The sequence below is a fragment of the Rattus norvegicus genome, chromosome 1 (assembly GCF_036323735.1).
Source record: "Rattus norvegicus strain BN/NHsdMcwi chromosome 1, GRCr8, whole genome shotgun sequence".
Lineage (NCBI taxonomy): Eukaryota > Metazoa > Chordata > Mammalia > Rodentia > Muridae > Rattus > Rattus norvegicus.
In genome coordinates, this window is record NC_086019.1 from 30,436,065 (window position 1) to 30,580,243 (window position 144,179).

General features: G+C 40.6%; 2 protein-coding genes and 1 pseudogene across 12 annotated transcripts; 1 reads left to right on the forward strand and 2 right to left on the reverse strand.

The window, feature by feature from the left end:
- Positions 1-8,137: 8,137 nt before the first annotated feature.
- Positions 8,138-33,131, reverse strand: Kiaa0408L (Kiaa0408-like). Of its 8 annotated transcripts, none has more exons than XM_063282840.1 (7): positions 22,650-33,131; positions 16,888-17,132; positions 15,103-15,444; positions 14,922-15,001; positions 13,023-13,325; positions 12,273-12,482; positions 8,138-10,251 (listed from the first exon to the last, which is right to left on the reverse strand). In XM_063282840.1, exons 2-7 carry the CDS (start codon positions 17,059-17,061, stop codon positions 10,242-10,244), a joined length of 1,119 nt encoding a protein of 372 aa, XP_063138910.1. In that variant the 5' UTR covers positions 17,062-17,132; positions 22,650-33,131; the 3' UTR covers positions 8,138-10,241. The 8 variants fall into 8 exon arrangements, with proteins under 8 accessions (XP_063138910.1, XP_063138908.1, XP_063138905.1 ...); XM_063282838.1 differs by having other exon boundaries at positions 12,146-12,482; XM_063282835.1 differs by having other exon boundaries at positions 12,146-13,325; positions 32,850-33,131.
- Positions 33,132-33,633: 502 nt separating this feature from the next.
- Mtcl3 (MTCL family member 3) lies at positions 33,634-94,141 on the reverse strand. 4 transcript variants are annotated; one of them, XM_017589873.3, is made up of 7 exons: positions 92,955-94,141; positions 89,759-90,945; positions 89,070-89,294; positions 87,047-87,205; positions 49,891-49,962; positions 35,791-36,966; positions 33,634-34,298 (listed from the first exon to the last, which is right to left on the reverse strand). In XM_017589873.3, exons 2-7 carry the CDS (start codon positions 90,848-90,850, stop codon positions 34,188-34,190), a joined length of 2,835 nt encoding a protein of 944 aa, XP_017445362.1. In that variant the 5' UTR covers positions 90,851-90,945; positions 92,955-94,141; the 3' UTR covers positions 33,634-34,187. The 4 variants fall into 4 exon arrangements, with proteins under 4 accessions (XP_017445362.1, XP_063132644.1, XP_063132655.1 ...); XM_063276574.1 differs by having other exon boundaries at positions 33,634-36,966; XM_063276585.1 differs by lacking the exon at positions 33,634-34,298 and having other exon boundaries at positions 36,875-37,005.
- Positions 94,142-134,173: 40,032 nt separating this feature from the next.
- Positions 134,174-134,289, forward strand: LOC120100446 (small nucleolar RNA SNORA17; annotated as a pseudogene).
- Positions 134,290-144,179: the final 9,890 nt, after the last annotated feature.

Below are 144,179 nucleotides of genomic sequence, written 5' to 3' on the forward strand. Positions count from 1 at the left end.
GGGCACCTTCTCATTGTACCCCAGTTCTGAAGAAGCTCAAGGGGAAAGCTAGTGCTTTGTGTGCTCCCACTGTGAGTGTGCTTTCGTCTCTCCTGTTGTCCTTGCTTTACATCTCACTCAGTATCTTCAGCCTTCCAGTGTGAAGACTAGTGGCTTGCAAGGATCCTCCTTCTGTGCCAGATTTTAACTGCAGAGGGGTCCAGCATCGTGGATTACGCAGCGTCCAGGTTTTTAGAATCTTCCAGCATGTAGGCAGCCATTGTAGATGGCTCACAATGCAGATAACCTAACAAACTTCCTCTTAGTACATCTATCCCATTAGCTCTTTCTCTAAGAGTGATTTTGAAGATGTTTCCAAACCTGGACTCTTTGCCACCTTTATAGAATCCTCAAGTGTAGTCTGTTAGATTCATAAGATCACCCAAAATGGCTCCATTTTAAGTCTTATGATTTATTTCACTAATATCTCTTTACTGATATAAAAATAAACTTCTATGGCAAGAAAAGTGATTCAGGAGCAGGCATCACTCTGAAGTTTTCCAAAGGATGAGTTTCAAATTTATTTATTTTGTTTGACTCATGATGCCCCTCCCTTTTTAAAAAAGTGCATTTTCTCAGTGAAATGAGTTATAAATTCACTTAAGAAAAACATATAACTTTCAGTTTCTGGCTGTGCCCGGAGCTGAACTGGTCCCACAGATCCCTGCACCCAAATGCCCTCAGGGAGAGAGCTGAACCCTCAGAAGTGTGGACAATTCTGAGACCTCAGGGGAGATCACAACTTCTGCTTAATTTCTGGCCCAAGAAACCCACCTAGAGCCCTTTGGGCAAAGGGACATAGGAGCAGTCAGGATCAGGACCCTTCTGGTGTCTGCCTGACCTGAGAGCTGAAAGCACCTGCCAGGAGCACACCTGAGAGCAGAGATAAGTTCAACTATTCTGCGCATAGCAACCTACCTTGAAGCTTCAGGTCACACAAAGCCAGGAGCAGCTCTCTACTCCCAGGTCTGGCTGAACGAAAACAGGTTTACAGGACTGCTGACACATAGGCTTACAGAAGGGTCAAGTCACCGTCAGAGACAGCAAGACCAGCTACCACCAGAGGCAATCTGATGGAAATAGGCAAGCACAGGAACCTAAGCAACAGAAACCAAGACTACTTGGCATCATCAGAGCCTAGTTCTCCCACCAAAGCAAATACTGGATATCCAAAGACACTGGAAAAGCAAGATTTGGATTTAAAATCTCATGATGACAGAGAAATTTAAGAAGGAAAAAATAACCCCCTTAAAAAATATAGGACAATACAAGTAAACAAGTAGAAGCCCTTAAAGAGGAAACACAAAAATTCCTTAAAGAATTACTGGAAAAAACAACCAAAGAGGTGAAGGAATTGAACAAAACCATCCAGGATTTAAAAATGGAAATAGAAACAATAAAGAAAGCACAAAGGGAGACAACCCTGGAGATAGAAAACCTAGGGAAGAGATTAGTAGTCATAGAGGCAAGCAACAACCAACAGAATACAAAGAGATAGAAGAGAGAATCTCAGGGGGAAAGATAACATAGAAAACATCAACACAACCATCAAAGGTAATGTAAAATGTTAAAAGCTCCTAACCCAAAACATTCAGGAAATCCAGGACACAATGAGAAGAACAAACTTAAGGATAATAGGTATAGAAGAGAGCAAAGACTCCCAACTTAAAGGGGCAGTAAATATCTTCAACAAATTTATAGAAGAAAACTTCCCTAATCTAAAGAAAGAGATGCCTATAAACACACAAGAAGCCTACATAACTCCAAATAGATTGAACCAGAAAAAAATTCCTCCCATCACATAATAGTCAAAACACCAAACACATAGAAGAAAGAAAGAATATTAAAAGCAGTAAGGAAAAACTGTCAAGTAACATATAAAGGCAGACCTATCAGAATTATACCAGACTTCTCACCAGAGACTAGGAAAGCCATAAGATCCTGGGTAGATGTGATACAGACCCTAAGAGAACACAAATGCCAGCCCAGGCTACTATATCCAGCAAAACTCTCAATTAACATAGGTGGAGAAACCAAGATATTCCATGACAAAACCAAATTTACAGAATATCTTTCCACAAATCCAGCCCTACAAAGGATAATAGATGGAAAACTCCAACACAAGGAGGGAAACTACACCTTAGAAAAAGCAAGAAAGTGATCTGCTAGCAATGAAACCAAAAGAAGAGAAACACACAACATAATTCCACCTCTTACAACAAAAATAACAGGAAATGACAATCACTATTCCTTAATATCTCTTAACATCAATGTACTTAATTCCAAATAAAAAGACATAGACTGATAGACTGGATATGCAAAAAGGACCCAGCATTTTGCTGCATACAGGAAACACCACAGAGACAAAAAGAGACACTACCACAGAATAAAAGGCTGGAAAACAACTTTCCAAGCAAATGGTCCGAAGAAACAAACGAGAAGCCATTCTAATATAGAATAAAATCAACTTTGAACCAAAAGTTATCAGAAAAGGTAAGGAAGGACACTTCATAATCAACAAAGGAAAAATCCACCAGGAAAAACTCTCAATCCTAAATATCTATGCTGCAAATGCAAGGTTACCTACATTCATAAAAGAAACCTTACTAAAGCTCAAAGCACACATTGCACCCCATACAATAATAGAGGGAGTTTTCAACATCCCACTCTCAACAACTGACATATCATGGAAACAGAAACTAAACAGAGACCAAAAGAAACTAACAGAAGTTATGAACCAAATGGATTTAACAGATATTTATAGAGCATTTCATCCTAAATCAAAGGAATACATCTTCTTCTCAGCATCTCATGATACCTTTTCCAAAAATTGACCATATGGTCAGTCACAAAACAGGCCTCAACAGATAAAAGGAGATTGAAATAATTCCATGCATTCTATCAGATCACCATAGACTAAGGCTGGTCTTCAATAACAATGACAGAAAGCTCATATACATATGAAATTTGAACAACACTTTACTCAATGATATCTTTGTCAAGGAAGAAATAAAGAAATTAAAGACTTCTTAGAATTTAATGAAAATGAAGGCACAACATACCCAAATTTATGAGACACAATGAAAGCAGTGCTAAGAGGAAAACTCATAGCTCTGAGTGCCTCCAACAAGAAACAGGAGAGAACATACATTAGCTGCTTGACAGCACACCTAAAAGCTCTAGAACAAAAAGAAGCAAATACATGCAAGAGGAGTAGAAGACAGGAAATAATCAAACTCATGGGTGAAATCAACCAAGTAGAAATAAAAAGGACTTTACAAAGAATCAATGAAACCAGGAGCTGGTTCTTTGAGAAAATCAACAAGATAGATTAAACCCTTAGTCAGACTAACCAGAGGGCAGTGAGACAGTATCCAAATTAACAAAATAAGAAATGAAAAGGCAGACATAAAAACAGAAACTGAGGAAATTAAAAAAAAATCAAATCCTACTACAAAAGCCTATTCAACTAAACTTGAAAATCTGGAAGAAATGGACAGTTTTCTAAATAAATACCAGGTACCAAAGTTAAATCAGGAACAAATAAACCATCTAAACAATATAGAAGCAGTCATTTAAAGTCTCCCAACCAAAAAAAGCCTAGGACCAGATGGGTTTAGTGCAGAATTCTATCAGACCTTCATAAAAGACCAATACTATTCAAACTATTCCACAAAATAGAAACAGAAGGAGCACTACTCAATTCCTTCTATGAAGTCACAATTATGCTTATACCTAAACCGCACAAAGACCAAAGAAAGAAAACTTTACACCAATTTCCCTTATGAATATCACTGAAAAAATACTCACTAAAAGTCTCGCAAGCTGAATCCAAGAACACATCAAAATGATCTTCCACCATGATCAAGTAGGCTTCATCCTAGGGATTCCGGGATGATTCAGTATAAAGAAATCCATCAGTATAATCCACAATGTAAAAAAATTCAAAGAAAAAAATGATCATTAGAGGCTGAGAAAGCATTTGACAAAATTCAACACCCCTTCAAGATAAAGTCCTGGAAAGATCAGGAATTAAAGACCCTAAACATAGTAAAATCAATATACAGCAAACCAGTAGCCAACATTAAACTAAATGGAAAGAAACTTGAAGCTATCCGACTAAAATCAGGGACTAGGCAAGGCTACCCACTCTCTCCCTACTAATTCAACATAGTGCTCAAAATCCTAGACAGAGCAATCAGACTACAAAAGGAGGTTAAAGGGGTACAAATAGGAAAGGAAGAAGTAAAAATATCACTATTTGCAGATGATGATAGTGTATTTAGTAACCCCAAAAGATTCACCAGAGAACTACTAAGCCTGATAAATAACAGCAAAGTGACTGGGTATAAAATTAACTCAAATAAACCAGCAGCCTTCCTCTACTCAAAGGATAAGCAGGCTGAAAAAAATGACACCCTTCACAGTAGTCACAATAACATAAAATACCTGGGTGTGACTCTAATCAAGCAAGTGACAGATCTGTATAACAAGAACTTCAAGTCTCTGAAGAAAGAAATTGAAGATCTCAAAAGATGGAAAGATCTCCCATGATCATGGATTGGCAGGATTAATATAGTAAAAATGGCTATTTTGCCAAAAGGAATCTACAGATTCAATGCAATCCCCAGCAAAATTCCTACTCAATTGTTCACAGAGTTAGAAAGAGCAATTTGGAAATTCATTTGAAATAACAAAAAGCCCAGGATAGCGAAACCTATCCTCAATAATAAAAGAACTTCTGGGGGAATCACCATCCCTGATCTCAAGCAATATTACAGAGCAGTAGTCATAAAAACTGTATGGTATTGGTACAGAGACAGGCAGATAGATCAGTGGAATAGAATTGAAGACCCAGAAATGAACCCACATACCTATGGTCACTTGATCTTTGACAAAGAAGCTAAAACCATCCAATGGAAAAAAGATAGCATTTTCAACAAACAGTGCTGGTTCAACTGGAGGTCAGCATGTAGAAGAATGCAAATTGACCCATTCTTATCATCCTGTACAAAGCTTAAGTCCAAGTGGATCAAGGACCTCCACATCAAACCAAATGCATTCAAACTAATAGCAAAAAAAGTGGGGAAGAGCCTTGAGCACATGGGCACTGGGGAAATTTTCCTGAACAAAACACCAATGGCTTATGCTCTAAGATCAAGGATCGACAAATGGGACCTCATAAAACTTCAAAGCTTCTGTAAGGCAAAACATTAGGGCAAAACAGCAACCAACAGATTGGGAAAAGTTTTTTACCAATCCTACATCTGATAGGTGACTAATATACAAAATATACAAAGAATTCAAGAAGTTAGATTCCAGAGAGCCAAGTAACCCTATTAAAAATGGGGTACAGAGATAAACAAAGAATTCTCAGCTGAGGAATATTGAATGGCTGAGAAGCACCTAAAGAAATGTTCGACATCCTTAGTCATCAGGGAAATTCAAATCAAGACAGTTGGAGTGGCTAAGATCAAAAACTCAGGTGAAAATAGATGCTGGTGAGGATGTGGAGAAAGAGGAACACTCCTTTGTTGCTGATGGGATTGCAAACTGGTACCACCACTCTGTAAATCAGTCTGGAGGTTCCTCAGGAAATTGGACATTGTACTACCTGAGGACCCAGCTATACCTCTCCTTGGCATATACCCAAATGATACAACAAGGGCACATCCCCCACTATGTTCATAGTAGCCTTATTTATAATAGCCAGGAACTGGAAAGAACCCAAGTGCCTTTCAATTCAACAGAGGAATGGATACAGAAAATGTAGTACATCTACACAATTGAGTACTACTCAGTTATCAAAAACAATGACTTCATGAAATTCATAGGCAAATGGATTGAACTACTAAATATCATCCTGAGTAAGGTAACCCAATCACACACACACAAAAAAAAAAAAACCCACACATTATATGCAGTCACTGATAAGTGGATATTAGCCCAAAATCTCAAATTATCCAAGATAAAATCCACAGCCCACATGAAGCTCAAGAAGGATAACCAGTGTGTGGATGCTTCAATACTTCTTAAAAGGGGGAACAAAAAATATTCATTGAGGGAATATGGTTACAAAGTTTGGAGCAGAGATTGAAAGATTGGCCATTCAGAGGCTGCCCCACCTGAGGATACATTTATATACAGCCACCAAAACTAGATAATATTGATGGAACCAAGAAATGCATGTTGACAGGAGCCTGATATAGCTAGCTTTCTCCTGAGAGGCTCAGCCTGAACATGTCAAATACAGAGGAATGCTAGCAGCAAACCATGGAACTGAGAACGGGGTCCCCATTGGAGGAATTACAGAAAGGATTGAAGGAGCTGAAGGGGCTTGCAACCTCAAAAGAACAACTATATCAATGAACCAGACTCCCAGGGACTAACTCACTACCCAAAGAGTACACATGGACAGACCCATTGCTCCAGCTGCGTATGTAGCAGAGGATGGACTTGTTGGGCACCAATGGAAGGAAAAGCCCTTGGTCCTGCCAAGACTGGACCCCTCCAGTGTAGGGGAATATTGGGGGAGGTGGGAAGGGGGGGTGGTTGGGGAGGGGGAACAGCCTTATAGAAGAATGGGAGTTGGATGGGATAGGAGACTTATGGATGGGAAGCTGGGAAAGAGAATAACATTTGAAATATAAATTAAAATATCCAATAAAAAATTTTATAAAAAAGAAAAAAGAAAAACATGCAAAATTTAAAACAATAGAATACTATGCAAAACAACTGTTATCTACCTAAAACTAATTTAATTTCATCATGTCAGTTCTTATTTCAGAGATTTAATACCATTTACATGGAAACAGTGGATATGCACACCAAGGTGTGTGTGGTTATATGTTTCTATCAACAGGTTTGTCATAAACTCTGTATATTCAAGGGGCCACTGAATTAAACAATAGACACATTTTTAAGTTTGGACTCAAGGCCCAACTGGCATTCGGTATCAGAAGGAAGAAAAGAAAAACATTATCGTGTCTACAACAGTGTTTCCAAACTTATTTTATTTAATAGCTTCCAATGGCTGAAGACTAAATATCAAATAATTATTTTTTATCAGAAAAATGTAACTAAGTTTAAGGATGTTTTTAATGGAACTTAATACTCTTTGGGAGAATCGATGTTTTGTTTTGATTTAAGACTTTGTGGTGGCTTTGGTAAGTTACATAGAAGTAACTCACACTTTGAGGAAAGGCCAGCATAATAAAACCTTCTCTTCACTTCCTATAAGGACAAGTGAAAGACATGAGTAATGTTTGAAGTGTGAATAATACAAATTATCACTTATATTTTTATATTTGGTTTGGGGCTATAAGGCAAATATTGATAATGTACATGAAAGTGCAAACAGCAAGAAGGAAGAGGGGGAGGGAAGGAGAGAGGGGAGAGGAGAGACGAGAGACGAGAGACAGAGAGACAGAGACAGACAGAGAGATTCATTCAAGTACTCCGGTTCTGAGATCAGCTAGAAGTTTCAATAATCCCCTGTGAAAAAAGACCTTTTTTTTTTCAAAACCTGCTAGGGAAAACATCTCTCAATAGATATTCCTAATGAAATATTCCTGTAAATGATTAAAAGACCGTAAACCCAAGGATGATGGCATAATGAAGGTTTCAGGGTAGAAAATGTCTACCCAGAATAGAAAAAGAACCAGTTAAAAATCACAACAATTGAAAAAAATATTTTCAGTGACAACTTCCACTTCTCTGGTAAGTTTTCCCATAAAATTTATAAACTGCTTTAAAAGAGAATACTGGCTAGTCAATTTACTTTAGTTTCTTCGGTTTTCTAATCAAGAAGCCGGACCAAATGCTAATTTTTCTCAATTCTAATATTCTATGATTCACATTAATATATGGTATTAAAATGGTCCCATTGGTCTATTCAAGTGATCATAGAAAAGGTGGCTTAAACTTCTGAAGCCTGAAAGGCAATCATTTGTTAATAAGGAAAGAACGTATTGAGTGACCAAGACACAGTACCCAAGTCCTAACCCACTCCAGTTCTACTCAGCACCCCTGCTTCCAAGCCAGTGTGGTCATAAAATTCATTACATTGTTTTATTAAAGACTCTAAGAATCTCAGGTCCCCAGTGCTGGAAATCTTTCTTTATTATTTTTGGGATGAGATCAGGATTTTTTCCATCTTTAAAGGAGACCTCAACACTCAGATTTGAACATGAAGACAGGGGCTACAGATTGTTCTCAGGCTGCCTGGGATTCAGGGACACCAAGAAACAGACATGACCACAGCAATGGTTTTGGGTTATCATTTCATGCCCCAAGGAACCCCTTTTCCAGTGTTTTCTCTCCTCTAGTGGAAAAGTGTCTAGGCTACTCTCCTGTGGTAGAAAAAGTTCCCTGAAGGATGCAAGACTGAGAAAAGTAGAACTATAACCTTCATGATTTGTGCCAAACTCACATTCTAGACACTTAATACCACTTAAGCCCTAGAAGTCTTCTTACTGTAAACCATGAACTACAGTCGCAAGCCTTTTAAGGCAATCTGTGATTTAAAGTTATTTGTGTGTGTGTGTGTGTGTTTTACTTCAGGGAATGGTATAACAAGGTGGAATCCTCTTAGTGGCTAGGATATTATAGGCAGAAAGCCCACAGATTTTGTTTGGAAAAGAGGATTTCTTAAGATTTTTGGATAAAATTGAATTAATATTTAACAAACCATGTAATAGGATTGATTTTTAAATGGGAACAATGCACAGCAAAGTTGTGTCTAAGTTGATCCATATAGGATTCTAAGTACCTTAAGTCTTGTACTTCTCCTATGCCACTTCTCAGTATAGACTTCATGCATCAGGTGTAATCACTTTATACCTTTGATGTACATCATTGTGTCTTAGCAATGCCTGATTCAGTTTAAGGCCTTTTTATACAGTGTAAGAAATACAATATAACTGAGCTGTCAGCAAAACTTGTTCCTGATCATTCTTATTGTACATAAAAAGTGAATTAGTCTTATCTACTAATTTTGGGGAAATTATTAGAAAAGAGGAAGGAGAAAAACAAAAAAACAAAAAAACAAACAAAACCCAAACAACTTACCTCAACAAAGGAACTCCAGATAAAGCAAACAACTGAAAACTCGGGACAATTTTAACAAAAAGGAGAATTTAGCACGATTTGATTCCTTTCTTTATCTCATTTAAGAAATGTTTGTTAATGAGAATGATAAAATAAACCCACTACTGTGTCCTGTCATTACTAAGGGAGTCTAATTATCCTGGCTGAGAGTCAAGTATACAATTAAACCACGTGAGACTACCAGGTGATATATAAAAGCATGTGTGAGCATATTATGCTTGTTTGAGAAAGCTGGTATATTAAACCTGTGACATTTTCATTTAACAAGAAATGAGCAGTATCAGTTATCTTCATATGGGTTAAAATGCTATTTAAGATTGATTTCTGGAAAACTGTTAATCTTAGGTTTGTGTATAATTCTTAATTTTTCAATATAGTTGGTCGCCAAGGAAGTCATTAAGTGATACATGAATGTCAAATGCCTTAGTTTGAGTACCTGTTAAACGCTATGCAAAATATAAATAGGATTGTATATTTTCAAAACTCTAAAATAAACACAAAGAATATATAGGTCTACATGTTATAATTTCAAACTCAACACTAGCACATAAATTTTTACCTAAATACATACCAGAATACTTCCTATGACAACACATGCACCCACAAACACATGGCCATGCACAGAACCTTGTTTTTCTGCATTTGCAAGGAAAGTTAGAATATACAATATAGTACATCGTGTCAACTTAAATCATGTCAGAAAATCAATGAGGATGGCAATAAAAAATCTAATGTGAGAAATTAAAGTACAAGGAGATAATGATCCCATAGATTAAAAACACTGAAGACTGATGGAAAGCTAGGATTTGGATTGCTTGTCCCAGTGGTCTTAGAAGATACAGATGAGAACAGGACTGTTTGTAAACATTCTGAAGATTCAGTTTAGCAAAAGGTATGATAGCCTTTGTAATCCAGCAATCCAGGCTAGAGACCTAGAGCGTCTGGGCTTCGGTTTGCAGAGAGACTTTATAGCTGTGGGTTCCTCCGCAAGGCTGGGGGTGCAGATGGTGATCGGGAGGCCCATCTGGATGGGAGCCGGCGATTGGCTGGTCTGGCAGGTCGGGAAAATCCTTTTCCATTGGAGGCTTTCACTGCTATGGACTCCTACAACATAAATAAATGCTGTAATCTCTTAATACATACCACCTTTATCTGGAAATTATCCTTTTCATCACCATCATCATCACACCACCACCACCACCACCATCATCATCATTGTAACAATAGTAAAAGTGTTCAAGAGATTTTATACTTATGGGTCCAACGGGCCTTCTTTCAAGAACTTTTTTTGGGTTTATTTATTTTTATTTTCTATATATGGATAGTCTGCCTGTATGTATGTGCAGCACGTATGTGTCTATGTGGAGGTTAGATTTCTAGTTCCAGTGGATTCCCTGGAAGTGGAGTTACACACACATGTGAGATACCATGCGGCAGCTAGGAACGGGACTCAGGTCTCTGGAAGAACAGCGTGTGCTCTCCTCTGTTCAGCCTTCTCTCCAGCTCCTCCACCCGGTCTTCCGAATAAAGCTGATATTCTTCTGTCTGGGACAGGCAGCAGGCACAGACTCAGATGCTATCACCTCACTCATAGACAAGCAATAGCCTCAATTTTTTATTGTCCCTTGGGAGACTTAAATTTAATTCACTGGGTTTTTTGTTTTGTTTTTAATCAGACAAAGTGACACAATCTGCTCCTAAGGGTCAACAGCAAAGTAAAGCCTTGCCAATCCCTGAGCAGGGAAGAGCAGGAGACAATCAGCATTTACTTTCAGTTCAGGAGAATGCATTGGTTTTGGTCTCCAGTCTCAGCTCCTACAGATTGATGGTTTCAACTAACGTGAAGAGAAGTAAAAAGCCAGGGAATTATTCAAAATGCTTGCTAATGATAATAGCACACCATATAACATCTTATAAGTCAGCTTGAGTTGCATATATTAAAGGGCATTTTATGTGAGTGTTCACAGTAAATGACAACTTGCTTAACCTTCCCCTTTACAACTAATGAAGACTACCACTTCTAAGTGGATAAAAACAAAAGGAAAAAAGGCTTACGTAAGTACTCATTTCTACTAATTTCCATGTAAAAACTATCTGCAACTAGCTGTATTTTGTAAATAGTCTTTTAGTGGCACAAACAAAAGAGTTCTACTGGACACTGTTTTAAATTGTTGTTTTACCCACCCATTCATATGAGGACATGGGTCATAGAGTAGGAAAGTCTGAACCAGGCATAACTGAGAAAGTAGAAGGTATTATGTATGTACAGAAATAATAAACCTTTAGAGTAAAAAAACCTGTAAATTAACAAATATGTATCATTTTTTAAAGAAAGAAAACAAATAACCTTCCCTAGGTTCTTGAAAGCATCTTAAATTAATCCTATCTATCTATCTACCTACCTACCTATCTATCTACTTATCTAACTACCTATCTACCTACCTACCTATCTATCATCTATCATCTACCTATCTATCTATCATCTATCTATCTATCATCTATCTATCTATCATCTATTTATCATCTATCATCTATCTACCTATCTATTATTTTTGAGGGTTGGTCTCACTCCATAGTCCCAGATAGCCTGGAACCACTTTGGAAACCACTCCAGTCTCAGAGAGATCCACTTGCTTCTGCTTACTGAGTGCTGAAATTAAAGGCATAAGGCACCACAGGTGTCCCTAATATTATTTATCTTAAAGAAATAAAGTACTAGTTTAAGCTTTAAAAGCCATAACCTTAACCCACATTTAGTTGTCTTGTCACAGAGGGCTGAGACGTTAAGAAGATGACGAAATACGTCTACATCCTACTTACATGATCAAGCAGCTGAACTGCCTTCAGAGCTATTGCTAAAGGTGGATGTAGTTCTTGCTTTCTCAACTTTGTAATCTTATTTGAATCTACTCCTTGACCCACTTGCTGACTGCCGTGTAAAGCAAATGTCCCATCTGATGCGATCTGAACATTGACTCAATATGAAGCAACCACTTACATCAGAACCACATTTGGTCCAGTTATCCCTGAAGCATTTTGAATTTTGCAGTGCAGACCTTGTCTCAGTCTCATAGGTTTTCAACAACTTTTCCACAACACCGTAATTTGATTTGGGATCAGCTGACCTTGGCCGGCTAGAAAAATCGCTTGGTCTCCAGTCATGCTCATGGGACATCAGCTGACAGCTGCTGGGACTCTCTCGTGTCTGCATTTGTTTGAGCAGGCCTACTGTGGATGCTTCTGTGGGATCACTGAACACATTTTCCATGGGCACAGGCACGCTGTCAGTCTCTTTCAGAACGCTGGTCCCTTTGTCACTTTCTGGTATGTCAGCTCTGTGAGCAGTAGAGACAGCACAGGTATTGAGATTGTCAGGTGATTTTGTATAGCTTTCATTTTCCTGTATTGCTTGACAACCTCTGTCTGTTCTAAAAACCGTTCTGTGCAACTCATCGATCTTTGCGGCCAGCTTTTCATTCCTTGGAGTTGGTTCAAAGTTGTAGTTGTAACTTCTAACTGGGTCCCTCAGTGTCACTGAGGGAAGAAAGTCATTTTTCACATGAAGATCAAGATGCGATTTCATAGGGTTATCTGGAGTCACCTTAGCAGATTTTGCTGCACTGGAGGTAAAACCAGTTTTTTGAGATGGCCTGGAAAGGCTCTCTTTTGTACCTAATACAGTGTCACATGACCACAAATTAAGTCCAATGTCTTTGTTACCTGGAAGCTGTCTATCTAGTTTGACTTCTGGTATCCAAGAGGAAAACATGGTACTGTCTTTCATACTCTTGCCTTCTTGTGGAAACAATGGGGACTGCCTCAAGAGGAAATGAGGATTGTTATTTGTTTTGTCTTGACTCTCATGGGCCACCCACCTGTGGTATAAACTTTCCTTCAGTCTTTCCTGGGCTTGTTCAGAATATGACCTGGAAAGATTCCGAGAGGTACTTCTTGGAGGAGGAGCTGGTGGTGTTGCGGTTCTTTGTAAACCAGTTGTGCCAATGGAACACAGTTGCCCACAGAACTGTTTTGGAGTCCATTGGCAGCTCGGATTCTTGCTCTGCTTTTCTTTCTCCAAATTGGTTAGAAGAATGACCTGGCCATTGCTGATCAAGTGGTCCTCATGAGGCACATGGGTTACATTTGGCATTTCCTGCAGAACAGGATCTGATTTCATCCTAAACAATTATAAATCAAGATATATTAGTCACAATTATCTTTTCAAAATGAGCTTTGAAAAGCCAGTTTAAAAAATGCATTTCTGCTAAAGAAAAAAGAGTCACAATTTGATCAAATTTTTATATAACTATCAATATTTAGAGAGAGATATAGTATGTGTACACATATATAAATAATGTAATATATAAGTAATGCTATATATAAGTAATACACACACGCGCGCATGCGTGCGTGCACACATACACACACACACACACACACACACACACACACACACACGTATTTTAAATCCACTTATTACAAGTCCTCTTTGTTGTAGGATAAAGTTGTCAGTGTTACATTCATGGATCTAACCTAAATTTTATTCAGTGTCATCCCTCATTTTCTCTATAATGTGGAACTTATGCTACACTCAAAGTAGACAGTGTAGTCTCTTGAGTTTCTGCTCTTAACATTCCCATTTATAAAGTCTTTCTCCTGTCATATACTTTCTTTCTCAATTACTATACAATTTCTATTCCCTTTAGACTTCACTTTTTTCCTTGGGTTTTAAATAACATTGAGAATGGTGTTGTTCTGAATGAAGTATCATGAGCGCTAGGTAACTCCAAATAGAATGTGTCATTTGAACTTGAGAGGAAAATAAGATGACCTTTTATTAACCAAAGAAATGAGCTCTAATGAACTGTGCCCACTGAGCAAAGAAAAAATACCCGGCTGGATTTAAAGTGGGCTGAGTGATAATGAATGGCACAGAAATACTAGAGTGTGGCAAATGTTAGAATAATCTCTTTGAATCACATGTCAAGGCCATGCTGTGCTTTCTGGAGGCCAGAAGGATGACTGGAAAGCATCACATTTCAATGGTTTTGGCTTTTTTTTTTTTTTTTGAGAATTACATACAATATATTTTGCTCATATTCTTTGATCTTCCCTCACCCCCACCCAGATCTTCTCTACCTCCCTAGTCACCCAACTTCATGTTCTAATTTCACATGAGAGCATTGTACTATATGTGATTTGTAAATGGAAAATAGCACGTTTCTGCATAAAACACCAGTGGAGCAACAGTGTGGACTAAGGAATAATAAAATCACATAAATAACATAAGTCTTACTATACAACTTATAAGAAGCTTCTATGACAACTTACAATGGTGTACAATAAGCACGTACCAACAGATGACAGCAGGAAAGCTCAATGGGCAGAGAGAGGGCGTGCACAGTCGCTAACACACTCTGTTGTCAGTCAGCACAGAAATTTTCATCTTGCATTGTTCAAACACCACATTGCTAAAGCTGTCACAGTTTAAAAGACAATTTAATTGGACTTGCCTATTTGTGTATTCTTCTAGTCAAAAACCCAGCTGGAGAAAGAACTTCAGTAGATATGTAGTCATTCTGTACAATCTACTTTAGCTGAACACTGAAAGAGTACAGTACAGTATTCCTAATACTTGAATTATGAAATGTACTGGAAGACTACTTTTAAGGACCATGAGCTAAGATGTACATGATGAGTCAGTGTAGATGCATAGACTGCAAACAGAATTCTTTTTGATTCTCTTGTCTACAGGATCGCATGTGTCAGCCTACCTTCTGTGGTTAGCACGCTTTCGGATTTCCTCTTGAAAGGTGCACAATTCTTCACTAACTTTTGCAAGTTCTTCAAGAGCCTTTATACCATAGCACATAAAAGAGAGCTGTTGTTAGTTAGCATGCTAAAGTGTAAATACTTCTTTAGAAATAGCTCCTGGCTGACCCCCATCTTACTTACGGTGTTAAGGGCGACAGAACAATCTTTACTATCCTTAGAGGTCGTCTCACCAGCCCAAGCCTCACATGCCTTCCTGTCTGTGGCCAAAGGATTCTGAAACCCCACTTTGGTTTCTCTGTGTATATTTTGTTCTGGAGACACTTGACTTTCTTCCCCAAGGAAATCCCTTTCTCTTTTCTTTTCCTTTTCTGGATCATCTCGGTGGTTGAACACTCTGAATTCGCATTGTCCTAAGTTTGGATTTGGAGGAAATTCCATTTTATCTTGATCATGACAAAGACAAATGACCTTAGAATGTTCATTCATGTTCATTTTCCTCCGCAGCTTGACTTCCTGGCAGAGCTGTAGAAATTGAAAATTAAAAATGTATTATCCCTAATTTACTTGACCAATATATTCTATTAAAGGCAGTCTCACTTTGTAGCCCTGGGTAGCCTAGAACAAATTCCGAAGTCAAGAGTGGCTTCAAACTCCTAAAGATGTTCTGAGTACTGGAAATAAAGCTATGTGTCAGTATGCCCAAGATAAAATACTCCACTGTGCTTTCATAATCATATGATGATGTTTTTGTTTTATTTTTTAGTTTTCAGAATAAGTGTCAATTTTCTTTAGCCTGTGAAAATACTTCCTCTGTTTTATCATGTGCTAGCATTACATACTATAGACCACTATGTACATGACCAGAAGACACCATTCTGGGATTGAGATATTCTCCATGGGCAGGGTGGGTTGCTCTCAACTGTGTGGTCTTGAGTACAGGTAGGGAGTCCCTGGATAAGAGGAAAGGGAAGGAAACAAGCAGAAAATGTTTTCCAAATTGTAGAGGGTAATGAAAGAACCATTAATCATAGATGTCTTGACTTACTTTAGAGGAAGAATTTAATAGCTTTTCCTATTTTCTGTTTTGCTGTATCATTTTTTTCCACTCTGTATTTTAGTCATAACCTGTTTAATTGTTGTTAGTCAGGGAAAAAGTATGTTTGCCTTACAAACATACAAAGCACTTACTTTGCTTATCTACTTTAAAAAAAAGGTCCAGCAATCTGTTAAATAACCCATAAAATTAATACTGTGTATTGAATGAAATAGAGCAAAATAAATATAGTTCACTTTCAGTTGGGAGAAGCTTGAATGCACGCCAAAACACACGTGGAAAAAAAAGATCTCAGAGCCAAGTATGGGGTGCCTAGGAGAGGATTTAGGAGAATAAAATTGCAGACTACATCAGAGCCATGACATGTCTTTTCAAAAACCCATTTCCTAGTAAGTGTGCTAACATGTAGAATCTATGCATCTACACTGACTGCCAGAATAAATCTGATGGCCACTGCCACTTTTGTGCTCAGCATATGGCATACTTTTCCATGCTGCTCAGCTACATGACATCCTTAGATGTCATCTCAGGAACGATCTCTGTTCTGGTGCTAAGGTAGAATCTTAATACTCTATGTCCCACAGACTATTTCCTGCATTCCCGTCCTACGTTCTAGTATCTGAACACTTAGATAGAATGTGCACACTACTCTCAGCACCGTGCCTCTGAATCCAGAGAATGAGAAATCGATACACTGTAGAGTAACGTTACAAAGTCTTCATTTTCATGCAAGACCATAAAATAAATGTAGCCTCAGAGTTAGCACTGGGTCGGGTTGAGCCAGTTTTGTTCTAGGAAATACCACGAGACGTTTATTTCTTTGACGGAAGCAGCAACATGAACTTGGATGCAGCGGGATTTTCGTTTCGAGCTTGGACTCTTCAGTATGTTTAAAATAAAGCAAGCCTTACCTCTTCGATCCTCTTCTGCATGATCCTCCACTGACTCTCCCATTCTTTTCTTTCATTGTCAAACTGGTCCAGTAACTCCATCTTTTCCTTATGCCAGTTGGCCTCTGTGGTCTCGCACTGCTCATGCAGGTCCACGGCAACTGTGTACGCGTCAGCCAAAGGATTTCTGCTCATCTCTGCCTTCTCTTAGCTTGGAATTGTTAAACTGTGATTTGAAGTGGTCTCACTTGCCTTTAGAATAAAGCCTGAGATAAATACAACAAGACACAGTGCCAGGCTTATGTGCTTTCTGTCAACGTATCATTTCTGTCAAAAGTCAATGATATCATTAAGCTATAGAAAACTAAACAAGAAGATAACAAAAACCTGCTTATAAAAGAGTTTTTATTTGAAAACAGTCAATAAAATGGTATTGTCCTAAGACCTTTTCCTCTCTTTTGAGACTAACAGGAAAATCATGGTGACCATGCTGGCTAAGTACACATGTATGATATAAATGTTTCCTTACCTAACTAACTGCCTAATCTAAAAAAGACTTTAGTCCTAAATACTCACAAGTTTGAGTATGAAATACAATTGTATGGTTGCATCTGTAGGTGGGCTGATTCTGTTAAAATAGAATTAACTCTTTATTTGGCTGGACACGTTAGTTACATCTGCCCAGGATTTAAGATTTTGAGCTGCTTCAGGGTAACTGTCTAAGTTCTGTATTCAGAGATCAAGTCCATGTCAAGTGGGAAGAATGGATGAAGACCCAAAGCAGGTGGTCACCTCGAGAGCCTCATATCTCAGCAAGAAACTAGCCTAATCTGAAAATTGAAAAGGTCATTATTTTACTTCCTTCAATAAAATCGAAGTATCATTATGTTCCATGAGAATTTTAACTTGTGTTAAAACTTATTCATGACCTCTTCTCTTTCACCTGGACTATTTATGTCTAGAATATAACTATAGGAAATAGTTACAGAACAATAACTACAAGGAACTGCTATATCGTACACTAAGTAGTGACCAAAGTAACTTGATTTCTAACATTCAGCATATGAATATTAAGGAATTGAAGAGACAATTTAAAATACCAGATATGGGGGCCAGAAAGATGGCTCAAACTTTAAGATTGCACACTTGTTCTTACAGAGGACACATGTCTGGATCTCAGCCCCATATTGGATGACTTACAACCATCTGTGACTCCAGCTTCAAGGAATCCAACAGCTTTTTCTGAAGTCTATGGGCACCCACACTCACACATGCACATACCCCCACCACACATACACATATGCAAACAATTAAAAATAAACTTTAAAAGGCTGGATATATAATTATCTTACAAGCTTTAGTATCTTATTTACATTGAAGAAAGGATATTGATAGAGTTACTATAAACTTTAGACGGTATAATAAATGCACAGTAATTTGAGAAATTAAAAATCTTATAATCTGGACTTTAAAATTTTTGCTTTGTCTGAAGAAAGGTTTTATTAATAAAATCATGTGTCTTTATATTGAATAGAAAAAAACAGATTTACAAGTGAATGATTTTATTTAAAACAATTATGCCAATAAGAAACATGGTATTATATGTAATTCAGAAGGAAGGAGCACATGTTTAACACATACACACACATTCTATAATTCTCTCTCTCTCGCTCTCTCTCTCTCTCTTTCTCTCTCTCTCTCTCAGGAAACAAAACACCTAAACCTGATTAGTAACCTGATTGTTCAGCTTACTAATTATTTACTAATTATTTGTCATTCACTAATCAATTAGCATAATTACTAATTAATATATGGCTGCAATGCTACAACCTTCTGTTACACACAAATCTGCCAATAGTCAATGTGCGCTGTTCCTGGCAGAATTCAGTCTACATGATTATGTAGTAAGAACTACTTTGTATTCACAGCAGATAGATGCCTATTTCATACCTCACGTATCAGATGACTATGAAAGATAAGTTTACCTTTTGTCGGGCTTCTCCAGTCCAGATATGAATGAATTATTATAGACTACGAGGAACTAAAAACAGCTCGATGCAGGGCTCCATTTTTTAAAAACAGACAACCTTACTAATGTTAGTATCTATAGTTTCTCAGAAAGCATTTACCAGGGCCCTTTGACAGTGTTTGCATATTTCCTTGTCACTCACAGTATCATTACCAATTCATTCAAGAACAACAAACGATTTCCAGTTTAGTTAGAAACATGCTCTCGTGACCCTTCAGCGCTCACTCACTCTCTGTTTTTAACCTCGTTTCCATTTTCTTCTTCATTAGACTTGGTTTTCTGTTGCTACTCACCCCCACTTAGAAGCCAGACCACGAAAATCTAACAAAATGAAGAGAGTAAAGAGCTTACAGAATTTGGAGTTTCATTTTGCTTTACATAAACTTTGCTGATATTATCTAGTGATACTCTGGGTCTACGCAAAACCTATTCCCAGGAAACACAGACCGGGTTTATGTTGTGAATGGAAGACTGCTTTGAAACTATCTATAACAAAAGTAACTCAGGGGTTAGGAATTGCCTCTGGGACTTCTTAGGAAAAGGGGAGACCCTAGAGACATCACGAGGAAACCACAAATTTAACCAAAGACATTGTAAAAGAGGAGTAGATAATTGCAAGATATGTAGAAAAGAGGTTTTACAATATCCCATGTTTTGCCCTAACTGTGTTTAAACAGTGGACTTGCTCAGAACTCATGCTCACAAGGATTTATGACAATCATTGTAACAGATTAGTTCAAGGATATTTTTTGTTTGGTTGGTTTTTGCTTTTTGCTTTTTTCATTCTTAACTCTTCTTGAACTATGCACACCTCAGAGTTTCAAGTGGTCAAGCCTTCCTATTTTTATCCATAATAAGATCATCCGTAAATACCCTAGATCAGCGTTGTCACTAATAACAGGAATATGTCAGCCTAGGAAACAGGCATGAGGGCCTAAATCCTGAGCTAACTATCTGCAGTCCAAGCCATCACTGTTGAAGGCCGATCTACACGGCTTACTCTTTCCAGAGCCAGAGTAAAGTCCAGCTCTTGAAGGGTAATGGCTAAGATTGAAAACCAAGCACAGCCATCTCATACAAGAAAGAAGGCTTTCTGAAGGTTTATTTACAGCCGTTTCTCTGGCAGTGTTTTTGGAAAGGCAACCCCCTTGCTTTCCTAGGATCTCAGCCTTGTCATCAACACACACGTAAATGCCCACAGTAACAAACACAGTTGCACTGCCCTCTATAAACAAAACACGTGGGGAGGGGGCGTAAAACATTCTGAAGAGTGAGAAGCGAGTGAAAGAATGCATAACAAGAATCTAAACGCTACTGTATCATAAGGATTTTTTTAAGGTTCATTTTATTTATGAGTGTTCTACCTGCATATGTGCCTGCATGCCAGAAGAGGGCATTATATGCAAATCGCATTAGAGATGGTTGTGAGCCACCATGTGGCTGCTGGGAATTGAACTCAGCAGCCAGTGCTGTTAACCATGGAGCCATCTCTCCAGGACCACAAATTCTTGCTAAGTTCTGATTTCTCCCCCTTGCCATTCATCTTCCCTGTTTCCCTTCATTCTTTCCTTCTCTCTTCTCTGTGTAAACAACTTTTTTTTTCCTAAAGTAAAACTGATCATTTCAAACTTTACCTCACTGAAAGCAAATCTCAAAGATTAACTATTAAATATTCGCTTTGACTTTGTCTGGCCTTGGTATTTTTCTGTTTTCTTAAAGACATATGCCAAGTTAAGTATAGTGCAAAACAATTTGTCCCTAGTAAAAAGCTGGGTAAATATTTAAAACTGTTTTTTGTTATCATTCTAAATTAGGTCTTGAGGATGTCAGGCTAAATGATCAATTTTGTGAGGACAGAATGTTCTATGATGAGAAATTTTAAGGCCAAGTGGATCAGCCATTCAAAAGCCTGGTTTTAGAGCTCTCCACTGAAGCCAGTATAAAAGCTCTTCTTGTTCTTAGCTGTCAGTCTTTCCCTCCCACAGAATTCTGGCATCTCTGTGGGAGAGAAGAAAGGATTTCTACATTGTACATCCCCTTCCCCATAGCTCCTTGCTGTTTCATTTCAGCATTCCCAAACTTCATTCAGAAGAAAAGTTTATTGGAGGAAACTTAGAGAAGTAGCCACATTTGTTTGTTACACAAATGCCCCACCCCTAGCAACACTAAGCTGGCATCCCATAGTTCCCTTTAATTTACTTCTCCCTAAAGCCAAAAAACAGGATGGTAAAGGGTTGAGAGTGGGTTGTGCACGTGCTGTAATAGGAAGCCAAGTGGTTTAGCTGATGGGTCAGTTTTGCCAGGGAGCAAAATTTAAGAACAACAAAGCGGGTCTCATGAAGTATACATGACAAAATACAAACTTTGATTTTAAACAACTTTTGGGTTGGGGAAACAAAGCTATAAACGTAATGCTGAGCACAGGATCACTGCTGCAGCTTCAGCCCCTAGACCTACCAGTCTGGCCATGGTCAGCCAAGGCATGCTCAGTGCTTTCTACATCATGGTTACGATCATTTCAAACTCCGTCTTGCCTGCTGAAACTGGATTTTAGCCACGCCAACTAAGGAATGTCAGGAGGGCTGATCCTACTGCTGTTTCTGTCTTAGGAGAATTCCGCTTGGAGTACTTGTTTTGTGCCCATTGTTTTCTTTTATTACTTTCTGAGCATATTGTGTTTTTTTTTTTAATATTCCAAGTCCTTTATACACTTGAGGATGCAGACTCCAGAAGGAATATCAGAAACAGCAAATACTGCCAACCTCACAATTCCTAGAAGAAATCATTTGGCCTGATGATAAGTTGCTCCCAATGAATTTTGTGGGATTAGGAAGTCCCATGCCTTGAAAAAAATACTGTGTCACTTGTCTTCAAAATTCCTTCCCTCACTTTCCAGGTTATTATCCACCACTGGGACCATTTTAGGCAGTTAAGGAATCCTCTGTCTCCCGTGTTGTGCGTCAGCAAATGCATCTATCCAGAGACTCCCCATTTGATTTTATTAGAAGATTAAAGTTAAAAAAGAATCACTTCTCTTTCTGCCTGCTCCTCATTTTCAGGCAAGGTCAAAGAAATGCAGCACAAAGAACTCCGAAGAAGTCAACCTTGTTTTCTCATTGGGTCACCATCTTTATTTTTGGTTCTCCAACTATTTACTCATGGTCTCAATTTAAGCTACAGGCACATCAGTTTTAGTTCCCTTAACCGATAAGATACAAGCTTTGATGAAAAACATCTTTTAGCTTGGGGGAAGCAAGGATCTAAAAGTAATAATAACCTTGAGCAAAGGAGCTTCTGCGATTTCTTGAAGACACCAGTGCTTCTGAGCTCACATTATAGAGAAAAAAAATACGTCTCCTGGAGTGGAATAGCAGTCTGGAATAAAACTACATTTTTTTAAAAATTACAAATTTGAAATAACAGTGAACTTACGTCTTGTAAATTTTACATCGCAGATATTAAAAATAAATTCACCACAGATTGCATTCTAATAGAAACTTACAGTGAGCAAAGTTTTTCTGAACTACTGAGAATGAGCAAGAACAGTCTCAAAGAGAAGATGCTGCTGTTGTCCAGGCTTTAGAAATCCACCCTCAGCAGCTGAACAGCCTCTTCTCCAAGTCAGGAACCCGTTACATACCTTGCCCACTGTTCTGAGACCGAGACACAAGCATAGTCAGCACAGGAGATGCCGAAACCACACTTACTTCTGCATCCTTAATCTAAGGCGCAAGTTTACCAGGAAGAAACATACCTCCTCGCACTTGGGGGTCGTCCTGCAGCAAGTCAGGCTCTGCGTGACCAGTCTAGCAATGGAAGAGGCGGGGCAGAGAGCTAGTTGTCTTAAAGAGCAGTGATTCTTTTACAAAACAAAGTCCATCCATTTCCCACAGCAGTCCTGACAAACCCCTTTGCAAACTGCACCCTCAGAGGACTTCTGAGCTCAGTGTCACAACAGCAGCTGGGCTACTGTGACGTCAGGGACTTGGAGGCGGCCTTAAAGCCGCTGCTTCCAACCAGAGCTCTGTAACTTTAGAGCAGTTCTCCCTCTGGGTAAACAACTCCAGGTCCAGGACATTTTTAACTTTTATAATGGAGCCCAGCATTTTCAAACTTGCCAAGAGAGAGCTGCTTATTAGCTGCACATGATGATAATGGCCATATTTAAGTTTCTCTTATTTGGAAAGTAGACTCACTTTTAGGAGCAAGAACTATCCTCTTCCCCCATCCCCTCTCCTTCCCTCTTTCCCTTCAGTGAGATGCAGTTTCAGTGCCTTTTTAAGTCTTGCCAGGGATGAAATAGAAATGTCTATCTATCATGTAGAATGAGAAAAAATATGAAATACACACACACACACACCAGCAAGCATAAGTCCAAAAGTGTGTTGGAACATATTGAATGTCTGCCTTTATATAGACTAGAAATGGGACATATATAAAGAGCACGTGCTTGTGAGTGCATGTGTGTGAGTGTGCGTGTGAGAGTGTGTATGTGAGTGTGTGTATGAGTGTGTCTGTGTGTGTTGAGTGTGGGTGTTGGGGGGAAGCACATATCAGGCATCTGATAGTTTACTTTAGTCAATAAAGTCTCTGGGGCTAATATAGCAAATAAGCTACACTGGGTTTTAAGTAATAAGCTCTTATCTTCAAGTTGAGCTTTTCCACCTGTACAGTATTATATATAATATGTTATTTATGCATGCCATAATTTGATGGGGTTTTTTGTTTTTTTTTTTTTTTGGTTTGGTTGGTTTTTTTTTGTTTGTTTGTTTGTTTGTTTGTTTGTTTTTGCCTACCTCCAGGCACCATCTCATAAGTAGCTAAATTGCTTAATAATGGTAAACTGGTCATGGTAGAAGTATATTTATTTATTTATTTAAGAACTGATTAATTAATTAACATATAAAGTTTTACTTTGCAGAACAGGCTTGCCTGAAACTCACTATTGCATCCCAGACTGGTCTCGACTTAGTATAATCCTGCTTCAGCCTTCCTAGCCCTGGAATTGTGATTGTGAGCCACCAAGTTCAGCCTCTTTACTTCCACAGAAGGACGTTATACATGCAGAATAACTGAAAGAAATGCTTCTCTGTGTTTAGAGAGCCAGGCTTCAAAATTCCAACAGCAGCAGCAACAACCATCACAGTGACAGCAGCAACACTAGTTGTTCACTGCAAGCGGCTTGAAGCAAAGCTCCGTGCTGAGGTCGGACATCAAGTGGAGCTTTCTGTTAGTCACTCCCTTAGCAACTGTCGCTGCAGTGTCTATTACCCTGATCTTACTTATGTCCATGGCTCAGACAGCTAAAGCACCCTGGGCAACGCCCACAGAAAGGTCTCTGACAGGGGGAGTAAAAATCAGCTTGGGGATCCTGGAATTTTGTCACAGGGACCTAGGGTTCCATTCTTCTGCCCTCGTTTAACTGTGTGAGCCTGTGCCTCTGTTTCTTCCTTAAACAATTAGACATATTTACTTCATAAGGCTGTAAGGCAGACAAACACATGGGGTGACAGACAGCCACAGTTGGTTCCTCCTGCTTGCCTTGGTAATGCACACAGGAGAGTGAAGGAGAAACTTTGCTGAGAACCATCAGCTGGGGCTATTACATCCTGCTCCTGTGGCCTCTTCATCCCACATTGCCGAGTTCCTACGTGTTCCCTGTACGTCAAGCTAGGCTTTGCATCTGGGAATGTTCGCATAGGCCTCGAGGCCCAGAACCCGAGAGATAAAGGCAGGAGGATCAGCAAGTTAAGTCTAATCTCAGATACTGTGGAAATGCAAGGCCAGCCTGGGCTCCATGAGATTCTGTTCTCCAGACCAACAGGCATAAACCCACAAACAAGAACCAAAGAGAAGAAAGAAAAAAGGTCCTTTGCGAAATTCTATTAGAAAGTCAAATAGCATTTGGCTGACTTTCAGAAGTTATGTTGTGCTCTGGACTCTGGTCTTCCCCAGGGCTATTCCAATGTCCTTTTTCCTGTGCTAATCAAAAAAGAACTACAGTTCCTTTTACTAGATTCTTGTATTGTATTTAGGTTTTTACTAATGAGTCACCTCAAATTTAAAATTAATGTGAATATATCCAAGCCCTTTCTGCTGAATAATTTTGTAAATATACATACATACATACATACATACATACATACATACATACATACTCACTCTCTTGGTATGTTTGTCTGTCTCTATCTCTCCATCTGTCTGTTTCTCTCTGTCTCTGTCTCTATCTCTGGCATAGGTGCATCAACAAACTGATAGGATACAAATACAACAACTGTTCAAAGCTGCTTTGGAGAGCTTCCAAACAATTCATTGTAACAAGAGTGCCTATTGCTATGTGCACAAGACAAATGAACTGAAAGAACCCTAATGATGGGGTATGTAGTCACACTGTAACAGTGATATTTTTACTTATTAAACAATTTGACATTTTAAAGTAGGTGTTAGAATAACAACGGTTTTATAGGAAAATGCCATTTATTGTGAAATACAGATGATTTGTAAGCCATTTGAACATTTGACTTCATCTCAAAATAAGACACACCCAAATTATTGCTCTCCATCTTGGATTTACACGCTCACAGTCACATGCCTGCCAATCCAATTTCAATGTGGAACTGAATATACACCATACTTAATAAGACTTAATAGAGAAAGACCAACTGCTATTAAGAAATAATACAGCAAATTATAAGCATGAAAGGGTTTAAAAACATTTGTGCTAATGATAACGCTAGCCACGAGCTAGAACAGTTTGGAAAAGTTGAAGAAAGATGCAGAACATATAAATGGCACCAGCAGGTGTTGCCAGAGTCACCAAATCTAGAGCCAAAAAGAGCCTGTGAGGTCATCTAGATAACCTTCTCAGTTTACAGTGAAGGCGGAGAGACCCTGTCATGAAATCATCTGCTCAAGGTCACTAATGGTGCCAAGAATAGAATCCCGGTTCTCTCGTTCCCAGGGCAGCCCTGTGAAACTTAGAGCTCCAACCACATCAAAAGACAAGAATCAAGATGGGGGATGAGGATGTCAGCAGTAACTAGACAGTAAGATGCTGGCTTCTGGCTTTGTCAAATTCTGTTTGTGTTGCATCAAGGGAGGTCAGATAGTCTGTCTGTCAAGTATGCCATAAACGTCATGTAACTAAGACTTCGTTTGCTAATAACTAAAGAGATTTGGAGCCCAGGAGATGGCTCAGCGGGTAAAAGTGTTAGTCACTTAAGCTTAACAGACCTGCTTCAATCCCTGAAAGCAGTGTACGAAGCTGAATGAGTGTGTATCTGTGAGCCTAGCACTGCCATGGAAGGAGGGGAGGCAGTCGGAACTGTCCTGAACTGGGAGTGCACAGCACAGCAGAGATTAGATGCCCTGTCCAGCACATGTGGCTAATGCCTCAAGGTTGTTCTCTGACCTCTACTCTTCAAGCAATGACAACCCTGGCTGTTATAAAAGACCGGGGAATATCTGAGTTCATGCTTGTACAGTTTGTTTTCTTCCTTCTTTACCATTTAATAATATTTACGGTGCGTTTCTGTTTTCTATGAAAATGATCAAGAGCACAGAATAACATTGGAGAAAAAAGGTGCTCATCCTTTTCATGGTAACACTGGGGAGCCATACATAAGCAATGTGTTTCAGTGCCTTCCACTGATAACTATTTGATGTTGCTGTTTGTTTTGTTTTGCTTGTTTGTTTTCTTCAGATAGTTTCTCTGTGTAGTCCTGGCCCTCCTGGAACTTATCCTGTAGACCAGGATGACCCTGAACCTGCCTGCCTCTGCCTGCAAGTGCTGGGATTAAAGGTGTGTGCCAACACCGCCGCTGTTCCTTCCAGAACAGTGTCTGCCTTGGACAGTTTCTTTAAAGTGCGTGACCTCACTAGTTCAGCTGAGCTCTTCAGTCTTAAAGTATCTCCATCTTGTTAAAGGAAGGAAGATCTTAGGTATTTCAGTTAATATTTCACTTATAAAGCATTGATGAACAGCAACAGCATCCCAGGTCAGATGGGGGATTTGAAGAATAAGACTAATTCATGTATTCTGAAAGCCACTGTGAAGGGTTGAAATGGGGTCTGCAGCGTAACTCTTCAAGTCCCCTTTCTTGTGATTCAGTATAGCATTCCACCCCGGGATTCCGTTCAGTGTTAAAGCCAGCCAAGACTCATACTGCTCAGAGGTTTATACTGAACTACACGTGAAAACTAGGATGCTCCCGTCATTTGAATTTTTTCAATCCGTTCATCCAGTGTGGAGGCGCCCCCACCCCAAAATGTGGTCTTATGCTCTCTGCATCCTAGAAGAGCAGAGCTTTAAGTGTGTGTTAAGAGAATAAGAATGACTTTGATGCATATGAGGCTGATTCTGGGTAAAAGTTGGGATGGCTACATCAAGAACATTTTTCCTTGAATGTTACATTTCAGCTAATGCACTGTTTTCCCAGGGTTGGCAGTTTTGCCTGAGCACCATGGGATGCTGGCTTCTTCTATTCTGAGGTCTGGTGACATGTCATTAAATATTTAAGTCAAGCAGATCCTCCATGGGGCTTATATATAGGCACTTTCAGATGTAAGAAATAGACCAACAAAACACTTTCGAACTATCAAATTTTATTTTAAATTCTAGTCCAAATTCTGAGTAAAATAACGTATTTGAGAAATGCATGTTATTTAAAATTAGAAAGACATCGCTTTAAGCTTTCAAATTGGTGTTTAGCATCTAATTCTATAATTTACAGATTCATGACTTGTTGATAATGACAAAAAAAATCAAAATAATAGGAGGGGGCATTCTGCTAAGGGTGTACATTTAATATTTGCCACTAGAGGGCAAACCTGAATCACTTCTCTTTGCTAGTAAGTTCAGAGGCCCAGACCTGCTATTTATTTAGGGAGGGATTTGGCAGAGCAGGAAATAATCCAGTGTTCTAAAAGAAAAGTAGCTATCGCACAGACAATAGCATTGTGTTTCCAAAAGTTGTCTGCTACAATGGCAGTGATATAAGAAGCCAGTTGCTGGTTCTTCACAGCCAGCACAGAAAAGGAGAATGGCCACCATATAGAAAAGATTGGAAGGAACTGACTGCAAGCATAGGGCAGTTACCTGTTTCATTTCTATAACCTGGGTGAGAAAGAGAAGAAAGGACTGGAAAGGAAGCAGGGCTGGGGACTAGATTGTGAGGCCATCATGGAGAGTGGGAAGAATTGTGGCATTGTTGGTGAGAAAGTTCTAATAATGAAAGAGGCCTGAGGTCACACTTCAGTGTGATTAGAAAACTTCTGCAGCTGCCAGACTCCTTCCCCAAGGTCCAGGCATCTAGCTCAGTGAGCTCACCTGAGCTTGGAAACATGATACCCTCAACGCTTGTCTGCAAACAGCTCAGAAGTCCCTAAAAGGAGAGATTAAAGTGAGGTGGCATTTAACGAAGAGATAGTTTAGTGTCTGGTGAAGTGAGCCTACCGACTTGTCTGTGTGTAGCATGGTTCTTGATGCTTTTGGAGCAGTTTGCACAATCGTACCCCTAAAGCTTTGCTTTCCTACTGCCCTTGTCTGGAACACACTGTGATACTCTAAATCCACCTGCTTTCCAAAACTTCAGCGATTTCAAACACGGACCTATTTTGGGACCAGTTTCATTCCTTCTAAAGTCAGGGGACGATCAGAGACATAAGTTTATCCCTGGTAGTTGTTCTTAGAGCAACACTGTGAGGTGAGAATAGGGAGGTGTTCACTTCCCTCCAGCTCTACCCTTTGCCTGCTTCACTGAGGCTTCTTCCCCCAGGAGGAGCCCAAGCCTGTGAGAACAATGGGGCTGTCCTCCCGGTGGTAGCCCTAACCCCAGTGGGTGACACACCTCCAAAAGAAGGTGCTGGGGTTCCCAGGGCTCATCAAAACTCCAGAACAAATTAGTTTCTGTACTTCATCGTGAAAAAAAAAATCTACTTTGAAATTCTACATAACTGATCTGTTTTATAGGTGTTTGTTTTCTGTTCAGGAGTTAAAACTATAAATAAAATGTCAGAAATGTTTTTTAAAAAACAAAACAACAAATAGTCATGAAAAAGAATAATAAACTATACAGAGAATTGAGTTTGGGGGTTAATATACAAAAAACGTGTGTGTGTGTGTGTGTGTGTGTGTGTGTGTGTAACCCCCCTTGTATCTATCATCTATCTATCTGTATATATACAAACAAAGAAGATATTGATGGAAATGAATCAGGTTACACAGCAGGAACCATTTGAGTGTAAGGCTCCACAGACTTTCAGAATGGCCGTCATAAAGAGTGACCCATACCTCCTCACGCCGCTGTTTACACAAAAGCACTATATAGAAGCTTCTGGATGCTACTGCATTCATAGAGGTGTGCTTGGAGCATGAAGTATCCTTCCTTTGCTTCTATCTGAAATCTTTCAAGTGTCATGAGAACACTGGGCACCTTGCCATCAACTATATACAAAACCATCTCACTTACTCCAAACCCGATTACAGACTCCAAACTGCTTATCTCACTACACCTTCCCCGCTTGTAAAGAGGGCTTGGACAGATATGGCTTTATGCATAGTGTTCTTGAATTGTACCACATTCCGTTATTTTAATAGTTAACTTCCCTCACATCCTAATACTACCCTCTACCACTTCCTGTTTATTCACTACAATCACTCAGAGCACAGAATTCTACCAGGGGAAACTGAGTCTAGGAATAAGACACTGCATACAGTATTGGAATTGAGGCTAGGCTTACAATCCAAACTTCAGTGGTCCACCATAAATAACCACATCCCAGTCCACCACATAAACTGCACGTTCCTGGCTAGGGCTAAACTTCTCTTTGCTTAATGAGTTTCAGTCATTTTTATTTAAAAATAACCAAATTCCTGTTTTTCTTAAACCTAGGTTAAATTAACCAAGACTCTTGTTTCTGTGCCCAAGAAAGCACCATAGAAGGGAATCGTCTATAATAATTTTTGCTTTAAAAAGTTATTTCCAGCATGCCATTTAAGTAACATGGCTTTGAAAGTGAGAATAGAAGATTCTTTGTCTCCACAACTGGGAGATTTTGTGAGGCTGATCATTTAAAATCAGCAAAAAAGAAATAACTGCACACTGAACAAAGTAACAAAAATGTGCTCAGGTGAGGTCACAGACCCAGGTAGGGAAGTGTGCAGGCTGGGGGAGCAGAGTGAGGTTCAGGGAGAGGGCAGGCTGAGGACTCACACAGGTCTGGGGCATTATCTTCCTTTCCTTCCCAACCCTAAGTACCAGGTTCCTACAGGAAAACCTAACATTAAAAGGAGATCAGAGAAAGTCACTTCACTGGCAGCTTGCTGAGACCACCTTCCTTTCACTAGCCCAACAGCCATGTTCTCTGTGACACAGGGGCCTGTGACCTGACTGATCTGACTCACATCACAGCACATGGGCTGTGTGTGCATGTGTGCGTGTTCGAGTGTGCATGTGTGTGCCTTGTACATGCTGAAGCACATGTAGAAACCTGGCTGGACAGTCGAAAGACAAGAGTTAGAAATGCCTTTCTCAGAATTCTCTTGGACAGTAAATTTGCATCCTTAAGTTCAGAGATGCATTCAGAGGGAATCCAAATTGCCCAGAGTTTGGTAGCCAGCAACCTGATGTCCCTGTCCCAGTATCTTAAGACAGTTCTACCTATGGAAGCTGTGGCTCGGATGTAAGAGTCACATAAAATTCTTGTAGGAAAACTTGGCCACATGAGTTCATATCAGTGCTGCTATGGCTGGTGTAAGCATGACTCTCAAATGAGATCTCAAGACAGTGTGGTTTGGCTAGCCCAGACAGCAAACGTCGCTGCTATGGCCCTTTCATTACCACTACAGACCTTTCCAGTACCTTTAAGAAAGCCTACAGACCTTTTGTTCACATACAGGATCATCATGAGGGTTTGATTGATTGTACACATCTGTAATGTGCCTGCCTCACAATTTTCCACCCTGGTCCTTCTTCCCATTGCACAAGTGTTCCTTTTGTCTTCTTTGATTTTGTTAGTTTTGAGAAACTAAATTAGTGGAGAGAGTTTTTCTTCTTGAAATTTTAATTTTATTTGTATGTGTATTTAAGTGTATGAGTGTTTGCCTACATGTATATGTGCATCACATGACTATACTGTTCGCAGACTCCAGAATCAGGCACTGGGTCCCCAAGAGCTGGAATTACAGATAGACAGTTGTGAGAAGCCATTGGGCCATGAGAACGGAGCCCAGATTCTCTGCAAGAGCATTGAATCCTTAAAGCCTTCTCTTCAGTCCCATCCTTTTAAAATGGCAACAGCACAGTAGAGAGCTTCCCAGTCATTGTTCATCATAAAACACTCCCATATTATTCCCATAGCTCCACAGATAGCTTAGAACAACTGCTTGGCTGGGGAGTCTCTGGCTCTAAGTGCTATAGACACTTCAGGCAGTTTTCAGTTTCAACCCTTAAACATTTAAGTTCAGTTCCATTGAGTTTGTAATTTGGGAAAGTATCATAAATCTAGCAGACGAGTTTGGGTTTTTAAGGTGCATGCGTGTGTGTGTGTGTGTGTGTGTGTGTGTGTGTGTGTGTGTGTGTGTGTGTGTTTGTTGTTATTACATGACTGGTTAGTTTTGAGCCGGTCCAAAACTGTTAGCCAAGCCGGCTTCAAACTTGCCATGGTTTTCTGCTTCAGGCTCTCAACTCTTTTGACTATAGCCTTGTGCCACCACATTAATCAAGTACAGAATTTTTCTCCCTTCTTTCTTCTTTTCTTCTGAAAGCCTACCTAATCCTTACCCTTTTACATTTCAAGATCAAAAGTAAATGTGGTTGGACATATAGTTCTAAGGTAGAGCATTTGCCTGGCATTTACAAGATCCTGGGTCCCATAACTAACACTGAAAAACCAAAGGAAAACATCCAATCAAACAAAATAATGATTCATTATACTATACTTTCCTCCCCACACAGAAACAATTACAATTAAATAAACAAAGTTAAAAAAAAACCCAAGCAAATAAAAGATAATAGACATTAAGAGCAGTTAAATTGAACTTTTCAACTACTATGAAACTTTCTAAATTTAAATGTGTATGTGCGTGCATGTGTGTGCATGTGTGTGCATGTGTATTGCATGCATGCAAGTGTGCAGGTCCATGCACTTATGAAGGTCAGGAGGAGTTAGTGTGTGTATGGATATGTAGTGTGTGTGCTGTGTATACTATGTGTTATAAGTTGTATGTGTAGTATGTTGTGGTGTTATATAGAGTGTGTGCATGTACAAGTATATTTATGTGAGCATGTTGGTACATACATTAGTGAAAGAGAGGATGATGTATGTGGTCTGTATGTGCACATATGAAGGTACTGTGTGTGAATATGTAAGTACATATGGAGGTCAGAAGTATTTATGGAGGTCAGAAGGGGATGATGTATATATTATGCATAGTGCACATGTGTGGTGTGTATGTTACTTGATATGTGTGTTATGTGGTATGTGTGTACATGTAGTATGTGATGTTTATGGATTTGTGTGCCTAGAATGTGGTATGTTTGTAGTGTGTGTGTAATATGTGGCATGTGTATGCAATGTGTGTGTGTAGTAGGTAGTGTATATGTATGTAGTTTGTGTGTGTGTGTGTGCTGCATGCGTATGTGTACACAAGTACAAGCACTTGGATACGTGTAAGCCAGAGGAAGATGTTGAATGTTCTTCTCTGTTATATTCCTCCTTCTGACCTTGTTGCAGCATATCCACCCCCAATGCACAGCCATGCACACCTCTCTGCATGGATTCTGGGGATTTGAACTCCAGCCCTCGTGCTTGCATAACAAGTTCTCTTACCTACTGAACCATTTCACTGCAAAATTTTCCTGAATTTGATATTTAAGGAAAAAAAATGGAGCTGTAGGGGGATGAGATAAAAACACTTTCCTGCAGATTAAGTTCCTGGGATTCCAAAGGCTACCTGCATATTTTTAGCTGGCAAACTTTCCCACAGGATCTGCTTCCTGTTGTCGAGATACTTCATTTTATCACAGGTTTTCATATGCACTGACCAATGAGTGAACCGAGAAGAATATGATTTTTCTTATTCTCTTTTTCTTGACGTCTGGCTAGATAGCTTACGATGACCTCAAATTCACAATCCTCTTGTCTTACCTATCCGAGTACCGGGATAAATGCGTGTCTCATTACACCTAGGTCCAGTGCTGGCACTCCCATGTACTCTGGGATTCTGGTGGGTAAGCTACAAACAAGATGGGCAGAATAGAACCTTGAGTGCTTAAGGGTCCACCAGGTGACTTTGGGTGTATACAAGAAGACAGGTGCTGGGGGTCACCAAAGTAAGCTGAGGTCTGCACAGCCGCTCCCGCTGGAGTGATGCTTCAGGTGTGGATTGTAACTCAGGGAAATTCTGGACACTGCATTTATTTCCCTTCTTGAGCTGTTTTTCATGCTGTTTTTAGCATGTTTTCTGCAGGGAAAGTTCTGTATGATGGCTTATCATAGAAAAGAAGGACTCCAAGCAGCATGGCCAGTCAGCAATACATGGCTTCATATATAATACATAAATGGAGATAGCTGGATTAGTGGAAAGCAGGAAAAACTCAACAGAAAGGAACTATTGAGTTTCTCCTCATTAAACTAAATGATCATGTAGACTCCTGCTTCCAGACACATCTCTGGAGATACATAGACCGTGTCAAGGTCCGAACATTATTTACTTTCAAGAGAGTTACATTTCATCATTTCATGTTTTCCACAGATATTTATTAAACACTGACGCTTTTCTTTTCATCTAACATGAGAAACAGCATACTTATACATCTACATAATTTATATCAGCGATAATTTATAAAACATCTACATTGGCTTATGCTTCGTAATGCCTGTACATAAACTCTGAAAATGCAACCAACTAAAAATTTCCAGGTGTAAAATAATACTCAGTTCCTACAGAGCAATTATGAAACTTAGTCTATTTTCAGGGTCAACCTGTCAGCTCTGAATCAGGAGTGCAAAGAAAGAAAGATAGAAAGGAAAGCAGCAGAAAAATGAGTTAACACAAAACTCTGACAACTCTCACTTTTCCTTACCTGAAACACTTTGGTTGCTGGGGTTTCCTAGTGAATTTGACAGTGTAAGATCAGTTGTGTCTTTTTACAGAGATATTCAGTCTTCAGTGTTTTTTTTTTACAGCGTCAGTTACTACAGAAATGATACTTCCTTTATGTCTTGTCTTGAAGGGTGGACAAAATGAAAACAACTGAAAACACTACAATGAATAGAAATGATGGAAGATTTACAGTACAAAAAACAGTGTAAAAAGGAAAACAAGTTTAAATATTGTTGTGTAAGAAAGGGATGAGAACAAGACGAGGATGAGAATGAGGAGAATGATAGGCTGGAACATCTGGGGAGGCAAATGTGGAGACAGAGAGAAGAGCCAGTTAACAACCTTATACACCTTACCGGCTCATCCAAACTCTGACTCAACCTCATATAAAGGCACCCGGCCTACATTTGCAAATGTTAAACACAAGTACCTTGTTATAAACAGCATTTTCTCTTGCTCTGACATATATACACCCACCCAAGAGTCTAGCTGAAAACACATGCTTGCTATTCAAAACCTACAAACCAAAACCCAAAACCCAATACCAAAACATACTAAATAGAAAAGGGTAAATTTTAATGTTGTGAAACCCAATGAGTTCCATCATAAACCCCCTCCCCCACTCCCCACTTTCCACCCCACCCCCACCCCTGGCAAAGCATAGCAACATGCAAGATAAGCGACAGAGCTGCAAGTTCTCTAGCCTTGATCAGCAGGCAATTCCTCTAATGTCATGCTGCTGCACATAAACATGGTTTTAAACATGGGAGTGGGGCGGGCTCAAGTGTGTTCAAAGCCATGCATGCTGTTGTACTTCGGTGGGTTCTCCGGTGGACATGGCATCAGGCTGTTGCAAGAGTCAGGACTGCCTGTTTTGGTCCATAAAGAACTTTTATGTGTTTAACTTGGACAAATGCATTGATCTTTCAGTGGCCGCCATACCTGGCCAAAGTTGCTGAGTCCAATTCATCCTATGTGCCTCTACAGGTCAGGAGGGAAGTTCTGCTTTCCCCTGTGCTGGAACACTTATTATTTTTTTCAATTAGTATTGCCTTAAAGCTATGGCATTCCGTTACTGAATTTAACTAGAAATAATCACCGTGCTCCCTCAACTTAGGTAAAGGGGTAGATAGCTCGTATGTGTCTCATCCATAGGGCTCCGGGCACCAGATCATGTCTCTTTAATACCATTTTGTACATTTATCAGAAGTATCAATCAATCTTATTTAATTTTAAAAAATTGTTTTTCACATGGTTTCACTATGTAGCCCCTGTCTGTAATCACAGAGACCCACCTGCTTTTACTTCTCTCAAGTGCCGGGATTAAAAGTGTGTACCACTCCCCTGGCTTATTTAGTAATCTTTATGATCTTAAACTCAATTCGGACCTTCTCACAAACCTCAAATAAACACTTGAAGGTTCTATTCAATACCTATAAAGTATAAGCTGGCTAAAATGTTAAGGAAATACTTAAAATGTTAACCTTAAAGAATGATAATGTACATTAAAAATCCATCCGTCATTATGCAAAATCTGATTGCGTCTGTGTTAAATTTCTCCTTCAAATAGAACAAAAAGGAGTAAGTATTAATGATCAGTCGAGCTTCGAGAACCTCGGCCTGGTGGAACATGCTGTGAAAATACAGGTGCCTTGAGCACAGCAAGGCCCTGAGATGGAACCTCCCTAAAGTGGGATGTGGAAGTTGGGGTTGGAGATGCCCCACGAGGGACCGCAGCTCCGCGGGCCAGCCTCGCCATCGCCATGGCTCGCAAAAGGCAGAACTGTACCTGACTCACGGATATGGGTTCCTCGGCGCCGTGATCATCCGCAGACTTGGGCACCTCCAGGCGGTCAATGAAGGTCTGCAGCTCCTTGCGGAAGGCCTTCATCTGCGCGTTGATGCGATAGAGCAGCTCGTGCTCCCGGATGCGGCTGCCGTCGTCCTCCTCGTCCATCAGTCCAAACAGGTCCCCGTTGGCCACGTAGATGCGCGCCTCGGTGATGATGGTGCTTGTGTCTGCGATGAGCCGATCGATGGTCTTGCCCAGGCGCTCGGCCTCGGAGCGGATGTCCTTCATCTGCTGCCGATCTGAGAAGCTCTTGGGCCAGGGCCCAGGTGTTGGGTAGAAGGAGCGGGTAGGCGTGAGGGAGCGGATGTTCCGCACCTCCTCTGAGTCGCTCTCGCCTCCGATTGGCCCTTCGCGCTTGCGATGGGGAGGCCGGGAGTCATCGTCACTCTCCTTCTTGCCCGCATCGCTCTCGGCGTCGCTGTCGCGAGGGCTGCCACGGATACCCAGATGTGAGGCCAGGTCGTAGCGCTGCATGTTGGACATGAGCACGCGGTTCTCATACTGCAGCTGCATGACCTTGCCGCTCAGCTCGTTGATCTGCAGGCGCGCTGCCTTCAGCTCCTCCTGCAGGGCCTCGGTCTTGGCGCTGTCGTGGTGCCTCGAGCTGTCATGGCCGCTGGACTTGTACTTGTACTTGTTGAGCTCCGCAGTGATGCGTTTGTTCTGCTCCTCCAGGTCAGCCACGTTCCTCCGCAGCAGCTCGGTCTCGTCTTCCACCAGCTGCAGGTGCTGTCGCAGCTCCGACAAGGACTCGCTCTGCTCCCTCATGAGTGGGTTGGAAGAGCCATTGAAATCGTCGCCCCGCAGGTCGTCTAGTTCCGCCTTCAGGCCTCGGTTCTCCACCTCAAGTTCCACGATTTTCCTGCCCAGGATGTTGGCCTCTTCCTCCACCAGCCGCAGCCGCAGCTTGAGCTCTGCCTCCCTGGTGCTGGGAGGTCCCCCTGCTTCTCCTTTGGGTAGAGGACTATCTAGATCCCCATAGAAGGACCTGTACTTCTGGAGTTCGTGCTCAAATCTGTCCTTTTCTTTGTCAATCTTGGCCATTTTCTTTCTCATCAGGGCAGCTTCTTCCTTAACGAACTGCAGCTGGCACTTAAGATCCTCATTGTCGTCCTCGTTAGGGGGAAAGTGGGAAAGGACAGGAGGTCATTTCTATGCAAATAGAGAAAACAACCGAGGAAGAACATCTGCCCACAAAACTAATTTACTTTCTTTGTAATTACTTATCAATTCATAGATCTATTTACTCCACATACTTACAGTCTTTGCCCAATTAAAAATTAAGGTAGGGGGACCAGAGAGATGACTCAGCAGTTAAGAGCACAGACTGCTCTTCCAGAAGTTCTAAGTTCAATTCCCAGCAACCACCTGGTGGCTCACAACCGTCTGTAATGAGATCTGATGCCCTCTCCTGGTGTGTCTGAAGACAGCTACAGTGTACTCATACGCATAAGATAAATAACTAAATAAGTCTTCTTTAAACAATTAAGGTTGGGTGTTCGGGAAACCAAAAGAAAAGAGGATAGGAAAGGTGAGAAAATGTGACCACCACTGTCCAGGGCTGTTATGTGTGCTAACAGCTACCAACCATTTCCTGGACCTCTTACCAGTGTTGGTTTTACTCTGAACTCCCTCCAAACTGGCCCAAGTATAAACTTGTTTGCTCTAAGGAACATATAGGCGCTTGTACTCTGGATCCAGTGCCTTTTATTGAGCTTGAGTGGGAACCAGGCATTCTTTAGCTCTCTACAAAAGTGATTTGATTTACAAGAACGGAGGTCTCAAACTACACGGTTTGCAGGCGTCGAGTGAGATGGTCAAGGGACACAGCGGAAGGGAAGAAATGTGATATATGACTTCACTTCTCTCTGAACCTATGGTTCCTGAGTATTGACAGGAAACAGTCCTCCCTTCATTGCTATTGAGGGAGAATTGCTTCACAGTCTTTAAGAAGGGAAGCATGATCCCCTAGGGGTGAAACTGCCAGGCATTCTATCTGTGTAGCTTTTGAAACGATGCACTGCCATCTACTAAAATGGACAGGATTGGCTCTATCTGCTGAAAATACACTAAAGTAGACCTGGTGAGGGCCCTCTCACATGTTCTTATTTTGACTGAAGTGACATGTATTGAAAAAGAAACAGAGAGCTCTTTTAAGATGTCTCCTAGTTTGTATTATGTCTGTGGTGGTTTGAAGAATGGACCTATAAGTTCACAAGTCTGAACACTCGGTCTGCAGGAATAGAACTCTCTGGGAAGGCTTAAGAGATGTTGCCATGCTAGAAGGGGTGTGTCACTGGGAGACGGCCTTGAAGTTTCAAAAGACTCAGGGGATTACCAGTGAAATGCTCGGCTTTCTGCGTGTGGAATGAGGCATGGGCTTGCACCTCTTCCCGGAGCCATGCTATTGCATTGCCATGGTGAGTTCTAACCTCCTGAACTGAAAGCTCAATTAAAGGCTTTCTTTTATAAGTTGCCCCAGTCATGGTATTTTCTCACAGCAATAGAAAAGTAACTAATACAAAGTTCAAGAATATTTATTCCAATGACCATTTCTCTTTGTTTTTTTTTTTTTTTTCCGGAGCTGGGGACCGAACCCAGGGCCTTGCGCTTCCTAGGCAAGCGCTCTACCACTGAGCTAAATCCCCAGACCCCCAATGACCATTTCTCAACGTTCATTTGGTGTTCTTTAAATGGGTAGATTGGTAGGCAGATATAGACAGACAGGCAGACAGACAGACAGGCAGACAGACAGACAGATAGATGGATAGATTTTGCAGTAGAGGGGATGGAATCTAAGGCCTGGCACATGCTCTGTAAGCATTCTACAAACAAACAGCGCCCTAGGCTTACTAAGATTAAAGGAAGTATCCTTTCTTCACTCAGACATTTGGGCCAAAGGTCGGAGGTGCACTCAGATAAAGCAGTATGTAGGATGGGATGCTGCTAGAGAGGTTCAAAGAGCAATGATCTAAAGCTACAGGTCTCTTGTCCTTCTGCTAATGAGAGATAGGTTGGAGAGCTACTAGTCATGGAGAGCTGAACACCACAATCCTCTCTCTTTAGGCCTCACTCCATCACAGCAGCTGGATCTGTCACCTCATTACAGAGGAGAAGGCTTATCATGGCAGAACACAGCTAATACTGTTAATACTGGCTTTAGAGCAGAGTCTAAAACCAGGCTGATCGCAGAAGTGATAGCATTTGAGCTGCTTCTCGAATACAGATATGGAATCTAGGGCAGTGGGGTAAAGTTGAAGACCTAGAAGGCAAGGCAGCTTTATTCTCTGAGAGGCCTCAAATGAGCACAGAGAAGAGCACAGAGAGCTGAGCTGAAACAAGTTTCAGCAGTAGAGAGAGTGGAAGCTAAAAGGAACCATTATAAGCTTTCATGGGAGAATCCATTCCACAAGAGGAGAGAGAAGCAGCCATGTAGGGAACTCTTCAGAGCAAGGATGCCTTACAGTGTAGTCAAAGATACAAAAATAGCCTGAAGTTTTGGTAGATTTTATTGATCTCAGGGATGGAAAGAACAAAGAGGAACAAAGTCTGAGTGAAGAACATGGCCTTAGGTATTTATAACACTGTCTTTGTGGGGCAGCATTGAGTGGAGCCTATATCAACATCGAGCAGTAGGCATGTGGTATCTCAGGGCTGAGAGCCCTATAATCCTTAGAATTATAGAAAGTTCCTCTTTGATTGAAAAATGTAAGAACCTATGCCTTGTTCTGATGTCTGAAGCTATCATAACAGTTATTGAGGCAACCAAACGTGAGAAGAAAAGAAGGACACAAGGTAGGAGATGCTCAGAGGCTTGGCACGTCATGGAGACCAGCAATCAGAAAGCATGTCTGACTTGTCAGAATCAAATGTGCCTTCGAACAGGCTGTTTGATTGGAAAGTGTAATTAGATGATACTGGGTAGCTGGGCAGAAAACTTTTATTTTCTATTACAGAAAAACCTTCCTTATATTGACATATGGTGTGATTTTAATCTAATTAGCACAACAGTTGGTTTGATACAAACCACAGAATGGAGCAGAACAAATCGGCACTTTGCTGGGTCATGCAATCCAAGGATAGAAGCCTGTCTGCTTTGTATATACATCAGCTCTCCCACCCAAAGGAATAAAAACATAGTTAAGACTTGGAAATACCCGTTATGTGACAAAGTCATTTTAAAGGAGATGTAGTGAGAGGAGGTGGGCGCAGGAATTCATTTACTTATTAGAGGCTAAGTCTTCTCAAGATACAAACTGTGCTAGCTTATGCAACTCTGAGAGTTTAAGAACTCTTCGTGCCAATGTGCTTTCTATATCTTATCTTATAACCTACTTACAGGCTGCACTTAAAACTGCGCATAAAAATAACGTCCGTAGTTATTGTAAAAAAAGTTCATTCTGTCCAAAGTAATTGAGTGGTAAAATATTTGCTCCACTTTTCTATATAAAATGGAGGCAAGAAAACTCAAATCTTCTCTGAGGTGTGAAACAAATTCTGATCATGTCAAAGACTCACTCATCAGAAGATAAAGGAATAAAATGTGTGTACAAAAGATGTATGAGGAAGGAAACGTGGAAACAGCAAATGGCTCCCAAGATACGAGTCCAGCCTGGCTTTGATCCAAAAGGCTAATGCTAGGAGCTAATTTGCATTCTAAATATATATGAATAATATATATATATATTTATATTTACTTATTCAAGGACTCAATAATTCTCCACTAAGATCTGGTGTATATGGAAGAGGAGTCTCTGAGAGAATGGGTAGCTTATCAAAGTCCTAGAGAGCACACAGCAATGATTTCAATATAGACAACCACATTCAAAAGCGACTGCACGAAGTTACCTGAGTTCTGAGTCCTTGACTAGGCAGCTGTCCTTGGGGCAGTGGAATTAGCATCAAAATACAGTAACTTCAGGGCAAACCACAACAATAGGTGACTCAAGGGTAGGTGACAACTTACAGAAACTATAACCCTGAGCTATCTGCACAACTAACAGCTTTTTACCCAGAGACCCAAATCCCGTGGGAGGGAGAGCTAAACCTTCAGAGAGGCAGACAAGCCTGGGAAACCAGAAGAGACTGCTCCCTGCACACACATCTCGGACGCCAGAGGAAAAAGCCAAAGACCATCTGGAACCCTGGTGCACTGAAGCTCCCGGAAGGGGCGGCACAGGTCTTCCTGGTTGCTGCCGCTGCAGAGAGCCCGTGGGCAGCACCCCATGAGCGAACTTGAGCCTCAGGACCACAGGTAAGACCAAATTTTCTGCTGCAAGAAAGCTGCCTGGTGAACTCAAGACACAGGCCCACAGGAACAGCTGAAGACCTGTAGAGAGGAAAAACTACACGCCCGAAAGCAGAACACTCTGTCCCCATAACTGACTGAAAGAGAGGAAAACAGGTCTACAGCACTCCTGACACACAGGCTTATAGGACAGTCTAGCCACTGTCAGAAATAGCAGAACAAAGTAACACTAGAGATAATCTGATGGCGAGAGGCAAGCGCAGGAACCCAAGCAACAGAAACCAAGACTACATGGCATCATCGGAGCCCAATTCTCCCACCAAAGCAAACACGGAATATCCAAACATACCAGAAAAGCAAGATCTAGTTTCAAAATCATATTTGATCATGATGCTGGAGGACTTCAAGAAAGACATGAATACACTTAGGGAAGCACAGGAAAACATTAATAAACAAGTAAAAGCCTACAGAGAGGAATCGCAAAAATCCCTGAAAGAATTCCAGGAAAACACAAACAAACAGTTGAAGGAATTAAAAATGGAAATAGAAGCAATCAAGAAAGAACACATGGAAACAACCCTGGATATAGAAAACCAAAAGAAGAGACAAGGAGCTGTAGATACAAGCTTCACCAACAGAATACAAGAGATGGAAGAGAGAATCTCAGGAGCAGAAGATTCCATAGAAATCATTGACTCAACTGTCAAAGATAATGTAAAGCGGAAAAAGCTACTGGTCCAAAACATACAGGAAATCCAGGACTCAATGAGAAGATCAAACCTAAGGATAATAGGTATAGAAGAGAGTGAAGACTCCCAGCTCAAAGGACCAGTAAATATCTTCAACAAAATCATAGAAGAAAACTTCCCTAACCTAAAAAAAGAGATACCCATAGACATACAAGAAGCCTACAGAACTCCAAATAGATTGGACCAGAAAAGAAACACCTCCCGTCACATAATTGTCAAAACACCAAACGCACAAAATAAAGAAAGAATATTAAAAGCAGTAAGGGAAAAAGGTCAAGTAACATATAAAGGGAGACCTATCAGAATCACACCAGACTTCTCGCCAGAAACTATGAAGGCCAGAAGATCCTGGACTGATGTTATACAGACCCTAAGAGAACACAAATGCCAGCCCAGGTTACTGTATCCAGCAAAACTCTCAATTAACATTGATGGAGAAACCAAGATATTCCATGACAAAACCAAATTTACACAATATCTTTCTACAAATCCAGCACTACAAAGGATAATAAATGGTAAAGCCCAACATAAGGAGGCAAGCTATACCCTAGAAGAAGCAAGAAACTAATCGTCTTGGCAACAAAACAAAGAGAATGAAAGCACACAAACATAACCTCACATCCAAATATGAATATAAAGGGAAACAATAATCACTATTCCTTAATATCTCTCAATATCAATGGCCTGAACTCCCCAATAAAAAGACCTAGATTAACAAACTGGATATGCAACGAGGACCCTGCATTCTGCTGCCTACAGGAAACACACCTCAGAGACAAAGACAGACACTACCTCAGAGTGAAAGGCTGGAAAACAACTTTCCAAGCAAATGGTCAGAAGAAGCAAGCTGGAGTAGCCATTCTAATATCAAATAAAATCAATTTTCAACTAAAAGTCATCAAAAAAGATAAGGAAGGACACTTCATATTCATCAAAGGAAAAATCCACCAAGATGAACTCTCAATCCTAAATATCTATGCCCCAAATACAAGGGCACCTACATACGTAAAAGAAACCTTACTAAAGCTCAAAACACACATTGCACCTCACACAATAATAGTGGGAGATTTCAACACCCCACTCTCATCAATGGACAGATCATGGAAACAGAAATTAAACAGTGATGTCGACAGACTAAGAGAAGTCATGAGCCAAATGGACTTAACGGATATTTATAGAACATTCTATCCTAAAGCAAAAGGATATACCTTCTTCTCAGCTCCTCATGGTACTTTCTCCAAAATTGACCATATAATTGGTCAAAAACGGGCCTCAACAGGTACAGAAAGATAGAAATAATCCCATGCGTGCTATCGGACCACCACGGCCTAAAACTGGTCTTCAATAACAATAAGGGAAGAATGCCCATATATACGTGGAAATTGAACAATGCTCTACTCAATGATAACCTGGTCAAGGAAGAAATAAAGAAAGAAATTAAAAACTTTTTAGAATTTAATGAAAATGAAGATACAACATACTCAAACTTATGGGACACAATGAAAGCTGTGCTAAGAGGAAAACTCATAGCGCTGAGTGCCTGCAGAAAGAAACAGGAAAGAGCATATGTCAGCAGCTTGACAGCACACCTAAAAGCTCTAGAACAAAAAGAAGCAAATACACCCAGGAGGAGTAGAAGGCAGGAAATAATCAAACTCAGAGCTGAAATCAACCAAGTAGAAACAAAAAGGACCATAGAAAGAATCAACAGAACCAAAAGTTGGTTCTTTGAGAAAATCAACAAGATAGATAAACCCTTAGCCAGACTAACCAGAGGACACAGAGAGTGCGTCCAAATTAACAAAATCAGAAATGAAAAGGGAGACATAACTACAGATTCAGAGGAAATTCAAAAAATCATCAGATCTTACTATAAAAACCTATATTCAACAAAATTTGAAAATCTTCAGGAAATGGACAATTTCCTAGACAGATACCAGGTATCGAAGTTAAATCAGGAACAGATAAACCAGTTAAACATCCCCATAACTCCTAAGGAAATAGAAGCAGTCATTAAAGGTCTCCCAACCAAAAAGAGCCCAGGTCCAGACGGGTTTAGTGCAGAATTCTATCAAACCTTCATAGAAGACCTCATACCAATATTATCCAAACTATTCCACAAAATTGAAACAGATGGAGCACTACCGAATTCCTTCTACGAAGCCACAATTACTCTTATACCTAAACCACACAAAGACACAACAAAGAAAGAGAACTTCAGACCAATTTCCCTTATGAATATCGACGCAAAAATACTCAATAAAATTCTGGCAAACCGAATTCAAGAGCACATCAAAACAATCATCCACCATGATCAAGTAGGCTTCATCCCAGGCATGCAGGGATGGTTTAATATACGGAAAACCATCAACGTGATCCATTATATAAACAAACTGAAAGAACAGAACCACATGATCATTTCATTAGATGCTGAGAAAGCATTTGACAAAATTCAACACCCCTTCATGATAAAAGTCCTGGAAAGACTAGGAATTCAAGGCCCATACCTAAACATAGTAAAAGCCATATACAGCAAACCAGTTGCTAACATTAAACTAAATGGAGAGAAACTTGAAGCAATCCCACTAAAATCAGGGACTAGACAAGGCTGCCCACTCTCTCCCTACTTATTCAATATAGTTCTTGAAGTTCTAGCCAGAGCAATCAGACAACAAAAGGAGATCAAGGGGATACAGATCGGAAAAGAAGAGGTCAAAATATCACTATTTGCAGATGACATGATAGTATATTTAAGTGATCCCAAAAGTTCCACCAGAGAACTACTAAAGCTGATAAACAACTTCAGCAAAGTGGCTGGGTATAAAATTAACTCAAATAAATCAGTTGCCTTCCTCTATACAAAAGAGAAACAAGCCGAGAAAGAAATTAGGGAAACAACACCCTTCATAATAGACCCAAATAATATAAAGTACCTCGGTGTGACTTTAACCAAGCAAGTAAAAGATCTGTACAATAAGAACTTCAAGACACTGAGGAAAGAAATTGAAGAAGACCTCAGAAGATGGAAAGATCTCCCATGCTCATGGATTGGCAGGATTAATATAGTAAAAATGGCCATTTTACCAAAAGCAATCTACAGATTCAATGCAATCCCCATCAAAATACCAATCCAATTCTTCAAAGAGTTAGACAGAACAATTTGCAAATTCATCTGGAATAACAAAAAACCCAGGATAGCTAAAGCTATCCTCAACAATAAAAGGACTTCAGGGGGAATCACTATCCCTGAACTCAAGCAGTATTACAGAGCAATAGTGATAAAAACTGCATGGTATTGGTACAGAGACAGACAGATAGACCAATGGAATAGAATTGAAGACCCAGAAATGAACCCACACACCTATGGTCACTTGATTTTTGACAAAGGAGCCAAAACCATCCAATGGAAAAAAGATAGCATTTTCAGCAAATGGTGCTGGTTCAACTGGAGGCCAACATGTAGAAGAATGCAGATCGATCCATGCTTATCACCCTGTACAAAGCTTAAGTCCAAGTGGATCAAGGACCTCCACATCAAACCAGACACACTCAAACTAATAGAAGAAAAACTAGGGAAGCATCTGGAACACATGGGCACTGGAAAAAATTTCCTGAACAAAACACCAATGGCTTATGCTCTAAGATCAAGAATCGACAAATGGGATCTCATAAAACTGCAAAGCTTCTGTAAGGCAAAGGACACTGTGGTTAGGACAAAACGGCAACCAACAGATTGGGAAAAGATCTTTACCAATCCTACAACAGATAGAGGCCTTATATCCAAAATATACAAAGAACTCAAGAAGTTAGACCGCAGGGAAACAAATAACCCTATTAAAAAATGGGGTTCAGAGCTAAACAAAGAATTCACAGCTGAGGAATGCCGAATGGCCGAGAAACACCTAAAGAAATGTTCAACATCTTTAGTCATAAGGGAAATGCAAATCAAAACAACCCTGAGATTTCACCTCACACCAGTGAGAATGGCTAAGATCAAAAACTCATGTGACAGCAGATGCTGGCGAGGATGTGGAGAAAGAGGAACACTCCTCCATTGTTGGTGGGATTGCAGACTGGTAAAACCATTCTGGAAATCAGTCTGGAGGTTCCTCAGAAAATTGGACATTGAACTGCCTGAGGATCCAGCTATACCTCTCTTGGGCATATACCCAAAAGATGCCTCAACATATAAAAGAGACACGTGCTCCACTATGTTCATCGCAGCCTTATTTATAATAGCCAGAAAATGGAAAGAACCCAGATGCCCTTCAAAAGAGGAATGGATACAGAAAATGTGGTACATCTACACAATGGAATATTACTCAGCTATCAAAAACAACGAGTTTATGAAATTCGTAGGCAAATGGTTGGAACTGGAAAATATCATCCTGAGTGAGCTAACCCAATCACAGAAAGACATACATGGTATGCACTCATTGATAAGTGGCTATTAGCCCAAATGCTTGAATTACCCTAGATCCCTAGAACAAACGAAACTCAAAACGGATGATCAAAATGTGAATGCTTCACTCCTTCTTTAAATGAGGAAAAAGAATACCCTTGGCAGGGAAGGGAGAGGCAAAGATTAAAACAGAGACTGAAGGAACACCCATTCAGAGCCTGCCCCACATGTGGCCCATACATATACAGCCACCCAATTAGACAAGATGGATGAAGCAAAGAAGTGCAGACTGACAGGAGCCGGATGTAGATCTCTCCTGAGAGACACAGCCAGAATACAGCAAATACAGAGGCGAATGCCAGCAGCAAACCACTGAACTGAGAATAGGTCCCCTATTGAAGGAATCAGAGAAAGAACTGGAAGAGCTTGAAGGGGCTCGAGACCCCAAAAGTACAACAATGCCAAGCAATCAGAGCTTCCAGGGACTAAGCCACTACCTAAAGACTATACATGGACTGACCCTGGACTCTGACCCCATAGGTAGCAATGAATATCCCAGTAAGAGCACCAGTGGAAGGGGAAGCCCTGGGTCCTGCTAAGACTGAACCCCCAGTGAACTAGTCTATGGGGGGAGGGCGGCAATGGGGGGAGGGTTGGGAGGGGAACACCCATAAGGAAGGGGAGGGGGGAGGGGGATGTTTGCCCGGAAACCGGGAAAGGGAATAACACTCGAAATGTATATAAGAAATACTCAAGTTAATAAAAAAAAAAAAAAAAAAAAAAAGCGACTGCTCTCACGTCCCATTTACTATTACTTCTCAGTGAATAGAGTCTGTCTGCTGCTGGGGAAAGGCACATGGAATAAATTGAAGCACATAAACCAGATTCACAAAATGAGATATAGAAGTTATACAAATCATAGTAGGTTAGGTCACATGACATTGACTATAAATTCAAATAAAAAAAATATACTGACAATTTCTATTTAACCTAGAAAGCAAAATAATGACATTTGAAAGTGTGGGCTGAGCATGCCAAGTGTTGACCACAGATAACTCAAAGTCAAATAGGAAATCTCTGTGCCCTAAATAAGAACAATTCATAGCAAGAATTATAATACAAAAATTAGTTGCTTATAGTAACATAAATATGTGGATCAATAGTCTTCAACGTTGACTTAACAACTGAGTCATTTTATAATTGTATAAAAATGCAATATTTTTTTAAACTGGCAGCTTCTACCCAAGGGACTCCCATCTAACCTCCTCAGGTAGGTTTTTAAAATGTGATAGTACAGTCTGAAAAATCAATGTGTTGGAAACGACTGAATTATCACAGCACTATGCTTATGTATTTCCCAGGAAGTTGCTATCTGGAAATCACAACTTAGCGGACCAAGAGGCAAACTGGTTTTTGTAATGTGGCTGCCCTGAGGAAGGGATGAAAGCTATGAAATCATTGGCAGGCAGTTCTCACACGCCCCTGAAGGATCCAGTCTGTTCTACAAGGAACAAAGGAAGGGATTCCTGAGCAGAATCCACTTTAAGAAACTAGGTGTGATATGTGAAAAGGGAAGGTTTAAAAGATAAGCTGCTGGTTAAGGTTGGCTCATGGTTTTAGGGTAGGAAGCAAATGGCGTCTTACTACTGAGAACGGGAAGAATTCCTGAGGAGTGAGCCACAGCAGAGTGTCTCTCTCTCTCTCTCTCTCTCTCTCTCTCTCTCTCTCTCTCTCTCTCTCTCTCTCTCCTCTCTCTCTTCTCTCTCCTCTTTCCTCTCTCTTCTCCCTCTGTCTCTCTCCTCTCTTCTCTCTCCTCTCTCTCTCTCCTCTCTCTCTTCTCTCTCTGTCTCTCTCTTCTCTCTCTTCTCTCTCTGTCTCTCTCCTCTCTCTCTTCTCTCTCTGTCTCTCTCCTCTCTCCTCTCTCTGTCTCTCTCCTCTTTCCTCTCTCTCTCTCTCCTCTCTCTCTGTCTCTCTCCTCTCTTCTCTCTCCTCTCTCCTCTCTCTGTCTCTCTCTCTTCTCTCTCTTCTCTCTCCTCTCTTCTCTCTCCTCTCTCCTCTCTCTGTCTCTCTCTCTCTGTCTCTCTCTCTCCTCTCTTCTCTCTTCTCTCTGTCTCTCTCCTCTCTTCTCTCTCCTCTCTCCTCCTCTCTCTCCTCTTTCCTCTCTCTCTGTCTCTCTCTGTCTCTCTCTTTCTCTCTCTCCCCCTCCCTCTCTCCCTCTCCCTCTCCCTCCTCTTTCCCTCTCTCCCCCCTCTCTGTCTCCTCCCATGTGTTCCCAGCCCAGCCCTCCTTCTCTTTCCCCCTTTCTGTTCTGTGTGTTCTGCTTCTCTGCCCTCATAGCTCTGCTCCAGTCTGTCTGCCTCTATCCCATATTTCCCCTTCCCCCAAATAAAACTTTGTGCCAGGTCTGTCGCATGGTGTGATTTATCAGGGGGATAACTTGGCAAGGGCCCACCAGACACCTAGCACTAGGGACTTCATATTTTATAATACTCATCTCTCCAGTTCTCCTTCTCACCATCTCATCTCTCCAGTTCTTCTCACTGCCCCCCCCCTTCCTCTACAAATAGTTTGCTTTTTTCTTTCATGTCACATACTTATGTGATTACGTTAAACCACTGTTCCCCATGTGAGAGGATTATGTGATACCAGTTAGACTAGGAGTTAGACTCCCTGGTAGGCAGACAGGGAGAGGAACCATGTTAAGAAATAGAAAGTGGCAAATTGCTGTAATGGACAGCCTCTTCCGCTCTCTCCTGACTTGAGAGGAAGCCAGGAAGCTTAAAGTCTTGCTGGCCTTTGTCCCTATCAGCAGGGGCCATATTGCTGGACTGGCTCAAACTTTTCAGGGCCAGATCAGGTCAGTTGTGGGCTAATCACCAACTCTAAATCTAGTTAGAAAAACTCTTCAAAGGCTTTTAAACCTGTCTTAAGAAGAAAAGAGATCTTTCAGCTCCGCCCCCAGCCCCCAGTGCTTGGCAGGAGGTCTTTGTCTCTAGTGTCTGCTGCAAGCAGTGTTCTACTCCCTCCCCCAACAAAGACCTTTCTTCAACTGCTGATTTTCTTCAGCACTTGGATTTCTCCATTGCCACCTGATACACTTTACAATTTTTTTCTGCCCTTTGATTGTTTAACTGGCAGAGAGTATGAATCTGGGTGAGAGCCCTAGACTGCATCAAGACTAGTTTATCTTCCAACCATTATCCCCTTGTTCCAATGTTCCTGAGCCCATGTTAAGTTTATTTTCTAATCTTATTTTTAGCTGTCTTTCCCTCCTTTGGTCTCCCCAGTGACTGGTACCAAGAATGGTGTCATCAGCTGCAGGCTCTCTCACCTGATTCCTCTTCCTACAGCATCCTCTACTTTATTCTGCAGATGCTATAGGAACAGTCGTTCCACTGACTTCATTAATTAGGAAAGAATGAGATTAGCACTCACAGAAAGCACTATGGGCTCGCCGTGAAGCAGCCCATGACAGGCATGCTAGTTTATAAGCGACTATTGTGAACACACTTTATCACCCAAGTCTACAGCTCCACAACTGAGGTGCATAACTGATTGTATCTATTTTTAAATATAGCTTGTTAACATGTGCATTTGGACGTGTCCCATGCGTGCTTTAAATATTTATTTTGACATACCTCTGTGGGTGTCTGCTGAGCCTTTTTTTCCGATTTTGGCAAATCTTTACTTCCTCTTCTTTTTAAGGATAACTGAAACAAAGCAAGAACATGGTGAGTTTGGTAAATGATAGTCTTTAGCACTATCTAGTTTTAAGTACCCTAGCCTCATACAAAACCAAGGCAAACAAATGAGTTCCCAAAAGAAGTAAAACTTCCCAAGAAGCTTGAAGTCTGGATCCTGACATAAAAGGCTCCCATAATTGATGGGCTAGTTGAAATGGTAATTCACAGACTATTAACTAGAGCCGATGTCATGGACGAGCCCTTTATAGTCATTGATGCTCACCTCCATTGCTTACTCTAATAATAAGAATGACCTGTGTAGGGCTGGAGAGATGGCTCAGCGGTTAAGAGCACCCGACTGCTCTTCCAGAGGTCATGAGTTCAATTCCCAGCAACCACATGGTGGCTCACAACCATCTATAAAGAGATCTGGTGCCCTCTTCTGGTGGGTCTGAAGACAGCTACAGTGTACTTGTATATAATAAATGAATAAATCTTTAAAAAAAAAAAAAAAAAAAGAATGACCTGTGTAAATACTAATCATTCACAAGTGACTACCACATGGCACTAGATATTGAACTACAGAATCAAAGTTCAATTAGACACCATGCATACCAGCAGAAGCTCAAATTAGGCAAAGGACCGAGGAAGCTAATACATTGTAGAAAATACAATGTTTAAGGCTTTAGGAAGCATGGATTTTGTTCTTAATGAAGCATCACCTCCATGACAAAAATGCTTACCACTTGGCAGAGGATGGGAAGCATTTGCTAAACAAATGAGCAAACACAAAATTCTAAGTTTGAAAGCCAAAGAGAAGAGCAGGATTGGAAAGACAAACAAAAGCAGAAATAACTCCTCAAAACAAGAAGCTTTGTGTGAATGCAAAGAACTGAAAATTAAATTCTTCATATAAAAATACCTTGTTAAACAAAGGTATCTGTTTCTGCCTTTCTTGGGGAAAATGTATGACTGTAACTGCTTTTATTCAGGATGGAATTCAAGCCACAGAGGTCAACGGGTGGTGTGTGTTGCTATTCATTGTAATTCTTAGAGTAAACTAAGTTGCTTGTAGAATAAGAGTTTCCTGCCAAAAGACTACATCTCCCAGTTTCCCTTGCATCCAGACAAGGTAATTCCAAAAGGAAGGGACTACAGGAGGAAACTACTGCTCCTTCTATTGGTCCTCTAAATTTGTATCATTACAGTTCCTGAGATAAGAAACGATCCTTTTGTCTTATGCCTTTGGCCTGAGACAGACTAGGCTGACTCCATGATAGGCTTCAAATTGGCAGTTCAGGAGACTAGGCCTAAATCTCTGTTTCCAAGAACTGGGCAAGTCCAGGCAAGTCAGTTCCTGAAAAAAGCCCAGGCCTCGGGTAGCCTGCCCTGCCATCAGAAGCTGCCCTGCCACCTGGCCTGAGGCAAGGACAGTGGATCAGCAATAGTTTCCAGACCTCCCCAGCAACGGTTTCCAGGCCCCCATGCCCCAGTCATGGTACTAGACTGTTCTTAGAGCCAACAGATTAAGATAGAGTTCACCTACCCCTCCCAGAATGCCCCTAATGTGTTTTAAATAGGGCCTGAGAACTTACTGGACCACCTGCATCTTGGTAGACCGCAGGTCCCAGTGTCCTGGACTCCTGCAGAATAAAACGCTCTTTGCTTTTGAAGTTTGGGGTATCATTCTTTAGCCAATCATGGACCCTTACAGGTCTGCCTTTGTTTCTGCCCCCTCCAAAGCCTAAATATGTCTTTTAGTGCTAAGCATACTACCCCCATTTTGATTGTGCTTGTTTGAATAAAAATGACCTCCCCTTTCCCCTGTAGGCCCATAGGGAGCAGCGCTATTAGGAGGTGTAGCCCTGTTGAAGTGCACATGGTCTTGTTGGGGGAAGTATGTCACTGGGAGCGGGTCGTGAAGGCTCAGGAGGTCAAGCCAGGCTTAATGGCTCATCATCTCTTTCTGCTGGGTGCAGATCAAGATGTAGGACTCTCAGTTCCTTCTGCACCATGTCTGTCTGCATGCTGCCACAGTTATGCTTCCCACCACGATAATGGACTTAACTTCTGAAACCAGTAAGTCAGCCCCCATTAAATGTTTTCCTTCCTAAGAGTTGCCATGGTCATGGTGCCCCTTCACAGCAATTGAAACCCTAACTAAGACGCTGGTTTTGTTTACTAAAGCTTTCAAGGTTGTGGGTATCTTTGAAGCTTTGGATGAAATGAAAACTTTCTTTACCTCAGGATCTATAAAACCATTGGGAATATAGTTTAAAAGGCTGTAAAGCAAGAAAAAAGTTAACTTAGAATTTGTTCCAAAAAGGGATTAACAGTTAAAAGTCCATGTACAAGTAATCTTAACCTGCTACAGGTTTACCATATAGGTTGAAGGGCTCTAGCAGGCCTCAGCATGGCAAACATGTCACCAACAGCTTTTGCACTTCATCCTCATTCCCTGTACCTTGATAAACCATTAGATTACATTGCTAATGCTTGCCACCAATGTCCATTTCCTTATATGGCCACCTCTTCCTCTTGATGCTGACCACCAAAGGTCAAGCTATCAAAGTACTGAAGTCCAACAATTAAAAGCCCCTTTCAGCTCCCCTAATTACCATGCCCAATCAAAGTTAAATACCTCATCCTAACATGGGGTTTCCCCTTTTCATTTCATAAACTGCAATCTGCTTATGGGCCACACCTGTCTCCTCTCTATCCAGAAGCAGTCCTTTGTCTGTCTAGGACAAATACTCTCCCCCTACCCCATTTTCCTTTCCCCTTCTTCCTGTTTCTCTATCACCTGTCTTTGTCTTTTATCCCCTGCCTTTTGACCCTCTAGGACCAATAAACCTCCTTTGTGCTGAGAACTCGGTCTGGGGTGTCTTGGGCCAACTTCAGTCCCTCATATGTAACTTGGATTCAACTCTTGGTTAGGAAAAAGAGATGTTTTCTGAAGCAAAAGCAAAAACCAAACAAACAAAAAACAGGTGTGTTTGATATGATTACCTGCTCAAGGTGCTGCACTTCCCTGAATAAAGAACAATTATGTTCCTGACCAATGACCTCAGCAAGATGGAAGCCACCATGTGATTGGCCGTCACCCTATTGCCCTCATCAAGATGAAAACAGCCATGACACTTGGCCACTATTTTTACTATGGTTACAAAGAAGGCATGCCATGTGACTTCACCACCGTCTTGGTTAATTTGACCCTGTAGCATAAACCAATTATGGCGGTACCCTTCTGCATCCCCTGGTTAGCATTATATCTCCTTCTCATTAGAGCACAAAGACAACACCAGGCCTTCACCAGGGTTTCTTTTCCCTGGATTAAGATGGAGATGCCAGGCCTACAAGTTATTAACTATCAAAGATAATTAACATTGTATAAGTTAATGATCAGTTCTGTTGTAAACAGTCACATTTTTTAATATGCCTCAAAACTATGTTACAATCATGCTAAGTACGAGTGTAATTTATTTATAGAGATAAGCTTAGAGGGAGAGACCAGTGTATTTCTCCCTATATATCACTCTCTCTATATGTTCTGAAAATTAACCCTAAAGCAAGGAATTCAAGATAAATTTAAAGTGAACTTAAAGTTTGTGGATAATAAGATTCAAAAATCAGTTGGATTTTACCTTGTGTTAATTTTGTTTCACCTTATATTGACTAATTCTAACCTTGATGTTACTTTCTTTCTTTGTCCTCAAAAAGTTGTACAGTTTTACCTCCTGACTTAGCTTCTGGGTCTTTGTCACCTTTTATCATGGCCCTCTAGATAGATTTCTTCTGATGAACTCTTAACTGCTGACCACCACTGTCAACTTATATCAGCTTGAAGCAGAAAGAGAGATTGGCACCCCCAGGCCCTAAAAGCAGTTAAGGTGACCAGTGAATCATGGCTTATCCAACTTATCTGTCTTCTTGCCACTCTAGGTATTATTTTCAAGATTCAGAATTAAAACAGCTGGACTGAGGTCTACTTTGAATTAAGTAACCTGTCTTGACAGCTCTCAGAGGAGTCCTTGGAGAAATCTCAGATCAGCTCACCATCCACGGCCAGCTAGACTCCTTGCTTGCTGCAGTATTCTGAAGTAAAGGGGTCTGAGCACAGCTAATGGTGGATGTGCGCCCTCCCCAGGACCAGTGCTGCTTCCACACCAATACTCATATCTGCTTTCACATGAGGCCCCACACACTGGGAACATAAAAACTTCAATCACAGCCTCCTCCTAACTAAGGGATTCCTGCTCCTCCCGTGCTAGGATTCTGCCTTTGTTCACTTCGTCCCTGTCTTTTAACTGTTTTACTTACTGAACTTCACTCTTTAACCAAACCGAATGTTCCACATAAATTCTCCCAATGGCTCTCACTCCACAAGCAGCTCAATTTGTTCTACTTGTTCCCTGAGATATCAGCAGAAGAACTTTTCAGGCACCGTGGAGAAACGCTGGCTGCAGGGGACCTTCAACCTTCACCCCAGGCCAGATACAATTCTTTACAATAGTCCTGTATTTTCCTCTCCTTTCTGTCTTTTGGTGTTCTGTTGCTTTTGCTAGCTCACTGTGATGCCGCAGTCCAGCAGTGGGACTAGGCTCTATGCATCAACTCCATGCCCACTTCCTCTGACTCACTCCATCCCTCCCACTGCTGCACCTCCATTTCTGCCCACTTTCCTGGAAAATCTCAGTTTTACTCTGCTACCAAATCATCTGCTTACAGATTGTTATTCAAAGGTTTCTCCAGAGTTGCAGGGTGGCAATCACGTGGTCCATCAGAACCAACTGAGTTAAAACTTCCCTCCGGCTGACTGAGCACAAGACTCCTTTCTTCAACAGCACTGAGCTTCCAACAGTGACCCTCCTCAGCAGGAAACAACTTAAGAGCCTATGCCCCCATTTTTCTGCATCTCCAGTTTTCTAGTCTCCTTAGATTTTGAAATGATAGTTTCCTGCTAAAAGACTACACCTCCCAGCTTTACCTGAAGCCAGGCAAAGTAACTCCAGAAAAGAGAACCAGAAGAGAAAACATGGTTCAGTAACTTCCAACCCTATAAATGGTTGCAGCCATCTTTCTCCCCAGACCTTCTTTACCACTGAAAGACCCCAGCTTAGCAGCAGTAATGCCATTTTGCAAGGCTGTACTTAAGATGACTGGTTCAGAGAAAGGTTAGAACACTGAGTACACAGCGGCTGCCAAGCAAGATGTGTTTGGTTGAAGGCCTGGCAACAGGACGACCCCGGGAGAGGTCCCACACCCTGGTGGGGGGGCCGAGTCAGCCGTTATGTTCCAGAAAGGTAGCTAAGAAACTTGCCCCCGGGCTGAACCCTTGGGGGGCCGAGTCAGTCCTTATGTTTCAGGAAGGTAGCTAGGAAACTTGCCCCCCGGCTGAACCCTTGCCACATTAGAATCCACCAATTATATCCCTGTAACCATGCATCTGCTTCCGTATGCTTGCTTCTGCTCCCCAAAATCCTATAAAAAGCCCATCCTTGGTTCCGTGGGGCGCGCCAGTCCCCCGAGTGACTGAAGTGCCCGCAGGTGCCTGTGCCTGTGTATCCCGACAATAAACCAAATCCTCTTGCTGATTGCATCCTGTGGTGTCTCGGTCTGGTCTTTGGAGTTGGAGGGTCTCCATCCCGAGGGAAAGTTCTCCCTGAGAGCTTTTCAACCACCTTCATGGTGTGAGACATTCTCAAAACCCAGGTGGGCGAAACTATGCTTCTGCGCCTAGTCTACCAAGGAAAGTGGTCCCACCTATCTAAGGTCACGGACTTCTGTTTTCCAGCCTTCCATCTCTTTTAAGTCACCTCAGAAATCCTCTTAGAATTGGAAGTTCTAGTTTCTGAGTCACCTATTGGCAAGAAACGCTCCATAGAATACCAAGAACATAGGGGGATGAATTAGAATATCTGAAAGGCCATCATGCCATAGTCCTAGTAAAACCAATGTAATCCCCATTCTTCGAACAGTTCCCATTCTCTCGCCATGGCCAGTTAACAGTGCCACAAAAGCACTCAAAGTGTGAAAGGATGATTAGCTGCCCTGAATTGTGCACTAACTCATGGCAATGCTGAGTGTGTACTCCCACTAATTACTCTGAAGACATTGAACAGAGAACTTAGCAAAACCGATAAACAAATGTCCTACCAAGTTCAATCACTGAAACAGCATCACTAACATCAACAGTAGCAGTTAGAAAATCAACTCTGCGAGACTCTTCCTGGGTCCAGTGAATCAGAAACACTGGGGCTGATCTACAACTTAATGAAATCTGTAGGTTCTTCTATTGTCTTTTTTTCTTGTGACAGAGTTTCAACTCTAGTCCAAGCTAGCCAGAACTAGCAACCCCCTGCTTCATCTTCCTCGGTGATGGGATTATAGACGGAGGCAGCACACTTAGCTTCAGACTCTGATCCTGATGGTAAGTCTGCCTCCGTCTAAAGTTACGACTTGGTTGCCAGTACAATTGCCTAAGTCAGAGAGTTTAATTGGGTTCCAGGACATTCATGGTAGAAGGGAAGATCTGGACCTGCACAAATGGTATCATAATAATAAGGCCTCTATGTATATCCCTACATGCACCTATCACCCTACCCCCAATAAATACATGTGAGAAAACCAAATAATTTGGTACATAGAAGAATCACATTCTGACCCACTTAGATCACATAGGCAAAAGTATCAACTCAGGCTATGGCTAGACCTAGTGGGGAAATCCAGCCATGATGTTTAGAATAAAATAATATCTCATTTTGAATATGGTATATAAGTAGCCAGGCCATGGTAGACGGAAAGAAAAAAGAAAGAGAGAAGGAATCGTAAAGCTTTTATGTAAAAATAAAATCTATTCTTGAGAAACATGAATTCAGTGTGGGTGTGATGGAACAGGAGATACATGACCCAAGGCCCACGGTGACCCACGTTAGATCTGGAAAGACACGGAGCAAGGTCTGGACTCTACTCCATTGGTGTCAAATAGTTGCTTTAATTAGAAGCAGGGGCAGCTTTTAAGGAACAAGTGGTGTTATTAGACCATCACAGTTCAGAAATCACGGACGGCAGCACAAATGGCTTCAAGATGACAGGCAGATGTGCAAGAATTAGGAGGAAAAACATGTTCTAGTTCTGCAAATATTGTTGGTTCTTTGTGTCCCATCCATTTTCCATATATCATGTGATGTTTAGTTTGAATGGTCAACTAGAAACAATATAGAATCACCTGGGAAAGGGAATATCAAGGATGGATTGTCTTAATTAGATTGTGCCTGTGATGTAGAAGGTATACAGATTATATTAACTGAGCTGGGGAAACTTGCCCAGCCTGCGTAGCACCATTTCCTAGGCAGCAAATCTTGAGCTGAATGAGTGGAGAGAAGGGCCCTAACTACAAGCCTGCATTCATGCATTCATTCATTCATTCATTCTCTCCCTGCTCTTGTCAGTGGCCTCTTTCAGCTACTTCAAGTTCCTGTAGTCTTGACTTCCTCACAGATTGACTAAAACTGAGAACTGTGAACTAAAACAAATCCTTTCTCCCCTAAGTTGCCTTAGTCAGCACCAAGAAACACTGGAAGCAAATGTTACTAAAAATAATTTTTCTTCTAATGTGGTTTGAATTGATTCAAAAAGGAACAAAAAATTTTAAGCACTAACAGAGATATCTAAAGGCAACAAATACAGGAAAGACACAGGGCAGTGGAAAAAGCTGTTCTTCCAGAATGGAAGAATTGCAACTAAGTTATCCAGGAAGCCTGACTGTTAAGGGATTTTGCAAAATTAAACTGCATGAACAACAGGAAGAAAGGTGTAGAGAGGTGAGTATATCTAGAAACATTTTAACTTCAAGGAGAAACAATCGAGGCTCAGACACTGAGGACACCTGAGAGAAGAAAACAATGAAAAGATGTGTTTCCTTTCAGAGCTAAGAAAGGAAACAATGTAGTCAATGTTAAAGGATGAATTAGTTTTAGCTATCCTGGGTTTTTTTGTTATTCCAGATGAATTTGCAAATTGTTCTGTCTAACTCTATGAAGAATTGGATTGGAATTTTCATGGGGATTGCACTGAATCTGTAGATCGCTTTTGGTAAAATGGCCATTTTTAATATATTAATCCTGCCAATCCATGAGCATGGGAGATCTTTCCATCTTCTGAGATCTTCTACAATTTCTTTCTTTAGAGGCTTGAAGTTCTTATCATACAGATCTTTCACTTGCTTGGTTAAAGTCACACTGAGGTATTTTATATTATTTGGGACTATTATGAAGGGTTTCTTTCTCGGCTTGTTTCTCTTTTGTGTAGAGGAAGGCTACTGATTTATTTGAGTTAATTTTATAGCCAGCCACTTTGCTGAAGTTGTTTATCAGCTTTAGTAGTTCTCTGGTGGAACTTTTGGGATCACTTAAATATACTATCATATCATCTGCAAATAGTGATATTTTGACTTCTTCCTTTCCAATCCCTTTGATCTCCTTTTGTTGTCTGATTGCTATGGCTAGAACTTCGAGAACTATATTGAATAAGTAGGGAGAGAGTGGGCAGCCTTGTCTAGTCCCTGATTTTAGTGGGATTGCTTCAAGTTTCTCTCCATTTAGTTTAATGTTAGCAACTGGTTTGCTGTATATGGCTTTTACTATGTTTAGGTATGGGCCTTGAATTCCTGTTCTTTCTAGGACTTTTACCATGAAGTGGTGTTGAATTTTGTCAAATACTTTTTCAGCATCTAATGAAATGACCATGTGGTTTTTATCTTTCAGTTTGTTAATATAGTGGATTACGTTGATAGTTTTCTGTATATTAAACCATCCCTGCATACCTGGGATGAAACCCAGGATAGCTAAAACTGTCCTCAACAATAAAAGGACTGCAGGGGGAATCACTATCTCTGAACTCAAGCAGTATTACAGAGCAATAGTGATAGAACACTGTATGGTATTGGTACAGAGACAGACAGATAGACAAGTGGAATAGAATTGAAGACCCAGAAATGAACCCACACACCAATGGTCACTTGATTTTTGACAAAGGAGACAAAACCAACCAATGGAAAAAAGATAGCATTTTCAGCAAATGGTGCTGGTTCAACTGGAGGTCAACATGTAGAAGAATGCAGATCAATCCATTCTTATCACCCTGTACAAAGCTTAAGTCCAAGTGGATCAAGGACCTCCACATCAAGCCAGATGCACTCAAACTAATAGAAGAAAAAGTGGGGAAGCATCTCGAATACATGGGCACTGGAGAAAATTTCCTGAACAAAACACCAATGGCTTATGCTCTAAGATCAAGAATCGACAAATGGGATCTCATAAAACTACAAAGTTTCTGTAAGGCAAAGGACACTGTTGTTAAGACAAAATGGCAACTAACAAATTGGGAAAATATCTTTACCAATCCTGGAATTGAAAAAGGGCTTATATCCAAAATATACAAAGAATCCCACTAAGTTAGACTGTAAGGAGACAAATAACCCTATTAAAAAATGGGGTTCAGAGCTAAATAAAGAATTCACAGCTGAGGAATGTCGAATGGTTGGAAATGTCCAACATCTTTAGTCATAGGGGAAATGCAAATCAAAACAACTCTGATATTTTGATATATCACACCAGTCAGAAAACCAGAGCAAAAACTCTGCAACAGCAGATGCTGGCAAGGATGTGGAGAAAGAGGAACACTCCTCCATTGTTGGTGGGATTACAGACTGGTACAACCACTCATGGAAATCAGTCTGGAGGTTCCTCAGAAAATTGGATATTGAACTGCCTGAGGATCCACCTATACCTCTCTTAGGCATATACCCAAAAGATGCTCCAACATATAACAAAGACACGTGCTCCACTATGTTCATAGCAGCCTTATTTATAATAGCCAGAAGCTAGAAAGAACCCACATGCCCTTCAACATCTGAGGAATGGATACAGAAAATGTGGTACATCTACACAATGGAATACTACTCGGCTATCAAAAACAATGACTTTATGAAATTCGTAGGCAAATGGAGGGAACTGGAAAATATCATCCTGAGTGAGGTAACCCAATCACAGAAAAACACACATGGTATGCACTCATTGATAAGTGGCTATTAGCCCAAATGCTTGAATTACCCTAGATGCACAGAACACATGAAACTCAAGAAGGATGACCAAAATGCGAATACTTCACTCCTTCTTTAAAAGGGGAACAAGAATACCCTTGGCAGGGAAGAGAAAGGCAAAGTTTAGAACAGAGGCAGAAGGAACACCCATTCAGAGCCTGCCCCACATGTGGCCCATACATATACAGCCATCCAATTAGACAAGATGGATGAAGCAAAGAAGTGCAGACTGACAGGAGCCGGATGTAGATCTCTCCTGAGAGACACAGCCAGAATACAGCAAATACAGAGGCAAATGCCATCATTAAACCACTGAACTGAGAACGGGACCCCCGTTGAAGGAATCTTAGAAAGAACTGGAAGAGCTTGAAGGGGCTCGAGACCCCATATGAACAACAATGCCAACCAACCAGGGCTTCCAGGGACTAAGCCACTACCTAAAGACTATACATGGACTGACCCTGGGCTCCTACCTCATAGGTAGCAGTGAATATCCTAGTAAGAGCACCAGTGGAAGAGGAAGCCCTGGGTCCTGCTAAGACTGAACCCCCAGTGAACTAGACTGTTGGGGGGAGGGTGGCAATGGGGGGAGGATGGGGAGGGGAACACCCATATAGAAGGGGAGGGGGAGGGGCTAGGAAGATGTTGGCCTGGAAACCAAGAAAGGGAATAACATTTGAAATGTAAATAAGAAATACTCAAGTTAATAAAGATGGAAAACAAAAGGATGAATTAGTCCTGGAGAAATGCTGGAAGTCTGGCATTCTTTCCTGGGAGGCGCCTTGCGTTTTACTCTCATTTAAATAGCATTTAAATGGTATGGGGCTAAATGAAGCTCTGTGAAAAATCCCTCCCCTTGAAATAAAGATGTATTGCTTTTAGGAAGACTGTGGGACTACAGTAACTTTAAGTATCACATCCAATTTTTCAATAAATATTTATCATCTATTCATGGGCCAGTATGATTTCATTAATTTTCTGATGTCTGTAAAACAAAGGTAGGAGTTGAATAAGTTACAGCAACGCCATGTCTCACTTTTCTCTGTTGTTACTCTACTCTACTTCACACACTATGTCTAGTGGTTTCTCTGTGTGTCTGTGTGCATTTCATGTGTATATGTGTCTGTGTTTAGGTATGTGTGCATGTATATGTGTGTACATGTGTGCCTGTGTGTATGTGTGTGTGTGTTTGTGTGCATATGCATGTACATGTGTTTATATGTTTGTACATGTATGCATGTTTTTATATGTGTATGTATGTATATGTGTATATATTTGTGTGTATGTGTAAGCATGTGTGTGTGTATGTGTGTGTGGTGGAATCTTTTTGGATAGTGACAATGGCATCTCACACCTTCTTTGTTGGCAGCATGGAAACTTTAGAAAGTTCTCCAGAGATGTTTGTAGGAAACATTTCTTGTTCACTTTTTCTTTGCATTCTCAGATATAACTTGTCTGAAAGAGGCTGCTATTCCTTCTCCCACATGAAAGCCTGGAAGTGGAGTGTTGCCAATAATTACGTGTGCATGGCAATTATATAAATTGATTGTTTATGTTCTCAAAGTGATAGAAGATTGCTCTTTTAATTGCAATTCGGTCTACATCTGCCTCTCCCTGACCTGTTTTGGTTCTTTTCACAGAGAGTTTGCTATGCAGTCTTGACTGGCCTAGTACTCACTATGTTCTGTATCCTGCTATTGACGAACCTCAACGCTCCTGCAACTCCCTGCTCCTGAGTGCTGGATTGACAAGTGAACCTTCAATAGATGCCACCAAAAGATATATTATGTGCACCATAATGTAAAGTGAGATCCATTTCTATGGTAAGCAAACCAATGAACTAATTATATTAATGCCTGTGAGCTTTATAGAGCAATGAAGACAGCTATGTCCTTTCCTAAACATTTTATGTATATCTCCTCTTTGAGTCTGTCAGCTGCTCTGAGTGTGATGTCATAGTGTCAGTATCACGTCGCTGTGGTTGGATAAACTACCCAGCTGGCAGATGTTAAATGAGCGTTCATAGAGTCCGTTTCAGAGCTCTTGCTCTGAATAACTCCATACATTTAACTGTGGCGCACAGGAGCAGAAGTGCAGTCTAGCAACTGGCTTTGCTACTTCTCTATGCTGTCAGAGGATGGCTGCACAGGCATGTGAACCCCCTTACACACGTTACACAGGTGTATTGTGTCTTCCATCACCTACACAACAAAAGTGATGTACACACTGGTTCTCATAATCTGAAATTCATGTCGTGTCGACACTGGAGGGAGGTCCAGGTATACACCACCAAAGGCTGGAGGGAAACTAAAAGAAGCAGGAATCTGTCTCAATTTCCTCTTGTAATCTGGCCTTGGCAGCAGACGCTTCTCTACTATTTAGGAAGGAGGCAGAAGGATCAGGAGTTAAAGGTTGCCAACTTAGCTAAACAACAAATCTGAGACTAGCATAGGCTGTATGAGACCTTATCTCAAAACAAAACAAAACAAAACAAAACAAAACAAAACAAAACAGAACAGAACAGAACAGAACCCAACAACCAGGCCTTAGAAGGGCACAAAGGGGCCTCTTGTCTCTAAAGTCAGCCTTGTCTTTACTGACATTAGAAAGCCTGGGAGTACGTGAATGCACTACTTAGAGTACAAGAGCAGGTGAGTCTCTGCTGTCCATGTTGTTCATCTTACCCTATAAGGGTAATCTAGGCTCCCAAGTCATCTACCAAGGCATGATCATGTGTCGAAAGTAGAATGTGGGTAAGAGAGGCAGAATCCAGGGTGGTTATCCAAGAGCACTCTTCACCAATTCTCCTAGTTTCCCATGTTCACAGGCAGCCATTAGCAGATCTTGATACATTTCATTTATCCTGGGAATATTGGATAAGGTCACTCTGTGATCCATGAAAGCTGGTTTCAGATTCATGGTGATCTTTTCATCCTCCTGAGTGCTGGCATTACAGGCATGAACCACCACACCAGGCCTTTTAAAACATTCTCATCAATATATTTCCCTAGGACATTACCAATATTTGACCCCAGAAAATATTTTTTAATGAAAGCTTTAAATTATTTGAAAAAGCTCACCTTCCAGTTCTAAATTGCAAATGCATCTTTTAATAAAAGTGTTCCAATTAGCACCAAAGGTGTGATCTGAGTTAAGAGTGAATGAAACAAGTCCAACATTCACACTTATTACTGGGCTTGACTAATCACACAGTTTTGAAACGTTTCTTCTATTTAAATTTACTTTTCATTCCTCATCTTCAGGAAGAGATTGTGTGCACATCATTATAGTGACCTCTTCCTAGATCTAACTTTCAAATTAAAATCTGTCAACTCCTGGAGAGTGTAGAGAGAGGGAGAGCATTTGATCACTCAGTCTTAAATTAGATGTGTGCATCAAATCCCTCCCCTCAATGTTCACTGATGTATGAAAAGAGGGGGAAGGAATATTTTAGGAACCAGAGGTAAAGAATTACTCCAAAGAAACACCATCTTCCAGACACAACAATATTGCTGCATATATGAACTCACAGAGACTATAGCAATATGCAGAAGACTTGCAGAGGTTCGAGCCAGATGGGGTGCCAACATTGAGAGGGGAAAGTGGACAGGGCTTCCAACCCTTAACCAAGAAGCTATCTGCAACTGATACTAAATGGCAAATGGAAAAACAGTTTTCTCCAATGGAATGTTACTATGTGTATCAATGACACTACAGTACAGATGAACTCAGAAGTTTTTGGTTGGTGTTTTGTTTCATTTTGCTTTCCTTTGGCTTGTTTTTTATCTTATTGGGCTTTTGGTTGTTTGTTCTGATAGATAGATAGATAGATAGATAGATAGATAGATAGATAGATAGATAGATAGATATAGAGATATAATTGAAACACAGGGAAAGGACATAAACTCAGTTGTGTAGAAATGTGGAGAGGATTTACGATGTGTTGGGGGGAAATACTTAAAAATATATGAAAAAAATATCAAATTAGCCATTAGTTTTACCAAATTTGTCTTTTCCTTTTGCTCCTACAGTCTTTCTAGGCAGAGAAAAGCTTGATTTTCACAAGATTTCACCTAATAAGTCATAGGTAAACATGAAGGCAAATGCCAAGAGAGAGCTGTACCCAAGAAGCCCTAGGATCCATTTGCCAAGGTTCCATAGAGAGGCAAGAAGGCCAATAGCAAGGTGGGATGCACAGCATGGAGCAGGAGAGAAGGCAAAGCATCCTTAACTCATCCACTTCAGGAATCAGCCTGGGAAATCGACTAACTCTAGCATCTGTTCCCAGGATACAATACTAAACAGAAACACTGGCTTTGTTTTTTAATGCTCAATAAGAATGGTATCCTTCTTAAAGATGCCCAGTCACAAAGGTGCAAGTCAAACGTAGAGAGGCGAGTTTATAAACATGTTGTTCTGCTCTGTGAATTTGTATTCAGTTGCTGAAGAAATGACTCAGCAGTAAAGAGCCCTTGCTGCTTTGGATTTGAATCTGGATTTGGTTCAGAGCACAGACATAGTGCCCCTCAACCTCCTGTAACCCCAGTTCTAGGGGATTCTATACCCTCTTCTGGCCTCCACAGGCTCCTGCACAAACATGGTGCACATATATAAACCCAGGTCTACACACATCCACATAGTAACCTAAGTCTTAAAAGTGTTGATTCAATGTTGAATAGAAATAGCAAGGATCAGATTCTGTTATTGATACAAACAATTCAATGACGTTTCTCTCTTTAGCTCCTCCATTTTTTCCCACTGCGGTAAAGATGATACATGCAAAAGATCAGATTGGGTATAGAATTATATAAATTTATTGTTATTAAATAATATAACATATAAGCTTGAAAGCTAACAGAGAAAGAGAACACTAGTATTCTCCTGTTTGAGAAGCAGGGTCCTTACTTTAGGGTTAAATAAGTTATGTATAGTTCTTTATTTTTTTTTTGTTGTTTTGGTTTTGGTGGCTGGGTTTTTGTTTTGTTTTTGTTGTTGTTATTGTTTTGGGTTTTTTTTTGTTTATTTGTTTGGTTTCGTTTGGTTTTTTCAGACACGGTTTTTCTCTGCTTATCCCTGGCTGTCTTGCAACTTGCTCTATAGACCAGACTGGCCTGAAACTCAGGGAACCACTGTCCTATGCTGGTATTTCCTTTCTAAAGTCATTCTTTGGTAGTAGCAATGACTTTAGGACACCTCTAAACTTTTCTTACCATACTACTTGGTATAGTGCTTAAAGGCTTTTAGATGAGAAAATGTACTCTCCATAACAAAAGTTAGGTGAGCCAGAATTTAGAAACTCAACTCCAAAGAAATTAAAGGTCTTTAAGGATATGGGCTAACAGAGAGAAATAGAGGCTTGTTTTTGTTAATGGGATTCAGTGGCTGTGGAAACACAGGAGTACGGGGAGGAGACTAATAGCTGAGGCTCACACAGCTTTGTGAAAATGTCTCTTGTATAAATCAGGTTTGGATCTAATAACTGGTGCTCAGTCTTTCATGGTGTGGTTCCTACTATATGATCAAATAATTTCTAGACATGTAGGAAAAACTTGATTATTCAAGTTTCTCTAGGTTCCCCGGGGGGCTCAAAGGTACTGGTCAGATAGTTTTCTTGAACAAGTAATCTCTTTGTCATTATGAGAACATTGTTGGAGTATGGATAGCCAGTCAGAAAGTCAGCCAAACTGTTAATAAAAACTGGTCTCGGGGCTGGGGATTTAGCTCAGTGGTAGAGCGCTTACCTAGGAAGCGCAAGGCCCTGGGTTCTGTCCCCAGCTCCGAAAAAAAAAAAAAAAAGAACCAAAAAAAAAAAAAAAAAAAAAACTGGTCTCAAGGCTAGGGTATCTTATTTCTCAAAGCAAAGGCACATTATAAATGCTTCTTTAATAGCATTTATAATATAATAGAGGAGTTATATACCAGCCAAAAGCTTCAGAAAACTCTACTGAGTTAAGACTGGGAGAGTTTTGCACAACGCGTTGTTGGTTTTGTGGTTTTGTTTGTTTGCCCCATCTATGAGTAAGGTATGCTTTTCAACAACGCCCATCAACAAATGCAGAAATTTCAAATTCCATTTAATTTGCTGTGGTTATTGAGTAGGATAATAACCGTCATTCTAGCTCAGCAATTCAGACATTTAGAAGGCCATGTATGGCAATGATAGCAGTTCCTTATGGACCTTCTCTACAATGAGGCAAACAAACTAAAAGCCATGTAGAGCATTTATGAATGGAAGTCCAATCCCTACTGCATGATGTCTCAGCCAACTCAGTCATGAGCGATGTGACTGTAATGTGAGTATGTTTGATAGGATTGTACCAAACATGCCTAAAGCTGCTATTCCAAAATATCAGGATGCTGAGGAATGGATATAACAGCATGAGTACCTGAAAATTCATCCTGATATGAACATATAGTTAGGATATTTAATAAAACTTTTCTATGTCAGAAAAGTCGATCATTTATAAAATGCCTTGAAAGGAGGAAAGAAAGTCCCCAGAAGTGGTTCTTGGAGATTAGTAAAACACAGGAATCTGAGGTATTCAAACACATCTCCCTCTACCTTGTGTTCCCAGTACAAGCACAAAAAGTTGCGCGTGCCCATGCATCTGAAGAAGATGCCCAGCTCAATTGCAAAGAACAGTCCTCTTATTAAAATTTCAATACAGCAAAGAACCCTTCAGGGATGGGGAGGATGACAAACTGAACAATGAGTCCCAAGGTATAATTTTCCTTACCATCTTCACACATTGAAAAGCCTTGGAGGAAAGGTATTGTTTTGTATAAACTACAGGTAAGCTTCTTTCAAATTTTTCTGAGATTAAAGTATCCCCTAAACCTAGGATCACTCAGTATTCAGAGTTAGACTTAATTTCATTTTTACCTTAAATAGAAACTGATTGCTAGTAGCTCCCAAAAACTGAAAGGAAATTACAGACCAAGGTGACTATACCCTTGTAACAACAATGGAACAAGAAGCATTAAGTGGGCAGCTAAAGCCTTCCTAGTGAGCCAATGTGACATGCACAAATATTTCTTTTTGACATTCAGTGAGATAATTCCAAAAACAAACAGGAAGAAGAAAATACACCAAGTTAAGGTTACTTTATGCAATGAGGGAAAATGGCCTTTTGAGCTGGCTCAGTGGGTAAAGGCTCTTTTGGCCAAGCCTCATAACCAGTCAGAGTTCAATACCCAGAACTGACAAGGTGGGAGGAGAGAACTAATTCCCGAGAGTCAGCCTCTGGCCTCCACACCAATACTGTGCATGTGCGCATGCATGTGAAACATATATAATACATAAAAACTACAAATGGCAAAAGGCAAAACCAAATGGTAGTGAGGATGACAAAAAAGGAAAATTCTTACATACTGCTTTTAGGAACTTAAATTAGTATAGCCAGTGTGGAAAGCAGTAGGGAAGTTCTTCAAACTAAAACTACCATAGGAACAAGAAATGTAGATCTTAAAGAAAACAAACCATCCTATTAAAGAGATAATGATCATTCATGCTTATTGCAGGGCATCCAAGATAATCAAGATATGGAATCAATAAGATATCCAGAGATGCTGAATGATTAAAGCACGTGTGCGATGTACCCACCCTGTTGATTGCCTCTGTATCATCTGACAAAAGTAAATTTAAGGAGGAAGGATTTTTAGCTCCCAGGCACAGAGATTTCATTCTATCTTGCAGGGAAGACATTGGGGTATCTCATATCAAGCCAGACAGGAAGCAGAAAAAGGGCCAAGACAGAAAGATGCCACAAGGACACACCCTCAAAGACTTACTTTCTTCAGTCAAGCTCACCCTTCTTCAGTTCTACCACATACCAATAGTATATTCAAACTTTGAATCCACTAATGGATCAAACTCCCCTGGAAGGGCCCTCACTCTCCTAATCCCATAAAAACTTCTACATTTAGTCAAGTTAAACATTCACATCTACTGTCACACACATGCTGGAATAATATCTATCCACAAAAGGATGAAATTTTGTCAGCTATGGAAACAAACCTGGAAAGCATTATGTAAAGTAAAATTAGGCACAAGAGGACTGACTGGCTTATTTCAGAAGCTAAAACTTCTGATTATAGAGAAATGTAGACTAGAACTATGACCACTGAAGGTTAGAAAGAGCAGAGGGGAAAAACGGCATTGGATAACTAGAATAGGTAGGGGAAATCAGTTTGAATAGATTATGGCATGGCAGTGTACCTAATAGCCTATAACCCTCTATAATATACTTCAAAATAACTAAAAGAGGTTCAAGCTTCCCATCACACAGAACTGATCATTTCTGAGGAGCTGTAAATTAGCTATAAATGCTAATTGCTTTGACTTGATAATTATATGTTAAGTATATGTATGAAAGAATAATAAAAATGCCTTGTAAGTATGAATTTTGTACAGCAACTTACATATATGAAGAAACACAGACTGCTGAAGAGATATAGCTCAGTGGTTAAGACTGCATACTGTTCTTACAGAGGACCCACGTTCAGTTCCCAGCATCCATGTCATATAGCACATAGTCCCATGAGCTCCAGGGAGATCTGATGCCTGTGGCCGTCACTGGCACCTGTGATTGCAGACACATACACATACCCAACCCCAACCCTGACACACACATATATATAGTTAAAAATAAATATAAAAACATTTAAAATAGAAGAATTATTTAAGTCATTTATATCATTTGAAAAGAGAGGGCTGGAGAGATGGCTCAGAGGTTAAGAGCACCAGTTGCTCTTCCAGAGGTTCTGAGTTCAAATCCCAGCAACCACATGGTGGCTCACAACTATCCATAATCAGTTCTGATGCCCTCTTCTGGTGTGTCTGAAGATAATGACAGTGGCTCATATACATTAAATAAAGAAAAGAAAGAGAGTATTCTAAGACACCGCATGTATGAACTGCCTGACAACCTTGAGTCTGTGTAAAAGAAGCCACATGTAAAGGTCACCCATTGTACAATGACAATCCTACAAAATGTTGAGAATAGCACAGTGGAAAGTGGTAGGTGTCTCTGTAGTTGATTGAGGATAAGGAAGAGGGGCTGAAGATAGAATGTGAATACAAAAGAGCCTTGAGGGATCTTTATGGAAAGATTTGAATAGTCTTGGGTATGGTTGAACTCATATGTACTAAATGCCATTAAATTGTATACTTAAATAATGGATTGGTTTGAAAATGTATGGCTTTAAAGTATACCTCAAGCACCAAACAAAATTTACCAGGTTGATTTTTTTTTTAAAAATTAACAAGAGAAAAAGAAAAAGCAATCAAACAATCAGAAATCAAAGGATGTCTGAAATCTTCTTAGTCTGAGAAAAAGAAGGCAGTTTTAGCCAACACTGTACTCTTTTTTTTTTTTCGTGTCAAGCCAGGAGAGGAAGAGAGAAGAGAGAGAGAGAGAGAGAGAGAGAGAGAGAGAGAGAGAGAGAGAGAGAGAGAGAGACTGTACTCTTAATAATAGCACAGACAGTCTCTGTGGACTAAGTTCCAGAAAAGGGGGCTGAACTGGTAAGTCTACGTCATGCCTTGGTCGCTCCTGGGAATTAGATAATTCAGACACTAAAATTCAAAACACGACATCTGGATGTCTTTATAAAGCAGACATGCCGATGTGGTAAAGAACTGATACAATGATTATGAGATTCTGAGAAATTTCCTAGGGATACAGAGAAGGGTCAAAAGCAAAAGAATGAGAGAGGCTAGCTGTCCAGAGTTACTGAAATAAATGCTAGAAAGAAAAAATAGAGCATGTGATAAACAAGCCTGTGTAATGCAACAAGGCTTCTACAAATTGAGCAAATGCCCTTGGATTTATAGACTGCACAGTTTGGACATATTATAAGCAAAGATGATCATGCAGATGCACCCAGGCATCAATCTCTGACCTTGTTATGATCTTTGTAGTTACCAAGATATGCCTTGCCATTTCTCTGCATTGTTCTGTGCTACACGAAGACATTCACTGGAGGCCAGCAAGGGTAGGGAGAGTCCTCCAAGTCCCCAGCCTCATTCACTCAAACATTGGTTCAACCACAAAGGCACTGGCAGGAATGCTGAGGCAAGGAAATGGAAGGTGTGTGGGACAGGGTGTTTCTCAAGTCTTTGTCCTTTCAACACTACATAAAATGTAGTAGCCAAGTCCCCTTCAATCTGTCAACAGTCAACGGATACTACCAGGGAGACATGCTTCTTAGATCAGCTGCCACTGTATCTGTAATGTTGTTTTCACAGCTTGCTCACCCTATCATCTGTCCATCCATCCATCCATCCATCCATCCATCCACCCATCTATCAATCAAAGGGATAATGGTGTCCATGTGTTTTTGGTCTCCTCCAAAAGCAAAGTCCTGCTTGATTCTCTTAACCATGAATCCATCACTGAACTCATATTTGCTCATTGCAAACAAAATCTAAGAGCTAAAAGTAAATTGAATCGATAATAAGAGAGCCATTACTTTTAGTTCAATAATTTCAATATACCAATCCTGTATGAAGTCTACCAATGACAACTTTTAAAAATCACTGTTCCAGAAGAGAGTGTGTCTGAGTTTTTCTGGAAAACAAATGTAAGAATATTGTTTACAGTTCAGTTGTATAGAGACTGAGATTGAAAGCAGTTAAGGACAAGATAAGATTTTTTAGATGGCTATATAAAATAAGGTCATATGAAAGTAAAGATGGCTTGAAACTGAAGCCATGTACTATAACAGTCTCAGGGTCTGAATGAACTGACTTTTTAATTCCTTACTTCATTTTTAAGTTCAGAAATAGAGAAAGCTAAAAATTACATAAATGTATGTTATAAAACCCCCAAATTCTTAGAGTTAATAGCAATAGAATTAAGAACAGGATAACTACCAAAATAGTCCTTATAAAATGCAATTATACTAATTTACACATAACTGGATCTCTAATAGCTATAGGTATCTTTGGAAGAGAATAGCTTCCATGTGAGCTTTTCCTAAAATTAAATAAATGGATCATGGTCTGAAATTTTTCTTTCATGTGCAAGGAAACAGAGGATATACCTTCGTACAAACTGTCAGTATTTAACAATGCAATGCAATACAAATGGTCTGTGTAATTATTTATGCTACAATTTAAGATTCTTGTCCAACGGGATATTAGGAAAATTTATGAAGAAAAGGTAACAGAGCTAATTTTATGAGGCATTTGCTTTTATGATTAACTGGCTTGACTACTGGAAACAACTGAGTGAGGCAGCAGATGAATGCAAGGTACTTTGAATTTTTTATTTTAAGTGCTTCTAAGTTGAATTGGGCTGAATATAAATGGCCCTATTAACTAAAATATATAAGTATGAAGTGGAAAATGTCATGAGGGAAGCTTAATGACATCTTCAAATGTCATTTATCATCTGTATAAAGAACAGTTTAAATGACCATAGAATATAAGAAAATGAAATTATATTTTAAAAGGTCAAATTAATAATTGTATATCTATTAAAAACATCAAATAAATATTTGTATATATCTTAAAAAATAGCAGCCCAGGGAGAGAGCAGGACTCTCAGAAGTACAGACAATCCTGAGAACACAAGGGAGACTATAACTTCTGCACACGTTCCTGGTTCAAGGGAACCTGCCTGGAACCCGCAGGACACAGGAATGGAAGAGCAGTCTGGGACATGATCCTTCCATTTTCGCCTGCATCCAGAGCTGACCCTATGACACAGCTCTCTGTACACAGATACTTCTGAGAGAAAGCTGGTCTCCAGGACTGCTGACACACAGGCTTACAGGAGAGTCAAGTCACAGTCAGAGAAAGCAAGACCAGCTAACACCAGAGACAAACAAATGGCAAGAGGCAAACACAGAAACCTAAGCAACAGAAATCAAGACGACTTGGCATCATCAGAGCCCGGTTCTCCTACGAAAGCAAAACTGAATATCTAAACACACCAGAAACACAAGAATTGGGTTTAAAAATCACATCTCCTGATAAAGATAGAGGACTTTAAGAAGGACATAAATAACTCCCTTAAAGAAATACAGGACAATACACAGAAACAAAAGAGGGAAACACAAAAATCACTTTAAGAATTATAGGAAAACACAATCAAACAAGTGAAGGAATTGAACAAAACCATATAGGATCTAATAATGGAAATAGAAACAATAAAGATATCACAAAGGGAGACAACCCTGGATATAGAAAACCTAGGAAAAAGAGAAGGAGTAATAGATGCAAGCAATACCAACAGAATAAAAGAGATAGAAGAGAGAATCTAAGGAGCAGATGATACCATAAAAAACATTGACACAACAGTCAAAAAAAAAATTAAACGCAAGAAACTCCTAACCAAAAGCATCAAGGAAATCCAAGACAGAATGAGAAGATCAAACCTAAGGATAATAGGTATGGAGAGCAAAGATTCTCAGCATAAGGGGCCATTAAATATCTTCAACAAATTATAGAAGAAAACTCCCCTAACCTAAAGAGATTCCACGAACATAGAAGAAGCATACAGAACCCCAAGTAGTTTGTAAAACAAAAGAAATTCCTACTATCACAAACAGTCAAAACAAGGAAATAATATTAAAAGCAGTAAAGGAGAAAGGTCAAGTAACATATAAAGACAGACCTATCAGAATTACACCAGACTTCTCACCAGAGACTATGAAAGCCAGAAGATCCTGGACAGATGTCATATAGACCCTAAGAGAACACAAATACCAACCCAGGCTACTGTATCCAGCAAAACTCTCAATTAAATACATAAAGAAACCAAGGTATTTCATGACAAAACCAAATTTACACACTATCTTTCCACAAATCCAGCCCCAGAGAGGATAATAGATGGAAAACTCAAACACAAGGAGGGAAATTACACACTAGGAAAAGCAAGATAGTTATCTAATTTCAACTAACCCAAAGTCTACCTCTAACAATAAAAATAACAGGAAACAACAATCAATGGTCCCTAATATCTCTCAACATCAATGGACTCAATTTCCCAATAAAAAGATATAGACAAACAGACTAGATACCTAAAAAGGACCCATGATTTGCTGTGTACAGGAAACACACCTCGGTAACAAAGATAGACACTACCTCAGAATAAAAGGATGGAAAACAATTTTCCAAGCAAATGGTCCCAAGAAACAAGCTAGAGTAGTTTGTTTAGAAACAAAGCTTGTTGTTTCTAATATTATAAAATTGACTTTCAACTAAAAGTTATCAAAAAAGATAAACAAGGACACTTTATAGTCAGTAATCCTGAATAACTATTTACCAAATGCAAGAGCACCTAGATTCATAAAGGAAATCTTACTAAAGCTAAGGCACACATTGCACAACACACAATATTAATGGGAGACTTCAACACCCCACTCATCAAGGGACAGATCATGGAAACAGAAACTGACCAGAGACACAGAGGAACTAAGAGAAGTTATGAAACAAATGGATTTAACAAAAGAATATACCTTCTTCTCAGCAAATTGACTATAAAGTCAGTCACAAAACAGGCCTCAATAGATACAAAAAGACTGAAATAATCCCATGCACCCTACCAGATCACTACGGAGTAAGGCTGGTCTTCAATAACACCAAAACCACAGAAAGCCCACATACACATGAAATGTGCACAATGCTGTACTCAGTGACAACTTCCTAAAGTCTTTTTAGAATTTAATGAAAATGAAAGCACAACATACCCCAACTTATGAAACACAATGAAGGCAGTGCTAAGAAGAAAATTTATACCTCTGAGTGCCTCCCAAAAGAAACAGGAGGGAGCATAAACTAACAGCTTGACAGCACACCTAAAAGTTCTAGAACAAAAAGAAGCATATACATAAAAGAGGAGAGAGCACAAAATAATCAAACTCAGGGCTGAAATCAACCAAGTAGAAAGAAAAAGAACTATACAAAGACTCAACAAAACCAAGGTCTGGTTCTTTGAGAAGATCAAAAGATAGATAAACCCTTAGGGAGACTAACCAGAGGGCAGAGAGAAAGTATCCAAATTAACAAAAATAGAAATGAAAATGAAGACATAACAACAGACACTGAGGAAATTCAAAAATCATCAGATCCTACTACAAAAGCCTATGCTCAATAAAACTGGAAAATCTGGATGGAATGGACATTTTTTTAGACAGATACCAGATACCAAAGTTAAATCAGGATCAGATAAACCTGCCAAACCATCCCATAACTCCTAAAGAAATAGAAGTCATTAAAAGTCTCCCGACAAAAAAAAGCCCAGGACCAGATGACTTTAGTGGCAACTCCTATCAGACCTTCATAGAAAACCTGATACCAATACTGTCCAAACTATTCCACAAAATAGAAACAGAAGGAGCACTACCCAATTCCTTCTATGAAGCCACAATTACACTTCTACCTTAACCACACAAAGACCCAACAAAGAAAGAGAACTTCAGACCATTTTCCTTTATGAATATCAATGCAAGAAAATTCAATAAAATTCTTGCAAACTCAATCCAAGAACACATCAAAACAATCATCCATTATGATCAAGTAGGCTTCATCCCAGGGACACAGGGATGTTTCAATATGTAGAAATTCATCAACATAATCCACTATATAAACAAACTCAAGGAAAAAAACCACATGATCATTTCATTAGATGCTTAGAAAGCATTTGACAAAATTCAACACCTCTTCATGTTAAAAGCCGTGGAAAGATCAGGAAAACAAGGCCCATACCTAAACATAGTAAAAACAATATACAGCAAACCAGTAGCAAACATCAAACTAAATGAAGAGAAATTTGAAGCAATCCCACTAAAATTAGGGACTAGACAAGGCTGCACACTCTCTCCCTACTTATTCAATATAGTTCTTGAAGTTCTAGCCAGAGCAGTCAGACAACAAAAGGAGATCAAAGGGATACAGATTGGAAAAGAAGAAATCAAAATATCACCATTTGCAGATGATATGATAGTATATTTAAGTGATCCCAAAAGTTCCACCAGAGAATTACTAAACCTGAAAAACACCTTCAGCAAAGTGGCTGGGTATAAAATTAACTCAAATAAATCAGTAGCCTTCCTCTACAGAAAAGATAAACAGGCTGAGAAAGAAATTAGGGAATCGACATACTTCATATTAGTCCCAAATAATATAAAATATCTCAGTGTGACTTTAACCAAGCAAGTGAAAGATCTGTATGATAAGAACTTCAAACCTCTGAAGAAATAAATTGAAGAATATCTCAGAAGATGGAAAGATCTCCCATGCTCATGGATTGGCAGGATTAATATAGTAAAAGTGGCCATTTGGCCAAAAGCAATCTACAGATTAAATGCAATCCCCATCAAAATTCCAATCCAATTGGTCATAGAGTTAGAAGGAACAACCTGCAAATTCATCTGGAATAACAAAAAACCCAGGAGGGCTAAAACCAATCTCAACAATAAAAGGACTTCAGAGGGAATCACTATCACAGAACTCAAGCAGTATTACAGAACAATAGTGATAAAAACTGTATGGTATTGGTACAGAGACAGGGAGGTTGATCAATGGAATAGAATTGATGACCCAGAAATAAACCAACACACCTATGAGTATCTTTGACAAAGGAGCTCAAACAATCCAGTTGAAAGAAGACAGTATTTTCAACAAATGGTGCTGGTTCAACTGGTGGTCAACATGTAGAGGAATTCAAATCAATCCATTTCTATAGTCCTGTACAAAGCTCAAGTCCAAGTGGATCAAGGACCTCCACATAAAACCATATACACTCAAATTGCTAGAAGAAAAATTGGGGAAGAGCCTAGAAAACATGGTCACTGGGGAAAATTTCCTGAACAGAACAACAATGGCTTATGCTATAAGATCAAGAATTGACAAATGGGACCTCATAAAACTGCAAAGATTCTGTAAGGCAAAGGACACTGTCATTAGGACAAAAAACAACCAACAGATTGGGAAAAGATCTTAACCAACCCTACATCCAATAGAGGGCTAATATCCAATATATACAAAGATCTCAAGAAGTCAGACTCCCACAGATCCAAATAACCCTATTAAAAATGGGGTACAAAGCTAAACAAAGATTTCTCAGCTGAGCAATATCAAATGGCTGAGAAGTACCTAAAGAAATGTTCAACATCCTTAGTCATCAGAGAAATGGAAATCAAAACAACCCTGAGGGTCCACCTCACACCTGTCAGAATGGCTAAGATCAAAAACTCAGGTGACAGCAGATGCTGGCGAGGATGTGAAGAATGAGGAACACTCCTCCATTGTTGGTGGGATTGCAAACTGGTACAACCACTCTAGAAATCATTCTGGAGTTTCCTCAGATAATTGGACAAAGTACTACCAGAGGACCCAGTTATACCACTCCCGGGCATATACCCAAAAGATGCTCTAACATATAACAAAGACACATGCTCCACTATGTTCACAGCAGCCTTAAAATATCCAGAAACTGGAAAGAACCCAGATATCCCTTAACAGAAGAATGGATATAGAAAATGTGGTACATTTACACAACGGAGTACTACTCAGCTATTAAAAACAATGACTTTATGAAATTCATAGAGAAATGGATGGAACTAGAAAATATCATCCTGAGTGAGGTAACCCAATCACAGAAAACACACATGGTATGCACTCACTTTTAAGTCGATATTAGCCCAAGAGCTTGGTTTACCCAAGATACAATCCACAGACCACATGAAGCTCAAAAGAATGATGACCAAAGTGCAGATGCTTCAGTCTTTCTTAGAAGCAGGAACTAAAATACTCACTAGAAGAAATATGGAGACAACGTTTGGAGCAGAGTCTGTAGGAAAGGCCATCCAGGGACTGCCCCACCCTGGGGATCCAGCCCATATATATACATCCACCAAACCCAGAGATTATTGCTGATGCCAAGAAGTGCATGCTGACAGGAGCCTGATATGGATGTCTCCTGAGAGGCTCTGCCAGAGCCTTACTGATACAGATGCAGATGCTGGCAGCCAACCTTTGAACTGAGAATGGGGACCCCATTGGAGGAGTTAGAGAAAGGATTGAAGGAGCTGAAGGGGTTTGCAACCCTATAAGAATAACAATACCAACCAATCAGACCTCCCCTGGACTAATCCACCATCCAGTGAATACACATGGACAGACCCATTCCTCCAGCAGCATATGTAACAGAGGATGGCCTTTTTGGTCACCAGTGGGAGGAGAAGCCCTTGGTCCTGCCAAGGCTGGGCCCCCCAATGTAAAGTAATGTCAGGGTGGGGAGGCGGGAAGGTGTGGGTGGATGGGTGGGGGAACACCCTCATAGAAGAAAGGGGGGGGGGATAGGATGGGGAAGTCCATGGATAGGAACCAGGAAAGGGGATGACATTTGAAATGTAAATTTAAAAAAATCCAATAAAAAATCAAATAAATAATTGTATATCTCTTAAAATGCCGTCAAATCTAAAAATCATTAAACAATTGGATGTTTTATTTAGAAAATACTTCCCAATATGAAATGAAATTGTGTGTTATCTGTCCAAAGCAGTGTGGGTCTTAAGAGACCGAGGAACTATGTGAATTCTTATTTCAACAGCTAACAAGGTGCTCCCATGGCATCGAGCTCATCGTTTTAGCGTCCTCCTCCTTAGCCCCACGTTTTAAACGTATGTTATACATTCATCCCTTTATAAGAAGTATGCATCTTAAATTCAGAGACCTAAGACTTTAGCTTTGGAGTCAATAACGCTACAGAACTGGTTAACACACCCTGTGGTCTAACACATTTGATGAGCAGTGCTTTACTCTGTCTGCAGCCTGCAGAGAGCAGTGGGGCAGGCAAGCACAGCAAGTAAGGCTGCATTCATCCCCCAGCTTCCTTCTCATCTTCTTTATATTGCATTAGGCTCCATAAAAACACTTTGGTTTTGCCTCACTCTTCTGATGTTGTTTTGTTTGTTTGTTTTTGTTGTTTTGGGTTTTTTAATTAAAAAAATCTAATTACAATTTTATAATTTTTGTTCTTCATAGTTACTGTTTATCAGGTTTGTGTCAGACTGCCCTCTGGTTGCTATGGAAACAATGCAGATAAACTCAACCAAGTCTGAGGGAATTTATAGTACAACGTGTGGAAAACCTACAGAGCTTCCAGGGACTAAGCCACTACCTAAAGACTATACATGGACTGACCCTGGACTCTGACCTCATAGGTAGCAATGAATAGCCTAGTAAGATCACCAGTGGAAGGGGAAGCCCTTGGTCCTGCCAAGACTGAACCCCCAGTGAACAGGATTGGTGGGGGGAGGGCGGTAAGGGGGGGGAGGATGGGCAGGGAAACACCCATAGAGAAGGGGAGGGGAAGGGTTAGGGGGATGTGTGCTTGGAAACCTGGAAAGGTAGTAACAATTGAAATGTAAATAAGAAAGAACCAATTTAAATAAAGATGGAGAAAAGGAATAAAAAGAAAAAAAAGATGAAGTAAAAGCAGGCTGGTTAAACTTGTCTGTAATCCTGGTACCTAAGAACTGGTAGTAGAAGGATCAGAAGTTCAAGGCTCTCCACAGCCACAGAGTGGGTTTAAAGGGAGCCTAGGGTACTTAAAACATGGTCTCAAAACAACAGAGCCAAAACAGCAACAAAAAGAAATACTAACTATGAAATGCAAGTTGTCATATTACAAATCAAGATGGTCAAATTGTATCCTGACACCAAACTGGATGTTAACAAATCTATAGGGACAAAACAGGTCTGGACCTTGATCTCAGAGAATTCAATGTGGATGTTCTTATGAAAATCTTCTGACATCATGGACATCAAATCATTTCATATAATAATTACCTGCCAAGACACCATCCACTAAAAATTGTCATTCCCAAATCATTTTATTTCAACAATTAATTTGAGGGTATAGACAATCTCCATGATGACAATATCTGATAGCCCTTATATATTATATATACATAATAGCAATTCATGTTTGTTAAATTAAAGTCAAAATTGTATGGGTTTTTATCTATAAAAGGATTAAAGGTATACAATGTGTTACATTCTGACCATTTTAACAGTACACAAAAGCATTTGTCTGGTGCCAAAGTTGACCATGGTAAATGGATGTAGTAGAGAACAATATGTTAATTATTGCCTGTCATTTGCTATTACAAAATACCCAGTGGGACAAGGTCAAGAGAGGAACGATTTATTGGAACTTATGGTTTCAGAGTGCTCAATTCCTGGATGCTTTCCCAAGCATGTTTGGGTAGCATCACCTAAGTGGGAGTCTGTGACCCAGGAGGCTGTGAGTCTTATGCACACACAGAGTAGTGTGTGAGGAGGAGGCGTCTGGGAACTGGGCATCACTTTGAAAAGTAAATTCCTCCTTACCTAACCTAGGCTTAAGCCCTGACATTTCCAGATTCCTTCGAATAGCACTGTCAGTCAGGAATGAAGCATTCAGGCATGAGCCTGTCGGGGGCATCATATCCAAACCATAATATTGCCCCAAAGTCTAAAGGCACCACCTATACTATGTAGGTCTCAGTGATAGACTTGGAATTCAGTAGATGATGACAGAGATTCTTAATAGAGGCTCATTTTATGAGGTTTGTGTTGGTCATACATACAAACCCAAGCAAAACAGAGTGGTGAGAAACTGGAAAGAATCATCATCTTGGTAGAATTACCTAGAAGGCAAGCCCTGAGACACACCTTAAGAGATTATCTACATTAGGGTGGGTGGGAAGACACACCTTAACTGTGGCACCTTGGGTCCTGGACTGAATCAAAAGGAAAAAGCTAAGAGGAGCACAAGCAGCCATTATGCTCTTCTTTCTGATTATAGATACACTGCAACCTGCCACTCGGAGCTCCTGCTGCCATCACGGACTGTATCCCCTAGAACTGTAATCAAAAATAAACCCCTCTTCCCTTAAGTGGCTTTTGTTAGATGCTTTGTCAGTAATAAATTCAGCTTTACCTATGATCATAGTACTTCCTAGAAGAACACAGATGGACAGCTGACAAAATATATAATGCCCCCTTTATAAAAGGGCATTTATAAGGACTTTTGAGAATATTCAGATCAACTTATGAATTTATAAATAAAGAGATCCAGCTCTACAAAATTTAGGTATTTGTCACAAGAAATGTGTTTCCAGACTCCAGAACACGAGCCTGTTCTAATCAATCACACTCAAGTTCGTGAGTCATGAGAAGATTTTATTTTCTGAAGACTTTTAGTTCCTAATTTAAGGAACTAAGTGTTGCCACTAAGTTATGTCATTGTTCCATGAACTTTGTGCTTACATAAAGCTTTACTGTCTCCCATACATGAGGCTAAAATTCCAACCACTAAAGGAACTGGGATCTGATCAACTGTGTGTGTCTACTTGGAAGTGTGGGGTTTGTACTGACCTGTGTTTTTATGTAAATAGTCAGAACTTTTGCATATAAATTCTGTAACTTCTGTATAACTGAAATATTCAGTAAATCACAAAATAATATACCAATTTCTTGTATGAGAACTGACGTTGCTTCTTCTTCACCACTGGGAAGGAGTCACTTGCCTACGACCAAGTTTATAAATTTCCTCTGAGTGTATGCTACTACATGGGTGACTTCATTTAAAAGATCCAGTAAAGTTTATAATTCCTCAGCAAACATATTTTTGAGAATTTGTTCTGAAGTGTGGGACATGACTCAGCGGGTAAAGGCACCTATTGCCAAACCTGATGACAGAAGCTTAACCACTGGGAACCACACGTTAGAAAGAAAATCAATGCCCACAAGTTGTCCCCTGACCTCTGCATGGGTACTATGACTTGAGCATGTGCAGACACATAAGAGGACAAAACAAAGTGCAATAAAAAAATACACTGACAACAAATAGTAGCTTTGTGGAAGGCAGGCTTCCCAATGCTTTCCCAGCAGAGTTTTCTATGTTATTCAACAAATTATTAGTTGTGACTAAAAAAAGAACTCATGAGTTTAAAAATAATGGGGGTTGGGGATTTAGCTCAGTGGTAGAGCGCTTGCCTAGGAAGCGCAAGGCCCTGGGTTCGGTCCCCAGCTCCAAAAAAAAGAACCAAAAAAAAAATGGTCATTTCATCAACATTAAGTATGAAAGTTATTTATTTTATGTGTATGTGTGTATGTGCATGTGCATGTGCATGTGCATGTGTATCTGTATGTGTATGTGTATGTGTATGTGAGTGTGTGTATGTGCACCATGTGCAGAAGGCCAAGGAGGTCAGAGGGACATTGACCATTTTTCTTGTTTCCATATGCCACCAGGACAAGCAGAAACGCATCTCATGTTGATGAATTTCCCATTAAAACTGTGTCATGGTCCACCCTGTTAGTGGTATGCAAGTCAGAATTGCTTTCTGCCCCTTATAACTTAGGTAAACATGACCTACCGAAACTAAGTGTAGTTAATAGAAGAACCTAATTTTATATAAGAGAATGCATACAAACTTGTAAACATATTGGGCATAAACTTATTTATTAAAATGCCTCATGTGGTACAATCATCAGATGTATGGCTATGATCACAATGTATTAAAAGAACAGTGCTGCTTCTGCTAAAATTTATACTGCTAATTATTTCTGTGTTCCAGGATGAACACTCACTATAATAGATAGGATATATAAACCAAGCACACAGAACAAAAAAGTTCCCAAGGCAGATGATGTTCTTGCATCAGTTAAGAGCCTTCTAGAGCCAAAACTGGAAGATTTTAAGAGAATTATTTTCTCTATGCTTCTTATGTAAGACTGAGAGAAGAAACAATAAGGATAATGGAGGTTCTGAAATATAAAGATGCAGCAAACACTTTGCACCATCAGCTCATTTCTTTTATTCTTCTTTAAATGACATTGGTACAAGTTTCTATCATGGATGGTTTTCAAACTGTGGCCATTAAAAATGACCTAGGAAGATCTCCTCCCTCATGACGAAAATAAGCTTTGAAGCCCCAAAAATGATGCTACCTCTCTCTAATAACAGCAGAAAAACTCCGTGAAGGGAAGTGACTGATTTCACAGGGACGAAAAATTCATGCAATCCAGAGACGTGTACAGAGTCTCCTACAAAAGCCTAACTTTATCTTATGTGTGCATAAGCCTACTGTGACAGTCAAAGAGCTCCTTGTTTGTGGGCAATAACTTTAGCAGAAGTCTATATTTCCTTGATCCTTTATGAAGCTGAAAATCAGCCTGTCACTTTCTCGGGGTTATAAAAGCATTTTACTCCAGGAGAAAGACATACTGGTACAGGCAAATCAATGTTTCATATTGGGGATGAGAATACTATTAAGGCTCGAAGGCAGAATTTTAAGAGGTCCCTCTTGTTTACACTTGGCAGACTATCAGCTGTTTCAATAGAAGGAACAAATTGCAAAAGCACCAAACCAATTACCCTCATCCTGCTTCTACTCACTTCTCACTCCCAAGTGCCCACTCCAACCTCTCAGAGGGAGGAGACAAGCAGATGGATGTGTGCAGGTGCACAGGGCTCTGCGCAGCCGCCAGCTCTGAGAGCAGTTGGTCAATACCCTTGAAGCTAGTTAAAGTTTCAGAAAATGGTTCCAAACTCTAGCAGATGGTCTGTTGGTCTTAGGAGGACTGTTCAGCATTGATTCGGATCCACACATACAACTAAAATCTTAGGATTAGAGTTTGCTTTTATTTAATATTTCATGATTTTTCTCTATCATTTTCATTTCATCAGAATTTGACACTGTTCTGTTTCCCTCTGCAGGAAGAGTGACACAAAAGGCTTCTAGTTCTCAGTAAGGATTTGAATATCTTCACTTTACAAATAAGAAAACTGATGGTTCTTAGGTCCACTCTATATGATAACTATATTTTCATTATTGCTTCATTTATTTACCTATTTATCTATCATCTATTTGTTTGTTTACTTGTTTAGGGTGGCTGTCATAACCCATATATGGAACCCAGGGGTCAATTTTAGAGAGTTGGACCCTTCCTTTTAAGGTGTGGATTCTGGGATGCAAATTCAGATTGTGTCAGGCTTGGAGGCCTTTATTTCCTAAGACATTTTACCAGCCTACAGCTCAGTTTTAACATTGTTCTCTTAGATAATAAAAACATTATTATTCCAAATATCTTATTTGAGTAAGATATTTCTGACTTTTAACTACGTTTCTTACAGGTGCTCTCCTGACACTCTGAAGTCAGCCTAGGGCAAATGGTTATGCCTGCCTGATTATTTTTTATTTTTCCTTACCAAATTTAGTATTTTCTACATTTCCATATGTCACATGTGTCTTTCTCTAATCAACTTTTCTTCCCTCCTCCCAACACACATTTTCTAATTTTATTTTTCTTAGTAAAAAGGCATTTTTAAAAGCTAATGTCCTGGGATAGGGAGGTTTCAGTGACCAAAGTGTCTGCTGAACAAGGATAAAACCCTGATTTCAAATCTCCAGCAGCTACATAAAAGTCAAACATGGCAGTTTATAACTGCAACCTCAGCATTTGTGGGAAGAACGACAGAGGCATGAAAACGTCCCATCTTTGACAGTCTGGCCACAACAGTGAGCTCCACCCAGATTCAGTGAGAGACGCTCTTTCAAAATTTAAGTTAGAGATCAAGAAGGGGAAGAACCTGATACTGACCTCTGACCTCCATGCACACACAAATGCAGGTGAGTGCAACTGTATGCACATGAACATAAATATATGGACCCCACACATAATAATCAAAGAAAGCTGATATCTTGCAAAAACTTTTGCTAGACTCTCTGGACTTCCATGACTACCTCATTTAATCAGTTTGAGGTCCCCTTATTTTTCAGTGAACATGGATTATCTTGCTGGCCCCCCGTCTGGTGCTCTCCCCACATTTTCCTAATTGAGTGCCAGGGACTTTGAGAAAGCAAACATGACAAGGAAATGATTTTTATTTTCAGATTCATGATGGCCTGTCTGTCTGGCCAGTAGATGGGTCTATGAGCATTCCCCTTTTCAGGACACAGGGTGAAAATCAGAAAGCCCTTATACCATTCTGTTTTGTGTGCATCTGTGTACGAGTTCACATAGAGGCCTACGGAGATTGGAAGTTAGTGTTGAGTGTCTTTCTCTATCCCCTTCCACCTTCTTTTGGAGGACATGGCCTTTTCCTGAACCAGGGTCTCCCCATATCATCTGGGTTTACTGGCCATTGAGGCCACAGAATCTGCCTTTCTCCCCACCTCCCACCTCCCCAGCACTGGAGTCACTGATGCATGATAAATGTCACGGCCTGCTTTACAGGAGTGCTGGGGATCTGAACTCATGCCTTCGTGCTTGTCCAGTGAATATTTCATGCACTGAGCCATCTTCCAATTCCTCAAGTTCAGCCATTCTTAAACACAAGGTTCAGAATATCCACCTAAGATATATTCACAAGACACCAAACTACAAGCTATGTCTCTTTTAACTCTGGCAAGGTTTGGTTTTACTTGAATGTTTTTGATGGTGTAGACAAAGACCAGGAAGCCACCCCGCACCCCCAACAAAAAGATCGCACACAAACAGGAAGAGACGTCATGAAACTGACACTGGACTCTTCTTACTTGCCCACACTGAGCAATCCCATGATCTTCCTTTACCTTCTTCTTCAAGCGCATGCTAAAATCTTGATCCCCAGGTATGATGATTGCTAGGTTGGAGAAAATTATTTGGAAATACTTTTTTTTTACAAAGGTAATGAATGAAAGTAAAGATATTAGTGTGGACTTTAGTCTAATAGGACTTGTGGAAGTATTAAGTGTTGGAGAAATGTGTTAGACAGTAAGGTGATTGATTGCCTTGCAAACCTGAGTACCTGAGTTACATTCTTAGACCATATAGTAAGCCTGAGTGTGGTGGTGCATATCTGTAAGCCTTGCCCTGAGGAGGTAGGAGGATCGCTGGAGCTTCCTGGAGAACCAGCCTAGCCTAGTCCTTGAGTCATAGATGTCAGCGAGAAAGCCAGTCTCAACAAACAAGGTGGGTAGATTTTGAGAAATGGAAAATTCCATCTGAGGTTGACCTTCAACTTCCACAAATATCAATACAACGTGTACACACACACACACACACTCACACACACACACACACTCACACACACGGGGTGGAGGAAGGAGGGGGAGCTCTAGTGAGTGAGGTGGGGCCTGCACACAGACACTGTAGCTACTTTCTTGGTAGCCATAGGGAGGTTGCCATGGGAACACGAAACCATCAACAAGCTAAGATGGGAGGCTTACAAACAGATCCTTCCTTCATAGCCCTCAGAAAGCACCAGTCCTGCTGAAACCTTGTCCTTGCACCTTTGGCCTCCAGGACAGTGAGAAAGTAAATTATCTGGTATTTTATGAATGCAGTGTTTGAAAATTAAATCAGTTACCTACTTCATTCCCTCCTTCCCCAGAAACGCAATACAACGTTGAAACTTTTTACCATGCATTATTGCTTAAGACAATACACTGATTTCATAACTGACTTTATAACTTCAGGGAAAAAAGATATGTGTTCTTCTCTAAATGGCAATGCCTTGGGCTGCATGATAAAATTTGTCCAAGGAAGAGACACCGAAACATAGAAAATATTTCACAGGAAAAGACATTTGAAACAATCTTTACAGTTTAGAATAAGTAGAGAAAAATAGAAGCCAGCAGCCTTTGAAGGTCACCCCGTTAGTTACTGGTAAAAGCACATTACATGATTCTCAATCTTTATTTTTTCTACTGTAGCACAGAGGCACTCTAGATTAGTGGCCAAGAAGCATATATCAACAATAGTAATTTCCTTATACTGCCATGTTAAGAGCATGTGTAGGTCAAGGGTACATGGTACACATCTGAAACCTCAGACCTTGGGAAGCAGAGATAGAAGGAATACCTCAAGCTTGAGGTCAGCCTAAGTTGTGTAGGGTTTCAGACCTACACAAAGAAATCCCATTTCAAAAAATTAATTAGTTAAGGAATGAAATACTTTTTAAAAAATTGAAAAGGTGCTTAAAACTAAGGTAACATAAGAGTAAGTGGGCACAAAGAACACAAAGAATAGTTTACTCCACTAAAATAACAACATTTCAGAATCCCTACACATAGATTTTTAAGCACATTGCTGATATTTTTACTGTGAACGGCAGACATGAGTGGTTTCATATTCAGTACATTCAAAGACTACGGTTTTCCCTGAAATACTATATACCCAAGTAGTCCATTTCTGCTTTTGCTGACTTTCACTCATACTTCTCATACATTACACTGCCAATAACTCAAGTAGGTATAAAAAATATTTTTAGTTCAGTGAATGTGTTTATCATGACTCTAATTACTTATTGATAATTTTTTTGTTTTTTTTTCTCATCTCTGTTTATTTCTATATCATTCTTTCAGAAGATGGGTGGTAAGTAAAGCCAGACCATTCATCATTCACAAAGCTAACATGAAAAAGAGAACATTAAATGCCCCACCCTAAAAGACAGAACCAAGATGAATCGCTCTGAGGTGCAGTTGTGTAGGTCCCAAGTGGAAGCAAAGAAACCCTTTCACCAGAACTCGACTGAAGTGGCTGCCGTGGGAGATCCTCAGGAGAGTATTCTGAGCATTAAACAATTTGAGAAGCTTTGTTATAGGCAAACCCAAGTAATGGTTGGAATAGACTGAAAGGCCTTTACAGCCCTGCCATTCCAGAACTTTACTGTTCCAGGAACAGAGTGATAACCTCACAAAACTGTTCCCCTCACCTAACAGAATCATCACTTAACCCCTGTCTGTATATCATGTGTGTAGTATTTAATGTATTTAATTCACACACATTCCAACAACACAAGCGGTTTGTAGTGCATAGTAAGTTAAGTTAAAAGTTCAGGCTAAGGCATTTTCTTTACTATTCACTTGTTAGTATGACACCTTCTATCCCTTACTCTACTGAGTGGGATGGCAAGTTGTAATCAGGAAAGAACAACCTTATCAGTGATGTTCATCCTTGAGATTATGTTCTAAAGAGGGGAGCTAACACAGTTAACCATGAAACAAACAGATACTAACCTCCTTCATTTTTTCCAGTTCGTTCTGTAAGGCTTGCTTCGCAATTTCTACTTCTATAAGCTGCTGCCTCAGTTTCTCATTTTCGTCTTCTGTTGTGGTCCTTTTTTCTTCCACATTTTCCAATTCATGGTGAAGTCTCACAGATACATCCTTTGCAACCTAAAGTGATGCGTTTGTAAAAATAAAATATAATTTATTCAGATTGAAGGCATTAAGAGCTAGTATTTCCAGAGTTCTTCCATGTGTCAGCGTTCCCAATACCATATCCATAAGTAATTCACATGTATAATCCCTTAATCCTCACAGCACTCTCATGGGATAGATGGCTACTGTTATACCTGCTTTGTAGAGTGGAGAAGTATTGAGAAAGATATGTGATTAACAGGTAGTCAGATGGTCTGGGTGGACTTTATCCCTTAACTGTACTATATCAGAGTAACATGCTTTATTTCATGTTCAGTTGTGGATATATTTAATATATATATATGTGTGTGTGTGTGTGTATGTGTGTGTATATATATATGTGTGTGTGTATGTGTGTGTATATGTGTGTGTATATGTGTGTGTGTATATGTGTGTATGTGTGTGTGTATATGTGTGTATATGTGTGTGTATATGTGTGTGTGTGTATGTGTGTGTGTATGTGTGTGTGTATATGTGTGTGTGTATATGTGTGTGTGTATATGTGTGTGTGTGTGTGTGTGTGTGTGTATGCTTTAGTTTTACAGTAACACCATGAGCTATACACTGCTACTACAGCTCACTGAGAAATGAAATGTGTAAAGAGTGCCATCGGTTGGGTTTGGAGAGGTACCTACACGGTTAAGAGCACTGAATGCTTTTCTAGAGAGCTCTTTGTTCAATGTCTAGATGCTATGGCCTTTTCTGGCTCTCAAGGGCACTAGGCACTCATGTTGGGCACAGACACACATACGGGCAAACAATCAATACACATTTTTTTAAAAGTGCCATTTGTGTCCCGATAAAGTAGTTCCACTTATAATCTCTACCTCACAGAATTTTTCCTAGAAACCAATCAGTATTAAATGCAACTATGCTACAGCTTCCGATGAGTCATGACATATTCCAAATCAACCCGAAAGAATGGAGCAAGGCCTTCCATAAGATGTCTGCCAAGGGGGTTGGGGATTTAGCTCAGTGGTAGAGTGCTTGCCTAGGAAGCGCAAGGCCCTGGGTTCGGTCCCCAGCTCCGGAAAAAAAAAAAGAACCAAAAAAAAAAAAAAAAAAATGTCTGCCAAGAGCTTTCTTTGAAACACATCTGGGGTAATTAACTCTACTTGCTTATCGATGAAGTTCATAGTTAAAAGTATATTAGATTGTCAATGGTGGTGTGTTGAATGTCCAGTTTGCCTTGTGAATAAATCTGCCAGTTGTCGAACTAAAGAGAGAGCACCCCCATGAAAGAGTCTACTGCAAACTGAGCTGTCTGAGAGCCTGCTCTCTGGGATAAATTCCGAATGGGCAACTTCATTTCAAAAAATGCTGTTTTCTTTTGAGTCACTCTCCTCCTCCAAGCAGCTTGCTGTTTTAGACAGGCTGTTTTTGCGGAGTTACAGAAGCAGTGAATGCTGATGGGAAAGGGTCCTGGGCGAAAGCTGAGAAAAAGGACCTTAACTATTTTCTCAGTGCTGCTTCTATTCTGGATGTCAGTGCTCCACAGTAATCCACATTGCTACTCTTGAATGCCTGATTCCACCTGACCTTCACCGGAAGTACATCACTGGAGTCCAGGCCCTGGAGAGCCCAGGCCTTGTTTCAGCCCAGGAGGGAGTGGCCCTCACATATGAGTTACTCCCAGTTACCCTCCGCCTTCCCCCCACTAAACCGAGTATTTCCTTCCTTTCCCAGATGTTGACATTTTGTGGTGAACTCTTGGAAATTAATAACCTTTGCCATCCTTCAATGAAGGCCCTTTCAATGCAAAGAGCCCTCCAAAGTCTCCACCCATCGACCCTGGAGCGCCCAGGCTCTCGCCCTCCCCCTCCCCACCCCCAAGGCAGACCTTGAGATCCTGCTCCAGGCTGCGCAACAGCTCGCCGTCAATTTCCCCGGTCTGCGCGTAGCGGAGCCTTTTGCGCTCGGCTTTGCGGAGGCGGTACTGCAGAATCCGGCAGTTTTTGTTGGCTCTCTCCAATTCATGGCGCATTTCCTGCAGCTGACAGGCATCCTCCTCGAAGAAAGTATCCCTCATCTCGTCCATCTCGGTCCTCAGCTCATCGATCTCGTTCTGACATGGTGACAGGCCATGGGTCACAACCAGTCTTGCCACTAGTCCCTCAGATACACGCCACGTACATCCCATCCCTACTCCCAATTCCTAGTTTTAGTGCCTCCCTTTGCACAAGACGGGATTGACAGGGAGCTGAAAGCAAAAACCGAAAGACCAGGCCTAGTTTAGGCCTACCTTTCGTTCCATTACTCTAGCTCGCTCTGCCTGTGGGAAAGTGGGGCAAATCATAATTGGTTAAACGAAGGCCTAGATTTGGTTTTAAACACAACGGTATTGATATTAGTTCCGTTTCAAATTAGTGTCAGGCCATGGACCAGCCCCGGCCCCCATCTTCTTAGTTTCCCTCCCTTCAAGTGGTCCTAAAAGGTTAGCAGCCTTCCAACCATGCCGGGACACGCCCTAATCATCGGAGGCCCGCACTTCCCCTCCCCCATCCGAGGTCCCACCCCTCTCTTTCTCACCTTGAGAGTCTCGTTCTCTTCCCGCAGCTTCTCCATCTCCTCCTGCATATCTTCCTGCTCTTGGAGCTGCTGCGAGTGCGGCTGGGTCGAAGGTGGGGCAGCCGCCTGCATGGCCCCGGCGCTGCTGCTGCCCTCTGCGCTCTGCTGGGGGCCCTCGGCGGCAGCCGCCATTGGGGAGAAGGAGGGGACCACCAGGGGCTCACAGATGGCAGGAGCTCCGGCGACCGGGGAATTGCGGCTACCGCCGCCACCGTTTTTAGTGTGCATCTGAGCCGCGGCCGCCGCCGCAGCAGCCCGCTCCTTCTTGAGATGGAACTGGATGAGCTCAGACTGCAGACATCCCTCCTTCCAGTAGCTCCCTCCACCACCGCTGCCGCCCCCTGTGCCGCCGCTCCCGGAGTTTCTGCTGCCCGGGCCGGGGGTTCTGCTTGTAGCGGCGGTGGGTGGCGAAGGGGAGACTCCCTCCCCGCTAATACCCCTCTGCGAAGCGCGGACGCCTTTCCCTCGCCAACCTCTGGGCGGCGGCGGCTGCGGAGCGCCCCCCTCCCGGTCCCCCGGGCCACCACCGGCTCCTCCTCCTTCTCCGCCCCCTCCTCCTCCCCCGAGCGGAGGGGGTTCCCCGACTTTCGAGGGCCCCGATTCTATTTCCTGGGGTGGCTCCACAGGCAGTCCAGACCTCCTGCAGCTCACAGCCCCTGGGATCGCCGCGGGGGACCCTTCAGCACCAGGCGCCGGCTGGACAGCTCCGGGAGCAGCCCCTTTTGGTAGCGAGGGCGCCGCCTTCTCCGCCCCTCCTCCGTATCCTCTAGAGCCCGCCCCGGAGGCGCCTCGACCGGTTGTCTTGTTACCCTGCTGTTGCTGCTGCAGCAGCTGCTGCTGCCGAACAGAATTGAGTTTAGGGCCGACCCCAAGCGGCGACCGCGCAGCCCCGGCGGCCTGTCGGAGAGAATTGTCCCTAGGCCTAGCAGGTGATTGAGCTCGCTGCTGCTTTCTGCTGCTGCCCTCCGGGTGCATGCGAGCCTCCGTGGCTGCGGCGGCGGCAGAAGCTGAGGTTGCGGCTGGGGCAGCGCCCCCGGATGGTGGCTGACTCATGGCAGTCTAAAGAGAACCTACTGGATGCCACTTGGAAGCGTCCATCTCTAGATCATCCTCTTCTCTCCTTCCTGCCACCAACCTTCCTGGGCAAGCTGGGATGGAAATGAGAGAAGAAAAATATACAGTATGTTTACACTGTTGCAGAGCCAAAGGTCAATGTGCTGTACAAGAGAAGCTAGAGAGAATTAACAGATTCTGAAACCAAATGCAGATGAAAGCTTTGACTAGGTAAAAGATTCAGGGCTGTAAGTTCTCACTTTGCCCAAGGTGGCGCTGTCTCCATCTTACTCCACCTCACTCAAATGGATCTGAACTCAGCTAAAAGTTGCATTTCCTAGGTAACCTGTATGGGGAAAGGGTGAGATACAGCTTCAGAAAGAAATGAAAGGTGAAAGAAATGGGAGGAAGGGAGATGAAATGTGAAGAGGTTTCGAAAGGTGAAAGGAGTGTTTCGATATTATAGTTGTTAAACGACTTCCTTCGACATCAAATCTATTTAAAACCTAGTTTACTGGGGGGGGGGGGTATTTAATTAGTATTCCCAGTTGTCAATTAAAGAAACAAGGTTAAGATATAAGATCCTAGAAACAATTTACCGGGCATAAATGACACTTTTCCCGTTCAGCTCCAGCCCTTAATATTGTCTTTAAGAATTTAAGCCAACTTCTTTTAGAATGTAACACAAAAGAAAATGTAAAGAATGAACATAAATCCATACCAGACTCAAGAGAAAGTCCATATTAAGAATTAGCTCATATAAGATTCAGTCATTGGCAACCCCAAAGAGATTATTTTGTAGCTTAAAAATACTTGTTGGAAAATTTGATGAACAGCTCTCTCTATAGGCTATGAAGTTTTTAGTGATGAATTTGTCTGCAGTCCCTTCTTCTTGTTCTGCACTTCTGAAGGGCTGAGTTGCAAGTGTAATGGAGGAAACAGTTTGATTCTGAAGCATCTCCTTAGATAGTATATAATAGACTTAATGGAAGCGTTAAGATGACCACTTAGGGGGCTAGAGAAGTAGAGCGGTTTATAGCACTGGCTGCTCTTCCAGAGGGCCCAGGGTCTGTTCCTATGCTCCTGTGACATCTCACAGCTCTCTGTAACTTCAGTTTCAGGAGACCTGACACCCTCTTCTGTCATCCCTGGGCACCAGGTCCATATGTGTTACAAAAATATGTATGCAGGCAAAACGCCCTTATGAATAAAATAAAACAAATTTAAAACTGTTAAAAATGCTCACTCATTACTATGGAGCCAAATTCTGAAACAGAACCATGGAGGACCGTGAATACAAAAGGGCGTTTGTCTTCCTGTATGATGGTAAGATACATTGTATTATTTTTCCGAAATGAACATACCACATTAAACTAGAGAACAGAAAAGAGCCTTGTGGATTTTCCTTCCTAGTGGTTCAGGCAGCTAGTTCATTTGACCCCTCTCCAAGAGAACCTCATTTACCTGTTCAGCACGAAAGGCCAAGACTAAACACAATGTTCTCTTACACACACACACACACACACACACACACACACACACACACACACACCTTTTAGGAGTGATGACTTCCTAGTGTCTTACGTTATTACTTTTACAAAGGATGCAATCACTTGCCCTTTCATAAAGAAAGGGTACCCAAAACCCCTTCTCCACCTTTTTTCTGCCTCTGTAATCTATTTTCAACTCCTGTTATAATACAAAGATAAACAAAGACTACTTCAGAAGGAAAAACAAAGTTACCCACTGCTAAAAGTCTGGCCTACTTTAGTGTGGGTCAGACTAATATGGGCCACGCAACTTAATTATACTGACAATACAAATTATATTTAACTAAATAGAACTACATGAGAACTCAGAAAGCCACCAGCTGAAGCTTGACCACCTCCCCTCATCCCCACCCCGACTATAACCTCAGAGAAAGCTTGGGTTCCTTTAATTAACTTTACAATCTGAGGCACATAGTGTCTGTCACTTGTTCCCTGACAAAGTAACAAGGTACTGTTTCCCAAAGCTTTCTCCAGTGGAAATCTCCATCCAAGCAATTACAGTAAGGTCCAAACCAATCCTTTCCATCGCAAATCTTATCTGTCCCAGGACCCACCCCGTTTCTCATCGTCATCTCTTTAGAAATCCAGAAGATCTCACTTCTCTGTAGTGGCTTTTGCTTCCAGGAAGTTGATGCAAACCAACAACACTGCCTTCCTCCTGGTTTTCCGGAGACCTCCGAATTTAATTTTCTACCTTCCAGAGAAAGTTCAAGTTCGTAGTGTTATAGGTGAATTTCTCGCTGGGCACGCTTGCTTGCACTGGATCCACACCCACTCGGTTTCTCCGAACAAAGGCGGTAACCACAAAGACTCGGAGCTCTGGGAGCTAGGAAGCCGGCGGCGATGCTTGGTTGGCTGGGCTGCAAATGCAGCAGGCAATACCCGGGGTGCCAAGCAGTGCCAGACGCTCCCCAGGAAGTGCAGCGGTATTCATGAGCTGACCTCACCGGACTGGGCTGGAAAGAGGGCGGGATTGAAGGGAAGACAGGAGAGAAGTAACCGGAGTGGTTATTTAAACAGAAAAGAGAAGGTGAGAATGGGGAACTGGAGTTGCGGGTGGGAGGCAAAAAGACAAAAAGGCCAGAGCCACGCCCAAGATGCAGATTTATCAGCGGGGCTCATCAAATTCCTCTCTCCATTTCCTGCAATTGGCAGAAGACTCCAAAACCGCTTAGAATCGGATGCATTGGCTTCCTGCAAAGCTTTGTCTCGGGTCCGATCAATCTCCATCAATTATTTACTTGCGCTATTTTCCTTGGGAGGCCGGTTGGAGCTGCCTGCATCCTCAGTCTGACCCAGCGGAGTCTCTTGATGCAGCTCCGAGAGGCGCTGGCGCGCGCTTCCGGGACTTCTCTTTGTTCACTCACTTTAATGCTCAGTCGATCTCTTCTCGCCGGGCTCCTTCCCCACCCCCAGCTCGGGCGGAGTCCTGGGGTGGCATTTCCACGAATAGACAAAGCTCCACAGACCCGCCGTCCCACAAACAAAGGGTTCTTGAGAAGATACCGAGAAACGATTAATTTAGGGCAAACCGAATAAACAGGCGCTTCCAGGGATGTTTGCTGACATTGAAGTAGCACTGGGCACCACATTTTCCCTCCCTTCATCGAAGGTCAATTTCTTCAGTGAAAACAAAGTGGTAATTTCTGGGGTCCACGTTTTTTTTTACTTGCTGTGGGCACGTGATTAATAGTCGTCAGAACAAATGTATCAATAAAGAATTATCTGACAGTGAATTAAGAAAAATGTGTTTCCAGTTTGCATTTATCCATATTGTTTCACAGTGACAATACTCTTAATGTTTGCGGGGAATTTTCTCCTTTTTCCTTCCAATTTTATTTCAGAGAGCAAGCTTGAGAGACTCCCTTCAACCCCTTAGAATTACCGTTGTAAGCTTGCAGGTCAGAATAAATAAACCTGTCTTTAAAGGGCGTTTTTGAGACATTAAGCTTCTTTTCGTTGAGGTGGTTTTATGGGGGCTAAGACTTAGACATTCTTCAACAATGTGTCTTGCCTAGCATTAATTTTGGAGCAAGAGACTTCATTTTATAATAAATCCTATCTTAAGAGTTAAATGACGATTTGGAGTAATTTGCATAAAAGCAGTTTTAGACCCAGGTAATGTATCCCTCCAGTGACATCACATATGGTCTTACAAGGAAATAATTTAGGCTGTCAACTGTTGTTATGGGGTGGTTTGTGACTAGCACTGTCCAAGGTGCTGGCGATACAAAGAAAGTCTAGAAAACATCTCTGAGCTGAGAAGGCTCAAACATACTGGCAACAGTTGAGGTAACTGAGATATTGTTCTTATTCCTGAATATGTGGAAAGCTGGAAAGTGAATCCTGTGATATCTACGATAGGACTTGCATCGTTGATTAGAATACCAAAACGAAGCCACGATGTCACACCTTATTTTGAGTTTGCGAACAGTTCCTGATTATGTACTGCAGTATAAGTTGCAATACTGTCTCTCTGTTTCTGTCTCTGTTTCTCTGTCTCTCTGTCTGTGTGTGTGTGTGTGTGTCTGTGTGTGTGTGTCTGTGTGTGTGTGTCTGTGTGTGTGTCTGTGTGTGTGTGTCTGTGTGTGTGTGTGTGTGTGTGTGTGTGTGTACTCTTTCCTTCTGAGGCAGGTCTCAGTATGCAGCACTGTATAACCTGGAGCTGGGGATGGATGGCTGGTCTCAAATGCATCTGTTTCCTGAATACTGGAATTGAAGTTTTGGAGCACCATGCTCGACCTTCTGAATTGCAATATTTTAAAACTATATTAAGATTCATATATCCCATTCAATTAAAATTAATACAGTGAATAAAATATCTGTTAGGACAATCTTTATAAATAAAGCATTCTTATAAAAATAATCTCAAAACACAAAACAGAGTTCTGCTTGCCTGAGAACTTGCTTAGACATATCCATTTCAGTGTTTATTTCCATGCAAACAATGGCTTTTATTCGGTGAACATCTAATAAAATTATGATCACTTACATCAGAGTTTATGTGACCAAAAGTATAGTTTTCTACTTTAGGATTGTGCAAATCTCAGTGCTGTCAGCCATAGCAATATGGGATGAATAGGAAAAATGTTGACTTGTCTTTACAACTAAAGGCTTTAATTAGAGTTGTATTTTGGTCATCTATTACTTACTTGCTAAAAATTACACTTCTGCATGGTGTTGGAGAAGTTTCAGGGTTCTTAAGCTCACTTGTTGCTCTCATAGATTACCAATATTTAGTTCCTGGTACTCACATAACAGCTCATGACTGATTGTAAAACCAGTTTCAGAAGACCTGACAGGCTCTGATGGTAATGAACAGATATGGCACACGCACACACACACACACACGCACACACACACGCACACACACACAAACACACACACACAAACACACGCACGCACACACACACACGCACGCGCACACACACACTCAAACACACACACAAACACACATGCACACACACACGCACGCACGCACGCACGCGCGCGCACACACACACACATAAGGCAATGCTCATATGCATAAAATAAGAATAAGAAAACATTCGAAAAACATGTACTTTTCAATTAAGCAAACACCAAAAATAATTATGCAGATTTCTTCATAGTCCAGAAAGGTTTGGACAATATTTTTGCTGTTTCAGAAGCAGGCTTACCAACTAACCTTTGATTGTTTACTTGTAATAATGAATCATCTTTTTTATTGGATATTTTAAGTATTTACATTTCAAATCTTACACCCTTTCCCGTTTTCCTCCTCCCATCCCCCCTCCCTCTCCTTCTATGAGCATGCTCCCCCTCCCAACCACTCACTCCCACCTCACTGCCCTGGCATTCCCCTACACTGTGAAGGTATCAAGCCTTCACAGGACCAAGAGTTTCTCCTCCTATTGATGCCAGACAATGCCATCCTCTGCTACTTATGTGGCTGGAGCCAGGGTCCCTCAATGTGTATTCTTTGGTTGGTGCTTTACCCCCTGGGAGTTCTGGGTAAGGAGGTTCTGGTTGGTTGATATTGTTATTTTTCCTATGGGCTTGCAAACCCCTTCAGCTCCTTTAGTACCTCCCCCAACTCCCCTACTGTGGTTCCTGTGCTCAGTCTGGTGGTTGGCTGCAAGCATCTTAATCTGCATCAGTAAGGCTCTGGCAGAGCCTCCCAGGAGACATCCACATCAAGCTCCTGTCAGCAAGCACTTCTTGGCATCAGTAATAGTGTTTGGGTTTGGTGGCTGCATATGGGAGGCACCTGGGGAGGTGGGGCAGTCTTTCCTTCAGTCTCTGCTCCACTCTTTGTCCCTGTATGTTTTTAGACAGAAGCAATTCTGGGTTAAAATTTTGAGGGGGAGGGTGGCCCCATGCCCCAATAGGGAGGCTTCTCTACAGGTTCTCCTTCCCCTTTGCTGGGCATTTCAGCTAACCTCATCCCTGTTTGGTCCTAAGATCCTCTTGGTTTCCTGGCATCTTGGACTTGCTGGTGACTACCCCCAGTTCCCCATCCCCCATTGCTACACACCTGTGTTCATTCCTAACCTTCTGTGTATCATCCCATTGTCTCCTCTCATACCTGATCCTGCCCCTGTTTTCCCCCTCCTACTCCTCTCTTCCCCCCAAGGAAAAGAATGGATCTTCAGTCCATGGAATAACCCAAACGTTTCAACTTTGAAGCCCTTAAATACATAGCTAAAATGCGAATCTTCAAGTTTTGTGACTTTAATGAGGCCCGGTATTGTAATGCTTACTAGCTTTTCATTTTGCCACTCAAATCACCCTAAGATCTTCCCTTCCTTGGATGTAACACAGTAAACCCCTATTCCAGAGAAGGTAGGTGACTTTCTCATCTTCAAAATCAGAACTCAAACTTAGACCTTTCATTATCAATCATGCTTCTAATTTGTCTCAACCACCTGTCTTGAAATTATTACAACTTAAATTATTACAACTTAAATAAGCATGTCTCAGGCTGGTTTATCCTCATATCTCAGTTTCATCTGTCTAACAATTTTAAAATATCTATGCTTGGGTTGGGGATTCAGCTCAGTGGTAGAGCGCTTGCCTAGCAAGCGAAAGGCCCTGGGTTCGGACCCCAGCTCCGAAAAAAAGAATAAAAAAAAAAATCTATGCTTGTGGGCAAAGCTATTAAATTTTTTTTTTTTTTTAGTTCTTTTTTTCAGAGCTGGGGACCGAACCCAGGGCCTTGCGCTTTCTAGGCAAGCGCTCTACCACTGAGCTAAATCCCCAACCCCCCCCCTTTTTTTTTTTGGAAATTATATTTTTATGTGAAATTTTTCTCTGTTCTACAATCTACCCTACTTTTAGTCTAGAAAAAGAATATAATATTCTTTATTTACTTTCATCTTAATAAAGGTAATATTTTTCATATTTTGTTACTAACACTGTTTTTCGCATTGCTATGTCATTTCCCTTTGTTTCAGTATCCACTTGTTGTCAGAACAAATACAGTTACAAATACTTCTTCTTCTAAGTCTTAGATGCTCCAGCTATGTATGGGTGTCCACACCTGTAATTCCAGCTGAAGAAGAAGAATCGCTATGATTTCAAAGCAAATCTTGTCTATATAGTGATTTCTATTCAATCATGAGAGGCAGGATTAGACTTTGTCTTTAAAAACATACCACACACACACACACACACACACACACACAGAGATGTACACACACACACACACACACACACAGATGTACGCACACACACACACATACACACAGATGTACGCACACACACACACATACACACAGATGTACGCACACACACACACACACAGATGTACGCACACACACACACACAGATGTACGCACACACACACACACAGAGATGTACACACACATACACACACAGAGATGTACACACACACACACAGAGATGTACACACACACACAGATGTACGCACACACACACAGAGATGTACACACACACACAGATGTACGCACACACACACACACACACACACAGATGTACGCACACACACACACACAGATGTACACACACACACACAGAGATGTACACACACACACACACACAGATGTACGCACACACACACACACACACACACAGATGTACGCACACATACCCACCAAGAAACAACAATAAAATGATATGCTCAATACTTCCTTTTGCCATTTTTACTAAATACTTTTCTAAGTCACTACAGAAAATCTATCATCCCAATCTTCACCAAAAAGTACTTTCTAACCAGTTACTTGTCCTATTAAGATTTAGTTTCTTCCTTTAATGATGCAAAGTTGGAGTTTATTATTAAAATGATTTTAATACTGATAGATGTTGTTGTAGAAAACAATCACAGAAGCTCAATTTTCTCAAGGAAGACTCAGTATCCAGTCACTGTGATGAAAGCCTACTCACTCAGAGAGGCAGAGAAAGCACCCAGCTGACCTTCCTACTCCACCAGCACCAAGGAAGGACCCTTTTTCTCCTTCACACTATCTCAAATACCTTCCAGCATAATGCCTCTCCTTTCTGTTTAATTATGTTCACTCCCTGTCTGCCTGTTGCTTGCTCTGCTCTCTTGACCAGGGGTTGAGTTTATTTAGCTCTTGGGTTAAAGGTTTGTGTAAGGGTTGAGCCACACCTCAAGTACTTGTTTACAGTAAACAAGAAGTTCTTGGATAAAAGGTGTGTGCTAGGGCTGAGCCACACCCCAACAAGGTTTTATCAGTAAATAACACAATCTTAGGGTTCGCAGTGTGACCAAGTATATAAGTACGACAGATATAAGTGTGGAAAAAGGAGACAAGAAAGGAGGGAGGGAGGGAAAAAGGGAGAGAGGGAGGGAGGGTGGGAGGGAGAGAGGGAGAACAGGGGTAGCTCTGTACACCCAGGGATTCACTGTGAGATTTTCAAGAGAGACAAGAGACAGATATTATCTACTATTTTGTTGGCTTTTGATTAAGTAAAAACTAATCTTTACTTTAAAAACCTCCTTAGTAAATGAGAATATAAGGCTGGCATTCAACTTTACAGATGAGAAAAGAGTATGGGTTGTAGGAAATATTTAATTTCAACCCAGGGTTTCTGCCCTGTCTTTGACCATTCAGTTTCCAGATAAAAGACACGATTTTGATTATTTACAATAAGCTTTAATCAGCACTAGAGCTAGTCAGATATCTACCCTCTATGCTATTTCCTATCAATAACTCTGAGTTATTACTATGTTTTATCTCACCTCCAATTGGTCAGCCCTCAAGGCCATGTTTTTTTGTTTGTTTGCTCGTTTTGTTTGTTTTTTGCTTTTTTGGTTTTTTGTTTTGTTTTGTTTTTACTCCTAATCCATGGCATCTTTCTCTTCTCCCACTTCTTCTTTCCTCTTACCCCAAGGCTAGGAACCCCAAGCCCAGCCTATCTCAATTCTGCCCAGCTATAGGCTCTAGAAATCTTTGTCTACCAATTAGAAATAATGTGGGAGTAAGGTCATATAAGATCATTTGGGTCTACTTGTGGACTCTCTTGTTTCTGGGCAACCAGGTCTTAGGGGCTTGCACTTAGAATTACAATACATAGCAACAGACCAAACCTCAACTGTGGGTAAATACAATGATCATGTTTTAACCTTTAGTGTGGTTCATTGGTTGTTTTGACATTTTTTGAACTGTGTCTTTAAAAGGAGAGGTATAGAATATTATTTCTATGAAGGCAGTATTAGTGTTTATTTTGCCGTTGATGTTATATGCATCAAATTCCTGACACTTAGTCTGTCAAAGATTTAAATGGGAACCCAGAATTGAGGGTTTCTTTTACTTCCAGAGGTTCCCTGACCTTGGTCTGTCAATTCTGCCACCATTTCTATTTCTGAGACTTTGATGCATGATTTTAAGGACTGGTGATGGTTGAATTTCTGTCATCTAAAGCTTCATCTCCGTTAAACATAGCTTTAAGCCTTACCTATCCAGAGATGGAAATCTGGGCCTGACCTACCTAGCTCATGCATGAAAAAGTCTTATTTCAAGACTGCAGAGTCACTTGATGGTAAATCTCAAGGAAAATGTGGCCATCCTTTAGACACCTACCTACATAATACAGTGGGCTTGGTCTGCATCACCCTAAAGTTAGTACCAGGAAGGACTTTTTTCCACTACACGGTGCTGGAGAACTACCATTTCAGCAAGTCATTTGCTTTAAACGCAGAATCCGACATAGATGTAATTCGGTTATGCAAACCTGGACCAATGATGAATACGTTGGCCAGGTGTCAGTATGTATACAAAACTGTCATAATGGCAACTTGTTCCCTCTTGTTCTTCTGTCAAAACATCAAGGGACATCTTTGTAGTATGGCTGCCCTCATCTTCTTAACCTTTGAGATTAAGAGTAAACTGCTTTGGGCAGTATTGATTCAGGGAATTGAAAATAGGATTCCGAAGAAGAAGGCTAGCAAGAGAACTGGATACAGTTCTTGTAGAGAGGACCACTAGAGATCTTTTAGGAGTCATCTACTCCAGGAAGCTGAGGTTTTGCTGCATGGTGTAGAAAAGAAATTTCATAGCAAAGTTGGGCCTAATTAAGGCAAAGATTTTAATATAAATTTAAACGTGGTAGTGTAGAAGAGGAGGAGGATGGAGAGAGAAGGTCAGAGGAACAGACCGTTTCTTTCAGACATCAGCACACAAATCCTTTCCTCTATTGTATCCTCCTTCTTGTCATTTCCCATTGTCGGCAACTTCCTCCGTTCTTGTCACATTTTTGCTCATGTTGTAAAGTTTAGCTCAAATTTAAAATTTCCATAATAATAAGTTCTTACTCCTTTCTGATGACTGATCTTGGATCAGCTGGATTGGCTCTGAGATCCACTAAGAGAGGAGCCAACGGACACGCTCTGAGGAATTTTCTGGATCAGGATATTTGAAGTAGCATGACCAGCCCTCAGTGTTAGGTCAAGTTTACTCCATCATTTTTTTTTTTGAAAGAGAGACTTTTACAAAACCTGAAGAGCATCAATATAGCATGACTAGCTGGCCAGTTAGCCCAAGGGATCCTCCCATTTTCCATCCTCAGGAGTTTTTATGTGAATACGCTGTTTGAATCCAGGTCTCCATATTTGCATGGTCAGCATACAGCTTTTTCTTGCTGTAATTTTGTGAAATGAAGTTCTCATCACAGTGTATGGAACATGGTGTTGATAAGTGGTGACTGCAGTGTATACTGCAGTGTATACTGCCAAGAAATATTAGCTGTTAGTTTTTACTATGAAGGCTATGTTTCTTTATCTAAGTCTTTCCATTCCTAAATTTCTACAAAGTTAATGCTATGTTAATGGAGGCCCACACTGCATCTTGATGTGTTTTATGGTCATCCATCTAGATGGTAAATATATTAAGATAAAACTGTCTTAGGAGAAGAGTGGCATACATAAAAGCCGATTAGCATATGTAAATTCCTCACAAAGATGATTAGTGTATGCAAATCTCTCAGAAGGATCCTACCAGAAAAGGGCTGCTATTGTGGGATTCACTTCATTTCAAGAATACTTTAGCTGGGAAATGTGTCATTGTCCTGACCTTTACTGGCATGTGTATGCAGTCACACACTAAGTTTGTTCTCTGGACTACACTTTAGATAATAACAAATCATGGTGTCCTTGGGCTACAGACATCATGAGTCATCTTTCTACTTCTAAGTAGGCTACTCATATCATATTACATTGAATTCAGCATGATTCTGGACATCTCAATAAAGGCTATTCTACTTCCTCTCTGATTAAATGCACACACATATCCTTGCTCTTGCTTTCTTTTCAAGACAGGGTCTCATGTAGCTCATGCTGGCCTCAAATATTATATATAGTAGAGACTGACTTTGAAACTCTGCCCCTATCCACCTCCACCTCCCAAGTGCTGGGATTATAAGCAATGACACAACGCTTAGATAAATGTTCCATTTTTTATTTGTTTTGTTGTAAATTTATCTGTTAAGAAGGGTCGGTTAATGAGAATAGGACCCCCATTGAAGGAATCAGAGAAAGAACTGGAAGAGCTTGAAGGGGCTCGAGATCCCATATGTACAACAATGCCAAGCAACCAGAGCTTCCAGGGACTAAGCCAATACCTAAAGACTATACATGGACTGATCCTGGACTCTGACCTCATAGGTAGCAATGAATATCCTAGTAAGAGCACCAGTGGAAGGGGAAGCCCTGGGTCCTGCTAAGACTGAACCCCCAGTGAACGTGATTGTTGGGGGGAGGGCGGCAATGGGGGGAGGATGGGGAGGGGAACACCCATAAAGAAGGGGAGGGGGAGGGACTAGGGGGATGTTTGCCCGGAAACTGGGAAAGGGAATAACACTCGAAATGTATATAAGAAATACTCAAGTTAATAAAAAAAAAAAAAAAAAAAAAAAAGAAGGGTCGGTTAAACTCCCAAGTTCTGGATTACAGCCATGCAACACCATGTTGGATTCATGCAAGATGCAGCTTAGCATTATGACTTCATCATTTAGTGCAATTCATGTATTGAATTGAGACAAAAAAAAAAGCCTGCTTGAAACCATGAATAATTATTCATGATTCTGCTCATCTCATCTTGCAGTTGGGTCTTACATAACCCATCTTAAGTACTGATCTATTTCTATGAATGATTGTAAATGTTCAATTTTGGTAGCTTAGCACTATGTGTAGTGACTTATTGTAGGGAAAATATGGATGAATTACTGTTTTCAACCCAGTCTCATTTTTAATCCTAATTTCCTGTTAGTAGGAGATGTTCAACAAGCCTAATATTAATGACATAAATTATATATATACATATATATATACTTATGATTGCCACTGAATTTTCCTCTGCTATTAGTAGATTATTAGTTCACAACCACAGATTCTCTGTACACGTATTTTAATGACCCTTCTCTTACCTTCTCTGTAGCTTTTGGCATTCATGAATAATTGGTATGCTTTAAAATGAACACAACAGACCAAGGGAAGTAATAGCACAAATGTTTCATACTTTACTTGGAACTTTTGGTACATGATATACTCAATGCATATACTCAATACACACACACACACACACCACACACACACACACACACACACACACACACACATTCAATATTAAAATCTGTAAAATAAATGGTTCAATGGTCAGTAGATAAATTTATAAAAATGACAATCATGTTTAATGGTATAACATCATAAACTGAGTGGTGGTGCACATCTATAATACCAGCACTTGTTAGTTTGAGGCAGGAGGATTGCCATGAGTTTAAGACAAGCCTGGACATCATTGGAAAAACAGGTAATTCTGAACTACAAAGTCAGGCCTTGTCTTAAAACAACTCCAAACAGTTTGCAAATTTATTTAACACTAGATTTTGACTTAATGCGGAAATATAACTTTAAAACTGGTAAAAGAATAGGAGAATACATCTCGCTGTCACTTCTACTATACTTAAAAATGATTGAAAAGTATGACAAAATGTAATGCTGACTTGCAAATGTTGCAAGATGTTTTATGTAACTGGCAGCACTATAAAAAAATGAAGTCACTTTTATACAGAACTATTAAAAGTTCCAGTTTCTATATCTAGTACCCTCTTTAATCATGAGAGTTTCATTTATATTTATTCTGATATGAGCTTGAATATAAAAATCCTCAAAGTTAAATGAGTAATAAAATATTAATATGCTAACATAATATATATTAGTATAGTACAGTGGGAATAAGTGAATGTCTATAAATAATGTGATATTAGTGCTTTGAAAAAGTGAGTAAGTCACAAAACAAATGGCCAAGGCATTTAAATGTGCAAGGATTTCCATAAGGAAAACTAAGCAATATATCACCTGGGATACATACCTAGAAATTAAATCAGAAAAAATAAGGAAACATAACAAAAATTTGACTAGTGGTTAATGTACCGGTGAGGTATTTCAGGGTTAGAACTGACCTTATGTACAAATAGTTTGGCTAAGATTCAGTTCTCAACCCTGATCCCATGTTTACTGTTTTCCTCCAAAATATATATTTTCTTTTGTGTTTGCTTCTAACTCAGGAAGTTTCATCATTTTAAGGCACTGCTTTATAAAAAAGAGTTATCAAATTTTGGCAAATAATGTGTATAATTTCCTAGTATCTCTCCTATTACATTCCATTGTTCGTTGCTCAACATTAAGTCACACGTCCACCCTTGTTCAGGTTGTGCCTCTGCACAAGTGTTGCTCCTAAATCTGTGGCACGGTTCAGCTCAAGCTCACTGGTAAGAAAAATTTCATTAGTCAATGAAAACAAAATGGAGGCTTGATGGTCTTCCGAAGCAAAATTAAGTCTGAAACTAAAAGAAAGGTGAAGTGCTGCTAAGATGTTCCAACAATACAGGTACTTCAGTGTCGCAGCAAAAATGTAGCTTCACTCTCATCAAAGGACCAAATGGGCCTTAAGCCGTGGTTGACAACACAGGAGTCTTTACAATGCATAATAAAGAACTGAACAGAACTTACCAGGTAAAAGACAACTGTGAATGACCTGCTTCCATGGTACTCTGTAGTAGACTAAGTTGGAGCAAGGTATGGTGACATTTCACATTACCTCATTTTGGGGAAAGATCAGACCTCATGGGAACTCAAGCAGACACAGAATTCACACTACTCACAGGTTTATGCCATCATACAAAGCAGCCAGCTCAATGCTCACAAGCAACGAAACTCAATTATGAAATGGACTTGAGGTATCGATTTAGATTCAGAGAAGTTGAGTTGATGCAACCATGAAAGGCCCAGAGAGTACATGGAGCACACTGCTAAGTAGGCAGGTCCTAAATACTTTAGGAAGGGGGCTAGTGTCCCCCTGTCACCTGGGGAAATAGCCCAAACTAGCTGAGCACATACTTCTGGGCTTTTCTAACTTTTGTTTACACGGAGCAGGAGTAGGAAGTCGGGCTGGGGAGAAAGGAAGGAAACTGTAAAAAAAAAAAAAAAAAAAAGTTAAAACTTTCATCCTAGACCTTAGTAATTTGATCACAGTAGCTGATTAATTCAGAGTGTGGTGTATGTATAGCAACATAGTCTATGCCTGGGTTTTTAGAGTTACACCGTGGTAGATATGGTAAATGTCAGAGCTCAAAATTCAAGTTTAGCGTCTTTTGGTAGCTGTATTACTCTCAGCTGGCTGAAGTCTGTTTGCTCTGTTGGGGTAGGCGTCATGGATAGGCAGCCAGAATGTCTTCCAGGACTGTTACACGAATGTGCAACACCTTTTTATAAATGATGCACCCTGACTTTAATACAGTCTAACATTGTGGCCTGGGCTGACCTTGAACATGTGATTGTCCTGTCTAAGCTTCCTACATGTTAGTATTATAAACCTGCACCTTCACCCGTGGATCCCGGCCCGCAGCAGCTCTCTGCTCCCAAACCCCGTGGGAGAGAGACCTCACCGCCTGATCAGGTGGGCACTCCTGAGGCTGCAGAGCGGAGGAGACCACCAACACTGCCCACCCCTGCCCACATCCCTGGCCCAAGAGGCAACTGTATAAGGCCTCTGGGTTCCCGTAGGGGTGGGCCCAGGAGCGGCAGGATCCCTGCGCCTGAGACACCGCCGGAACCTGAAGGAAACAGACCGGATAAACAGTTCTCTGCACCCAAATCCCGTGGGAGGGAGAGCTGAACCTTCAGAGAGGCAGACACGCCTGGGAAACCAGAAGAGACTGCACTCTGTGCACATCCAGACACCAGAGGAAAACACCAAACGTCATCTGGAACCCTGGTGCACGGAGGCTCCCGGAAAGAACGGCGCAGATCTTCCCGGTTGCTGCCGCCGCGGAGAGGACTTAGGCAGTACCCCACGAGCAAACTTGAGCCTTGGAACCACAGGTAGGACCAACTTTTCCCCTGCAAGAAACCTGCCTGGTGAACTCAAGACACAGGCCCACAGGAACAGCTGAAGACCTGTAGAGAGGAAAAACTATACGCCCGAAAGCAGAACACTCTGTCCCCATAACTGGCTGAAAGAAAACAGGAAAACAGGTCTACAGCAATCCTGACACACAGGCTTATAGGACAGTCCAGCCACGGTCAGAAATAGCAGAACAAAATAACACTAGAGATAATCTGATGGCGAGAGGCAAGCGCAGGAACCCAAGCAACAGAAACCAAGACTACATGGCATCATCGAAGCCCAATTCTCCCACCAAAGCAAACACGGAATATCCAAACACACCAGAAAAGCAAGATCTAGTTTCAAAATCATATTTGATCATGATGCTGGAGGACTTCAAGAAAGACATAAAGAACTCCCTTAGAGAACAAGTAGAAGCCTACAGAGAGGAATCGCAAAAATCCCTGAAAGAATTCCAGGAAAACACAATCAAACAGTTGAAGGAATTAAAAATGGAAATAGAAGCAATCAAGAAAGAACACATGGAAACAACCCTGGACATAGAAAATCAAAAGAAAAGACAAGGAGCTGTAGATACAAGCTTCACCAACAGAATACAAGAGATGGAAGAGAGAATCTCAGGAGCAGAAGATTCCATAGAAATCATTGACTCAACTGTCAAAGATAATGTAAAGCAGAAAAAGCTACTGGTCCAAAACATACAGGAAATCCAGGACTCAATGAGAAGATCAAACCTAAGGATAATAGGTATAGAAGAGAGTGAAGACTCCCAGCTCAAAGGACCAGTAAATATCTTCAACAAAATCATAGAAGAAAACTTCCCTAACCTAAAAAAAGAGATACCCATAGGCATACAAGAAGCCTACAGAACTCCAAATAGATTGGACCAGAAAAGAAACACCTCCCGTCACATAATTGTCAAAACACCAAACACACAAAATAAAGAAAGAATATTAAAAGCAGTAAGGGAAAAAGGTCAAGTAACATATAAAGGCAGACCTATCAGAATCACACCAGACTTCTCGCCAGAAACTATGAAGGCCAGAAGATCCTGGACTGATGTCATACAGACCCTAAGAGAACACAAATGCCAGCCCAGGTTACTGTATCCTGCAAAACTCTCAATTAACATAGATGGAGAAACCAAGATATTCCATGACAAAACCAAATTTACACAATATCTTTCTACAAATCCAGCACTACAAAGGATAATAAAGGGTAAAGCCCAACATAAGGAGGCAAGCTATACCCTAGAAGAAGCAAGAAACTAATCGTCTTGGCAACAAAACAAAGAGAATGAAAGCACACAAACATAACCTCACATCCAAATATGAATATAACAGGAAGCAATAATCACTATTCCTTAATATCTCTCAACATCAATGGCCTCAACTCCCCAATAAAAAGACATAGATTAACAAACTGGATACACAATGAGGACCCTGCATCCTGCTGCCTACAGGAAACACACCTCAGAGACAAAGACAGACACTACCTCAGAGTGAAAGGCTGGAAAACAACTTTCCAAGCAAATGGTCAGAAGAAGCAAGCTGGAGTAGCCATTCTAATATCAAATAAAATCAATTTTCAATTAAAAGTCATCAAAAAAGATAAGGAAGGACACTTCATATTCATCAAAGGAAAAATCCACCAAGATGAACTCTCAATCCTCATCTTCGATTGGTTTATATACAAGTGTGCAATTTCTAGGCTTGAAAGTAAAATGATGCTATCTGGTGCTGGATAGAGGAGCCTTATTTTTTATTATGGCAGCTTGCTATTTTTGTAACATGGTGATTTGGTTGAACACAATAAAGTACAGTAGTAACTGATCTCCCCCTCTTCCTGGATGAGTGAGGAGATGATTAAATGTTGATGTCAGCATCCACGAGCATATTCAGATGAGCTTCTGCTTCTGTTGAAAAGGATGCTGTGTTTGATTGTGGTCCGAAGCTTTGAAGCACTACTTGGCATCTCCTTCCTTGGAGGTCTCACTGTTTAAACATAACAGAATTGATAGCTTGTTGGTAAGGTGAGGTCCAGCTTGTCTCCACCAGGTCATCTTCATGTGAATCCGGTGGTTATACGGTTTTGTTCTAGGGATATTTCATTTTTTTAATAACGGTTTTAGCTGACATTCATGGAGAGAATGAATCCTTAGAACTGTGCCACTAGTGAAAGGAAATCCTGTCTAGAGTATGTTTCTTTACAAAGCTGTGTCACACCATCCTTTGGGCCCTCTGCTGGAAAAGTAGAATCAAGTCTCAAATAATGCCTTTTAAATTGTATCCTCTAGTATTATAGATGTAGGACAGTACTGTATCATACCTCTGTGGATGTAAAATAGCTTGTACCTGCTTTATGATACGTAGTAGTGACCGTGCTTTATCAGAGCTGTTTTTAATGATGTTGCTCAGAATGTTTTCTTTCCAGATGATGATTGAGAAGCTAATTTTAAAAAAAAATGGTGCCAGGTACCACAAGAGTAACAGAACTGTGCTGTTTTCTCGGGTTTTGTTTTTTTACTTTTTTTTTTTAATGGAGTGTGCTGGATGTCTCTACAGTTTTGTTCAGATGACTGCAGAACCTGGAAAAGCTGTTGCTGCTGTTGATGCATAACACACTGCTATTATTGGTCTTTTTATATAAATATAAATATATATATACAGATATATAATTTGAATTTTTTGAAACTTTACCTGTGCTGTCAACTTTCGAAAAAAGTATCCCCGTTTACTGTGTTGAGTTGGCACTGTACAGAAATTAACAGCCATATTGGTCTAGAAATGTTGAACTTAAGTTTTTTCCATTTGTACAGGGGTAACACACTGTATTAAATATGTAAGGTCTTATATACGTGGGTTTGATTAGAAAAACTAATAAAGTATTCTCTAAATTAAAAAAAATAAAAAAATAAATAAACCTGCACCTTCAGGCTTGGCTAACCCTTGGCTTCTGCTAGCAGCCAGTGGCAGTGGCAGTCAGCTCTTCTCAGCAGGTGTTACCTCTATAGCCCTAAATCTCCCACAAGTCTCAGGTACTAGAAACACTTTGTTCTATGGTCACAGGGACAACACGAGAAGCACAGACCCACAAAATGAGCTGAATGGCTTGCTTATATAGGCAGTTAAAAGATGTTTGTATCAGAACAAACATTCATAAAATGAGGGATAGCATTCATGCCAATCATGACTTTGTCCACCTTGTTCTAGTCCTGGGAGTTCTTTTGCTGGGTCACCTTCTCTTCTGGGTCTAAGTGACTGCAAATTTGTGGTGGTTTGAACAAGAATGTCCCCTACAGGCTCCTGTGGTTGAATTCTTGGTCACTAGTTGGTGGAACTATTCATAAAGGCTTAAGATGTGTGATCTTGTTGAAGGGGTTTTGCCACTGGGGGCAGCTTTGGGGTTTCAAAAGACTTGTACCATTTGCAGTCTTTTTTTTGCTTCCCACTTGTAGATCAAGATGTGTGCCCACAACTGTTCCTACCACAATTCCTCTGCTTCATTTTCATGGACTCTATCTAATCGTCTGAAAACATAAGGCCCAAATGAAATGCTTGCTTTTATAACTTGACTTGGTCAAGGTGTTTTGTTAGAGCATTAGAGAAGTAACTAAATTTCACCAAGGCTTGTGAAGACAGAATCCAGTTTAAGTGATTTGAAGGAACGACAGCCGGGGCTACACTTTCCAGAGCTAAATGTGTTTTATCATCAAGACGTAATGTGGCTGCCTTAGGGCTTTCTTGGACTGCTTAAAATATCTGGGTGTGGCACGTATAGTGGCCAGCTGCTTGACTAGCTGCTCAAAGCAATGAGGGCCCTGGAGAAGGAACTGTCAGATGTCAATGAGAGTGTCAAATCACCCCATCTTCGTGTGTTTTTAGGCAGAACAAACATTTGAAAGAGTGCTTACAAGAAGGACCTATCACTAACAGTCATGCTCATTTAACAGTGTTTTAGTAATGATGAAGACCTACTCTGCAGACTGTGGAAAAGTGGAACCTGTAAACAGAATTGCTGTTCTGGTCAGAATCATCACACCCTGAGATACCAGAGTCCAAATGCAAGGAAGTTGGATTGAAGAATTTTTGTTTTGTTTTTTAATGATATTTGTGTGTGTGTGTGTGTGTGTGTGTGTGTGTGTGTGTGTGTGTGTGTGTGTGTGTGTGTGATGCATATGCAAGTCAAAACACAACTTGAAAGATTATATTCTCTCTTTAATCATGTGATTGGTACCAAGAACATTTACCCACCAAACTATCTCACCAATCCTGATGGGAAGCTCTTAAAAAGTAGATTAGTCTTTTGTAAAGTTATAATTTTATTAGTGCCAAGATTATTTCCCACAGGGCATGTAACATCTTTAAGCATGCCTTTAAGAAAGGAATAATGCTACATAACCATAAATCACATTTTTATGTCTTGGATTTGAAATGCAAAACAGAGCCACATTCTGCATTGTGGATAAAGGGGAAGTTGAGTTTCCTTTTGGAAGGAAATGTTTAGAGACATTAATGAGCCTGGGCATTCCATAAGGGAGTAGAACATCATATAACTGACTAATAAGAAGCCTTACTGAATAGGAATGTCTACTACAAATCATTCTTTAATCTTAATACATAGGTGATACCCAGACATGTTATTGTGAAATGGTTTTTAAATGCAGAAACATTTATGCTAAGGAGAAAATTGACCTTCACTCTTCTCTTTGTTTCATTTTACAGCAGAAAAAGTAATTTTTGTTCAGGTTAGGATGTGTGTTTTCTTATGAGTTTGTATTACAAATATACAGAATTAGAAATGAAATCATGCCACATGTTTAATTTAGAATTGTGCCTTTTCAAATTAAATTGAGTCAGATATCACTTCCTCAGTCCCATGGCTTTGCTTTGTACTCTGAAGTTTAATATACCATACTCTGACCATCCCTTATATGTACTACATTTATATAGTTCATAGTGCTTTGTTACAAATAACAATGTCGAATTTTATGCATATATTTTTCCATTTCTGGTTTCCTGTAGAATAAATATTCATGAGTGAATTAGCAATTGATGTCCATCTCCTTTAGTTTTATAAAGAAAAATTGTCATTTTTTCCCTTGAAGAGTGATAAGAGAAAACGAGAGAGAAGTGCAGAAAGGAAAGGGGAATGCAGAGAAGGGAGAGATAGGTAAAAGAAAATAAGAATGAAATACAGCTTTCAACTTGTGAACTAAAATTACTGAGCCTAGGCAAGCACAGATGACAGCTTGGAACAGAATATGGATTCTGTCTAATATGTAGTTTGCCTGGGATCTGTGTTCCTACAGAATAATGAAAACCATGTTTTAAAACAGTGACCTGTCCTGTCCTTAGTCCAGTGAGATGATAATTTAAGGCCAGCCACTCTCATGGCCCAAGGAAAATATTTTGTACTCCCACAGTGAGCAGGTCCTAGCTACTGCCCCAATTCTCAGCGGTGTCAATGCCTTCGGAGCATCCAGGAGGTATAATTGGGGCATGGGGAGCACGAACTCTTGTGTAGATTAGATATCTCTGTATGCCTCAGGCTGTATTTGAATTTGCTCTCCTGCCCCCACATCTGAATTCTGGGACCACAAGTGTGATCTTGACAAGTCAGTAGCCTTTTGGCTTTCAGCAACATCGCCCTTAACTCATTTTCTTTTTTTTTTTTTTTTTTTTTTTTTGGTTCTTTTTTTCGGAGCTGGGGACCGAACCCAGGGCCTTGCGCTTCCTAGGTAAGTGCTCTACCACTGAGCTAAATCCCCAGCCCCTCATTTTCTTAATAGTTCATCCAAGAACCTGTTTTTTTCCTTTTATCAGCATATTAGATTCAATAACTATGTAACTATATTTGATCCACCGTTCCCCAGTTGTACGTGATACTTGGCATCTTTTGTTTATTGTTTTGTTCGTGATGCTGGGGGGCTGGATAGACATATTACTCTATGTTGATTTCGTTTCCTAGTTCATCTATTTATTTGTTTAGACAGGATCTTGTAACCCGTCCTGCTGCATAGGCTACCTTCATCTTCCTGTTTCCACAAGCTGAGTGCTGGGATTGCAAAAGTGAACCAGCACCTCCTGTCCTGTCCTGTTCTGTCCTGTCCTGTTCTGTCCTGTCCTGTTCTGTCTTCACCTCTCCTCCCCTCCCCTCTCCTCCAGTCTGCTTTTCTTTCCTTTTTTTCTTTTTGGACGCCGAGTCTCAAGAAGCCTAAGCTGACCTTAAACTTGTCATGTGTGGAGCATAACTCTTGAGCTGCCATTTCTCCATTTTAAACCCTCTAGTGCTTCTGTGCTTGTGCCACAGATGGGAGTGATGCAGCCAGTACCTTGCTGTCTCCTTTGTTTTCCTGCTTGACTCAGTTTTCCTTATTGATTCTTAGCAATTGGGTGTATTATAGACAATATATCTTTCTCTGTTCTGGTCATAATTTTTTTCTACTGTATGGATTAATGAATAGATAAAATTCAAGTTCATATGCAGAGACAGTTTTATCCATCGCATTCACAGCTGTTCGACTTTCTATCTGGCTTAGAAAGGTCACCTAAATGAAATATTAGTAATGTAATCGGATTCATAAGTTGTTCATTTTATCATCCCCACTTTACATGTGTAGAAATTTAGGCTAAATGAGATTACTTTCCCAAAGTGATGCATTCGATCAATGATGGGATCAGATATGTAGCCAGGAACTGAGCTCCAGGATATGCTCTCTGAGCTATTCTATGAACCCACTGATGCTATACATTTCAACATGAATATGAATGAGACAGTCGTCTGCACCGTCCATTTTGATATATCCCTACACTTCTTCAATTGACAATGACAAGGACTCAACTACATGCCTTATGTACCGTGTGCATATCCAGGAGGGCTTATCTTCCTTACTTATTTACATTTGTCTTGTCTATTCACTTCCATTCTTTCAGGTTAACCCTTAACATTAGTTCAACAAGTTTCACAAATGTTTTCATGATTATCCTAACTTTACATTTATGCAGGAAAATCAATCTCTTCACCACTTTTTCATAAGAACATCATTGATTTTGCTTTTTAAAAAATGTTTCATTTTAATGTTTTTTTAAATAATGCTTCAGGTTTAAATTTCTTATTCATTTAGGCTGAAATGAGAGATTATTGTAGTGTTACGTATTTCTTTGGCTTTTGGTCCACTTTTCGCAAGTGGACATGGTATGTATTTAAATTTTTATTTTCTAATATTTTGTTGCAAAGTATTGGGACTATTATCAGACACTTTTTCTAGACTGTACTGAAGATTAAACTTCGGGCCTTGAGTTAAGTAAATATTCCATTTCTGGGTTATGCTCGCCTGAGCCTTTCACTCTTATTCGTACTTCCTCTCAGATAATGTCTCACTGTGTTGCCCAGGCTGGCCCTGAATTTGTAATTCTTTTATCTTGCCTTGCCCTATAATAGTTGGGATTACTAGCATGTGCTACTCTATCCTGCTATTGGTAGATTTTTAACTATACCACATATCTGTGTAAATTGCATATGCTGGCTGTGGTTTGAATCTTGAACGGCTAAAGCCTAAAAGTTAGAAGTTTGATACCGGGATCTTGGCTCTTGGACACTAGAGTCTTTAGACACAAGGCCTAGCGTAGTGAGTTGACCACACGGACATGTCTTTGAAGGACCTATTTAGGAGTCTGGTTCCTCTTCTCACTCTGTGCTTTCCAGCCGCCATAAGGAGAGCAGTCTCCTCGGCCATATGATGTAATGTGCTGCCACAGGCCAGAAGCAGAAGGGTCGAGTGGCCTGACACCATCAGAGCAAGGAAACCAAGTCCACCTCTCTTTCCCTCAACTTAATTATGTCACCAGTATGTATTTGTTATTTTAACTCTACTCACTAAATCTGCCACCCATTGTCTACTTCATATATTCTGAGTGAAGTGGTGTATATGCAATCTAATTTCTAATTTCTTACAGTTTCTTTTGCTGTGGTTTGTTTTGGGGCTGTTTTGTTGTTGTTGTTGTTGTTTGCCTTTTTCTTCTGCATGGTAAAGTATAAGGAAATGCCATGCTAATTTAACTATCGTGATGACCTCAAACATTCAAATGACAGAAGAGTGTGAGGCTCAAAGTGAAACGTCACCATTACATGCCATCGACTTCAGCATCTTTTCAAGGAAAAAAAAACCCTTATGTTATGAGTGTCCTTGAATGCTGAAGAGCAAAACACTAAGGCAGATATTGTCTGAAACATATATGTATGTACATGCACACATCCTCTGACATGTTAAGAGAGAAGAACCAAATAAAACAAACAAACAAGAGCCATCCTAGCCAGCAGTACACTCGTGTTGGCTATTTCAGGTGAAATTTCTCATTTTTACAAATTTCCTAGTGGTAGAATAGGAAAACTAGCCTAATGGTGTTAGTTAAATATCCCACCTTTGTTAATGGTGAATAAACACTTTTGTAGAATACTCTGAACCTAGTGCTGTCTCCATACATTGTTGCTTTCTGTTGTCATGGCAGGGGAAGGGTAAGTGATCGCAAAGTTTTATATCTGTTTGCTACATGATGGAAGAGAAGTGATAAAATCTGATTCCCAAGGGGACACAATTACTGAGAATGGAGCAACATTTGGGATTCTGAACACAAATCAAGTAATCGAGATGCCAGGCTTTGGCAATGCTCTAAATGTGAAGAAATGTAAATACCATGGCATGTCTCTGCAGCGTTTATTCCATGGCCAGTTTCCCCTGTGAACAGGGAACAGGAGTGGCTACACTGCCTGCCTTTTGTCCCATAACTAAAATAAGCACTTTAGTTAATTCTCTTGAACACTTAATGGGTTCCTTTGTTGAGTTGTAAAAGATACACATTCCAAAGGGAGAACATTTTATGAATGTTAGAAATCCTTCCACTTCCTGTTCCTTGGAAGCATTTATCAGCAATCTAAGGCAGCCTCAAATACTAAGGAATATTTTGTACCTTTTAAAAAGCATTGTCTCAAAAGCTTAAAGGAATTTAAACAAGACTATCTAACTACCGGCTATCAAGTGTAACTAACTGAAGCTTCTGTGCAAACACAAAAGAGAAAGGCAGTGAGTACTGCTTATATGCCAGTGATGGTGGACGGTTCTAGAGAGGCATACACTTAGAAAGAGCATCGTAGAATGCTGGAACCCAAACTGACTCCAAGAGGCCTCGTAGATACATTATGTCATCACAAATATATCCGAACAATCTACGTGGACTCAGCAGTTTGTGTTTACATACACCTGTATGAGTGTGTCTGTGTGTGTGTGTATGTGTGTGTGTGTGTGTGTGTGTGTGTGTGTGTGTGTGTGCAACAACACTAATTAAACGAGATGCTATCAAGAATTGAAAGGAACATTGATACGGGACATGGAAGGAGTTGGAGCCAGAGTAGGGGACACTGAAATACAATTTTCAAAATAAAATATTTAGTTGTATTTCAATTTTAAAAAAGAAGAAAGAGCCCAGAGCTTAGAAAAACAAACCAAAGAAAGATTATTCTATCCTGAATCAGTTATAAAGTAGCATCTAGTGATGCCTTACAGAGTGTTACTTTATATATGTTTAGATCTATTTGTCTGAGGTTTTACTTCTCTAGCTTCAGTCTTTTAAAAGGCATCGTGAGATGTGAATACACTTACAACAGTCACATGTTATAGGTCCATCAAGAAAAATATGCTCATTTAAAGGATTATTCCAATTATTATTTTTAAGTAGCATATACTTTAACAACTTTCAGAAATACAGTGTTTTCATTTTTGTACAATGTTAAATGAATCAAAGGTCAAGATTGTCAACAAATCATGTTGTGATATTTTGCTATGGGAATCATATTGGTGATCCTCAGAATGAAGTAAAGCCTCGTTGATTATCAGGATTAGGTCAGTATAGTGACAAGGAACTTGTTCGTTGTAGATAGGCACCAGACTCTTCTGAGATAGGGTCAGTTACATGGGACTACATGGCCTTAGACAGTTAGCTTTACTTTGAGTTCATATGTCCTTAACACAATGCAGTCATACTCTTTCCCTTTATTGAGGATCAATTTACTATGGTAGTTGTTTAGTACTATTTTTGCCCATGTTCATACTATAATGCCATCTTGCAGTATAAGTAAATTTGACCCAGAAGCCATGGCAACTAGAAAAGAATGCAATGATGGCCAGGTCTGAGTTAACAGCAACAGAGATACAGACATTCACTAGGAGATGGAGGAAGAGTGTGAATGAGATGCTCATCTGGCTTGCCATCTTTCTTATCCTACCTCCTAAATGCAAGCGATTTGGGGATGTGCTTGGTATGTAAGAAGCAAATGGTTAATAGAAAGTGGGGTTATATCATGAAGCTTCTACAAGGTCTTCATTCACGATTGGGGTGGGACTTTGTGTACTGTCGATGTTTGGGATTCCATGCTTCTGTAAGTAAGCACTCACCTGTGCTCTGTAAGCAAGCCCAATAAATTAATTGCTTTCCCAAGTTAGACTTTTGTGGCATTCTACTGTGGCCTGCAGTCAATTGTGGTAAACAGATGCCTGTGCAAATTGCCCCAGGAGTGGCCAACCCAACAAATAGGTGCCCAACTTGGAACATCGCAGAAGTAGACATGACTTGGAATTAATGATTTCATGGTCCTTAATTTGGGTAGCAAGTTATGTAACTGAGGTTGAACTGTGTGAGGGTGGAGAATCCACATGAATGTGACACAGCTGTCTTCTTCCGTGTAGCCTGTGATGACACGTCTAGTTGTTATAGTAACAGTTCATGAGCATGTAGATAGGAAGGCATGTAACTAAGTCAGAGCCATCAGGAGATGGAGCATCCTTGGGCGCATTCTAGGGTGGCTGTGTTCTTCTGTGTGAATTAGCACGGCATGTTTCCTGCTGAGAAGGAACATGTTTCATGTTAGTATATGGCCACTGTGAAACGACTGAAGGAGTGGAATGTATTGAGGTTCCCCAGAATAGCTCTCATGTGAATATGTGGCAGTGGTTGCATGGTCCCTGCTGTAAGTAATGAGACATGCAACTGAGGCCAGCATGGCTGCTCAGTGTGAAGCTCCTTACTGAGGGAGAAATCACAAAGGAAAGCATTGGCCTCTGGTTTGGCAGGGAGATTCTATAAAGGAGAGCATGAAATAGAGGCGCTGTTTCACCATTTCTTTGGATCAAGAGGCTAAGAGGATAATCACGTATGATATATAGCTGTGTTAAAAAGCCCTCCCCCACAAAAAAAAAAACCCTTGGAGCCTATGAGAATTGGATCATAAAAAAGAAGAGATAAATCAAACATGACAAAAAGTCCAACTTTTAATGCAGAGGAAAGCATTATTCAGTATGAAGTTGGGGGTCTTCATAATGGTCCAGTACAAGAATTTATGGTTGTCAGGCACATATACTACCTCTGACCTGCTTGATTTGAGAAGCACTTTTGATCATGAAGTGGAAGAAGCTTGACTTGTGGAAATATAGGTCAAAGTAGCATAAGGGATCAATTTGAGTGCCACAGAAATGATGAAACCGTGTGGTGTAACTGCTCATCACAAGTTTAGACAAAGGCTGCATCATCTGAAGCAATACAAGGGACATGAGTCTGCATGTACCTGTCTTAAACCAACCATCAGACATGCTTGCTATAGTGGGTTGAGGTATCCAGGAATATGAAGGACTGGGGGACAATAGAGGAGGACAGACAAGCATGAAGCAGTGTTTGACTAGTTTACCAGACACCATAGAATTGTGTTCATCAAAGAGTTAAGAAAAATAAGCAGAGACTTGGAGATTGGCATGAAACTTTAATGGCTTTGCTGAATCCTCTGATAGATTTTGGTATTTAAAGGGAGAAGTGTTTCCCAGTCAGTGCTTGTCAATCTTCTAGTGCTGTGGCCCTTCAATTCTGTTCATGGTTCACTGACCCCCACCGTAAAATTATTTTGTTGCTGCTTTATAACTGTAATTTTCCTACTGTTCTCAATTGTAATGTAAAAATCTGACATGCAGGATGTCTGACATGCTACCCCAAAAGATCATGACCAGCAGGTTAAGAACCACTGCTCTAAGGGATCTAATTACTTAGACCAGCATGAAAATCAAAGTTGTCACATAAATCCAGTTTGTAAAGCATGAAGGCAATCTAGAGGACATAAAGAAAAGGTAATGGAATATGCTTATGGCAATCAAAAGCAAATGTGACAAGATTTGTGTATAACAGAGTTCCTGAGGGGTAAAACTGATTAAATGTCAAATGCTCTGTTAGTGAATGTAGGGAAGAATTTAAGCTCGGAAAACTAGTTCACAGAAGGAACAATTGATAGAAAAATGCAGGTGAAAAAGACTAAGCTTGCCTCAGGCCTGGACAATTATAGCCCCAGATTGATGTGTGTACATTTCTTTCCTGCACAGAAGTATGTGCTGAGGATTGAATTGTTTCCCTAGCCTAGGGCTCTTGAAGCAGTCAGGTGTGTCTGAAAGAGAGCCATTCCTAGAGGCTGCAGCTCCTGTGCTGGCCCTGAGCCCAGCAGCCTGAGCAGCAGGCAAGTACTTGCTTTCACTCCCCCTTGGGCCTTGGCGAAGCCATTGGATTGACTCAGCCTCGTCATCAAGCCTGGTGTTGCAATGATGACTTCTTAGCATCCTAAAGATTTGTGAATTCACTTGGAAGGATAGTGAAGACAGCAATGGGAGGGTTCGACAAAGGCACCCCGTGTGAATGGAGAAAAGAAGCCATTAGGCTGTTTAAAGAAAACATCAGTTACTTGCTTATCAATTATGGCACAGGGATGCCCAGTGGTCTACGAAATGATGAAGACTTTCACCACTGCTATCGGTTGTATGATAGGCAGTGTGACTCTATTGTGCTGGGGAGATGGAGAATGGCTTGGCCTTACCAAATGCCTTGTCAATGTTTATATTTCTTTCTTTGCTCTTTTCTCTGTTTTCCTCAAATGTTGGAAAGCTTTGATTTTTTCTACTTTTTTTCCAGGCATATACTGCTTTTCTAAACTCTCTCATATATACTGACAGCTCTTTTTAATTGTTTGTTTGTTTGATGTTTCTGTTTGTTTGTTTGTTTTTCTCTTGAATTTGGTGGTATGAATTGCCTTATTACTTGTAACATAAATTTGACTGCCTTTTCCATGGTTACCCTTTATATGTTTCTACCTTCTACTATATTCCTTATTTCATCTTTCCTTTCCCAGTCTTTTTTCTTTCTTTCTTCTTCATCCATCCATTCTTTCTTTCTCTCCTTTCTCTTTCATGCCTTTTTCTTTCTTACTTAAAGGTTTAGAAAGAATGCTGAATAGTAGTATTTCTACTACATACTATATAATACATGCATTTATATAATATTCTTGGTGCCCCTAATTGGAGCAGCTAGGTTGATTTGCTCTTCAGTCCAATGTTTGATGCTAGATTCAGCTCCTTGTATACCATCTGAACCAAGTGCACCATGGGAGTGATGCTATGAGCCAAGCTGTAGGTGCTCCCTAAAGTGTGAACAGCATAGAGTTGAAAGTTTCTCTTCCCTGCTCCACTCACCATCTAGTATGGCTTAAGGCAGGATTATCTATGACCCTTTCTCAGTGAAATTGAATTGTGCTTTCAGAACTTTCTGAAAATGAAGTACAGAGCTAAACAAAGAATTCTCAACTGAGGAATCTCGAAGGGCTGAGAAGCACCTAGAAAATGTTCAACATCCTTAGTCATCAAAGAAACTCAAATCAAAATGAGGCTGAGATTCCATTTCACACAAGTCAGAAACTGAGGTGACAGCAGATGCTGGTGAGAATGTGGAGAAAGAGCAACCCTCCTCTACTGCTGATGGTACTGAAAGCTGGTAAAACCACTCTGGTAATCCATCTGGCTGTTCCTCAGAAAACTGGAAATAATTCTACCTCAAGACCCAGCTTCCACTCCTGGGTCTACACCCAAAAGATGATCCAACATATAACAAGGACACATGTTCCACTATGTTCATAGCAGCCTTACTTACAATAGCCAGAAGCTGGAAAGAACCCAGATGTCCCTCAGCAAAGTTAAAGATACAGAAAATGTGGTGCATCTACACAAGAGAATACTGCTCAGCTATTAAAAACAATGACTTCATGAAATTCATAGGCAAATGGATGGAACTAGAAAATATCATCCTGAATGAGGTAACCTAGTCACAAAAGAACTCTCATGGTATGTACTCACTGATAAGTGGATTTTAGCTCAAAGTCTCAGAACATTCATGATAACAACCCACAAACCATATGCAGTTTAACAAGAAGGAAGGCCTACATAGAATAGGGAACAAAATAATCTAAGGAGCTTGAGGGAGGGAGGGACCTGGGAAGAAGAGGTGAAAGGGAGGGTTAAAAGGGGGCAGGAACAGGTATGGGAAGGAACAGAGAAGTACAGAGGATTAGAGGACCCAACTATACCACTCCTGGGCATACACGCAAAAGATTCTCCAATATTTAACAAGGAGACATGCTCCACTATATTCATAGCAGCCTTATTTATGATAGCCAGACACTGGAAAAAGCCCAGATGTCCTTCAACAGAGGAATGGATACAGAAAATCTGGTACATTTACACAATGGAGTTCTACTCAGCTACTAAAAACCATAACTACATGAAATTCTTAGGCAAATGGATGGAACTAGAAAATATCATACTGAGTGAGGTGACCCAGTCACAAGAGAACACACATGGTATGCACTCACTGATAAGTGGGTATTAGCCCAAAAGCTTGGAATACCTAAGAAAAAATTCACAGATCACATAAAATTCAAGAAGAAGGAAGACCAAAATGTGGATGCTTCATTCCTTCATAGTAGGGAGAACAAAATACTCATGGGAGGAAATACAGGGACGAAGAATGGAGTAGAGACTGAAGAAAAGGTCATCCAGAGATTGCCTTACCTGGGGATTCAGCCCATATGCAGCCACCAAACCCAGTCACTACTGCTGATGCCAGGAAATACTTGCTGAAGGAGCCAGATGTGGGTGTCTCCTGAGAGTCTATGCCAGAGCCTTACTGATACAGATGAGGATGGTTGCAGCAAACCACTGGTCTGAACAAGGGGACCCCAAGGGAGGAGTTAGAGAAAGGACTGAAGGAGCTGAAGGGGTTTGCAACACCATAAGAAGAAGAACAATATCAACCAACCAGACCCCACCAGAGCTCCCAGGGACTAAACCACCACCCAATGAGTACACATGGAGGGACCCATGACTACAGACACATATCTGGCAGAGGATGGCATTGTCCAGCAGCTCATTTTCCCAATGTGGGGGAATGCCAGGGTGTTAAGGCTGGAGTGGGAGGTTGGGAGTGGGAGCATCCTCATAGAGGCAGGGAGAGGGAGGAGGGGTATGGGAAAGGGGGGATAACATTTGAAACATAAATACATAAAATATCCAAGAAAAATAAAAGAAAAAAGGAACATGTAGCAGAGGGGGATGGGGAACTGGCTTAGTCACTAGAAAGTCCCAGACTCCACGGAATGAAGAGGTCCTGGGAGCCAATGGTGATGACTCACGCAGAAATACCTAACAAGGGGGAGACACAATCTGTAGTGACCACTTTCAGTATGGGCACAGGCCCCAGTTGAAGAGTGGTACCACCCACGCATCTCAAAATCTAGCAATGTTTCTGTCCAAAGGAAACACAGGGACAAAAAAGAATCAAACAGAGGCCATCCAGAGACCATCCCACCCAGGGATCCATTCCATGTGCAGACCCCCTCCTACACACACACACACTATTGCTGATACCTAGAAGTGCTTGCTGACTGGAGCCCAATATGGCTGTTCCCTGAGAGGTTCTATGAGCACCTGACCAATACAGATGCAAATACTCACAGCCATCATTGGTCTGAGCCCAGGGACCAAAATGGAAGAGCTAGAGGAAGGACTGAAGAAGCTGAAGGGGATTGCAACCCCATAAGAAGAACAATATCAACTAACTGGACCACCCAGAGCTCCCCGGGACTAAACCACCAACCAAAGAGTACACAAGCAGGGAGCCAGGACCCGAGATAGATGTATAGCAGAGGATGGCTTTGTCTGACATCAATGGAGGGGAGGAAGGCTTGATGCCCCAGTGAAGGGGGAATCTAGAAGGATGAGGCAGGAGGACCACCATCATAGAGGCAAGGGGGAGGGAGCTGAGGGGAGATAGGATGGAGGAGTTTGTGGAGTGCTCTCTGGGAAGGAGGATATCATTTTAAATGTAAAGGAATAAAATGACTAATAAAATAAATAAACAAATAAAAACACACTAAATGTGCTGAAAATTTAACACCATAGGGTGGAAAGATAGCTCCCTCATTAACAACTTAAATTGTTACCCTGCTAAACACAATTAACAGTAAGTAACAGTATTTCTAAAGTAAAATTATAAATATAAATGTTGTTCCCTTGCAAAAGAAGTGAAGACTAAGTAAAAATACTGAATGCATGCTATTGAAGTTATTTTGACTTATTTTCCTTTCTTTATGTTGATAAGGAGTAGTCTTAAAGAAAAATACTTACTTTTAAATCAAGTAATTAGGAAAGATGATACTCTTGTTGTTTTCCTAACAACCCTTTTCCAGTGAGGTGGTTATAGGTTTGTGAATATTAATGTTTCTTCTTTCCTAAGGCTTGCTAGTCTATGATTTCCAGCCCTAGGTTTTGTGTGTCTCTCATAATCAAAGGTAATATTTGCTTAAATCACATTTTGGCAGGGCAGGAAGACAAAACATAAGTGTTGTAGATTGCTGTCTGGTTTTTCTGCCCTGTACCCTGTGCCCATACTCACTTGACGTCAGGTGAAATCTTAATTAGGTAGATAAGGCTAGAGCCTGTGATTGGGCAGAGCTGAAAGTTTTAGAGAGGGGACACACATACGGGGGGGGGGGAGAGACAGAGACAGACAGAGAGACAGACAGAGAGACAGAGACAGAGACAGAGACAGAGACAGACAGACAGACAGACAGACAGACAGAGATATGAAGACAGGAGAGACAATATGGAACCTGAGGGAGAGGAAGATGAGCCAGAACCACGTGGTCATAGGAGCCATAAGTAACTGGGGATTTCACAGATAGACAATTGTGTAGAGTAGGGTACATTTGTCCAATCTAGGTGTGAGGCTTGTATCTATATCAATTGAGTTTTGAGCTCTTTGTGTGGGCATTTTTGAGGGTTGAATATTTTACTGTTATAAATTTGGCTGGTAAATTACAAGCCTCTGGAGTTTACAGTTTGAGGGACTGGGGGATTAGTTAGAGCCAGTGGCAGCGAGTTTCAGAATTAGTGCAACGAAAAATATAATGGTTTGAGAAGTGAGAGCTGTTCAGCGGCAGGTTGACCTCGAGAACCTGGGCAAACTGCCATTGCAGGGGCCTAGGCAGCCATAGCATGGCTTGATCTTTTATTTTTTAATTTTTTTCCATCTTTATTAAACTGGGTATTTCTTATTTACATTTCAAATGTTATTCCCTTTCCCGGTTTCCATGCCAACATCCCCTAACCCCTCCCCCTCCCCTTCCATATGAGTGTTCCCCTCCCAATCCCCCACTTTACCGCCCTCCCCCCAAGAATCCCGTTCACTGGGGTCCAGCCTTCCCCTTCCACTGGTGCCCTTACTAGGATATTCATTGCTACCTATGAGGTCAGAGTCCAGGGTCAGTCCATGTACAGTCTTTGGGTAGTGGCTTAGTCCCTGGAAGCTCTGGTTGCTTGGCATTGTTCATATGGGATCTCGAGCCCCTTCAAGCTCTTCCAGTTCTTTCTCTGATTCCTTCAACGGGGGTCCCGTTCTCATTTCAGTGGTTTGCTGCTGGCATTCGCCTCTGTATTTGCTGTATTCTGGCTGTGTCTCTCAGGAGAGATCTACATCCGGCTCCTGTCGGCCTGCACTTCTTTGCTTCATCCATCTTACCTAGTTTGGTGGCTGTATATGTGTGGGCCACATGTGGGACAGGCTCTGAATGGGCGTTTCTTCAGCCTCTGTTCTAAACTTTGCCTCCCTATCCATTCCCAAGGGTATCGTTGTTCCCCTTTTAAAGAAGGAGTGAAGCATCTGCATTTGGATCATGCTTCTTGATTTTCTTGTGGTCTGTGCATCTTGGGAAATTCGAGCATTTAGACTACTATCCACTTATCAATGAGTACATACCATGTGTGTTTTTCTGTGATTGGGTTACCTCACTCAGGATGATATTTTCCAGTTCGATCCATTTGCCTGTGAACTTCATAAAGTCATTGTTTTTGATAGCTGAGTAATATTCCATTGTGTAGATGTACCACATTTTCTGTATCCATTCTTCTGTTGAAGGGCATCTGGGTTCTTTCCAGCTTCTGGCTATTATAAATAAGGCTGCTGCGAATATAGTGGAGCACGTGTCTTCGTTATTTGTTGGAGCATCTATTGGGTATAGGCCCAAGAGAGGTATAGCTGGGTCCTCAGGAAATGCAATGTCCAATTTTCTGAGGAACCTCCAGACTGATTTCCAGAATGGTTGTACCAGTTTGCAATCCCAACAACAATGGAGGAGTGTTCCTCTTTCTCCACATCCTCGCCAGCATCTGTTGTCGCCTGAGATTTTTATCTTAGCCATTCTGACTGGTGTGAGGTGGAATCTTAGGTTATTTTGATTTGCATTTCCCTTATGACTAAGGAAGTTGAACATTTTTTTAACTACTTCTCAGCCATTAGATATTCCTCAGCTAAGAATTCTTTTTTAGCTCTGTACCCCATTTTTAATAGGGTTATTTGTCTCCCTGCAGTCTAACTTAGTGAGTTCTTTCTATACTTTGGATATAAGCGCTCTATCAGTTGTAGGATTGGGAAAGATCTTTTCCTAATCTGTTAGATGCCGTTTTGTCCTAACAACAGTGTCCTTTGCCTTACAGAAGTTTGTAGTTTTATGAGATCCCATTTGTCCATTCTTGATCTTAGAGCATGAGCCATTGTTTTGTTCAGGAAATTTTCTCCAGTGCCCATGTGTTCAAGATTCTTCCCCACTTTCTCTTCTATTACTTTGAGTGTATATGGTTTGATGTGGAGGTCCTTGATCCACTTGGACTTAAGCTTTGTACAGGGTGATGAGCATGGATCGATCTGCATTCATCTACATGCTGACCTCCAGTTGAACAAGCACCATTTGCTGAAAATGCTATCTTTTTTCCATTGGATGGTTTTGGCTCCTTTGTCAAAAATCAAGTGACCATAGGTGTGTGGGTTCATTTCTGGGTCTTCAATTCTATTCCATTGGTCTATCTGTCTGTCTCTGTACAAATACCATACACTTTTTTATCACTATTGCTCTGTAATACTGCATGAGTTCAGAGATGGTGATTCCCCCAGAAGTCCTTTTATTGTTGAGGATAATTTTAGCTATCCTGGGTTTTTGTTATTCCAGATGAACTTGTAAATTGTTCTGTCTAACTCTCTGAAGAATTGGAGTGGAATTATGATGGGGATTGCATTGAATCTGTAGATTGCTTTTGGTAAAATGGGCATTTTCACTCTATTAATCCTGCCAATCCATGAGCATGGGAGATCTTTCCATCTTCTGAGATCTTTTTCAATTTCTTTCTTCAGAGGCTTGAAATTCTTATCATACACATCTTTCACTTGCTTGGTTAAGGTCAAACTGAGGTATTTTATATTATTTGAGCAATTCTGAAGGGTGTTGTTTCCCTAATTTCTTTCTCAGCTTGTTTCTCTTTCGTGTAGAGGAAGGCTACTGATTTATTTGAGTTAATTTTATATCCAGCCACTTTGCCAAAGGTGATTATCAGGTTTAGTAGTTCACTGATGGAATTTTTGGGATCACATCAATACATTATCATATCATCTGCAAATAGTGATATTTTGACTTCTTCCTTTCCAATCGGTATCCCCTTGATCTCCTTTTGTTGTCTGATTGCTCTGGCTAGGACTTCAAGAATTATATTGAATAAGTAGGGAAAGAGTGGGCAGCCTTGTCTAGTCCCTGATTTTAGTGGGATTGCTTCAAGTTTCTCTCCATTTAGTTTAATGTTAGCTACTGGTTTGCTGTATATCACTTTTACTATATTTAGTTATGGGCCTTGAATTCTTGATCTTTCCAGGACTTTTATCATGAAGGGATGTTGAATTTTGTCAAATGCTTTCTCAGAATCTAATCAAATGATCATATGGTTTTTATCTTTTAGTTTGTTTATATAGTGGAATACGTTGATGGTTTTCTGTATATTAAACCATCCCTGCATCCCTGGGATGAAGCCTACTTGATCATGGTGGATGATTGTTTTGATGTGCTCTTGGATTCAGTTTGCCAGAATTTTATTGAGTATTTTTGCGTCGATATTCATAAGGGAAATTGGTCTGAAGTTCTCTTTCTTTGTTGGGCCTTTGTGTGGTTTAGGTGTAAGAGTTATTGTGGCTTCATAGAAGGAATTCGGTAGTGCTCCATCTGTTTCAATTTTGTGGAATAGTTTAGATAGTATTGGTATGAGGTCTTCTATGAAGGTCTGATAGAATTCTGCACTGAACCCATCTGGACCTTGGCTCTTTTTGGTTGGAAGACTTTTAATGACTGCTTCTATTTCATTAGGAGTTAGGTGGTTGTTTAAATGGTTTATTTGTTCCTGATTTAACTTTGGTACCTGGTATCTGTCAAGGAAATTGTCCATTTCCTGCAGATTTTCAAGTTTTGTTGAATATAGGCTTTTGTAGTAGAATCTGATGATTTTTTGAATTTTCTCTGATCCTTTTGTTATGTCTCCCTTTACATTTCTGATTTTGTTAATTTGGACACACTCTCTATGTTCTCTCATTTGTCTGACTAAGGGTTTATCTATCTTGTTGATTTTCTCAAAGAACCAACTTTTGGTTCTGTTGATTCTTTCTATGGTCCTTTTTGTTTCTACTTGGTTGATTTCAGTTCTGAGTTTGATTATTTCCTGCCTTCTACTCCTCCTGGGTGTATTTGCTTCTTTTTGTTCTAGAGCTTTTAAGTGTGCTGTCAAGCTGCTGACATATGCTCTTTCCTCTTTCTTTCTGCAGGCACTCAGCGCTATGAGTTTTCCTCTTAGCACAGGTTTCATTGTGTCCCATAAGTTTGGGTATGTTGTATCTTCATTTTCATTAAATTCTAAGAAGTCTTTAATTTCTTTCTTTATTTCTTCCTTGACAAGGTTATCATTGAATAGAGCATTGTTCAACTTCCATGTATATGTGGGCATTCTTTCCTTATTGTTTTTGAAGACCAGCTTTAGACTGTGGTGGTCTGACAGAACACATGGAATTATCTCTACCTTTCTGTATCTGTTGAGGCCTGTTTTGTGACTGATTATATGGTCAATTTTGGAAAAAGTACCATGAGATGGTTAGAAGAAGGTATATCCTTTTGTTTTGGAATAAAATGTTCTATAAATATCTGTTAAGACGTTTTGGTACATGACTTCTGTTAGTCTGTCTATGTCTCTGTTTAATTTCTGTTTCCATGATCTGTCTGTTGATAAGAGTGGAGTGTTGAAATCTTCTACTATTATTGTGTGAGGTGCAATGTGTGCTTTGAACCTTAGTAAAGTTTCTTTTATGTATGCAGGTTCCCTTGTATTTGGAGCATAGATATTTAGGATGGACAGTTCATCTTGGTGGATTTTTTTCTTTGATGAATATGAAGTGTCCTTCTTTATCTCTTTTGATGACTTTTGGTTGAAAATCGATTTTATTCAGTATAAGAATGGCTACTCCAGCTTGCTTCTTCTGACCATTTGCTTGGAAAGTTCTTTTCCAGCCTTTCACTCTGAGGTAGAGTCTGTCTTTGTCTCTGAGGTGTGTTTCCTGTAGGCAGCAGAATGCAGGGTCCTCATTGCGTATCCAGTTTGTTACTCTGTGTCTTTTTATTGGGGAGTTGAGACCATTGATGTTGAGAGATATTAAGGAATAGCAATTTTTGTTTTCTGTTTTCTTTGTATTTGGAGGAGAGATTATGTTTGTGTGCTTGTCTTCTCCTTGTTTTGTTGTAAAACGGTTAGTTTCTTGCTTTTTCTAGGGTGTAGTTTGCCTCCTTGTCTTGGGCTTTACCATTTATTGTCCTTTATGGGGATGGATTTGTAGAAAGATATTGTGTAAATTTGGTTCTGTCATGGAATATCTTGGTTTCTCCATCTATATTAATTGAGAGTTTTGCTGAATACAGTAACCTGGGTTGGCATTTGTGTTCTCTTAGGGTCTGTATGACATCTGTCCAGGATTTTCTGGCTTTCATAGTCTCTGGCGAGAAGTCTGGTGTGATTCTGATAGGTCTGCCTTTATATGTTACTTGACCTTTTTCCCTTACTGCTTTTAATATTCTTTCTTTATTTTGTGCGTTTGGTATTTGACTATTATGTGACGGGAGGAGTTTCTTTTCTGGTCCAATCTATTTGGAGTTCTGTATGCTTCTTGTATGTTTATGGGCATCTCTTTCTTTAGGTTAGAGAAGTTGTCTTCTATGATTTTGTTGAAGATATTTACTGGTCCTTTGAGCTGGGAATCTTCACTCTCTTCTATACCTATTATCCTTAGGTTTAATCTTCTCATTGTGTCCTGATTTTCCTGGATGTTTTAGGCCAGTAGCTTTTTCCATTTTACATTATCTTTGACAGTTGTGTCGATGATTTCTATGGAATTTTCTGCTCCTGAGATTCTCTCTTCTATCTCTTGTATTCTGTCCATGATGCTTTTATCTATGGCTCCTTGTCTCTCCCTTTGATTTTCTTTATCCACGGTTGTCTCCCTTTGTGCTTTCTTTATTGTTTCTATTTCCATTTTCAGTTCCTTCACCTGTTTGTGTTTTCCTGGAATTCTTTCAGGGATTTTTGTGTTTCCTCTCTAAGGGTTTCTACGTATTCACTTGTGCTTTCCTACATTTCTCTAAGGGAGTTCTTTATGTCTTTTTTAAAGTCCTCCATCATCATGATCAAATGTGATTTTAAATCTAGATCTTGTTTTTCTGGTGTGTTTGGATATTCAGTGTTTCCTTGGTGGGAGAATTGGGCTCTGATGATGCCATGTAGTCTTGGTTTCTGTTGCTTGGTTCCTGAGCTTGCCTCTCGCCATCACAGTGTCTCTGGTGTTACCTTGTTCTCCTATTTTTGGCAGTGGCTAGACCGTCCTATAGGCCTGTGTGTCAGGAGTGATGTAGACCTGTTGTCCTGTTTTCTTTCAGCCAGTTATGGGAACAGAGTGTTCTGCTTTCAGGCCTGTAGTCTTTCCTGTCTACTGGTCTTCAGCTGTTCCTGTGGGTGTGCATCCTTAGTCCACCAGGCAGATCACTTGGAGCAGAAAAGTTGATCTTACCTGTAGTCTCGGGCCTAAAGTTGTTCCTCAGGGCTTGATTTCAGTTCTCTGTGAGGGCAACAACCAGAAGGACCTGCCCTACTTCTGGGTCCCTGTGTGCAGGGGCCCCTGATGGCACTAGGTGTTTTCCTCTAGAATCAGAAACGTGGGCAGAGAGTAGTCTCCTCTGGTTTCCCAGGCATGTCTGCCCCATCTGAAGGTCTAGCTCTCCCTCCCACGGGATTTGGGTGCAGGGAGCTGTTTGACCAGGTCCCTTCAGATCTGTGTACACTCAGGACTACAGGGTTCCTGCAGCTTGAGTGCCCCTATCTTCCTGTTCCCAGAGGCTCTGTACAGTTTCCTCTTGGGCCAGGGATGTGGACAAAGGTGGGCAGAAGTGGTGGTCTCTCCTACCCTGCAGTCTCCGAAGCGCCCACACTCTAGGCGATGAGTTCTCTCTCCCACGGGGTTTGTGAGCAGGGAGCTGTGGGCCAGGACCAGCAAGGTTCGGGAGCCAGCTAGAAACCAGAAGTGCCTGAGGGATTTTGCCTTTGTGTGCCTTGAGTCCACCAGGCAGGTTACTTGGAGCAGCAAAGTTGGTCTTACCTCTGGTCTTGGGCCTGAAGTCGCTCCTTGGGTCCCGGTTTCAGCTCTCTGTGAGGGCAGCAACCAGAAGGGCACACATCCTCCTTCTCATGGCTTGATCTTTTATAATTGCATGCTACAGAGATAACCTCTCTTCTGAAAAGTTTCTAAATGAATGTGTGTATGCACAGGCATGCATATGTGATGCATCATGTGATCATGCATATATGTGCATGAGTGTGTAGGTTAGAAATGAGCATCCTGCGTCTTCCTTGTTATTCTCTCTATGGCTGAACTTGGATCTTGTCTGAATAGGGAGCTCCAGGGATCTCTCCTTTCTGCCTTCCCATTGGGGAGGTTATACATGCATGCTGCTGCTCCTGGTCTTTTGACAGCATCTTCCTAGCCCCTTTCTGCATCCACTTTCATTTTGTATGGGAGATTTGTTCCCTTGCATGATAACAATATTCAAATTTTTCATAATTTTTGTGTAAGTGAAATAAATTTCTCATATAAAAGGAGCCATTTTTATTTGTAAAATCTTTGTATTATTTTAGCTTTTGTTCAACATTCCAAATGAATTTGAATGCGCTGATCTATTCCAGTGCACCCCTAGCTTTATTCTTGGGGTTTCTTCAAATACATTTTATATCCATTTTACTTCTTCAATAAATTTCCTCAGTTAGCATTTTGGTCCCTCCCCTAACCTAGTTTACTATCATCTCATGCTTTGAATCTTTTCCACATTTTCCCTATTTCACTCAATAGCTCTTGATTTCTATGGCACAGTTCTTAGCCTTTTAAAGTTGCCTTATCTGTGACTCTAATTGTAAGTCCTATTAGTTAGCTCATCTGTTGCTGTGATAAAACCTCATGAACAGGCAACTTGTAGAAAGAAGAATGTATGTGGGCTGTGGTTCTAGAAGACCGGAGTCCACCACAGCCGGGAGGCATAGCGGAAAACAAGAGGCATGGTGGCTGGAAAAAACTTGAGACCTCACGCCCATCACTGCAAGCACAAAACAGAGCCAGTGAACAGGAAGTGGGTAAGACCTTTTAATCTCAGAGCACAACTCTGTTAACATATTTCTTCCAGCAAGATTACACTTTCTAAGCCTCCCCTAACAATGCCACCCACTAGGGGTCAAGTATTCAAATATCTGGGCCTAAGGGAGGCATTGTCATTCAAATAACTACTTGAGTTATTTAATATTTTCTCTATGTCATTTTCACAGTAACTTATTATTGTGGCTGTGGTAAAGCTATGATACTACCAAAATATTCTCAGTATAGGAGCACCAGGTTTGTTATGCTTCTATCTGAAGATCATTTATGTTGATTCCCCTACTTTATATAGCAACTCCATATACTGAATCCATTGTATTGCTAAGGAATTACGGCCTCTTAATAGGCTGCAAATATCATATCCCCCTTCACCAGCTGTGAACTGTCAAGCTGCAGTAATTTAACAAGCTATGATTTTTCTATGGAATGGAATACTTAATCTTCAAGGACAGTGACTAGATTACCATAGGTGTAGCCTGTTGGTAACTTCCCAGACTGATGGACATTTCATTTCAGGAATACAGCTGTGGACCTCCTTCTGGGGGGTGGGGAGCATAGTATTGCATCTGTTTCGTGACAGACAAAGCTTGTTCTCTGTAAGTTCTTCCATCAGGCCACAATCTATGGCTTGCTTTCCTGACTGGCCTGCGGACATAGTCAACAATCCTGCAAACACAGTGTTGGATGAAAGAATTATAATATCTAGGGACTATGTCTGGTTCTAATTTTAACACAATACATTATTTTGAACATATCACTGTCTTTGGCTTGGATCTTAGTTTAGTACAATGAGTGTTTTAAAATATACAGTATATATGTCTCTGTAACGACGTGGTTCTAAAACTCTGAATTTCTCACTCATTGCAACGCATTGATTGTTGCTGCTTATAACTTGCTGTCTTGGTTTGGAGCGGGCATGAGAGAGGCTTGGTAGTTCAAGATTGTTTGGAAAAGTCACTTATCCAAATATTGTTTTTGTGTTCTCATTCGGTGTAACTTACCCCCACCTAGTGGTTCAAAGGTAAAATTGCAACTCCTTCTAGTAATCAAATCTACTCCCATTCCTTGTCCTTCCTTTCTGTAGCTTTTGTCTCTTACGTGTTCATATCTTTTCTTTTCTTTTCTTTTCTTTCCCTTCCTTTTCTTTTCTTTCTTTTCTTTTAATCCATGGACTACACTTAGTGCTGCTCATATGTGCATGGACGTAGGAGCATTTACTGGAGTGAGAGCAGCCTCTCAGAGGCTGATTTCTATAAGAAAACTGAATCTGCGTCCTCTATCAGGCATCACTTGTCCATTTCTGCTCAGATAAGATGGGGCGTCATGATTCCTTCCTCTGTCCATGAGAGTTCTTGCACAGCATGATCTCGAAAGGGTCTTGTGTATGACGTCATAGCTTCTGCAAGTTCATGTGTGCAGTGGCCTTGCCACGTCCAGCAAATAATGTTTGCAGCAGACATCTGCATTTTGCCCTTACATTCTTTCTGTCTCTGTCCCACTACGATGCCTCAGCCTTGGAGGGAGAGCCAAGCACTGCACAATCTTTTACTTTCTGCACGTTGACTAGCTGTAGGTCTCTATATTAATCCTCGTTGACTGAAAAAAAAAAAAGATGTTTCTCTAATGAGGATTGAAAGAAGCAGTAATCTACAAAGTACAAAGAATTTAGGGGCCAATTTATTACTATGTCCACTTAGGAGAACACCAGTGTTAGTCTCCTTGAGGGCACGTCCTAACCAGCCGCAGGCTTTTGTCCCTGTTCACCTTACCAAGCATGAGTTGCGTTTTGTGGATGATCCTTAAATCCAATGAGGAAGTGTTAGGTTACCATGACAGCACCACTATTGCACCCATGGGCATGCTTCCACTCCACTTAATCCTACTTCCTGTGGTCATGGTGTTTATCGTAGCAATAGAAAGCAAACTAAGACACACCATTAGAGATGAAAGACATTCTTAAATAATTTCCTCATTTGCTTAGCATTTAAAATATCAAAATCATTAGTTTTAGGTACTAACTACTTCTCTAATACAAGCATTAAACTGCAGATTTCTTTTAATTGTTGTATCCAATCAATGTTCATAAACTGCATTTTCATTTTTGTTTGAATAAAAATACTTTTAAATTTATTTTTGAATAAAAAATGTATGTATTGTGTGCATGTGTGCACACACTTGTTGCTCTACAAGCACATGTGTACAAGGGCCATATGTTAAGATCAGAGGACAAGTTTTAGGGTTTGGTTCCCACCTTACACCTTGTTGAGAAAGGGAGTTGGAGTATACTGACAGATATGCTGGTATCACAGATGTGTGCCATGCATCTGACTTTATACGTGAATTTCAGAGATTTCAGACAGACATCTAGAGTCTTTATCCACTGAGTCTACCTGAGATTTTGTGACTCCAGTATTATTAGAAATATATCGTCTAATTTATAAATATTCTAGATTTTTCAGTTTTTGTTATTATTTCCATCACAGTTTGTGTTTTTGCCATAGAAAGAAACATTACAAATTATATAAATCTCTAGCATTGTTGACAGAAAGAAGATAGAGAAAAGACATAAATTACTGTTACCACCCTAACTGGCATCATAAACCTGGGAGAGTGGAGCCGAAAAATAAAATGGACTAAAGTCTCATTCAATAGTCAACTTTATCCAGGGCATCAGACAATTTATACTCTGAGGATATTCTGAAAGTAAAGCGTGGTCGTGTGAGCAACGTTTACAGGAGTTCAAGATGTAGAGTTACAAGGACAAGGTGTACTCACATGAGTTAGGCTGTGTACAGTCATGAGGACAACTCGTGCTTGAAATTCTCATCTAAAGAGTAACATAATGGGTAATCTGAAGTAAACCACTCCTCTGGACTGTACTTGGGAGGGGCATGAAAGCATATTCCAAGAACAAATCCATGCTTAGAAGGAACAGTGGTAATAAGACTCTTTTTTGCCCTCAGAAGTACTATGTCACTTGTGTGTCAGTGGGTGGCAGAGAGGACAGAGATTAAGCCTATACTCAGTGTTCTGACCTATGAACATCTGAAAGATTAGTAGCTTAGCATTCCCTGACAAAATTGAGACTAAAATAAGCAGCAGTCCAGTATTAGGCAGGCCTGGTACTCCCAAGACAATGACAAGCCACAGACTAAAGGAACTCGAGCTGGAATCATAGGCCCCAGGTAAGAGTGAGATTGAGGCAGATGACGCTCTGAAGGGAACACTCAGGTGGGCCAGGTGAGGAGGACAACCAACAGACTGGTGCTTTGTGGCCCAGACAGGGAGCTAGCCTGAGCTGACCACCAGTCCAGTGCCATGTGCTTGAGATGACCTTGGCCAGCGCTATAATGCACAAGCAGGGCATAGCACTCCTGAGACCGTTCCTGACATTTAGAGACCCCAGGAATCACTAAGTGGAGCAAGTAGGTAGAGAAATGGAAGAGAAAGAGGAACAGAAGGATGCAGACACAATGAAGAGAGGCAGAGCGGGAGACTTGAGGGTATCGAGAAACAGCCTGAAGTGAGTAGCCAATGATGCCAACTAGGACCATGGCGGGGTCCTGACCTCTGCTGCCACTGGAGACCTATCCGGGTCCATGGCCTTGCAGCAGCAGGGGCTTGTTACCACCAAAGGCCAGGCAGACATCCTTTGGGAAAAAAACATGAAGCACAAATGGGAAATTCTATCCAAAATTAAACATGATAATTATATTCTGTAATGTGTTTCAAAAATATAATGTAGGTAATATTTCTTGGACCATGTCATGATGTTGACATTGATGTAATTCCAAAACCAGAAAAGGGCACGGAAAGAAAAGATCCTGTATACTAAGACTTTCCATGAGACAAGACACAAGGGGCTTAACTGGTAACAAATTGGATTCGTCAATGCCCAAAGAGAAATAGATGCTGTTGTGGTAAAAATTAAAAATCAGTCAAACCAGTTCCTGCTAGTACCCTGGTGGTCGAGCTCTCTCGCTAGGTGCCTCTGTGTAAATCTGATTGTTGGGTTACAATTTGTTGAGTCTTGATTTTACCAGGTGGTTAGAACCATAGAGTTCTCGGCTAGCAGAGAGCCGCCGGGAGAGATACTAATATGGGATAAATTAGCAGTACTTCAAATAGCCTGCCGAAACCAGAACTAGCAAGAGAGCTACTGTCAAGGTATGCGCGGGAACCGGTTCTTCCGAGTTTTTACTTTTGCCGAAACAAGTGGTGAAACGATGTGTTAGGCAAGAATCCACTAAATTTAAGATTATTAGCCTGAGAGTTAGATGTTATTTTCTAATTGAATATGGGGTCCAGCGCCATGTTGAGTCACCTGATGGCTGAAGCAGCGGGAACCTTAAACAAAGGAACGGGGAGGGGGAGGGTCTGCTTCCTTATCAGATGTTGATTAGGGTATGATTTATTTAAAAGGCTGGTTTATTGCTTTTAGAATAATACTTGTATATCAAAGTTTGAATCGCGCGGGGAATTTCACCCACGGTTTGAAACTAGCTAGCAATAAATAAGTCTGTAGCAGCAGGCAGAGTGCATAGCAGACGAATATTACAGAGGTTGTTACTTATTGGAGGTCTAAGGCTCCAAGTAGAGAGCTTAACAGATAGATGGTATAAAGTCATAATGCTCTAATAAGTCTCACAGAATACTAATATTCTTTTTAATGTGGGCTCCGCAGGAATTTTGGGTTAAAATTCTGGTTTGACAAGTTGCCTGCTTCTTAGTGACAGTTATTAGTGGAAATGTGATTAAATTTGTTTTTATACTTAGAAGGAGACAGTACAGAGTTTATGTGAATCACGTGAGAATTTTTCGCCCATGGTTTGGAACTTAGGGAAAATTAGTCACTGACTCCAAGCAGAAAGTGGAGTCTGACGCTCCAGGTAAAGAGCTTAATGGATGTATTTTGGGCTAAAATCTTAGTTTGACAAGTTGTTTACTTATTAATATTGGCATTAATAAAAAGGTGATCAAGTTGTTTTACGAACTACCCAGCTAAGGCCATATGGCTCAACAATGCCGGCTAGTGAGGGTTTGTGGTTATTTTTGATGTTTACCACAAGAGGAAGCTTATGTCTTCTTAACGTGGGCTCCACGGGAATTTTGGGTTAATTCCCTGATATGACAGATTAGAAAACCTAAACTGGCTCATATATACTATTGTTTGGCTTACTTCTGTTTTAAAATTGTTTTAATTTTCATAATGGGTGTGATTTTTTGAGTCTTGTGGTTATCTTAGTCTTCTGGGAGAGAGTGAAAGATACAAGCTTTTCTGGTTACAGTCGAAAGAACATGGTATTTTTGGGAGAAATGTTTTGTCTTTGAGTTTCTGAAAAGGGGGATTAGGCTTTGGATACCTTCCAGAGTTATACTGATTAGATCTGATAAAAGGAGACTGCCCTAAGAACTAAATTCAAGAGAATCAAACAAAAAGATACCTCGATTCTAAACTTTTGTCTTGAGAATTATAGATTGCAGAATGTACCTGCTTGGATTCCTGACCTCAAAGACTTTCAGCTGGGTCCAGTCAAGACAGACACATCAGTCTACAACATTCATCCCATTCCATTTTCCCTACCTCCTGTCCCATCCCCACTTCAAGGATATCTCAATGACAACATACAGCTTGAAGAAACCATTGAAGAGTCATCGCCCCAATTCCCTAGACTTTGGCAGACTAGAAGTGGGTTATTCTAAGGTTGTTTTTATGAGGGATTTAGAAATGGTCATAATTTAACATGGAGGAATTAGCTAGGTTGATTTGTACAGCCATAATCTCACTTGGTTACTAAGCTAGAGTCATATCTTTATATGTATAGAACTTATTTGTCACAAAAATTTTAAAAGTATAAGGTTTGGACCCAGTCCTTCTATTGATGCCCTTACAAACTTCTGAGTTGATTAAACATAGGAATTGGGAGTCAAATAACAAATTCATGGCTCCTAGTTCATCATTAGGGTGGTTTTTTTTTTAAATATTCTTCTCAGAAATAGCTGAGAATAGTTAACGGACAACAGTCCAGATTACCTTATATAGCTGGATGGTTTTTAAAAACATCAGAAATCCACAAAATATGACATTTAAACTTATTTGTCTTTTGTTGAGATATATCTGTTCTTAACAGTTCCCCTTTGGTGGATTTAATGAAGAAATGAGCATCTCTACCTCCAGGTAAGTTAATACTTAGTGGCTAGGCAGCCACTAGGCAGAAACTGCCTATTTCACCTACAGACTAATACTGTCCAAAAAGGGACACATTATGCAGAATAGTCAGCTGATAATTTCTGCCCAGCCAGAATGATCAGCCCTTCAAAATTCTGTGTTTCAAAAGTCTGTCAGATGATCCTGGGCCAGAAGGCTGAAGACTTGCTCCCACGTGTTGCTATAACCTATTTCAGTTCTAGAAGCTGTGTTAGGCTTCCTATGTTTATAGATATTTGGTTATTCTCACATTTCTGACAGAGTTGAAGACTAATTAGTCTCATAGCCTACCCAAGCTAATTAACTTTGAGAACACATAGTTGTCTAGATGTTTTTCTAATGGTAATAGTGTGCACAGCTTATACTTGATGAAAATTTTTTTTTTAATTAAACAGGGTGATGTGAAGGATGATGTCCTTATGTGGCAAGGGGGTCCAGGATAAGGTGAAGCCTATCACTAGATGAGAAGGAAGGGTAGGTGGGGAAAAGTCTAGGGAGGAAGAGAAGGAGGAAGAATATCAAGATGGAGACGATGGAGTAGGATGATCCAGATCCAGGTGGACTAGGTCAATTTTATCTTATCTAGGTGGGCTGTTTATATCTTTATTAACTGGCAGTGAATTTATTGTGTGGATGTGTTTATTGTGGATTGAGAAATTAACATACAAATCTGATTGTTAAACTACAAGTTTCTAGAGCTTTGATTTTAAGGGGCTAAGGGAATGTGAGCAAAGTTCCCAGAGGGCAGAGAGACAACTGTCTCAGTTCTGGAAGCCAAGCTAGGCTATAGAAAGCCTGGGACTGGCATGGCATGGTGCCACGCTGGAAGACCCTGGGAGTGAGAAGTGTGTCTCAGGTGTGGTAACAACCTGCCAAGGGGACAGTGTGTGAAAGTGACTAACAGAGAAAAAGCTGGAGCAGCTCCCACAGATCTGTGTGGAGTGAGAATGCACAGGAACTGGTTCCGCTGCTTTTTTATTTTTACTGAAACAGTATGCCATGACTAAAATGGCTTCATTCTAGAAATGAAAGCTATTTCCACATTATAGAGTTTAATGAAACATGTCATATTAATCTTTGTGCTTAAAAAGTTTTATAATATCTAACGTACATTTAAGATAAAATTCTTAGCACAATTGGAGCAGGAAAAAACTGTCTTAAATTAATTAAATTAATAAAAGATATTAACAAATGGCCTATAACTAACCACATATTAAATAGTGAGAACAGGACACTTCCCTCTTAAGGTGATGGAGAAAGTAAAACGTTTCATTTATCAGAGAGCTTAGTGATACTCCATGCTTTGTGACCTGAGATGAACACAGATCCTCTAGTAGGCTGTCATGCCCAGCGACCTGAGAGGAACACAGGTTCACTGCTGTGGAAGGATTAAACAACTCTCAGAACTCGTCTTCTGACTTTCACAGACCTTTTTAATCACTTCCAGTATACAACCTAGTGGGAACCCTCTCCTAATAGAATAAGACAAAAAGGTAAAATGTTGAATTGTGAGAAAGAAGAAAATAGCCATGTCTCTGTTTATCATTATTTCTAGAAGATATGATTGCTTATATAGAAAATGGGGGAAAAAACATAGAAATCTGCTTAGAATTAAAAAGAGAACTTTCAAAGCTGAAGAGTTCAATCCAAGTAAAAAGTTAAAATAAAGCAAAGCACTGCCCTCACGAGAGTCCCATCATCTAAAAGTGCAGGGGCACACCTGTTGCCCAGCAACTCAAGAGGCTGAATTACCTGCTTCACTTTTCATCCAGGAGCTGCAGGCCTCAGTGAGGTCTTTAAATAACAATAGCAACAACACAATTCAAAAAACTCCATTGTGAGGAAAAACTACACGCCCGAAAGCAGAACACTCTGTCCCCATAACTGGCTGAAAGAAAACAGGAAAACAGGTCTACAGCACTCCTGACACACAGGCTTATAGGACAGTCTAGCCACTGTCAGAAATAGCAGAACAAAGTAACTCTAGAGATAATCTGATGGCGAGAGGCAAGCGCAGGAACCCAAGCAACAGAAACCAAGACTACATGGCACCATCGAAGCCCAATTCTCCCATCAAAACAAACATGGAATATCCAAACACACCAGAAAAGCAATATCTAGTTTCAAAATCATATTTGATCATGATGCTGGAGGACTTCAAGAAAGACGTGAAGAACTCCCTTAGAGAACAAGTAGAAGCCTACAGAGAGGAATCGGAAAAATGCCTGAAAGAATTCCACGAAATCATAAATAAACAAGTAGAAGCCCATAGAGAGGAGTCACAAAAATCCCTGAAAGAATTCCAGGAAAACACAATCAAACAGTTGAAGGAATTAAAAATGGAAATAGAAGCAATCAAGAAAGAACACATGGAAACAACCCTGGATATAGAAAACCAAAAGAAGAGACAAGGAGCTGTAGATACACGCTTCACCAACAGAATACAAGAGATGGAAGAGAGAATCTCAGGAGCAGAAGATTCCATAGAAATCATTGACTTAACTGTCAAAGATGTAAAGTGGAAAAAGCTACTGGTCCAAAACATACAGGAAATCCAGGACTCAATGAGAAGATCAAACCTAAGGATAATAGGTATAGAAGAGAGTGAAGACTCCCAGCTCAAAGGACCAGTAAATATCTTCAACAAAATCATAGAAGAAAACTTCCCTAACCTAAAAAAAGAGATACCTATAGGCATACAAGAAGCCTACAGAACTCCAAATAGATTGGATCAGAAAAGAAACACCTCCCGTCACATAATAGTCAAAACACCAAACGCACAAAATAAAGAAAGAATATTAAAAGCAGTAAGGGAAAAAGGTCAAGTAACATATAAAGGCAGACCTATCAGAATCACACCAGACTTTTCGCCAGAAACTATGAAGTCCAGAAGATCCTGGACTGATGTCATACAGACCCTAAGAGAACACAAATGCCAGCCCAGATTACTGTATCCAGCAAAACTCTCAATTAACATAGATGGAGAAACCAAGATATTCCATGACAAAACCAAATTTACACAATATCTTTCTACAAATCCAGCACTACAAAGGATAATAAAGGGTAAAGCCCAACATAAGGAGGCAAGCTATACCCTAGAAGAAGCGAGAAACTAATCGTCTTGACAACAAAACAAAGAGAAGAAAAGCACACAAACATAACCTCACATCCAAATATGAATATAACGGGAAGCAATAATCACTATTCCTTAATATCTCTCAACATCAATGGCCTCAACTCCCCAATAAAAAGACATAGATTAACAAACTGGATACGCAACGAGGACCCTGCATTCTGCTGCCTACAGGAAACACACCTCAGAGACAAAGACAGACACTACCTCAGAGTGAAAGGCTAGAAAACAACTTTCCAAGAAGCAAGAAGAAGCAAGCTGGAGTAGCCATTCTAATATCAAATGAAATCAATTTTCAACTAAAAGTCATCAAAAAAGATAAGGAAGGACACTTCATATTCATCAAAGGAAAAATCCACCAAGATGAACTCTCAATCCTAAATATCTATGCCCCAAATACAAGGGCACCTACATACGTAAAAGAAACCTTACTAAAGCTCAAAACCCACATTGCACCTCACACAATAATAGTAAGAGATTTCAACACCCCACTCTCATCAATGGACAGATCATGGAAACAGAAATTAAACAGTGATGTAGACAGACTAAGAGAAGTCATGAGCCAAATGGACTTAACAGATATTTATAGAACATTCTATCCTAAAGCAAAAGGATATACCTTCTTCTCAGCTCCTCATGGTACTTTCTCCAAAATTGACCATATAATTGGTCAAAAAACGGGCCTCAACAGGTACAGAAAGATAGAAATAATCCCATGCGTGCTATCAGACCACCACGGCCTAAAACTGGTCTTCAATAACAATAAGGGAAGAATGCCCACATATACGTGGAAATTGAACAATGCTCTACTCAATGATAACCTGGTCAAGGAAGAAATAAAGAAAGAAATTAAAGACTTCTTAGAATTTAATGAAAATGAAGGTACAACATACTCAAACTTATGGGACACAATGAAAGCTGTGCTAAGAGGAAAACTCATAGCGCTGAGTGCCTGCAGAAAGAAACAGGAAAGAGCATATGTCAGCAGCTTGACAGCACACCTAAAAGCTCTGGAACAAAAAGAAGCAAATACACCCAGGAGGAGTAGAAGGCAGGAAATAATCAAACCCAGAGCTGAAATCAACCAAGTAGAAACAAAAAGAAAGAATAGAAAGAATCAACAGAACCAAAAGTTGGTTCTTTGAGAAAATCAACACGATAGATAAACCCTTAGCCAGACTAATGAGAGGACACAGAGAGTGTGTCCAAATTAACAAAATCAGAAATGAAAAGGGAGACATAACTACAGATTCAGAGGAAATTCAAAAAATCATCAGATCTTACTATAAAAGCCTATATTCAACAAAACTTGAAAATCTGCAGGAAATGGACAATTTCCTAGACAGATACCAGGTACCGAAGTTAAATCAGGAACAGATAAACCAGTTAAACAACCCCATAACTCCTAAGGAAATAGAAGCAGTCATTAAAGGTCTCCCAACCAAAAAGAGCCCAGATCCAGACGGGTTTAGTGCAGAATTCTATCAGACCTTCATAGAAGACCTCATACCAATATTATCCAAACTATTCCACAAAATTGAAACAGATGGAGCACTACCGAATTCCTTCTATGAAGCCACAATTACTCTTATACCTAAACCACACAAAGACCCAACAAAGAAAGAGAACTTCAGACCAATTTCCCTTATGAATATCGACGCAAAAATACTCAACAAAATTCTGGCAAACCGAATCCAAGAGCACATCAAAACAATCATCCACCATGATCAAGTAGGCTTCATCCCAGGCATGCAGGGATGGTTTAACATACAGAAAAACATCAATGTGATCCATTATATAAACAAACTGAAAGAACAAAACCACATGATCATTTCATTAGATGCTGAGAAAACATTTGACAAAATTCAACACCCCTTCATGATAAAAGTCCTGGAAAGAATAGGAATTCAAGGCCCATACCTAAACATAGTAAAAGCCATATACAGCAAACCAGTTTCTAACATTAAACTAAATGGAGAGAAACTTGAAGCAATCCGACTAAAATCAGGGACTAGACAAGGCTGCCCACTCTCTCCCTACTTATTCAATATAGTTCTTGAAGTTCTAGCCAGAGCAATCAGACAACAAAATGAGGTCAAGGGATACAGATCGGAAAAGAAGAAGTCAAAATATCACTATTTGCAGATGATATGATAGTATATTTAAGTGATCCCAAAAGTTCCACCAGAGAACTACTAAAGCTGATAAACAACTTCAGCAAAGTGGCTGGGTATAAAATTAACTCAAATAAATCAGTACCCTTCCTCTACACAAAAGAGAAACAAGCCGAGAAAGAAATTAGGGAAACGACACTCTTCATAATAGACCCAAATAATATAAAGTACCTCAGTGTGACTTTAACCAAGCAAGTAAAAGATCTGTACAATAAGAACTTCAAGACACTGAAGAAAGAAATTGAAGAAGACCTCAGAAGATGGAAAGATCTCCCATGCTCATGGATTGGCAGGATTAATATAGTAAAAATGGCCATTTTACCAAAAGCAATCTACAGATTCAATGCAATCCCCATCAAAATACCAATCTAATTCTTCAAAGAGTTAGACAGAACAATTTACAAATTCATCTGGAATAACAAAAAACCCAGGATAGCTAAAACTATCCTCAACAATAAAAGGACTTCAGGGGGAATCACTATCCCAGAACTCAATCAGTATTACAGAGCAATACCGATAAAAATTGCATGGTATTTGTACAGAGACAGACAGATAGACCAATGGAATAGAATTGACAACCCAGAAATGGACCCACACAAAAATGATCACTTGATTTTTGACAAAGGAGCCAAAACCATCAAATGGAAAAAAGATAACATTTTCAGCAAATGGTGCTGGTTCAACTGGAGGTCAACATGTAGAAAAATGCAGATCAATCCATGATTATCACCCTGTACAAATCTTAAGTCTAAGTGAATCCAGGACCTCCATATCAAATGACATACACTCAAACTAATAGAAAAAAATGTGGGGAAGCATCTCGAACACATGGGCACTGGAAAAAATTTCCTGAACAAAACACCAATGGCTTACGCTCTAAGATCAAGAATTGACAAATGGGATCTCATAAAACTGCAAAGCTTCTGTAAGGCAAAGGACACTGTGGTTAGGACAAAACGGCAACCAACAGATTGGGAAAACATCTTTACCAATCCTACAACAGATAGAGGCCTTATATCCAAAATATACAAAGAACTCAATAAGTTAGACCGCAGGGAAACAAATAACCCTATTAAAAAATGGGGTTCAGCCGCAGCAGCTCTCTGCTCCCAGACCCGGTGAGAGAGAGACCCAACCGCCTGGTCAGGTGGGCACTCCTGAGGCTGCAGAGCGGAAGAGACCACCAACACTGCTCACCCCTGCCCACATCCCTGGCCCAAGAGGAAACTGTATAAGGCCTCTGGGCTCCCGTGGGGGAGGGCCCAGGAGCGGCAGGACCCCTGCCGGAGACACCGCCGGACCCTGAAGGAAACAGACCGGATAAACAGTTCTCTGCACCCAAATCCCGTGGGAGGGAGAGCTAAACCTTCAGAGAGGCAGACAGGCCTGGGAAACCAGAAGAGACTGCTCCCTGCACACACATCTCGGACGCCAGAGGAAAAA

Bases quoted from the DNA above. Each gene is read 5' to 3' on its own strand.
- Kiaa0408L (XM_063282835.1), bottom strand. From the start codon at position 17,061: ATGAGCAGAAATCCTTTGGCTGACGCGTACACAGTTGCCGTGGACCTG. The intron at 15,002-15,102 runs GTAAGTAAGATG...TATGGTATAAAG, and splicing joins GTTCTGTCGCCCTTAACACC to GCTCTTGAAGAACTTGCAAA. The intron at 13,326-14,921 runs GTAGGCTGACAC...ATAATTGTTTAG, and splicing joins AAGCGTGCTAACCACAGAAG to GATGAAATCAGATCCTGTTC.
- Mtcl3 (XM_063276574.1), bottom strand. From the start codon at position 90,850: ATGAGTCAGCCACCATCCGGGGGCGCTGCCCCAGCCGCAACCTCAGCT. The intron at 89,295-89,758 runs GTGAGAAAGAGA...TCACCATGTCAG, and splicing joins AAGAGAACGAGACTCTCAAG to AACGAGATCGATGAGCTGAG. The intron at 87,206-89,069 runs GTCTGCCTTGGG...GCATCACTTTAG, and splicing joins GCCTGGAGCAGGATCTCAAG to GTTGCAAAGGATGTATCTGT.